The 144,179-nt window shown below is 37.5% G+C and overlaps 5 protein-coding genes, 4 long non-coding RNA genes and 1 pseudogene across 19 annotated transcripts in view; 6 read left to right on the top strand and 4 right to left on the bottom strand.

Moving 5' to 3' along the window:
* The window catches only part of atf7ip2 (activating transcription factor 7 interacting protein 2), an 11,969-nt gene extending 9,481 nt beyond the window's left edge, over window positions 1-2,488 (top strand). For all 3 annotated transcript variants that reach the window (XM_026208154.1, XM_026208155.1, XM_026208156.1), the window contains exons 6-12: window positions 756-808; window positions 901-959; window positions 1,154-1,193; window positions 1,282-1,328; window positions 1,425-1,488; window positions 1,597-1,652; window positions 1,740-2,488. In XM_026208154.1, the coding sequence (XP_026063939.1) occupies window positions 756-808; window positions 901-959; window positions 1,154-1,193; window positions 1,282-1,328; window positions 1,425-1,488; window positions 1,597-1,652; window positions 1,740-2,141 (721 nt within the window). In that variant the 3' untranslated portion in view covers window positions 2,142-2,488. The remainder of the gene's footprint in view (window positions 1-755; window positions 809-900; window positions 960-1,153; window positions 1,194-1,281; window positions 1,329-1,424; window positions 1,489-1,596; window positions 1,653-1,739) is intronic.
* Window positions 2,489-5,174: 2,686 nt separating this feature from the next.
* emp2 (epithelial membrane protein 2) lies at window positions 5,175-21,170 on the bottom strand. 2 transcript variants are annotated; one of them, XM_026208152.1, is made up of 5 exons: window positions 21,001-21,170; window positions 10,035-10,149; window positions 9,597-9,693; window positions 9,280-9,420; window positions 5,175-6,562 (listed from the first exon to the last, which is right to left on the bottom strand). In XM_026208152.1, exons 2-5 carry the CDS (start codon window positions 10,110-10,112, stop codon window positions 6,393-6,395), a joined length of 486 nt encoding a protein of 161 aa, XP_026063937.1. In that variant the 5' UTR covers window positions 10,113-10,149; window positions 21,001-21,170; the 3' UTR covers window positions 5,175-6,392. The 2 variants fall into 2 exon arrangements, with proteins under 2 accessions (XP_026063937.1, XP_026063938.1); XM_026208153.1 differs by lacking the exon at window positions 21,001-21,170 and adding an exon at window positions 11,917-11,987.
* Window positions 21,171-54,529: 33,359 nt separating this feature from the next.
* LOC113047365 (cytosolic Fe-S cluster assembly factor nubp1-like) lies at window positions 54,530-61,482 on the top strand (annotated as a pseudogene).
* A 74-nt stretch (window positions 61,483-61,556) lies between these two features.
* LOC113046974 (uncharacterized) lies at window positions 61,557-67,106 on the top strand. 2 transcript variants are annotated; one of them, XR_003276188.1, is made up of 4 exons: window positions 61,557-61,625; window positions 62,526-62,629; window positions 62,928-63,011; window positions 66,331-67,106. It is a non-coding gene; the product is annotated as an uncharacterized LOC113046974 (long non-coding RNA). The 2 variants fall into 2 exon arrangements; XR_003276187.1 differs by lacking the exon at window positions 61,557-61,625 and having other exon boundaries at window positions 61,999-62,629.
* Window positions 67,107-67,624: 518 nt separating this feature from the next.
* LOC113046967 (MHC class II transactivator-like) lies at window positions 67,625-81,053 on the top strand. Of its 2 annotated transcripts, none has more exons than XM_026208143.1 (20): window positions 67,625-68,216; window positions 72,062-72,112; window positions 72,217-72,270; window positions 72,356-72,382; window positions 73,054-73,131; window positions 73,224-73,274; window positions 73,406-73,540; window positions 73,627-73,719; window positions 73,798-73,848; window positions 73,924-74,037; window positions 75,613-75,678; window positions 75,758-77,441; window positions 78,040-78,219; window positions 78,374-78,439; window positions 78,522-78,602; window positions 78,705-78,788; window positions 78,924-79,007; window positions 79,117-79,200; window positions 79,363-79,446; window positions 79,796-81,053. In XM_026208143.1, exons 1-20 carry the CDS (start codon window positions 67,895-67,897, stop codon window positions 79,869-79,871), a joined length of 3,465 nt encoding a protein of 1,154 aa, XP_026063928.1. In that variant the 5' UTR covers window positions 67,625-67,894; the 3' UTR covers window positions 79,872-81,053. The 2 variants fall into 2 exon arrangements, with proteins under 2 accessions (XP_026063928.1, XP_026063929.1); XM_026208144.1 differs by lacking the exon at window positions 67,625-68,216 and adding an exon at window positions 71,451-71,713.
* On the bottom strand, window positions 77,245-86,341 carry LOC113046971 (uncharacterized). 2 transcript variants are annotated; one of them, XR_003276183.1, is made up of 6 exons: window positions 85,452-86,341; window positions 84,075-85,242; window positions 83,897-83,982; window positions 83,118-83,790; window positions 79,109-79,195; window positions 77,245-77,370 (listed from the first exon to the last, which is right to left on the bottom strand). It is a non-coding gene; the product is annotated as an uncharacterized LOC113046971 (long non-coding RNA). The 2 variants fall into 2 exon arrangements; XR_003276184.1 differs by having other exon boundaries at window positions 83,118-83,256.
* Window positions 85,738-87,885, top strand: LOC113046972 (uncharacterized). Its single transcript, XR_003276185.1, has 4 exons — window positions 85,738-85,818; window positions 86,359-86,421; window positions 86,676-86,786; window positions 86,879-87,885. It is a non-coding gene; the product is annotated as an uncharacterized LOC113046972 (long non-coding RNA).
* On the bottom strand, window positions 87,785-89,155 carry LOC113046970 (dexamethasone-induced protein homolog). Its single transcript, XM_026208151.1, has 2 exons — window positions 88,320-89,155; window positions 87,785-88,246 (listed from the first exon to the last, which is right to left on the bottom strand). The coding sequence occupies exon 1, from the start codon at window positions 88,743-88,745 to the stop codon at window positions 88,488-88,490; it is 258 nt and encodes an 85-aa protein (XP_026063936.1). The 5' UTR covers window positions 88,746-89,155; the 3' UTR covers window positions 87,785-88,246; window positions 88,320-88,487.
* Window positions 89,156-89,284: 129 nt separating this feature from the next.
* LOC113046969 (protein CLEC16A-like) lies at window positions 89,285-140,779 on the top strand. 5 transcript variants are annotated; one of them, XM_026208150.1, is made up of 25 exons: window positions 89,285-89,469; window positions 90,028-90,156; window positions 90,239-90,372; window positions 90,467-90,615; window positions 92,443-92,548; window positions 94,645-94,650; window positions 95,462-95,585; window positions 95,721-95,895; window positions 96,518-96,568; window positions 96,671-96,784; window positions 108,081-108,312; window positions 109,573-109,693; window positions 112,785-112,885; window positions 113,417-113,536; window positions 115,146-115,255; window positions 116,021-116,065; window positions 117,664-117,714; window positions 118,458-118,586; window positions 119,311-119,431; window positions 126,003-126,154; window positions 129,234-129,438; window positions 129,816-129,926; window positions 131,531-131,656; window positions 135,676-135,782; window positions 138,841-138,970. In XM_026208150.1, exons 1-24 carry the CDS (start codon window positions 89,300-89,302, stop codon window positions 135,759-135,761), a joined length of 2,868 nt encoding a protein of 955 aa, XP_026063935.1. In that variant the 5' UTR covers window positions 89,285-89,299; the 3' UTR covers window positions 135,762-135,782; window positions 138,841-138,970. The 5 variants fall into 5 exon arrangements, with proteins under 5 accessions (XP_026063935.1, XP_026063932.1, XP_026063930.1 ...); XM_026208147.1 differs by lacking the exon at window positions 135,676-135,782 and having other exon boundaries at window positions 89,287-89,469; window positions 108,081-108,264; window positions 138,841-140,779; XM_026208145.1 differs by lacking the exon at window positions 135,676-135,782 and having other exon boundaries at window positions 89,287-89,469; window positions 138,841-140,779.
* A 15-nt stretch (window positions 140,780-140,794) lies between these two features.
* Window positions 140,795-143,717, bottom strand: LOC113046973 (uncharacterized). The gene is made up of 2 exons (XR_003276186.1): window positions 142,633-143,717; window positions 140,795-142,429 (listed from the first exon to the last, which is right to left on the bottom strand). It is a non-coding gene; the product is annotated as an uncharacterized LOC113046973 (long non-coding RNA).
* Between the last annotated feature and the right edge of the window lie 462 nt (window positions 143,718-144,179).

The following is a 144,179-nucleotide window of genomic DNA, read 5'->3' as shown; positions in this document are numbered from 1 at the left end:
AGTCAGCCCCCTCGTCTTCATCCTAGTTTGTGTGTGTGTCCTCATCATATGCAAGACTCAAAATGCAAAAGCAATGGATAAAACGCCTAATACTGACAAGCTATGCAATATTGTGTTCATAATCAAATGTGATTCCTCTGTGATATTGTGTAGCTTGTCAGTGATATATGGATCTGTGTATTAAATGCTTCTGCATAATTTTCATCTGAAAGCATGTGATGGAGATTTACTGGTACTATTAATCACAGAATCAGCTTTACTAACGAGATGTGCATGACAATTGCATGCAATTTATCATGCAGCCCTTGTTTGTTGATCACAAAATACAAAGATGAGAAAAACTAGGATGTGTGGTGTATTCAAAGTGCCGCCATTACTCACCAGAGTGCATGGAATGGTGCACTGATTGGTTGAGCTGATCTATCACATTCTGCTTAAAAGGGTGACTGGTGTTTGTCGCTGTTTGGAAGAAAAGGGAGAAAACTGACCTAATAACGAAAAAAAAAAAAATCAGTACTGACCAGATACAATATTTTTATTTTTTTATGGCATTTTGGAACGCATGTATGCATCTATGTAGTGCTATTAAATTAGTGTTTTTAAAGATTAATTTGAAGTGAGCATTGGGTGATCAAATTGTAATTATATTTGTGAATGGACAATTAACATCCAAAAAAACATTGAATTCATTATTATATTATCATTATAATATTATTTGTTGGAATTTAGAATTTTTATTTATTTATTTTAACCAGAAGTTCAGTCAATGGAGGGTGTTTCAGTGACAACGCTTCGGTGTCATCAGCAGGTCTCGTTGCAATTTTCATTATTTATTCTAACTTCGGTGATTTCAGATGTATATACTGTGACATAATAAAATGATTGTTTTTGCATTAACAGACAATGATTGTGAGATGACCACATTGAGAAGACCAAAGAAAAGGTTCTGGCAGAGTTCGGTAAAGGTTTCTTTTCGATGTCTCATTCTCAGTCATTACTTGGCTTTGTTTATCTTTGGAGTATTTATATTGTTATAGTTTTGTAATATGTGGCTCATGTGATAACATGATCAGCCTTTACTAGGGACTATAGATTACCATTGTTCATATATCTACTTCAAAGGGGGGGAAAAAATGTCTTTTTTTTATTTTAGCAATCGAAGAATCAGGTTGTTGACCTTACGGAAGATGGAGGTATTTGATCTTGAATAAAATTGTTATAAAGAAGTGTGCTGTTGTATAGACTGTATGGTGGGCATGATGTGTTTTTGTTCTGCTTCAGCATCCAGACTGAATGAAGAGAGCCCGGTTACCCAACCATCAGATCAGGTTTGCCATCATCCTCTCACTCAGGTTTCTCTCCTTCAAGATTTGCATTTTCAGACTGTTTCATAGCAGTTTTGCTTTCACATTTGTGCTCTGCAGATATCTGAACCTTCAAGATGGGAACAATCAAATCCCTCAATTACACCACCAGTAGCCATTAAAGGTATGGAGACGTTGAGTTATTTTTTTATTTTTTTCTAAAATTATGGTTTATTATAGACTTAAACAATTATTTAATTCTTGTTTTAATGTCATTTTATTTAATGAACAGAAGAAATGCAAAGTGTAACGGAGGACCGTGTCAGTTCTTCAGTACAGTTGGAAGAGGTATACTAATGTTTTGTATTTGCTAATACATCAATACGTTTCTATCAAAAGGGCCATAACATTTCGGTTTCTACTTTACCTTCATAGGAGCAGTGGCAGTCCAAACTCCATCCGTTCCCAGACACTCCGTTTCCCAAAGAGCTTCCGGTTGTAGCTGCCTCTTACAACTTGCCCCAGAAGCCAGTGGTGAAACTAGCTCGGATTGGAAGTGCACAGGAACTAGGCATTGCATGGAACGTGGATCAAAAAGATCCCCATGTAGCAGAGATGGATTGCTACTACATTTACGTTTCCCACGAACACAAAAATGGCACTTTTTCAGGATGGAAGTGCCTTGGGGAGATCAAAGCCATGCCTCTTCCTATGGCCTGCAAGGTGTCAGACTGCAAAGGAGACAAACAACTTTGCTTTATCGTTGTGGGGAAGGATATTTTTGGCCGTTATGGGCCGTACAGTGACATACACACCGTTGCATCGGGACAAATATGATTTTGATGACATTTCTCCAGTGTTTTGAAACTTCTGTTTATATAAGATTTGAAGGAGTATGTGACTGACTCTATACTGGCATTTAGAGTATTTAACTGTAAGATTTGAATTTCTTAAAAGATGTTAAGTTGGGTACAAATAAAATTAAAGCTGCTGTTATTTCCTCCATTATTTTTGTATCCCTAGTTTTTTTTTCTCTCTCTGAAGAAAATGTTTTTTTGTTAGTTTTTTTTTTTTGTATCCGAGAGCCCAGATCGTCAGTCCACTTGTACGAATCTCACTAACACTAAGTATTAAAGAAACTGCCGCCTTGTATTGTTTTTATTGATTATAAAGTTACAAACTGATTTCAATTGTCTCTGGTCTTCATAATATGAGGTCTTCAGTGGTATGAATTAACAAAGAAATCACTAGCCATAATAGACCGTGATGGTTGAAGGGCACCTAATTTACAAAATTCACGCACATATTTGGACATAAATTTGTGCTGGCAATTTGTATATACAACCACCCTATAATGATAGAAAAAATCCACCCGCTCCTTTTTATTAAAGGGGGGGTGAAATGCTATTTCATGCATACATTTACACTGTTAAAGAGTTGGATTCCCATGCTAAACATGGACAAAGTTTCAAAAATTAAGTTGTATGATTGAAGGAGTATTTCTGTTCCCAAAATACTACTTCCGGTTTGTCACAAGTTTCGGAAAGTTTTTTTCGAGTATGGCTCTGTGTGACGTTAGATGGAGCGGAATTTCCTTATATGGGTCCTGAGGGCACGTCTGCCGGAAGAGCGCGCGCTCCCGTATAGCACAGCACTGAGAGCACAACAGACTTCACTGATCAAAGCAAGAGCGTCGCGAAATGTCACAAAAGGAGTGTGTTTTTGGTTGCCAGGGCAAGACAACCCTGCACAGATTACCTAAAGAGAAACAGCATTAACCTCTTCAGCTCTGCGGCATATTTGGCATTTTTACTGAAATTTGGCATATCTGGATTTAAAAGAGCACCACAGTCACATACATTGGAGTAAACTGATATAAATGGTCTCATTTCATAGTAAACATGAAATAAAATTTTATTGTATTTTTTCAAAGTTTTTTTTTGAAAGTCTGTCACTTAAAGGTGCAATATGTACATTTTATCTAGCGGTGAGTTTGTGAATTGCAACCAACGGTTCAGTCCCCCGCTCACCCCTCCCTTGCCGACACAGGTAAAGATGTCCTCGGTAAAGACACCAGATAGCAATGATATTTCTTTACAAAGGTAAATCAATGAATTATATTTACCTAATTATTCAATAAATCGATGGTATTACGAATTTTAATGTACTTGTTCATCATTGTGTCAGTGTTTTATTCACAAGAACAACAAAGTGACGAAACACTCTGTAAAGCAGTTTGTCAGTTTAGGGCAAGTGTAGAAACATGATGGCGACATCCATGTAAGGAGACCAATGGTGTATGTAGATATAAATTGCTCAATCTAAGGTAATAAAAACATAACGGTTCATTAAGTAACGTTTTTATACACCTCTGAAAACATAGTTACGTATATTAGCTTTCCAGCGCTGGAGAGAACTCAAGGAGCGGGAAGGCCTCCAATCAGACACCAGGGTTGTAAAATTGGTTTAGTTTGTTTCACAGAACTAATATATGCTGGCTTTTGCTTGAATATGCTCGTGTGTCATGTTTGCTTGTTCATCTGCAATCGCATTGTCGTTCCCTTCAGCTATGATAAAGATACATTAATGAACACACCCTATAAGCCTGGAGCATCTAAACTTCCTCCACTATCTGTTTCAAGCATCAGCTTCCAAAGCGTGTCCGAAAAGTAAGATAATATGTTTAAAACAGCAGATTCCGCCATAACTGATGCCTGGGTTGCATGCATATGTGTGGGGCTGAGCAGTCAAAATAGGGTCGAGACCCTTTTGGTGTAGGGCTGTGTTTGTTTTGGTCAATTGAAATATCAACAATGGCTACCAGAAGTCACAGGGTGTCCGTGGGTCCTTAAAAAAATCTTAAAATGTCTTAAATTCAGATTCGATGGGTCTTAAATACTTTTGTTCAGAACTTACTGCATCATTAGACAGAATTGCAGTAGCAGAATACGTCAAAATACATTTGTAAGTATTTTAATCTTTTCCTTTGATGTGATCTTTTTGTGATTAGTTATATACCCCCGTCTTGTACCTCTTTAGTGGGTTTTTTTCTTTCTCTTTTCTTGTATTTTTTTGTTTATTTGTTCGACATTACAACAGCTTTTTTCTTTGTCTATATAATGTTCTTAATAAATAAAAAAATAACCGTCAAAATACCTTCAAAAAGGTACATTTATAACTTAATATATTGAAATGTGGTGAAGGAGTGTTTAGAAGTAACAGACAGGAGCATATATGAGTGTATTCCTTCTCCTAGGGTCACAAGGTCAGCTAAAAGGGTCAGTGGGGGCCCTTCCTCTACGTGCGCTGCGAGGGATGAAAAGAAATGTAGAACAGTGACATTTAGAAGAATATACTAGATATTAAGAATCCTGTTCTATCCTGTATTTCTATTCTTCAAGATTAATGTCAGCCTATTATGTGTGTGTATCCAACCGTAGTGATAAGAGACTTGCCAGTGCTAGAGAACCTTGAATTGTAGATATGGGCTTTGTGTGTATGTGTGTGTGTTAGCACCTATGTTCACTACATAACTGTAAATTCCCCTAACTGTTAAACGTTAAGCTTGAAAGTACCGTTTCACCACAATTTCATTTTGAGAATGCTTTTTTCCAACACTGAATGACATTAAAATGTTCCACTAGATTATTATTATTATTATTAGTGACTTTTTTCACACTTTCTTACATTAATGCTCAATATTGAGTCAAACAATGTACATATGTAATATTTTGGCAAATTATTTTGCATGTTGTTTTAACATTTGACATTTTTCTTTGACTAAAATGCCTCAGATCATATTAACTGCCATATTGTGAGATTAATCCAACAGTTTTTGCTGTACATCCGAACAGAAAGAGTCACAAAGCATTTGTTAATGTAAAATACATTTATTTGATAAAAAAAAAAAGAAAAAGAACAATATTAAGCCCTTGGTGGCGATCAGTCTCCAGAAACAGACCTGACCTGAACAACTCAGCAGACATTTAAATACAAAGCTGCCATTGTGGTTTCATTCCAATTACAAAAGCCTTCACTAATATTCATTAAAAATCTTCTGAAAATTAAGCATTATACAAACATGTTCAGGCCTATTGATATAATACTTCATTACAAAAAATATTAACAGCAACAATGCAGTTAGTCTTAATAAATACAGCTTAACTTCACTTTTTCGTCTAAATAATATTAGCTAATTGCTTTTTATTCCATAGCAGATTTGTTGATGAAATGATTACAGAAGAAAGGAAAACTAAAACCATTGGTGTGCTTCACCAACACCATCATCTCAAGGTTATTTGCATGAATATGACATAAATCCCAAGTGCCCTAATCAAACAAAATGCCTAAAAGAACTACAAATCTGTACTCTTTTTGTTAATAGTGATTTCAGATTAAATGCTGCAAACAAATACAAAAACATGCAATATAATTAGTCAACACTAAAAGACTATTTTCCAAAAAAAAAAAAAAAAAAAAACTCTATACACGAGAACACATCGTGCCACTAATATTGATAATTTGTTCAGCTTCAAGTATGATATAGTGCTCAGCAAACTGGCAGCACAATATTTCATTCAGATTTAATTTTGAATTACTTTTTCCCCAGGCACATATAATGACCAGGAAAAATCACACTAGCATGTTATTTACTACACACCAAGTGTTACATATAAGGCCAGTTTCACATCATGCATTACATGTTGAGCCCATAGTGGTTCCACTGTATTTATATATATATGTGTATGTCCTATTATATCTCCCACTCTTTGTGTTTTTCCATGCCCTATTTTACCTTTCTAAATCACAGCACTTCTTTTACTGGGCAGGTAGAGCTAAATTATACATAACAAGGTAAAAAAATGTGACATACTATGAATAAAATCTAATTATGTTTCCAGTATGCCTGTAAGTCGCTTTGGATAAAAGCGTCTGCTAAATGAATAAATGTAATGTAAATGTAATATTATAAGATCATCTACTTCATTCTAACTTTGGCAAATATTTAATCTACATATAAAAAACAAGTGTCATTACAAATAAAGTCTCTTGGCTAAGGGTGCAGCTAGTGAGGTGGTGTGTTGTGCTTTATTTGCGTTTTCTTAGCACTAGATACATCAAGCCGCTCAGCAGCGTCATGGGGAACGCGACCCAAGCCACAACAAAGGAATATCCATAGTCTCCATCCTTAAAATTCTCGTTTTTGAAGCTTAAGTGCTCTGCTGTGTAGATAGATGCGCCGGTCATGACACAGAAAGCTGTGGAAGGAAAAAGAAAAAAAGAGCAATTTACAGTTGGCTAGTAGAATTTAAATGGATACTTCCCCCATAAATGACAAGTCTGTCATTAAAGCTGCAGTATGTAACTTTTGTAAATATATATTTTTTACATATTTGTTAAACCTGTCATTATGTCCTGACAGTAGAATATGAGACAGATAATCTGTGAAAAAATAAAGCTCCTCTGGCTCCTCCCAGTGGTCCTATTGCCATTTGCAGAAACTCCATCGCTCCCGTTAAAAAACAACCAATCAGAGCTGCGGTCCGTAACTTTGTGTTCAAAATGTAGAAAAATGTATATAATAAGCGAGTACACCATGAATCCATTTTCCAAACCGTGTTTTTGGCTTGTCCTGAATCACTAGGGTGCATCTATAATAAGTGTTTATATTCGGACTATTTTAGATTGCTTCGGGGTACCACGGCGGAGTAACCCAGTACCTTTGTGATTCTTCATAGACATAAACAGAGAGAAGTAGATCCGGCTACGATGTTCTTCCGCAAGACGCAAGCAGTTCTGTTTATTAACCGCTAGAGCGTCAAAAGTTACCTACTGCAGCTTTAATTTCTCTCCCTCATGTTGTTCCAAACCTGTAAGACCTTTGAAAAAATGAGAGAGATTTCTGACCCTCCATAGACAGCAACACAACTGACATGTTCAAGACCCAGAAAGGTAGTTAAGACATCATTAAAATAGTCAATGTGAAGTCAGTGGATCAACCATAATTTTTATGAAGCTACAAAAACTTTTGTGTGAAAAAAAATAAAAAAATGCCTTCATTCAACAACTTCTTCTCAGCGCTTTCAGGAAATTCCAAGGTAGAATGTCCATCTCTCTTTGTTCATCGTCTGTATATTCCAACGCAATCTCATGACCAATTGATACGTATTTTATGAGGTGGCTAATTCGTATACATTCGTATGACCTCACATGATTTTTTTATGATTTGTCTACACCCCAGTGATGGGTAGGTTTTGAAGCAGGGTTAGGTGTATGTCATTCATATAAATTCTTATGTAAAATGCATACAATTTAGCAAAAATCATATAAATTTTGTATGAGTGAGGTCATATGTATGAATTGCCATGAGATAGGGCTGTATATTCTTGTTCAAACAAGGCTAGGTAAAAAAATTGCAAGTCATCCTCTTTTGAAATCAAAGACGTTAATGAATGATGATGTTTGCGTGCATCTTCCTCCTGCGTTAGAAGCACCACATGCATGTGTCATGGTACTCTTGTGAAAGTGCAGCAGAGAATGACACAGAGGAGGACAAATTGTTGAGTAAAGTCGTTATTTGAGTTTTCTCTCAGAAATTATTCTCGTAGCTTCATAAAATTATGGTCAAACCACTAATATCACATGAACTATTTTAAGGATGTCCTTGCTTCCTTTCTGGGCCTTGAATGTAGTTGTACCCTTGCTGTCGATGAAGGGTAAGAAAACTCTCGGATTTCATCAAAAATATCTTAATTTGTGTTCCGAAGATGAAAGAAAGTCTTACTCATTTGAAACAACACAAGTGTGAGTTATTAATGACAGAATTTTCATTTTTAGGTGAACTATCCCTTTACGGTTCACAGGCTATTACTTGACCGATAAAGACTCAACATTCAACAAACAATACAATAAATAAAAAACATATTATAAAATGAAATTTTTTGTATAAATAAAAGATTTTCTAAGGGAATACGTCACCCAAAAATACAAATCTGATGTCATCAAAGATGAGTTTGAGTTTGTTTCCTTGTTGGAACAGATTTGGAGAAATGTAACATCACATCAGTTGCTCACCAATGGATCCTCTGTAGTTAATGGGTGCCGTCAGTATGAGAGTCCAAACAGCTGATAAAAACTTCACAGTAATCCACATAACCCCAGTTCATAAATTAACTGCTAATGAAGAGAAAAGCTGCTCGTTTGAAACAAAATCATCAAGGTGTTTTAACGTTAATCTGTTTCATGATCCTCGTGTGATAAAGTCTATCACCTGTTGTCCTCTAACATCACAGTCCATCTACATATTTCTTTAATGGGGTCATAGGACATGCTAAAACACGTTGTTTTGTGTATGTGGCGTAATGCAATGTGTCTGAGGATTAAGGTTAAAAAAACAACATTATTTTCCACATGCCGCAGATGATTGTTTCTCCTCTATGCCGCACCTTTCTGAAACATATTGTTTTTACAAAGCTCATCATTGTGCTGCGTAAACATAAAACAATGTTTGCATTTGTGATCAGACCTTCTCTCACAGGAACAGGAAACTGTCCTCCGTTAAATGTGTTGCACACACTGTAATATTTTTCTAAGGAGTTTGAACTCCCATTCTGACGGCACCCATTCACTGCAGAGGATCCATTTGTGAGCAACGGATGCAATGCTAAATTTCTCCAATCCTGATCTGAAGAAGAAAAAAAATCATCTATATCTTGGATGATCTGATCGTGAGTAAACTTTGTGTTGTATGAACTATTTCTTTAAATGTACTTGTAATAAATATGGTAAAAGCTGGGTCAATTTACATACTAGAAAGATGGCATCAAAATAATAGTACAAATACTTCAAGGTGCTTCAAGACCCCTCTTTACCTGTGGCTAATTGTTCATTTTCTTTGCACAGTACATAGACAATAAGAAACGGAAATTGTACTGCTAACAATGATTAGAAATATATTCTGTGGGAATGAACTCACCAGACAAGAGCTGGATGATGGCCGTGAAGACAAATCTCTCTCCCTGCTTCAGACGGAAGAGCTGAAGGATGAAGACAAAGAAACCCACACAGCACAAGATAGTGGCCAGTATCATGGTGGCCTGGACAGTCTGAAGATAGGCTGATAAAGATGAAGAGAACCAAGATGCGATAAGTGTCTCCTTCTGGACAGGTTTTATCAATCAACAACTTTAAACAATGCCAATAACACAAGCATTTATACTGTATGACATTTTGCTCTGACCAAAGTAAATGGTGGTTATATTTGACTTAGATTTTATGATATTCAAGGCTTGCCTGCATCATAGGTTGCACTATTCGGTATATCATAACAGTCTGTGGAGTTGCAGTGATACCAGAGATCTAAGGAGTAATCCTTCCAGACCCACCATACCTTGAAAAGATGGAGAATATATATTGACAGCATAAAAACTCAGAGAGAAAAATGATGTGTTTAAGAACATTTTGTAAAATTCTAATTAGCTTTGTAGATTATTATTACAAGGTATATAATATACATGTATAGAAAAGTGTATTTCTTAAAATGAATACAGTTGTTATAGCAGTACATTGTACAGTATGTGCTGTTACAGATCAACAGTTTATTTGAGATAACTTTAGCAGAAATGGTGCTAGATGAGAAAAAGCTGGGCTTTTTGCTGAAAACCCCAACAATAACACATTGGGTTTTTTTTAAGCAAAAAAAAAAAAAGAACCTGATGAAGATCATCTTACGTTTCTGATGGTTGATATGAAGAGTAGAATTGCTGAGGTGATGTGGAAGAGGATGATGAGGGCCAAAATGATCAACATGGCTGATGGTGGAACCGAAAATCAAAAGCAGGAGAATCTGGAGGGGAAAAGAAAGACACGAGAATGTTATACAAATCCTGAGTACAAAGCTGAGACTGAGAACGGGAACTGCTGTTTTCTGCTTCTCTTGGTGGGAAAATCACCATGTGCCTATCTGAACAACCTTCTCTTATTCTGCACTTTGACCTTGGAAGTACTTATCCACAAGGTTTTTTTTTTTATCTAAATTATTTGGTAACACTTTACAATAAGGTTCCTGTTAACGTAAATACATTACATTAGTTAACAATGACAAATACCCCCAAAGCATGTAACAGTCTTAGGTAAATTTGAAATTATTACCAATAATACCAGAATCTGTTAACATGAACTGAGTTACAACCTTACTTACAAGGAAAAGATGTTTTAAAATAATATCCGTTAATAGATTAACTAACATTAACTATTGGGATATTATTGTATTGTGTTAGCGATTAATTATATTATACCTATTTCTGTTTTGCATACGATAGACACTGCACCAATAATGTTTAACCCAGCAAATTAAAATTAAATAAATGTCACACAGATTTAAACATGCAGGGCAATACAAACCACTTTATATTATACCAGAAAATGTTTTTAGAGTTATTCGAGTTAAAGAAGCTACATTTATGATTTTGTAAGGTATAATTGAAAATTCAAGTAGATAGGAGGCAAGTCTAAAACCTCACATGCAGTCAGCTTCTGCTTACGTCACACACAAGTCTCAGAGTCAGCTGCTAAATTAGCTTCCCATGATTCACTGCACTACGGCCAATACAGACAGCATATACATCTCAGCCTGCACCACAGCCGCTCCGAGCCATTTATGAATGCCTTTTTTCTTCTTCACCTTGTATAGTGGGTGTAAGTTTATACTGGAAGTGAGAAACCCATTTTTTGCTCTGAAGTGTTTTAATGCTCAGTACTTGAGGATACAATAAATTAAAAAAAGACACCTCTAAGGATTATATCACATCAGCACTATGTCTGTAAAATACATGTCGCAAAAACCATATGTGGTGAACAGGGTTTTATCTTTTTGCTAGGATACAAAATCCTTTACATTTACATAATTTTATTTGAGACACTTATAGCAATTTTAACTAGATACACAAACAGAAATGTAAACTCTAAAATACGTGACTAGTTTACGCAAGGCTTACTGAAGCAGGAACAAATGTACGAAGGATTAAACATTTTTTTTTGGTAATAAAAAAATGATACAGAAGGAGGTAAATGAACATAGTGAAAGAAAACAATGATATAATCAGCTGTTAACGATGATGTTTTCATCCTTTAAAAAATTCCCCCATTTAATCTGTTTCCTTACTATACAGTTTATACACAACCAGATCTTCAATAATTCCCATCTTAATTAAGATGAAGCTGTTTTGCTCCAGGTGTATGAATCTGTCCTGAGGTGGCGCCATTGAGCTAACATGTGGAAACTCTCCACATTATCAAGAAGCATCAAGTGGGGAATATTTATATATTTATTTAGCTGACATCCCCACTCACAACTTGTAGAAGAAAAACCTTAACATCCTGCTTAACTTCTCCTTTTGGTGTCAAAGACAGGAAGTCATACAGGTTTAGAAAAACACGTGGAAGTGTAGCCGATGTAAAGGCAGAGTTTTCATCCGTGGGTAAACGGTCTCTTTAAGATGGGATGTGGGAGACAGGGTGTGGCATTTGAGCAGTTAAGAGTTTAGGTGGGAAAATGCTAAAAGAAAGGAGGGTTTCTGTTTGCACTTATCTTAAAGAAAGCAAAGAAACCTACCGCTCAAAACCGAGTCTGAAAGATTCAGCCAACATACTAAAAGAGACCCGAGTCGGAAGAGGAAGCCAGCCTTAGCACACAAGGGTGGGGCAGTGTGGGAGGTTACAGGATGACGCTCGTCTAGTAGAAGTCTTTACAAACACAGGCCTGAAAATCCTCTCTTTTTTAACTTTAACAGTTTCTTCTAAGGTCAGGGAAGGTATTGGGAATAAAATTAAGTGTAGGCATTAATAAAGACTGAGAATGTTGTTCATTTATTCAGAGGCAGTAGTGGAAATCCTCTGGAGACCTTCACCCCCTCAGGCTGTGCATTAGCTGTCTGTCTCTGTAGAGTGTAAAGTGGGAGGCTTGTCTCATTAAATCGTAGCCTATCATGTTCTTGATCCACACATGGTCTTCATTTTCTCTTCAGCTGCCTTCCTGTGTTGTACTGAGGGGCGTAGAGGGGCTGGAAGGGGAGGAGCCAGGAAAGGAGGAACATGAGACCAAAAACTCAAAACATGCTGTCCCAAAATCTGTGATCTGAAGTAGGAAATGTGTTGAGCAGATGATTCTGAGATTATAAAAAAAAAAACTGAATATTTGAAACAAGTTTTTACAATGAAAGGAGACTGATAATTTCAAGCTTCAAAAGAGATGCAAAAACAAATCAAGTAGTTATAAAGACGAAGAAGATGACTTTCTTAATTAAGGTCTTGAAGTTACTCCTTCATGCGTTCTTCATCTGAGACTGTAGCAGTCTGTCAGGATCACTGCATTTCCAAGAGCTGCTGGGCGGCATCTGTTAATTTGCTGAACTCTATAATGGCGCAAATGTGGCATTTAACACACAGAGAACCAGTGTTTTGTTGTTTATGTCACTAGCGGCTCTGTAAATGGTGGGAAATTGAGGAAGAAAATTCCTGTTTCCTGAAAATGAAACCCTTTGACTGGGCAGAGGCCCACCAAACACAGAATACACGCGGAAGAACATACTGAAAATTGTATGTTGGCTACACAGAGGGATAATCGTCTGTGCACAGTCCCCTCAGGCCTTTCAGGAACAAAAGATCTACTGTAGAGGTTCACCGAGGCCAACGGCAAGAGTCGAATCGGTTTCACGGGTAATTCACTTCAGCCTTCACAGGAACCGTGTACCTGTAACCGTCAAAAAGAGGCGAATCCATGACCACAAGGGTCTTTAAGAAAAACAGTTTCAGTACAATTCAAGCTCTATTGGCAGCATGTTGAGAAAGGACCAACAACAAGCTCTAACGGTTACTCTACTTGTGTGGCTTTTAAGTGTGGCTTGGGAATAAATATGTCATTCCTGTACATTAGATCAATCAGTCAGGCTCAGGTCAAATAACAAATCACAGAAGTCAGAGAAAAATCCAGAAATCCAGCATTTAGCGCAGCCTTGTAATGGGGGCTGGGGCCCCGTTAAAGTTTATATAGGCTGAGACATGAAAACCTATGAGCGTTTGTCTTGGAAACTTGCTGTGGAGTTTCACTTTGCTATGTACAATCCTGCGGGATCATAATGACAGCCATACCTCCCAAGCCTAGAGGTTTCCAGAGAATTTACAAACCATCATTAGTAAATTAATTGGAGTCAGCGCTTTAAAAGGTAGCAGATAAGCCATGTCGACTTATTTCTGCACTGGGAAATGTCTGCACATGAGTGTGTGAGTGCAAACGCTACGGAGCCCCTGCTCGTTTCCCCTAAGCTTGGTGGAAAACGCTGACTTGAGTTTCACTTTTAATGTCATTTTTTCATAAAAGCCGCAGTCTCCAGGAGACTTCCAAGTCGGCCACTGCTGAAAACAGAAACTACTGTCATGGAACAAATGATTGGGATCAGAAGGAAAGCTTCAGTGCCACCCAGCAAACTTTGAAGCTTTAATCCACGCAGGGCATGTGTACTGTACATCATTTATGCAGGGCTGGATATCAGAACTGATTTGCAGATATGTTTACATTCTGATTCTATTAAATCTTAATTCATTTGGGAATCCTTTCAGTAACAATGTCAATAGATCTTTCTCAATTATTTAAAAAAAACTCACTTTTAAAAATATGTCTTTGTTATACAGATTTGAAACTACATGAACAGATAAAAGCATATAGATTCAAACAAAAGTTTCCTTTATAACTTTTTTTTTTTGTTAATTTAGTTTGATACATTTTGTGGTGATTCAGTGTCCCAAACTTCCACTGACCACAGAAACAATCACAAAGTGCTTCACTATTGACTATCCTGAGCTGTGACGTCAAAGGCAGCAGATAACACACAGACAACCCGACAATTACTCCCGTTTCATTGTGCATCATTGTTCTTCCTGCAGCATTTAAGCAGAAGCAGCATGAACTCAAAAGAAAGAATGTTCCTCAATAACATGACGCAGTCAGACATCCATAACTCTACTCAGGAAACAAATCATTGTGCAAAATCCAAAGGATAAAGTGTTTTATGAATTATGTCTGGTGCAGATATTTTGCTCATGAAGTCCAGATTGTACAACATTTGTTAAATCAATAAATGATGACAAAAACATGCAAATGGGAACTGCAGAAAATGTTACCACCCGGTTTGACCTAACCTGACCCTGACTACCAGTGCTGAGCTAGAGGGAAAACCTCAAAGTAAACGAGGGATATGAGGGGGAATGTTTTAGTGTGTATGTTTGACATGGCCTGTGGTTTAAAATGTCAGCCCAAAGGTAACAAACCGTTTATGGGTTGTTTTGCAGTCTGAAGACCAACTCGCACTCTGAGACATGAGAGAATGCAGATAAAAGGGAAGAAAAGCGTGCAATGGTTCAGATACGGGAAGAAATGATGATGAACAGAGTTTATTGTGGATTCAATCCATGCACGCCTTTTATTGTAGATGTCCTTCACTGCCGAGATGAAAGGAAATGTGCTAAAAAGAACCGTCCTCGGAAACAGTTGTGAAGCCATGAAGGTTAACAGCCATGGATAAACAACATTTTCATTTTTCAGCAAGTGCTAGGCATTCTTAAAGCTATAAACAATAATCTAATTAAGATCAGTGCATTCTCACAGACTCATTTCCACTGAAGCACTCATGTTTATCCTATCAGGACAGGGGCGTTTGTTCTAGAATACAGTCAGAAATTAAATGCAGCCCAGTTCTTGCTCAATAAAGTTAAAATTAAGCACTGAAATGTGCCTGCTGGGTCCCATTCAACTGATTTCCTAACAGGCCTCTAGTTAGGTTTGATGGCTGCAGTTTACAAAAAGACATCAGGGTAATAATTTTTGCAATACAGCATATTTGTCAGGGGGCATCATGGGTAATATGTAGCTAAAATCTGTGGTCTGGGGTATGTGTTGCAAATTGCTACAAGGATCATTTTAAAGTCAAGTAAACGTGAAGACATATTTGGCACATCTGTGGTACTTCAGTCATGTGATTACCCATTGTTTTCTTTGCCCACAATTCCCAATACTTTTTTCAAGAATTATATTCTATGTGACACACTTTAATATGTAATATTTCACCAAAAAATTGGAAATTATGTTAGCATTTGCTCACCCTCCTGCTGTTCCAAACCTTTTTTTGTGGAACACAAAAACATATTCTAAAGAATGTTGGGCTCCATACTAAACAACATTGGACCTCATTAACTTTCAATGTATTAAAAAAATAATAATAAATACACATTTTTCAAAATATAATCATTTTTTAAAGATTTTTTTTTTTTTTTAATTTTCAAGGTTTGAAAAAAAAATGTAAATGATGGCAGAATTTGCAACCATTCTTTTTACATGCTTTCTTTAAGCAGATTTATTAATAACGAATTTAGGACCAGATTTACTAACAGCTTGTGCCAGTGCAAACTGTCTGTTGGTGTTAAAATAGTATCAGGATTTACTGAAGAATTTGAGATTTTTTTCACCTGAGCTTATTGACTATACATTTGTAGGAGTTTCCCTTTCAGATGGTAAATTTATGAAAGTTGAGTATTAAAATGAATCACGCAATTTACTAATGTTTGCGCTTGTTAAATTACTGGTATTTGCACCATTATTTAACTCCCGGGACCATTTTTAAAGGAATGGTTAATTTTCCCCCCAATCCTACTAATTTCAACCAAACAAAATTCAAGCCATAGTAATATATGTAAATATATTTTGCCAGTTAATACTATGTCTTAAAGTTCACATACAAGGGAGGCACAGACCGAAATTGATATAAAATTCAAGATGGATTATTTATAAAAATAAAAAAGCCAGGGACTTGGTTCCATCTTTCAGCTACTTATACAGTCAGATATAAATGATAGTTTACAGTTGATTTTAAGAAAAGGATTGGGTTTATACAGACTAAATGTTTGGAGAAGTCCAGCATACATCACCAGAGAGGTCTTTTCACTGAAAGATCCAGTTATGAAAATTTGATGAAAAAGAACGAACAAGAATATTATTTTATATCCCCGAATCAAACTCTCTACCAAACTACACTTACACCAACTAATCTTTTTGAGTCGGATAGAAATAGCGCCTCAAATTAACAGCTGCACTTAACATTTACAGTGTCGCAAGAAATTAAATTATACAACTCAGAACACACGCTGACAATCAGATCTGTTACTGATGTCTCCAATTATCTTTTCCCTACTGTGCAGCCCCTGTAGTCACACTGGTGCATGTGAACTAGAATGGAAACATAAAACATGTTTTTGGAGTAAAAACAATAGCCAGAATGGGGTTGCTGCTTTTGGCAGCTGCCTAAAATAAAGTTTAATGTACAGAACAAACAAAACTTGCTTTTGGGTATCTTCTATTAGTCTCACCCAGTAAAGTACTTCTTGGACACAAAAAAAAGGTAAGGAAAAAAAGAACAAACTCTCACCAATAATGACGTGTACAGTGTGTATACTTGTACAAAGCCTTAAGGTTCCTATTACAAAACCTTGAGGTACTCCACAGATATTTCAACACCATTCTGGGCAGTTTTGGCACAAGGCTCTCTTCATTTTGTAGTAGAAGTGTATTTTGGCAAGGCACATGTGTTCCTGCTGCAGCTGATCTCAGTAGGAGCCTCATTCACACACAGTAGGGTCCCGCTCGGCTCTCAGCGTGGCCTGCTGATAGGCTTTCATCTCACTGCTATGGCTCTACTGCAGAGCAACCATGCTCAGGTGCCTCAGGCTCTGTTTTCACATCGCATTCCACTGATGACACGCCGCCAGCATGAGTAACGGCTCCCACATGGATCTGTCAAAAGACACGCTGCTGAACCCCAGCGGCCACATCCAGACAACCCCTCTCGCTGTAAATCAGGACGGCTGTGTTTAATGCATTCACACACTGTCCAGATTCTCAGTAGCTCCTTTGATCTTTCAGCAGGAAAAAAGAGAGAACTCTTGTTACTCCCAGGGAGTTTCTTGTTGTGTCCTGTGCACTTAGCAGCAAGTTTTAAATCTTAAGTGCACTAAAGCCACAGACTAGAGAATAATTTTGAGGCTCTCAAACCATAAAATCAGACTAAGGTCATAAACACCATTCTCTGGGGTTTTTAAAAATATTTGTTTATCAGTGTTGAAAACAATCTGTGATGAATCAAAATTTCAAAAGAAATGCTTTTATTTAATATAAATGTAACATTATAAATGTCTTTAATTCATTTTTTAATCAATTAAATGCAATTTTGTGAAATAAGATTTTTTATTTCTTTAAAAAATCTCAGGGGAAAGCATTTAAGGGTTTAAACATTTTAAATAAAGAAATTTTACAGCATTAATGAATAAGAAATATGAAAGATTCTACACTATTTCTAGGTCACTGTTTTTAGTATTAGTCCCTCCTCTGTTTTAAGGATGTTTTTCCTTAATTTAAGTACTTAAATTCACAAAATGAAAGAATTGACATAACTATTGACTTTAATGTGTTTATTTAAATAAAATAGTATGTTTAGTAGTATTATTGGTAAACAGCATTAACATGAAAATTATAATTTTACTAAAGCACCCTCCCGCTGATTTGCCAAATGAATACAAAATGCAGTTTATGATTGAAAATTTACTGTTTAGACATGACCTTAAGGCATGACAATACAGACACACACCCACATGAGCACATCCCCCTCTTTCCTCTAAGTGCATGTCTGTCAAAGCCATATCGTTTTCTTTTCTCTTATATTAGCATGGAATGTGACTGTTTACTGCTAAGCATGGCGTTGTTCTTGTGTTTAAAGCTGGTGTGGATCTCTGGTAAGACTGGTATATCAAGAAAAGACCTCCTCGTAGACTTTTTCATAAGCTAAGAGAGGCTTTAAGCTTCAGCAGTGTCACCCCTGTGCACACTTTGCTACCAAAATCCACAGCAACACTTGTGTAACTCGTTGTTTCAATCCAAAAAACATGCAAACACATCACAGCTTCCCAGACTCAAAGACTCAGACTGGTTTTACGATTCACACATTTTCCAAGTCACTGTGTCTGTGACACAACAGTGACCCTGGATTCCACCGATCACTGGAGAAGAATGAGTTTCAGTGTTATTCTATCTGTAATTGGTGAAAACAAATGAAAAGTCAATGGAAACATCTTTAAAAAACTGCTTCATTTTCTCTCTTTTTTCACAGCATTATGTTGCTGAGAACACATTAGCAGTTCATGGCAAGATTAAAGTATCAGAAATTCTTTGTCACAGTTTTGCTGAAGCAATAGCAAGAGAGTTAGGAAACAGCTCCCTGTCCATTACAATCACCTTTCAACTAAAGTTCAGAATCCAGTGAGTTTCATTTGAACATGAACTGACGAGTTAAACTGGAGCAGCACCACATTTTGCATTTTGTACAACACATTTTACCCAAGCTACTAATCAGTCTGGATTCTCTATTGAATGTGATTAAATAAAAAGACTGACAGAAAAAGTCTATTTATCCACACATAAAACATTCAACTTGACAATTGTAGTCTAATTATGAATTACTTGAAGGTGGATCAAAAATAAACAAAGTGACCAATTTTGCATGATTCATAAACAAATGCCTCCCATGATACAGTTGTTTTTAGTAAATATGAAAAACAGTGTCCGATGAAACATAATTCCCAAAAAGAATGTCTCATGAGGCAGCGGAGCTTTCAAACAATCAGTTTACAAAGACAAGTTAACAATTTGACTCAATCTGAATCTTTTTACATATCATTTACAGTGGCTAGAATGTCTATCATATACAAGCAAAATGAAAATTATAACTAAAATACACCCAAATGATTTAGAATCAAATAAATGGGATCCAAACTGAATCAATTCCGGAAAATATGTATGGACATCCGGTCCAATAGTTTCACATGCTGTTCCGAGTCATTTAGTTTAGTTACTGATTCAGCCTTTTACTTAATTTACTGGCTTTTAATACTGCCATTTTTAATAAAAAAAAATATACAAAATTAAAGAGATGCATGATTTAACTTTTCAATCTTTAACATATATTGAGGGGCACACGCCCCCTCCTGTAGCTTGGTCAATCTGAGCTTGACGTGAGGGTTAAAAAAAGAGTGTCCAGAGATTTGGCTCAACCAAAGGGAGAGGCATTTCCTGATCCAAACGTTGACAGCATAGATTCTAATGAAACAACCCATCCACAAATAAAACCCGCCACCTATTCTTTGGAAATCCCTGCAAGCAGAACATTTCTGAGCGGCATCAGTTCTGCTAGATCAATCAGCGACCCAAAACAAGAGAGAGAGAGAGAGAAACTGAGGTTGGAAACAACTTGGTCCATAAGTAACTGGAAAAGCCTCTCACTTTTGCAGCATGGAAAATTAATACATGGAAAATAAGCCATCACTTTGTCCAAATCTTCCAACACAGACTCTTAACAGGGGAGTTGGTGCGAAATGGCCACCACAACAGAGTTGTAGCATGGGTGATGTATGGATAGGTTGGACTACTACACAAACTGTGAGTAGGATGATAAATATCTTTCAAATAATGCTGGATATGAGTTTTCGCGGTGGCTGAACTATACATCACACTGTGTTTTAAAGGCTCGCGCACATATCCTTTCCTGGAGCGGTTTGGCTTTTGATAGGTAGGTTTGAGTTATGGCACTCACTGCGGCTGTGTTTGTGTTGTAATAGCAGAGCAGACAGGCGTCCGGAAATCCAGTCCAGTGAAAACGGCTGCACCTCATGAACACACTTCACACTCCCCACCCCCAAAACTGTCCCACGAGCAACACGCTGGAATGTGCCACCGAGAAAACACTGTGACTATCTGTCTCACACACACTCAACTGAGAGAGATGAAATGCCACACATGCAAAATTAATCAAACATGCAAAACAATTTGTATTACCATGTTAGGAACAATGCTTGGCCTTGTAAAGTGCAAAACATCACACCCTCTACATCTAATATGTTTTTTTTTTTTTTTTTTTTTTTTTCAGAACACTAACACAATCTACAATATCTTTTGACTGGAACGTGATTGTTTAATGCATTTTATTTTAGGAAAGTTGGGAATACAAACTTTCCTCTTATATACAGTTCAATCTTATAAAAAATATTTGACAAAAAAATACATATTTCAAATGTTTAATCATAGAAGTTAAGATATGACTTATGAAAACATCTGAAAAACAGGATAGCGTGTACTGACAGATGAAATGCTTTCACCAGGGGGCGATATGGGAGACAGAGTTGATGGTACTTCACTCCAAATGATTTTAAAATGAACAGCCGCCAAACACCAGAACAAATCCCTAAGGGATTAAAGTACAGCTCTATTTTTTTCTTTTCTATTCTAAAAACTGAAGTCAAACTAGATTGCCCTGCTTGCTTTGAAGTAAGAAAAAAAGATTATAAGTAAACAAAAGGTCTAAGAATATGAAGTTAAGTCTAGTTATAAGTATGCGCTGCTGATTCATCAGTGAAGCATCACCGCCAACGCCCCTTTTCTCACAAACTCTTCAGTTTACATTTTCAGGCAATAAACTCTCAAAAACATAAATCAACTGCCTACTTACTCCTTAGACATCAAAGATCCTGTGATCCTCTCAAAGAGTTTTATGACTTCTAAATGTTTGCATGCCTGTAGAAAAAGTTACTTATGGTTCACACTCACCGCTGAAGAGAAGCCTAAAGGGTCAAATATCGTATCGTTTGGAGAGGGCAGGCAGACGTGGAGACGAAGTGATGCAAGCGTGACTGCAGGGTAAACGTAGTAGTAGTGAAATGAGGAAAAAGTGTGCGCTCCTCCTCTCCAAAATCCTGAACAGCCCAGAAGTCTGGTTGGGTGTGGTCTGGAACTCAATACGTGCTGTGCTCTGCTCTGCTGTGTCGAGGGAGGGAGGGGAAGCTTTCTGAAAGCATTAGGTTTTGACAGTATGTTCACAATTCTTTGTGAAATGCTTCCTTTTTAATCTGGACAAGGTTTAAGACTTCAGAAGCCGACACGCATGTCATTTGTCCCAAAACAGCCTGCTCTGAACATCTCACGCATCTATTTTTCCACTCATTCTCACGTGATTTTGACGGAGAGTGTGACAGATTTGGTTGGTGGTTTGTGTGTGTCTAAATGTGGTTCTGTGGTGTTGAAGAAGACCAAGAGTGCAGGGGAAAGTCTTAGGTCAGCTACCTCTCCCTTGTTCTTCTAAGCAGCTGCTTCTCTGAACATCCAAAGGGCTATCCAATTCAAAAAAACTATCTGCAATACTTCTAGTTAAGTACATTTATAGATAGATAAGCACTATGTAGCTAGGTATATTTGTAGTTCCACTGTGCGTATTTATTATGTAACAGAGGGATATTGATATACACCATTGTTTTATACCATCTGCAGCCATCTGCAAATATTTGTCTATTCATTTCCCGTGTGCTCCTCCCTTTTGCATTACATCCCAAGGATTCTGGCTCCCTGGGTTTCCTGAGCGTGTGTGTGTGTGTGTGTATGAGATCTAATCTAGTGGACTTCAGGTTTGACTGACTCTGATCTAGACTAAGACTGGATTGATTGGCTTTCTCTCTAATAGGACAAAAGTGCTTAAAAATCAACTGTAGCACTTTCCTTTCAGTAAACACCTGTTGCCGTTCCAGCTCACAAGGCTTCTTTACAAAAAAAGGGAAAAAAATATTTTTAGCTGATTTCAAAGTTAATTAAACAAACAAATGGCATTACAAACTACAGTAAAGACTGTAGACAAACTTTAACTAATTAACCCTAATTTATAGGAAAAGTACATCACCAGCACTCTTACTGTAAGTCCTGAAAATGTTAGAAATTTTGAAATTTTTGGAATTTTGAATATATATATATATATATATGAAGGTAGAAATATGTAAGATTCTGCACTTTTCATTCTGGGATTTTACACATATGCAACACTAATCTTGTTAACACTTTCTAGATCTCTATTTTTTTTTAATATAAGTATTTAAGATATTGGATGGCTGTCTAAAGTAATGTATAGGATATCTCATTGGGGGAAAAAAGTATCTCAATCAGACATTCTGCTCATTTACAACTTGAAGCATAATTTTTAGGCATGTTTTTTTTTTTATTACATTTTTTTTGCTTTAAATTCTTATAATGGAATCGGTAACTAACTGACTGTAACTAACTAACGATGCAAACCTCCATTCTAGAAAGAATCTTTTTATGCATTCCTCTTTTGTCGCTCAGCTGTCATTTTGTGTATTCTGCAGTGATTACAGAGCAGGCAAACTTTACTCATGCTATATTTACAACCACAATGGCTTATGAAGTACCATTGTTCAGTTGTAGACAGCAGAAATACAACTAATAACATTCTGAACGAGTTGCCAAGAGAAATTCTTATGAGCTGTTTTTACCCACAACCCACATTTATGCTGCAAAAAGCATACAAAAACAAACAACCCCTATTTGATCATATCACGCAGATGAAAGCTGGTTCTTTTTTGCCTGCCTTTCACATTTCAGCTGTGTGCTTTTGTTGATAAAATGTTTAGAGCGCAGAGAGATGTAATACACGAATTTAATGCAGTAAAATGTGTATTTATCATCAGACCTTTCAAAGAAACTGTTAAACAGCAAAAAAATTTAGGACATTGAAACAACTGCTAGGATATCGCTAGGCACCATAAATGTCATAAAGTACTTAAATAATAAGTAAAATAGTATCGCAGTGCATTAAAAGTGAAGGGTGTAATTTCTGCACAACTAGCATCAATATAAATCCACACCAAGCCGACGTTGCTGTTTTGGGCAGCTCAGATAAACTTTTTGGTAAATCATCCTATCGATGGCCCATCTTAAAGTTAAACCCATCACATCTATGCTTAACTTACATTAGAAATATGTTCTGGTTTGGATCAGACATGGCAGGTTTATGTGCTCAGACTTTGTGCTCAGCTGTGAAACAACAGGACGACTGCCAAACAGCGCAGAATAAGGTGGAGCCAAAGACTGGGGAGGCCCCACCGTGGCCTCTCTAAACCCTCCACACCAGTCTAGCATTGTGCTTCAGATCTCTGCCTAATGAGACAGGAGAAATGGAGGAAAAGTATTCCATGTCATGCATTGAGAATGTGGCGTGCATTTATACAGTCCAATGTGTGAAATCATTTTGTTTATAGTCTACCAGTAATCCATTGTACTTCCAGGTCACAGGCTCCTCCCAGCTTTTCACTGTTCTCAAATATAATTTTTGCTGATTCAATGTAACAACAAACTGTCTCCAAGTTAAAGCTGTAATTGTAATGTGTCAAACAGCAAAAACAAAGTTTCCATTTTTCCTTCAAACAGATTGTCCTGTCCCCAGTCTGATAGCATTGGTTAAATCAATGTTGCTATGTTGGGCTGGTTGGAATGTTCAAACAGAGCAATGTTTTAATAGTGCCACAATCTGTTAATCTTTTTGGGGAATTCAGCCCATAAAATGGATTGTCTAAAATGTATGTGATCCTTCACATTTTGAACAGCTCTAATTAAGACCATGAGTGTGCTCTTCACCGTGAGTGTGATTAAACTAAACAGCCTGAATAATCAGGATTCCCGTGCAGCCGGGGTGAAAAGGTGCAGAGGAGGAAGGTCAGAAACTGCAGGCTGTTTTGGAAAGAATGCTGTGGGTGATGGCCAGATCACAGGTGGAGAAGTACGGGAGGAAAACCCTGGGGGGCTGAAGTGGGCTGGATTACCATAGCTCAACTTTTTACAAGCAAGGAGTCCATTTGTTTCCATGAAAAAGAGTTTGTTTCCTTATGTGCAGATAAGCTCACATAATTTACCTTATAGGCAAAACTCCATATCACAACTAACCAGGAACAACATAATTAAAAAAGGTTCATAAAAGCATTCAAGCTGTGCATTTTAAAAGGCAAAAAAACTATATACATAGTTCCTATATAGATTTATAATAACATATTTGATAATAAAAATATATATTTACTGTTCATGTTGAAAGAGAAAATATATGTTTCCATTAGTTTTACTGTAAAAAAAAAAGAAAAAAAAAAATATATATATATATATATATATATATATATATATATATATATATATATATATATATATATATATATAATTAAATTATTTGTTAAATTATTATTGCTGGTCTTCAACTCCAAACATGGAGCCACCGCCCATTTGCTCGGGGGGATATGGGGCGGGGGCTTCTTTATGTAAGCAGTAAAACCAGTTCTAACACTCCCTCACACTTTCCAAAACCATCAATAGCTGTGAACAGCACAACATTTATTTTCCAGCACACGTTTTCCATACAATTTGCATTTCATCTTTGGTTCATTTGTTTAAAATGTGTGACCCACAGGAGAACGTTTGAGCTGAGGAGTCAAGAGCTCTCCAACCTCATGACAGAGGCTCCTCTTTCACACTGACAAAAGGAGAATGAATTGCTTTCTCCCTGCTCTGATTAAGCTCAAGTGCTCCCGTAGCTCTGCACAAGTGGAAGGAAATTAAGACAAAAGTGGCCTTTCTGATGAATATGAATGAAAGGTTTATAAAAGATCTCTAATGGTGCCCAAGCTTCTCGACAGAGTCTAGTTCCTGTCTGTTGTGGGAGCAGTTTTCTTTGTGACAGTTCAACTGATGATGTGGACTTCTGGCCATTGACGGAAGACTACACCTTCTGAATCAACAGACCTTAATAACCTCAATAAATAATGAAATATACCGTAGGTCAATAAGCCTACAGTGAGTAGGAGTAAGTTGGTCCTGGGTTGAGCAATATTCAAAATCTGAGAAGTTCAATTGGGATGACAGGAAGAGGAATTTAATGAAGTGGAATTCAAACAAATTAAACTGTCACACAATAGGGGGATTTCAATAGTCCAGCAAAACAACAAATTGGGAAAAAACGTCTTCTGTATTCTTCTGTAATCCTGCCTGATTGGCATAGCTGTGTTTCCCATAGCTATTTAACACACACAAAAAAAAAAAAAAAAAAAAAAATTCCAAAACAATATGCATTTCACAGTTCACTTTGATCCAGTTCAGTTACATAATAAAGGTAAATCTTCATTGTTACACTCTAATGTGTGAAGGTATATTACCTAATAACATGAAATATGTTTGGCAAAATTGTAATTTCTACATCCTGTTTGCTTGCTAAATTGAACTGAACTGGACTAAACTGCAAACAACTCCTGATTGACGTCTTATTACTTCTGATAGTGGTCTGAATGTTCCAGTACTGAATAACACTGCAAGTTTACCTCTAACACACCTTAATTTAATCAGCATTCATCTACCTTCAAGTGTAACAATAAAAATCCATCGGCAGAGGTCTATGGTTGCAGATGTGATTTGTAAGATGGGTGTGTGTGCGCAGCTGTTTGAGGTCATTGCAGGCTATCCTCCCCTGAGACGAACATCTACTGCTGCCTCCTTCAATGTGACTGATGATCTAGTAGCTCAGTATACACACCCTAACACCCTACAAGACTCCCTGCTAGTCCTGTAATGTTCTCAGAGAGAAAACACATGTAGCTGGTATTGTAAGGAAATGCATGTCTGGATCTTTCCTTAGGAATGGAATACATTTAAACTGGATCGGAGTACAACCAAAATAGAAAGCTCTTTTCCTTCCTGGAGTGTTTTCTCGGAGCAACTGTGTCATAAATGGTGGTTGCGATGTCACAAGGCCAATTGGCTTACCATACATAGCTTGTTTGACCTCAGACACCTGACCTGAAGGGTTTACTGGGTTAAATTTGGTCTAACCATACGATTTAAATATACGGGAAGGAGTAAAGTGTTAGGGATCAAATACATAGCATTTTCCATCCTGGCACCCACACATTCCTACACGCCAAATTTGGTTCAGCCTCATAATACATCCTGGTATTTCATGAATTTCACCAACTGAGGATAAACTGAGATAATGATATTTAGAACTGAGCTACTCTTTTTGTAACGTATTCCAAACCAAATCAAGCTCTAAACGGTGAAAGCTGATGTTCCAGAACTCAATCATATGGGTGCAGTTTTCTTTCTGAAAACAGAGATTGAATGTCACCTTGCTAATGATGAAGCTTCAGTACAGGATCTTGGAAAAGGTTCAATGGACGGCTCCCTGCTGGCACAACAGGCGCTTTGTGTCAGTACTACTGTGCAAACAAACTGGATGAAAACACATTTATCTTCACTGAACATGGCTTTACTTTCAAGTATATGCTGGCAAACAAAACAAGCCATAACAAAACAGTAGAACTGTGATCAATTTAGAAAAATAGTTTCTTAAATCATTATGAAGTCACCCTGCATGTTCCTGGTCTTATTGTGGACAATTCACTGGTGCATGTCATTCCAAAGAGAAAACATTTTTTAGTATTTGTAATCTTTATCAAAATGTACAAACTTTATTTTCCACTGATGTCACTTAAGGCCGTGTAGATCATGTTGACCAACAGGTCAAAAAAATAATATTTAGGCACAGTGTTAATCTCAAATTCACTCTGGTTTTATTCTGCTAAGTTACTCCCATTTTCCAAGATTTAATGAATTCCAGATGAATAAAATCTTTTTTTGTCTCTCACTGAATTTCAGTTTACTTTTGGAAATACGTCCACATTAAAGAATTAAAATTCCAGGAATAAAAATCCTATTCATTTTCTAATTCTGCACAAACTTTCTTAATTTATATCTTACTTACTTCCTTCGTACTTTATTGCCTAAAATTTGACATCTTTATTGAAGAATTTTTTACAAATTTCTATGGAGAAAATGAAAATGAAAATACTTCAGGGACCAACGCTGATGAAAACGTGGGCCGTAACAGTTGCAGTCTGTTCACGTCGACTTTAATCAAAGGACTAGACTCCAATCAATCATGACAACTTTGCATTGAAAGTAGTGTGAGTGCAAGACAAGCTGAGTGCTGTTGACTATAAATCCACCCAATAACAAATACTGCAGGGTGAAGACAGGAAACTTAATGAAAAGAAATGCCTTTGATGCTCCAAAGCTGGGCAGAATTTGCATGCACGAGATGTGAAATGGTTGTGAAAAGCTGGCACACTTTAGTGGTGGTTTGCATGTCACGCATGTGTTGCTTTGTATTGCCGTTGGAAACTGGTCATGCACCAGTGTTTAAAAAAATCTATCACCTTCATAAAGAGGAAACTGCTGGTTTCATTTGGCCAGACAAGAACGATGGAGTTTTGGTTCCTTCGACAAACTGTTTTCCTGTTTATTACTGTACAGCTGCTTTGACAGAATCTGTTTTGTAAAATGTGCTATATAAATAAATGTGACTTGACTTGAAACTGGTTAAGACACCCTAACAGTTGTGGGAAAAAATTGATCCAGGTGGACAGAGCGCTTAGACACGCTTTGCTAAAATATCCTCACTGTAAAACTAAATTTTTACTATAAGCAAACAACTGAAACAATCTACAAAATATCTTATTTTGTGTTCGGCATACAAAAACTATTCATACAAGTTTGGGGATGTGGATGAGTGAAGAATGACACTTTTTAATTTTTGGGTGAACTGTACGTTTGAGCCAACTTTGGACAAGATAGAAAAAGAAGTCTAAAACTACAACCCCACAATATTTATAGCTCTATCACAACGCTGATGATAAAATGTGCAAAAACCTGAATTCTATTAGGAATATTATTTCAAAACACTGTGTGGAAAATCAAACATCAAAACAGCCGCATAACCTAAAAAGACTGTAGAGAATAAGACAAAATATAATTTCGCACCAACATTAAAATAGAAGGCTTAACTACTCTTGACCGCCTTAGAAATGATTGGTTATTGTATTAAAACTCTTACTGTGGAAAATGTTGAAGTAACATACTGGTGAAATTTATAATAAATACTCTGCTACGAGTACAATCTCAGGATGTTGTAGCTAGAGTTTCTAAATGTATAAGCTGATCAGATTCATCTTGCTAGTTGACAAAAAAAGTCTTCATTGCAGCATGGTAATGAGCCATCAATCGTGTTACCTGAAATTAGCTCTATACTGTAACAATGCAATGCAATTGAACTACAGTACATTTTCATAAGGGCAAGCACAATACAAAATCAAGAGCTTTAAAGTCCGTAACTTTATGAATTATTGACAAACCAATCATCTAACCCGTGGAACTGATATTGGGACAACCTGGCTTGACAAGTAAAAGCCTGATGAAATAAAAACATCTGTTAAGGAGAAGGAAATAACAATTTTCAGTATTAGAAAAATGTTGAGTAAAGTTTGTTTCATGGCACTTCTCAAGCAGAAAATTCTGTCAAACTTAAAAATTTCCAGGTGCTTCAATAATTCAAACATCTCACATATTTTATGCAAACAAGTAATTGTTAACTATTACCTAATTGCAGGCGTGTTATTAATTAACCCTTTTTTTGTGGATGATAGGTAATCTACCACAAAAGTCCATTCTGAATTCATGAATAAAGCAATAAATCAAAGGGCCAGCATACCCTAGAACCCCACTTAAATGGTTTCCTCTTCAGTTCCCCCAATGTTCCGACTAGACCTGTACACCCTTGCATATACTGTAGGTCTGTTGTGCTTAGAAATTTGAATGAATCTTACACCTGGTGGGGTGCACAGGGAAAATGCTTGTGCAAGCCCGTGCAACGCTCCAGGCCTATAAACAATGAATTTGCCTCCTGCTCCAATGTGGCCTTGAAGTCAGCCAGCCAGCTGCCGCTTTGTGTCACGTGTATCACCGAGCCACTGCTCCAGCATGTTCATTGTCTCGTGGATATCCTAGTCCTCAGTGCCAAAAACACACACCATACTACAAAACTTAATTCCAAAAAAGTTGGGACACTGTACAAATTGTGAATAAAAACAGAATGCAATGATGTGGAAGTTTCAAATTTCAATATTTTACTCAGAATACAACATAGATGACATTTCTCAGTTTAAACTGAGAAAATGTACAATTTTAAGGGGAAAATAAGTTGATTGTAAATTTCATGGCATCAACACATCTCAAAAAAGTTGGGACAAGGCCATGTTTACCACTGTGTGGTGTCCCCTTTTCTTTTTATAACAGTCTGCAAACATCTTGGGACTGAGGAGACAAGTTGCTCAAGTTTAGGAATAGGAGTGTTGTCCCATTCTTGTCTAATTCATTCTTCTAGTTGCTCAACTGTCTTAGGTCTTCTTCCTCTTTATAATGGGCCAAATGATTTCTATGGGTGAAAGATCTGGACTGCAGGCTGGCCATTTCAGTACCCAGATCCTTTTTCTATGCAGCCATGATGCTGTAATTGATGCAGTATGTGGTCTGGCATTGTCATATTGGAAAATGCAAGGTCTTCCCTGAAAGAGACAACGTCTGTGATGGTAGCATATGTTGTTCTAAAACTTGGATTTACCTTTCAAAATTGATGGTGCCTTTCCAGATGTGTAAGCTTTCCATGCCACACGCACTTATGCTCCTATGTGATATTACTCTACTATTTTTCACCGCAGCATTGGCAGAATTGGTGATCCTCTGCCCATCTTGACTTCTGAGTGACACTACCACTCTGAGAGGCTCTTTTTATACCCAATCATGTTGCCAATTGACCTAATAAGTTACAAATTGGTCCTCCAGCAGTTCCTTATATGTACATTTAACTTTTCGGGCCTCTCATTGCTACCTGTCCTAACTTTTTTGGAATTGGGTTTGTATATCAGAGAGGACTAATATCACATCTAATTGTTGTGCCACTGGCTCTACTCATTTTATCTTAACAGACATATCAGTTTCTCAAGATACACAAGGACAAATCTCCAAAGTTGGCACAGATCTGTTGCAGGCTCATGTCTGACAAAATAAAACGTGAGCAGTGAGAACTGTAATACCATGAGAGTTTTGCAGGGCTCTGAAACAGCTGAAAGATTTCATAAAGATCTGACAGCATAAACAAAGGGTGAGTTGTGGACTGAACAATAATCGATTTAAAGGAATGTGAGTCTTTAAAGATAATGAAAGAGCTGAGTATGTAAATGAACATGGCCTGACTGAGGGATTTGTAAGGAGCAACGGGGTCAGTGCCAGTAGGCTTATTAGTTATTACCCATACAATAATCTAAAAATCGCACTTTAAATAGCCTACAAGATATAAAGAACAGGTAGCCTATGAAAAGACAAAAGCTGAAAAAAGAGGGAGTTGTTCTAAATGTTTGGAACATCGGTAAGGAACTGTTCAACTCATACTATAGTAATTATTATGTATCTACTCACCTGTATGGTGTTCTGTATCTAGATGCTGTTAGTTTTTCCCAGAAACGCAAAAGAATAATTTTCGAATGGTTAACAGTTTATAGTGACATGGCTGGCGAGTTCCAATAAGCACACAAAAGTTGGCCTATCATAGCATAGTAACGTTACACGTGCGCTGAATCCACGCAATATTTTTGTTGGAGAACCAGGCTGAATTCTCAATGTTATCCTTTATCGTCTTTTCAGTAAAAAGTTGCAAAATACAAAACATAGATAAAATGTTGAATAATGTCTAACGGAATCTCCAGCGCCGATGGCAAAACAAACATATTATCTATCAACGAAGAAATAACACGACGTATGGTCCGGTTCTTTATAATGAACCAGCAATATATCGCTCCGTTCAGTTTGATTCACAAGCATGACTCTTATGAACCGGTTCTTGTAATGAATCGTTCGAAAAAGACTGAAGAGCTCAGCGGTTTGAATCAGTCTGACCTGACGCACTCTTCAGTGAGCTCTTCAGTGAATCAGGGAGTGAATTAACATCTGATTCAAATAGTGAATAGGAGGTTATCATTACTTTCAATGATGTTTGTTTACTAAAATTAGTATAATAAATAATTAGTTGGCAAGTTACCTATTTAGTATAGATAGAGACCTTATGTAGACAGGCAGCTGTATCTTCCTAATTACGTCCAATCAAATTTCTCCAATCAATATTTAGAAATATCTCAAGGATTCTCCAGAGAATTTTTTGTGTACCTGAGCTAAATTTGAATTGTCATTGCAAAGGGTCTGAAAACCTTAATCTTAAAAATCTATGTAATAATAATAATTATTATTATATATAAATATAAATGGAAGGCTTAAATACTCCTCTAGTGTCCTAGTCTGTATTGCACCACTTTCAGTAAATCTCCTGCAGGGTCTGCGGACAGAGCACAAGAACAAATTGTGGCGGGTATGCTGTCATATTCTGACACTCCGGTTGTTTTAGTGTGACTCAAGCTCTCCAGTATGACTATGTGTGCTGATGTTTCTGTCTGACTCTCTTATTTTCTTTACAGAGTTCTGGAGACAAATGAGAAATGGCAAGATTAGCACATTTATAGTGAGTGAATCCAATCATTGTGATGGCTGGGGATGCCAGTGAGCCACTCCCCATGGGCAGCACACTGGCACTCTGAGTCACTACAACAATGCACATTTGCATTCTCGCTTCTCTCTTTGCTTCGCCAGCACTTTATAAAATTCACTCACACATCAGAGGGCTCGAGATTCGTTTAATCTTGTTGCTCTTGCTTTCCACGGAGCAAAATTCAGCTGGAATGCAATTTTATCTGGTCCATTTAGCATCTTCTTGAGTATTAACTAATAAAACATAGTTGTTTTTCAACCAGCCATGGCCGTTTTCACATGAATACTTTTTTTGGGAGGAATGTGTGGTCAGAATAACACTACAGTATGTATTTTATCCATACCAGCATGGTGATTACTGCAATTAACTTTCAAAGAAAAATGAGCATCCACACTTATTAACCTACAAAGCACTCAATTTATATCAGATGAATTATAGACACAGTAAAGCCTGGGTTCTCTCAGGCATTCCTCCAAATATATTGGATTAAATGAAGGCTTGGCAGAAATCCTGGATCATCCGTGACACATCTACTGTTCCACTTTGAATCACCAAGACACTTCATTGAACAGAAGTCATGTTGTTCTAGTATAACAAGTGAGCGCTGTGTATGATGAAAATCCACTGCAGTCTGTATTGCTCTCTGGAAGAGAAGGCTGAAAATACTGGAGATCAGCTCTCAATGATCCACAGGGCCGTCACAAGAGAACACTTGTTAACAAGTGCTGAACATGTCTCTTCAAGGTGAGTGTGTCCATGGATATTGGTTGCACATTCTCCGCTCTCCTGGAGTTGTGTTGTGTTGATTGAAGTGCTCTACTATCCTTTGTCCTGGCCTTTAAACATGGGCTATAGCCAAGCTTTGAAGAGCCAAATCTAAGCCCGTAGACATGACTAGCTTTGGAGGCTAATCTATGCAGAAGAGCGAGCGGGCCTGATGGAAGTCCAACAGATTTAAGTCTTTGTCCTTTGGGCCTGAAAGAAAGAGCCATCACAAAAATGGCTTAGTTCAGTTTCTCCACCAAGAATCATAAAGGCTTCTTCTCAAAAAGTCTGAGTTGAAGAAAAGCATATTTTGTGTCTTAAAAGAAAAGTGTGCTCTGTTTTTTTATGTAATAATAATGAAAAATATATTTGCCGAAATATCGGCAAAATTAATTATAAAAAGGTCCAAATGTGTATTTTTAACTTTTTTTTTACTTGGTAATGCAGCCATGAAGTCACTTTTCACTCATAAGCAATTGAATATGCTAAGTATACTAAGATGAATGAATGAATCTTACCTGAAAAGCGGTGTAATCATGTTCAATTGTGCATATCTTTGAACTTTGAAACTTGGCCAGTTGGCCATAAAGTCTGAAATAAAATAAAAAACTGAAATATAAGCTTCATTGACTTATAATATGATTGCTAATTGTCTATGCTAATCAAATATTGTATTTTGTACATAAGTGTGCTTCTCAACTGTATTAACCAGCCACTAAATGGGATCTATGTTGCCCTTTGAAAACTTGACAAAGTCTGAAACACCAAAACACAAGACCCATAACGGAATACACATGTTTGACATTTCAGATCTGTTAAGATGCAGTCGTTCTTTATTCATTATTATTCACCCATGAGATAGGCTTATGATTCATGAAAAATGTGTACTACAAGATGATTCATTCCTTTGATTCACATAACATGACACAAGACAAGGGTGATGCACAGGACAGAAAAACTTGATCTGTCACATTCAATGTGCATAAGACGTTATATATGTAGTGTCTTTAACACTCAAATCAAAAACTTGCGTTATTATTTAGCTGTTCTAAAACCCATTTCTGGTCTCCTACTCTAACAACGATAACCATTAGATAGATGAGGAAATATAAATACACACTCTTCTTATTGGTTTCTGAAGTACTTAAAAAACACACACACACACAAAAACAAAAACCTTGCACTCCATTTCCAATGGACAAGGACTGGCTTCAAGCTAGCCAGGTGGAATAGTTTCCTTGGCAATAAACGGACATGTATTTGTGCACTCGCCCTGGTGTATTTGAGGTTACAGAGACTCCTTTATGGGTAGTCAACGACTATCTGCCATTTATGACTCAGTGCTTTTATATGGATTTGCATGATTTGAGTGCAAGTCATGTGACTGGGGGGATCACCAATCACACTAATGTGCTTGTTATTCAAGACGTTGCTGCTTTATATAACTATTTTTATTATTATTATTATTAAATGACGTTTGAGTTTAAAAATGCTTCTCAGTTATTATAAGAAATACACAACAAATTAGTTAAAAATTAAAATAAAATAAATAAAACATTTAATTGATTAAATTAAAAGAAATTCAAACTTGCCAATTCCCTTTTTTTAGTGATTCCTTTGTCGCCCCCTACAGAACAGAATGAAGTGTTGCACCGGTGTTTGCATGAACTAAAATAACTTTTAACAGTACTGCACATTTTACTCTTTTCTGTCAAAGCTAAAATGCATTTTAAAAATTGACTTCACTAATATTTTGTATTGCCTTTCAAAAGAAAATATAGCTTCTGCACAGTTTTCTGATCAACTCAGCAAGAGAGAAAATTCCTCAGCACACCTGAGGGACTCATAAAAGAGGTTTAATATGAATGAGGGATGAGGGGGGACAAGAGCTCTCCTCCCATAATATCTGTCCATGGGCGTGACTCTTCATGGCTGACTGCATTTGTGAAGGGTGTAAAAAACAAAGGCGATCTCATATTACATTCCCTGACAAAGGAAAACTCATGGGCGCAAAATTTAAACTGATCACCCTGAGCTTTAACCGTCAAGTAACAAACCCCCCATTTTTAAATATTAAAAATAAATAAATTAAAATACAGAACTGGAAAAAAACTCGAACTCTTGTTGTTTGAAGTTGACATTTTCCCCACAACAGGAGCCTTAGATGTTCAAAGAGTCAATCTCAAAAGCTTTGTTAGAGTTGTGGATGACAAATGGTCAGAAGTCAGCCAATCACCTTTTGCCTTTTATGTCGCTCCCTGGCATTTAAAAAAGAAACATCCGTAACTGGGCAATTCAAGCACAAAGCCATCCTGTATACAGTGACATTGCCCTTGGGAGGGACTAGGAAAGTGACTCCAGTGTTGCCAGAAAGTCATTTCTGCTTCCTCAAAAGCCCTGCACAAACACTTGAGTTAACCATTTGGTGGCAGAGAGGTACAACTGCATTTTAATCATTGTTTAACTAAAACAGCTAAGTGAGTGTGAAGATCTGAGACCAGAACTTGTGGCTTGGGTAATATGTTTGGAATTTGTAGCCAGAGTTACATTCCTTTTGATTTCCACAACAATTAATACAGTTGACCTTTCAAACACTTTGCTCAAATAGGCAGAAGGTCACCATTATTTATTTATCAAAAAAAAACCATGAAACAAGGCCTTGATAAATAAAAAATCTTTGTCTACCGCCAAGAAGTGAGAATCCTGAAGTTATATCATTCAATAACTTTCTCCAAAATACGTCTGCACTTTGTTCTAAAACATAAGTTACACACAATCATTCCTCAAACATGAGTTTAAAGCTGCATTATAAAAAAAAATTATATTATTTTTATTAATTAATAAAATATACATAATAATTAAATGTTACAATGTTATATGATGTTAAATTTTGTAATTATATATAGGTTATATAAGCTTTATTTTTATTATTCAAATATATAAGTTGATAACTACTTGCCAAAGACTATAAATCTGGGAGAAATCAGACAACCACTGCAGGCTTTATGTAACAGTTTGTTAAAATGTTAGTGATTAAGAATTAGTGAACAGAATATGAAAGTCTTATTACTTATGTATTTTACTCTTAAATCGAAAAATTATATTCTGAAAACCTACAGAATATTAAACATATTTTGTGTGAAAATTATTTCTTCAGTGTCACTTGAGAACACACAGTCAAAGGTTTATTTTTAACTGGAGTTACATTTATAATTTATAATTATAAATGCACCTAAAATTGTATTAAAATTGATAATTGCTATGTTGCTCATAAAGTATTTACCTTTATATAGTAATTTATGTTATGTGTAAGGTAAGTGCCAGTATATGTGTGCTGTGTGTGTGTGTGTGTGTGTGTGTGTGTGTGTGTGTGTGTGTGTGTGTGTGTGTGTGTGTGTGTGTGTGTTACTATTAGTAATTATGAGCCCAACCAAATTTACCGCAATGCCCTAAAACGTGACTGCGCTGAATCTTCGACACCAAGCATTATCCGGGGAAGTTCTTTGTCTTTGCACCAGTGTCAGGAAGTGTGCATGTTTAGATAGATGTCGGACGTTCCTAATGATGCCCCAGAACGTAAGTTCTATGAACATTAATACATTTTCACATTAAGCATATAGAACCCACAGCTGTCTTGGCTGCCATCTGTGTACAGTTTAAATGACGCTTTCGCCAACTCCGACACGTTTCGCTGTGCCCCTCTGATGTTTATGTCTTGGAAAATGACATGTGTCATATCAGAGAGTCTGTCACAACAGCTGCTTGTGTCAGCTGCCTAGACCTTTGCATTACTGTTTACATTAAAATCCATAAATACAGTTACACTTACAATATGCTGTCAAGCTAAGTGTGGGAAGTTAGTTGTGGTCTTTCTTTGAATGGCATAGTGGACTTATGTCTAATCCGCCAGTCTTTCAGTGTATTAATAATCTCGGTTAAAGCCAAAAAAAGGAAGGGTAGAATTTAGAGAGACATCTGTTCAGATACACACTATATATTTGTGTTTATCAATGGCTTAAATCTGTTGTCATCCCCTCTAGAGTCTAGACTGTCCAGGCACAAGCAGTGACCAGGCTGGTAACTCATCAGCATGTCAAGGAAGTCCAAACCAAAACATGTTGTTTTGTGTCACAAACACAGCCTCTGTGGCTCCCTCCGGTCACCACCAGAGGGAACCATCACCCGAGTATTAACCTCCTTCAAAACTCCATTTCCCATACACCGCGTACCTGGGGCTGATTACCTGCACAGGTGTCGCTCATCTTCATCCCCTATTTAAGGAACTCTCCCTGTTCTCTCAAACGCGAAGTCTTGTTTTGCCCATGCAGACATTACCGAGCGTTTTCCCACTGTTGGATCTTCCGTGTATGACCTGGACTGTTTATTGGACTGTGATTCTCTGCCGCCTGCCTTATCGACCTCTGCCTTGTTCTCTCGCCTCTACCTGCCAGCCGCCAGCCCTGATTCTACGCTCTGTCAAGGTTTATGATTGTGATCTGTCTACGTGGTATCTAACGTCCCTGATTGACCTGTTTCTGTTTACTCTGTGGATTATTGAAATAAAGCTGCTTATGGATCATAACGTCTCTGACTCAGCGTTACAGAAGACTTCGCCAGATATTGATCCAGCGGCTTTCTTCCAGATCATGGCAGAAGTATCCGCTCAAGCTGCGGCACTTACAGCACATCAGCAGCAGCTGAATCGACTCACCTCTCTCACCGAAGAGATGATCCGAACCCTCCAATCACTCTGCCTGCAAACCCCGGAGGGAAACATTCCAGCAGCACCTCAACCTCAGCAAATGGCCGCCGCCGTGGCCACACCTCCCGCTTCAGTAAGCCCGCGCTTGGCGTTCCCAGAAAAGTTTGATGGATCACCAGCCAGATGCAAGGGGTTCCTATTACAATGTTCGATGTTCGTTAACCAGCAACCCTCGTTATATCCCACAGAGGACAGCCGAATTTCGTTTGTGTGCTCTTTGCTCACGGGGAGAGCACTGGAGTGGGCCACAGCCATCTGGAACGGAGATCGATCAGTCTTCACCACCTTTTCCGCATTTCTACTCCGATTCAGAGAGGTTTTCGAACATCCCGCAGGAGGAAAGGAGGTTGGTGAACAGCTTATCGCACTCCGTCAAGGAGGAGGATCGGCCGCAGATTATGCCCTCTCATTCCGCACTCTAGCTGCACAAACTGGCTGGCCAGACGACCCTTTACGCCTACACTTCAGGAGGGGACTGGATGCTGAGCTGCAGACCGAACTAGCCTGCCGAGACGAGGGCAAAACCCTCGAACAACTCATCGATCTGTCCATCAAGGTAGACAATCTGATTCGGGCACGTCGGCCCCGATACCGAACTTCTTCATTCACCCTAGTCAACAGCTCAAGCCCGGATCCAGAACCCATACAAATCGGAGTTACCCGATTAAGCGAGGAGGAAAAGTCACGCAGGCGACAGCACAACCTATGTTTATACTGTGGCTTGGCTGGACATCTACGGGCTTCATGCCCCACTCGACCGCCACGACATTCAGCTGTGGTGAGTTATCCCTCTAGAACTTCTTCAATGTTGGAGATACCTGTCATGTTATATGTTCGGGGAGTTAGCATCAAGGTGAGGGCATTGATTGATTCCGGAGCTGCGGGAAATTTTATTGATACCACGTTTATGGAGACTCATAACATCCCATGTATTCCATGTACCTCTCACTTGGCAGTGGCAGCCCTAGATGGACGACCGCTGGGCTCCGGTCGCATCCAAACCATCACTGAGGAGTTAGAACTCACCGTCGGGGCTCTCCATTCTGAAAAGATCCACCTCTACAGCTTCCAATCTCCTAATAACCCCATCATCTTGGGACTACCTTGGCTGGAAAAGCACAATCCAATCATCACCTGGTCAACGAAGCAGATATCACAATGGTCAGATTACTGCAAAGAACATTGTCTCCATTCCTGCACCCGACCCACGATCACTCATACTTCCCCATCGGCCTCTCAACTGCCTCAAGAGTATGACGATCTCCAGGAGGCTTTCAGTAAAACCAAGGCTGCACAACTACCTCCTCACCGACCAGGCGATTGCGCCATTGAGCTGATGCCAGGCGCTCAACCACCCAAGGGCCGTGTATTTCCGTTATCTCAACCCGAAGCCACAGCCATGAAGGAGTATATCGAGGAGGAATTAGCCAAGGGATTCATTCGACCTTCAACCTCACCAGCTTCTGCAGGATTCTTCTTCGTGAAGAAGAAGGACGGAGGACTCCGCCCTTGTATAGATTACCGCGGTCTCAACGACGTTACGGTGAAGTACCGATATCCCTTGCCACTCGTCCCAGCGGCTCTAGAGCAACTACGCCGAGCAAGATACTTCACAAAGTTGGACCTCCGAAGTGCTTACAACCTGATCCGAATTCGAGAAGGGGATGAGTGGAAGACGGCCTTTTCAACCACCACTGGGCACTACGAATTCCGGGTCATGCCGTTCGGCCTTTCCAACAGTCCTTCAGTGTTTCAAGCCTTTGTGAATGACATATTCAGGGATATGTTGAATCGTTGGGTCATAGTCTACATAGACGATATCCTCATCTACTCTGAAACGTATACAGAACATGTAAAACAGGTCAAAGCCGTCCTCCAACGCCTAATCCAGCACCAACTGTATGCTAAACTGGAGAAATGCGAGTTCCACAAACAGACTATCTCCTTCCTGGGTTATATAATCAGCGCTGGAGGAGTAGCCATGGAGGAGGGGAAGGTTCGCGCAGTAGTCAACTGGCCCCTACCCCAGACTCTCAAAGAACTTCAATGCTTCCTGGGTTTCGCCAACTTCTATAGAAGGTTCATCCGCGACTTCAGCTCCATCGCAGCACCCATGACTTCTATGGTGAAGAAGGGCTCTCAGCGTCTCCACTGGTCCTCCGCCGCCCTCAACGCCTTCCAGGCCCTCAAGGATAGATTCACCACCGCGCCCATCTTACATCATCCTGATCCAGAGCAGGAGTTCATTGTGGAAGTAGACGCTTCAAGTTCAGGTCTCGGGGCTGTACTCTCACAACGTCAGGGAGATCCACCTAAATTATACCCATGTGCCTTTTATTCTCGGAAACTAAATGCAGCCGAGAGGAATTATGATGTTGGAGATCGCGAGCTCCTAGCGATGAAAGCAGCATTCGAAGAATGGAGGCACTGGCTAGAGGGGGCTAAACACACCTTCACAGTCCTTACGGATCACCGCAACCTGGAATACCTCCGGTCAGCCAAACGCCTAAATCACAGACAAGCCAGGTGGTCGCTCTTCTTCACAAGATTTAATTTTAAAGTCACCTATCGTCCGGGTTCCCAGAATACCAAAGCAGATGCTCTCTCTCGTCTTTACGAAACCAACCACCAAACTCCAGACCACGAACCCATCATTCCTTCCACAATCATTCTTGGACCCATCCAATGGGACATTATGACTGAGATCAGTGAGGCCCAACGCATCGAACCTCCACCTCCTGAGACTCCCCAGAATCGCACATTCGTCCCTCAAACAATGAGACAACGAGTACTACATCAGGTCCACTCTACTCCAAGCTCAGGACACCCCGGTATAACCGCCACCGTCCAGCTCCTATCTAACCGCTTCTGGTGGCCCTCAATGCAAGCAGACACCATCAGTCATGTTAGAAACTGTATCACTTGCAACACCAACAAATCCTCCCATCAATTACCCGCTGGTCTTCTTCACCCGTTACCCGTTCCTCAACGTCCTTGGTCCCACATAGCCATCGACTTTGTAACTGATCTGCCTCTTTCGCAGGGCAAAACCACTATTCTATCTGTGATCGACCGCTTCTCCAAAGCCTGCCGCTTCATCCCATTACCCAAACTCCCGACTGCTTTCGAGACGGCAGAGGCACTTTGTGAGAGTGTGTTCAGGTTCTATGGCCTCCCGGAGGACATTGTCTCTGATAGGGGTCCCCAATTTACCTCCAGGGTATGGTCGGCATTCTGCCAACAGCTGGGCATCAATATTAGTCTAACATCAGGTTACCACCCACAATCCAACGGACAGGTCGAACGTTTGAACCAAGAACTCTCCCGTTTCCTCCGATCCTACTGCAACCGGAATCAAAATGATTGGAGCCGCTTCCTTCTCTGGGCTGAGTACGCACAAAACTCCCTTCAAAAACCTTCCACTGGCATGACTCCCTTCCAGTGCATCCTCGGATTTCAACCCCCTCTCTTCCCATGGTCTGGCGAACCATCCGAATTACCTGCAGTTGATGCGTGGCTAAGACGCAGTGAGGAAACCTGGGATAGCGCTCATGTTCACCTCCTCCGAGCAGTTCGTCGGACTAGAGATCAGGCCAATCGACACCGCAGAGCTCATCCGGATTACCAGCCCGGACAATGGGTCTGGCTGTCCACACGGGATCTTCGCCTCGGACTACCATCCAAGAAACTTAGTCCCAGGTACGTGGGCCCTTTCAAAATCCTCCGTCAGATCACACCAGTATCATTTAGACTATCTCTCCCATCTCATTACCGTATCTCACCCACGTTTCATGTTTCCTTGCTCAAGCCCGCTGGTGGACCGAGAGGAGCGGAGAACCTAGAGGAGGCTGGTGACCAGAGAGCGCCTCCCCTCATTATCGATGGCCAGGAGGCCTATCAGGTACACGAAATCCTGAATTCACGTCGCCGGGGCCGAATCTTACAGTATCTGGTCGATTGGGAGGGGTACGGTCCGGAGGAAAGGTCCTGGGTCAATGCTGAGGACATACTGGACCCCACTCTTATCACGGACTTCCATCAGGATCACCCAGACAGACCCGCTCCTAGACACCGAGGAAGACCCCGGCGACGATCACCTCATCGCGTCAGGAGCCGCTCGCAGGGGGAGGGCTCTGTCACAAACACAGCCTCTGTGGCTCCCTCCGGTCACCACCAGAGGGAACCATCACCCGAGTATTAACCTCCTTCAAAACTCCATTTCCCATACACCCCGTACCTGGGGCTGATTACCTGCACAGGTGTCGCTCATCTTCATCCCCTATTTAAGGAACTCTCCCTGTTCTCTCAAACGCGAAGTCTTGTTTTGCCCATGCAGACATTACCGAGCGTTTTCCCACTGTTGGATCTTCCGTGTATGACCTGGACTGTTTATTGGACTGTGATTCTCTGCCGCCTGCCTTATCGACCTCTGCCTTGTTCTCTCGCCTCTACCTGCCAGCCGCCAGCCCTGATTCTACGCTCTGTCAAGGTTTATGATTGTGATCTGTCTACGTGGTATCTAACGTCCCTGATTGACCTGTTTCTGTTTACTCTGTGGATTATTGAAATAAAGCTGCTTATGGATCATAACGTCTCTGACTCAGCGTTACATTTTGTGTCCAAACAAAACTGGTGCAGCTAAAACCCCTGATCCAGGTATTTATACATGCGTACATGCATCAATATAATAAAATGAGTCTCCTCTGTGTGAGCAGTTTCCTCAAAGATGCTTTGAATGTTCGTAATGAAAGAACAAATTAAATTAAATTGAAATTTAGGTTGATGGCATGACTTTTTAGCTTTATCCTTTAGATTTGTTAACAGATGATGATGTACAACAAGGTTTATTATTATTATTATTATTATTAAAATAGATTGTTGGCTCTATCTAAATCTTAAGTGTGTGACTTTGTTTTCTCTCATTGCATCCATAAGGGAATCAGACAGAATTTGATCTCTGTGAAGCCCAAGATTCTGGTTTTGTCTGGAAAAGGAGGTGTTGGGAAGAGCATATTCAGTGCACATTTGTCTCATGCATTGGCTAGTGATGACTCCAAAGAGGTAAGACAAAAGAATACCGCAACTCCGTACTGTGCTGCAGTTCTTCAAAACATTGAGTAATGCAGAACTGCAGTAGTTTCATACAGTTATTACTTGTTAACTGAAATATATATCTTTATTCGTACCATGGTCTGTTTTAATATGACAGGTCAGTTTAATCACCTTCTATATTAATGTGCTGCTTTAATTGATGCACACAAACACATACACATCATTAGCATACACACACACACACACACAAAGAGAGAGAGAGAGAGAGAGAGAGAGAGAGAGAGAGAGAGATCGAGATCTTGTCAATGCTGCCCCATGACTTTTATGAAGCTGCTTAGATATTGGATTGCTACATTATATTGCTCTGCAACCAGGTGGTAAAATCGATCTATTTTAAGTAACAAAACAAACGTCTTTGTTTGTAGAGAGAGACACACAGAGTTGCAGGTGATACACACAGCTGTCGTCTCTCTCTCTCAATGGATCAGGAATTAATAAAAAAAATTGGTGTAATTCATTCAAATAAATGTGTTCTTACTGCTAGTGGTCGACCGATATATCGGCAAGGCTGAATTTTATTTTTATTTTTTTTATATCTGCTTCTGTAAGATTTTCTGTTTGGTCGATGTTTTATGGCGGGATGATTATATGCCGTTGAGAATAGGACTGTACTGAGACACGCGATCTGCAAACTTTAAACTGGTGATTTCAAATTATGCTGCGCTTCATGCTTTTGCCAAGTGTCAGATTCCTCATATTTTCACTGTGTGCTGTATTTAAAATGAGTGTTATCTTGGCTTTATTTGGAAAAAAATATGATTCCCAATGCACACAAGTGTCCTGTTGGTTACAGTGTTTACTTCCTTTTTAATTATATTTTCATTATGTTTATTTGTGAGAAATACATTGTCATTTAAAGTGTAAGCATGTTTATTTTTCATATTTTTTTTTATCCATTTTCAAATTATTTAAAATTTCTAAATATTAAATAAAATTATATTGGCTTTACATCATCCATCGGTCACCCTGCTTTAAAAGATATCAGCATCTGCTGTCAAAAAAACTATATTGATGGACTACTACACACTGCATTATTTCATATCTGTGTCTGATTTGAAGCGGGGAGAATGCTAGCACTGATAAGCCATAAAAGACTCAAATAACCATCATTTTACCCTTCCAGTCAATTATTGCACTTCAAACAATATTAACAGCTTCTCAACTATACTCTCATTCTAGTGTAATACTCAAGGAGCTTCGCTGCCATACCATGGGTGCAGCAGGCGCAATGATATAATTCGGCCTTTGAAAAAAGGGCAAATTGGAAGTTTCCTAGTTGGGACCATTTTCAAGCGCTGCGTGATATCATTGCGTATGCTGCATCCATGGTACAGCAGTAAAATTTCTTGAGATTACGCCGGAATGAGAGTATAATTCCTAGCCATATCGGCCTAGAAAATTACAACTTTTCATTTTCCGTTGGTCTTAGTACATAATGTAACTACAGAAGAGTCAAGTTTTAAGTAGGAACAATACTGAAACTCTATGGTCATTTTTGAGTGAAATGCTAATGGTCTAATCAGATTCAATGATCTATGATCCATGCTAAGCTAAGCTAAAAGTGCACCGCCAGATCCAGAGATCAGATGAATGGATTAGAAAACGGAAAACTCAACTGTTTAACTCTAGGGATGCAACGATACCATTTTTTCAAAACTGATCCGATCCTATACCGGAAATTCTGAGTATCTACCGATACTGATCCAATCTGATCCCAGCACAGTTTTTAAATCAGTGTAGAATTTCTATACTTCTTTGTGTTGACCTGATTATCACTCTTTTGTGTGTTAAACACAATCTAATACATATACAAAACTTCATTTTAATGAAAAATAACAAATGAAAATATATATAATCATAATCTATGTAAAAAATACAGTTATTAACTAGATTAGTAAAAAATGTAGCAGATGAGTTTGTTGACCTCTTTAATCATGTGTTGTGTAAAGAAAAAAAGAAAGTAGAAAAGAAAGTGAAAGTGACGTGATACAAAGCCAAGTATGGTGACCCATACTCAGAATTTGTGCTCTGCATTTAACCCATCCAAAGTGCAAATGTAAACAAAAACTTTTACTTTGGATGCGATTAATCATTTATCAGCACTAATTTTGATATTGATGATGCTCTTTTGAGCATTTTTTTTTATTCACATGCACACTAAAAAATGTCAAATATTTGTGAACTAACTATTTTTTTTCTTCTTTAATTACTGTGCTTATTATAAAGAAAATCTATTGATTCATAAAAGTAATATATGTACAAAAATTGCCATTGAAATTTTTTCAGCCAACTAGGCCTACACATAGTGCTGTTGTGACATGTCAAATGGTACATTTATATTGCCTTTGACTAAACTGACTAAATTATAGTGTTAGTAGAAAGGATGCTAATTCTGGCATTGTTCGATGTCTTCCTTCCTCTGCCAGAAAAGTTAGCATTGTTTAGAAATCAGACACAGCTATTGTTTTGTCCAATATTTGTCTCACTATTGATGTGATACCAGTCAATGTTTTTCTATCAAGACTCAATCATGACCTGTCCTTTTTTATAAAAAATGCCCTTTTCTGCACTCATTGGAATATGAAATGCCACAGTTAATTTAGATGTGCTGCAAGCCCTGCTCATATTGTCCTAAAGAATTTTGATTAATTTTCATCATAGCTTGTTGTTCAAGTGGATTGTTTTTCCCTTACAGCACTATGAATGTTAAATCACATTTCCGAACTCGCCCATTTTTAGACATTTTAAGTGCGCTGCCTTTAGCAAAACTTTATCAAATTAATCAGAACAGGAAAACCAACCATGTAAAGAGGAAAACGTAACACTTATGCTTTCGAACTTGGATGAAGAGAGCAGTGAACAGGAAAAGCTTCTGTTTGTATATTAGCATCCGAGCCAGGCGCTTCACAAAAATGTGTCTCCATCTGAGACTGCTGGCTATTTTTAGTGCATTGTAGAGCTCTGCGGCAGAAAGAGCTGTGTTTACCGGGTTCATTGAGAAGAGCACGGCTCTGACTGGGACTCTTTATGAGCCAGTGCACTGGGGAGAGCTGTATTGATCTCGTCTCAACAAACTGCGGCCACAATAGTGCAGTCAGCGTGCAGACTGCGGCCGCTGTTTACCCTTTGCCAGCTCACTGACTGAAATAATCTTCAATCCCTCAAACAATTTAAATCACACAGCTTGGGGACTTCCACTATGTAAAACACTCTATTGTTGGCAGACATCTAAAACACTGAGAGGAATCAAATCCCACACTCTCCGCTTACAGTATTCAGAAGTGGCTTTAAAAGGTCTCGCTGTGGAATTATGGGTCATGTCTTTTTTCTCTTACATCTCACTCTCTTTCTATTGTAAGATGGCAGGTTGTGCAACTGTGTATTTTTCTCTTTATTGATTTTTTTTCTTTTTTCCCCAAGGGACTGCTGTTAATTTTCAAGGACATTGTATATGTAGTAAAATATATATATATTTTTTAAAGTGGTCTATTTTTTTTTGTGCTCATCTTCTTGGGTGAGAGTGAGAATATGGTCACCCTGGCTGATGCTGTTGACAGTTAAAACCCTCTGTGTGTGTGTATGTGTGTACGTCAATATGATCTCCAATAAGCACCTTCCACTCTGTTTGGCCTGTGTGCTGATAGCTCCCTCTTATCTGCTGTGTCAAAAGTCCCTCTTCTGAATCCGGGAGGGCTGTGAGCGTGAGTGAGAATATCCTGTTGTATACCTTGTGTTGTGTGCACACTTCCTGCGAACTGAAAGAGTGAGGAAAGCATTGAAAGGCTCCTCTAGTGTGACTTTCAACAGATAAGAGAGGCACCCAACACACACGCATGGTCAGTCATAAGGAGTTTATTTCACATGGAGGGAGCTAGATCTTGCATTTACTGCCTGACCCAAAACAGTTGGATTTAAATAAGTAAATACATAAGATTTTGGGGTTTAAACATTATTGCAGTGATTAATGTATTTCTGGCAAGTTGTATGTTTGGTATTATACTACGGGGCTGTTGAATGCTTGAATCTGATTGGCTGGCGAATGTTCTGGGAAACGCACAACGAATGTAGTTCCTGGCAGCTCTCTTGACCGCATTACATTTCCATATCACTTCACATAGTTAACTGCAATAATGGTCAAGCAGTTTGCACAAAAAGGTGTTGTCCACGCTGCCCTGATGATTTGATCAGTTAGCCTATATAGTGTAGCAACATAAAGGCTACAAATGACATTTCTCACTAGCGAGGAGACAGCGCTGTTTAGAGATGGAAAGAGCTAGTCTAATTCACACAAGCTCTATTTCTCTCACTGTGTGTCTCTGTCTCTCTCGCTCTCTTTCTAATAACTGCATTAGAATGCTATCAACGGCTCAAGCCTCCATTACCAGGTTTAAAATTATGTTTTAGAACCAGCAAAAGAGGCATTGGTTGAGATGCAGGAGAAATAATCCTACTCACAATAGCGATTTAAGTACAAAAACCGGGGAATTTAATTATTAGAAACATCCCCCCCCCCCCTGGCCGCATCACCACCACCTATTCATTCAACGGCCGGAGTCAATTATTCCTTTCACAGTTCTTTTTAACCCTGATGAATTTTATTTTTATTTCAACTTTCATTGTGGCATTGTTTCGACAACATAATGCAGCATCAAAACATTTATTTCCATCAAGAGTTGCATTCATTTTTGGCAGAGATTTTGTATTGGCTATAAGAGACCACACTGTTAAGTTGATACCAGCATCAAGTTTTTTTAACGTCTGCTTCTACATCACTGCCTGTTTATCCCCGCCCACCGATTCATGCATGTAATGTTAATAACAAGAGAGGTAAACATCGGTCTATGCAGAAACCAAACAATACCAACGTGTCAGTATGCTGTCAAACATAATCTATTACTATTAGTCAATCATAGCAGTCTATTCAAACAGTGTTCTGATGAGGGTTTCAAAAACAGGACAGAGAATAGCCTACCACTTGTAAATTATGAAAGAAATGCAGGTCATGACCCCTTTAAGGCCAATTCATTTTTATCTTACTGTTAGGGGTTGACCGATATATCGCCAAGACTGATATATCGGACGATATTTGACATTTTATTCAAATATCGGCATCAGCCATTAAGTCTTTCTGTTTGGCTGATGCGTTCATGGCGGGACTTTTATTTTGATGGCGCTGAGAACGGCAGCGCCTGAACACACAGTGCTCACATTCTCCCTCTTGTTCACTGTCATCAGTCATTCTCGAATGATTCATTCATTTTGAATGAATCTTATTGTGACCCGGGAAGAATGAGTCTGAGAATTGAGTGAAGAATTTATTGAAAAATAATAAACTACACACTGCATCATTTAGGATTAAAATAATTGGTGCCAGACATACAACATGCCAGCTTTAAGCAGAAAGCAGGCAAATTCCTCTGATAGGGCTCAGTGAAGCCTCAAAAAACTATTGTCTGTATTTGTTGTTTCCATGTACAAGTGTTCAATGAAGCTGGATTCTTTATATTTACGCTGACTATGTTTATCCCCACTGTTTTCTAGCATGTCCTCTGGAGTGAGTACTTCAATAAACCCAACCACCTCTAGTCATTTTGTTTTTTTCTACAGTAAACGCTAAAGGTCGTATTGTTAAACGTTGTAGACCACCATCGTGCATTACAAAAATACTTCCCAGTGTTGATTGTTATATATATTGTTTGCCCTTAGACACATTTCTTGCTAACAAGCATCTATGTAGTGATTTTACTCAATTTACATTTTAATGTGGGTTGAGTGTTGCAGGCTTTCACTGAAGGTGCATGCGAGTTGGAAAAGTAAAGTTATCTACAGGTGTGGCATTCACTCACAGTAACTGGAGCGGTTAGGGGATGATGTCATCACTACAACATAATGAAAAGCATCATGTAGCTGTTAATGAGAAAGTTTGTGTGTTAATGGTGATAACTGGATAAACCTGCTCTAGTGTAATCAGATGCGGTTCACACATTTTGCTGAAATACACAGTGTTTAGTTTTATATTTATACTTTATACTGAATTAAATTGTGATGAAACATCATTTTATTATGAAATTATTATATATTACACGTTTGTACCAAAAAACAAAGGCTGTAACAGTTTTTTTTTTTTAGAACAATTGTCAGGTTTTTCGTTTCCATGTGGAGTCTGTCTCATAGTTTTGATTACAGGGGAATACTCCGCCCAGCTGAAACTGGGAAGAAACTTGTGTTTGACCCAAGAATGTCTTGTTGTTCTGCCATTTTAAGTGCTTTAGGCTGTTGTAAACACCCTCTTTTGGTTCTCAGAATGGAAGACATTCATAATCTCTGGCTGTTTATATTTTTCCTCAGACATTTCTATTGAATCTCTTTCTGTTGGTCTGTAGAGATATGGTGACAAATTTTCATAACTCATCTCTAGACGTGTGAAGAAATAAGATATAAGAAAGTATTTCCCTTTGGATGAACTCTGTCTTCCTCCTCCTTCTCTTTAACAGAGGATAAATACCCTTTATAATAGAACTGTGCCTATATCTTAAACTTTTTTGCATTTTTCTTGTGTGTCCCAAGCTACCTTTTTAAGAAATGCTGGTGGTTTAGTAGCTGTCTGCAGAATCTTGATGAATATAGCAGCCACTTGTTTTGATGGTTGAAAATAATTGCCTGCAGCTGGGCAGTTAAAAAGCCAGGTCTTCAACAGTATTGTTGTTGTTGTTGTTGTTTTGAATGTTTTTGCCACTCATTAATAGCATATGAACTTAATTGGAAGACAAATTTGATCAGAGTTTAGGTGTTCATTTATGGTGCCAGTCACCAGAAGGTCTGTGTATGGTTTAGGAATAGGCCTTGAACAAACAATATTTGGTTTATGATTCCAAAAACCCCAGAAGTGAACAAACTATTCAGCACTCATTAGCTTGGTTTCCATCCATATTGTTATGCAATTGTTGTGATATTTGGGGTATCCTTTGTTGGTGATAAACACTGATCTTTTTCTTCTGATCTTTCTTCTTGAAATCCTGGAAAGCTTTACATGTAGTATAGCTTGAAAGGGATCAATAGTCATCGCCAAAAATAACATTATTTGTGTATTTGGTTTAATGCAATATGTTTATGCGGGTTAAAGGGTTAGTTCACCCAAATATTAAAATTATGTATTGTATTATAATTTTATGATATTAAATATATGTATTATGTATATAATAAAAACATCTTCAAAGTAGTCCATGTGACATCAGAGGGTCAGTTAGAATTTTTTGAAGCATCGAAAATACATTTTAGTCCAAAAATAACAAAAATTAAAATTTTATTCAGCATTGTCTTCTCTTCCGCGTCTGTTGTTAGTGCGACTGCTGTGACTGTTGACGTACGACACTGCTGACGTGTTGTCTGGTGCGCCCAATGACAAAGATAACACGTCAGCAGCGTCACTGCAGTGTTGTGATCGTGCTCACAACAGACCCGGAAGAGAGGACAATGCTGAATAAAGTCGTAATTTGTAAAATTTAATTGTTGATGTTTTTCTTACCTTTCTGGACATGGACAGTATACCTTACATACATTTTCAATGGAGGGAATGAGAGCTCCCGGACTAAATCTAAAATATCTTAAACTGGGTTCCAAAGATAAACGGAGGTCTTACAGGTTTGGAACAACATTAGGGTAAGTTATTAATGACATAATTTTGCTATTTGGGTGAACTATCCCTGTAAAAGAAAAAAAAAGTTAACTTCTGAGAAATCTTGGTTCAAAATGGAAATGGTTGTTAAACATCATGGGCCCTATCATACACCCGATGCAATGTGATGCAAGGTGCAGTGCGAGTGTGTTTGCTAGTTTAAGTCCGGTGCCGTTTTCCCGTACAGGGCCAAGTCATTTTATTAGCAAAAGCATTTGCACCCACTTGTGTGCCGATGGGTCTAAAAAATGGTCTAAAAAAAGAGGTGTGTTCAGGTGCATTGCTATTTTAAGGAGCTGAAAATAGACTGCGCCATAGACCAACTCAAACCTGGTCTAAAGTCTAAAGTCAATTGGCACAATATTTTTTGTTATTTAAAGAGTGCGTTGGTAGATAATGCGCCTCCTGGTGGGTCACATATGTATTTATATATATATATATATATATATATATATATATATATATATATATATATATATATATTAACAGACTCATCGCGTCTTTGGTGGATTCCTGCTTGTCCCATAGATGATCTGCTCGCAAGCTTTAACATCGCACACGATCCGTTTCTTCGCTTGAGAAGCGTTCAGCTTTGCCACCAACAAATTTCACCATGTAAATAGCGAAATATGGAAATATGCTTAAAAATATCATATTAAAAAGCTTTGCATTTAGATCATTAAAATAGGGCCCCATAAATTGTTTGCTGGTTCATGCCTTCCAATTGATATTTTCCACCTTAAATTAAAATTAAAAATTACATTTATGCATTTAGCAGAGGCTTTTATCCAAAGCGACTTACAGTGCATTCAGGCTATAAATTTTTACATATCATGTGTTACCTTAAGTGAGTGTATAAAGTTTTATGTAAATTTTCTTAATTCTAAATTTCTTTTTTTTCAGGAAATATCTTTATATATATATATATATATATATATATATATATATATATATATATATATATATATATATACAATTCATATACATGTCTACAGGTAAAGTTAAATTTTAAAGGGGTCATTTGACACAATTTCAGTCTTTCTTTTCTCTGTGGAGTGTTCTGAAAATTTTGGCTGATACCACTAACCGACAATTCCTTAAAGGGGGGTGAAATGCTCGTTTTCACTCAATATCCTGTTAATCTTGAGTACCTATAGAGTAGTACTGCATCCTTCATAACTCCAAAAAGTCTTTAGTTTTATTATATTCATAAGAGAAAGATAGTCTGTACCGATTTTTCCCGGAAAAACACGACCGGCTGGAGGCGTGATGTGTGGGCGGAGCTAAAGAATCACGAGCGCGAGTAGGCTTTTTCGTTGAGAGCGTTTGGAAGCTGTGACATTACCGTGAGGAAAAAAAACCATAATCCAAAACAAACCATGGCTAACAGTCAGATTCAGCATATATTTATGATCCAGAATCAGATCCAGAGGCTTCACAGCAGTTCAGTCAGTGAACTGTTTGAGTAAATGAATTACTCCGGGATATTGGTTTGTTTGAACTCAGAGGGAGTGTCAGCCACATTAAACAAGTTAACAGCTTAAGTCATTTGTGGATTAATGCGAATTGGAGATGTGAACAGTTTAAAATGATTCAGTTCAACTTGCTGAACTGGTTCAAAAAGATCCGATTACATCGAATGATTCGTTCGCGAACCGGATATAAAAAAAACTGCTTTGTTTTGAACTCTCTCACAACAGACACGGAAGAGAAGACAATGCTGAATAAAGTCGTAGTTTTTGATATTTTTGTACCAAAAATGTATTTTCGATGCTTCAAAATATTCTAACTGACCCTCTGATGTCACATGGACTACTTTGATGATGTTTTTCTTACCTTTCTGGACATGGACAGTGTACTGTACACACAGCTTCAATGGAGGGACTGAGAGATCTCGGACTAAATCTAAAATATCTTAAACTGTGTTCCGAAGATGAACGGAGGTTTGGAACAACATGAGGGTGAGTTATTAATGACATAATTTTTGCTGTTTGGGTGAACTATCCCTTTAACAGCATGGGATATAAGCCCTATACTCGCAAATTTGAATGAAAGCAAGTTTAATGTCTCACTGCTTTTCTAGGACTAGCATATAGGCAAAATCTGCTTCTGGTCTCAAACAGGCCCGTTTTCGGATGTTCCATATTCTCTCAAGAGGTCTGTGGGATTCTTTACATTTTTGTAAGGTTAAGATGTGCTTTTCCACTCCTCACTCATCCTATATTTGATGAGCCCTGAGGGTTTCAGACATTGATTTAAGAAGACCAAATAAAACACAGAAGCATGTACATTTGTGTTTCTAGCCCAAGAAAGAGGGAAGTACTGGAAAAGAAGAGCAGTTGCCAGAAGAAAATTATTCAGACTCTGGGAGGAAGTGGTGTGACTTCCCCTTTAGCTCAGTGGAAGAATCTCTGATTTATGCCACTATAGTCTTAGCCTCCCTACAACCCTGCTCACTGAGCGTCCATTTCCTGAGAGAGCATGAAAGGGAGAGCGAGGGAACCTGCTCGATTCCTGTGGGACTATTAAGTGGCGTACTGTGCTCCTCCTCATTTGCAGCTTTCACACCAAAGTATGCTTTCAGTACATTTCCTTCAGGAAGCAGAAGAACAGGGAGGGAGAAATAAACAGTGTGGCCCTACAGAGGGTGTGTTTTAAGTGTGTCCTTCTTAATTCATTATTAATTCAATTAACATTGTTTATTTCTGATCCATTTAGGTGCATGTCATGTCTTTGTTGCATCAAAAGAAAGCATCCAAGAAATCAAACCATCAGCACATCTGGAATTTTGATCATTTCCTATAATGTCCACAGATCAGTCACACTAATAAACTCTTCCTCTGGTATGATTATCTAAACACATGCTGCAGTATAATCCACTGAGCATGCAGCAGCTCTCCGGAGGTCTATTGTAAGAGAAGAAAAAGAGTTTAGATGGTCTTCTATACAAAAGCCAGCCCTCTACAAGATTCCCAGGTTTTTTTTGTTTTGTTTTTTCTTGCCTAATGACATTTGCATCTGTTTCTGTGAGGCCCTGTTATGGTGTTTGCAGAGATAGATAGAGAGATGCTTAATTTTTACATTTATAATGCTTCGTTTGATACAATGTGATCCAGTCTGTTGGCAAACTCTGATAGTCTGTTTGCTATATAATCACTTTTAATGAACATAATACATTTTAATTCCCCAGCCTGCTCTAGTAGTGTTCTGGATCTGTTGTCACGCACGCTGACTCAAACTGAGTGCCTGTTCTTATGTCATGGACATCTGGCCCAGAGTTCATATATAACTATTAGGTCTTGTATACACTCAACCCTCACCAAACCAAGGATGTACACTCAGAAATGAGACCACAGACGTGCTGTTTTCATTCATACCGCATAGGCAATGGAAAGGTTGTTTCCCGGTCACAGCAGGGTAGAAGTGACATTCAGAGATTAGTTTAAATAGCCCAAAGGTGTGGTGGAGGTGGTTGTGGTCTGTGTGTATAGAGCTGGAACTGAAGTGATGGTTATGTAATGACTGAGTCAGTGCTGGTCAGACTGAAGCTGTATGTGTGTCCGTGTGAGTTGCTGACTCACTAAGCTGTGCCATGCTGACATCTTGTGTTAACATCATTGTACTGCCGTGGTGCAATTTTCATTTATCTTTAAGAAACCGTTTTGTTTTTTTTGCTTCGTTTTGTTTTCCCGTGTTTAATACTGTAAATAATACAGTATGAGGAAGGTACTTGTATGAAGTGACCAAATTTTCACATTTGATTGGTGATTTTTGCCACAGGATTTTATATACAGTAATTGTTCGACTTGATTACTAAAGTCTGTGTAAAAGCAATTCAGAGAATTGTTTGTAAACATATTATAAATGTTAGAAATGTATTGGTGAAAACTCATTACAGTGAATGTGAACTATGTAGCACTGTATTATGTGGTTAGACCGTTAAACCACTGTGCGGGATTTTTTTGGGCGAGCCTATGTCTGGATGATGCACTGAAGCCACTGAGCATGGGCCTTCCCCTAACACTATAATAACTAGAGAGCACATTAGCATCAGCGGTTCATCTGCTCAGGCGTGAGTTACTCTCAGCCTTCCGTTTGTTAACTAGCTATGCCTTAGTCACGTAAATGTATATTTCACGTATGACTGTGCAAATCCAGTTAAACTGCTAAAGGGTGCATCCTTTCAAGTATTTGACAGTTGAGAGAGCTAGCAGCTTTCCTGCGAGTGGGAGTGGTTTTGGAGATTTTGATAACTCATTTTATTTACTTGCCTTTTTTTCTTTATTCAAATTTGGCTGGGTGGTTAATGACACTTTCTTTGTTGTGTTATAAACTCAGAACACATTTAATATTGCTTTTCACAGACTTTCAATGTCTGGGTAAAAGGCAAATCCTTATTAATCCATATCCTTAGTAAACATCCTTGTACCAGTTTCTGTGCTTGATTTTTTTTTTTATGTTCCTCTTCCTGGTTGCACTGCTAGATGTGGACATCTGTGGGCCATCTATACCAAAAATAATGGGGTTAGAGGGGGAGCAGGTATGTCGTATCTCTCTGGTTTGATTGTGCTTCTTGCTTGCATCAGGAAGTTGATTGGGAATCTCACGCTTTGCTTCTTTTCTCTGTAGGTTCATCAGGCTGGTCCCCAGTGGTGAGATCTTTTTAAATCTCTCTTCTTTTGATTTGTATTTCTCAAGTATTTGGCATTTTTACATTATACATTATATTTTCTCTCTGTCTAGTATGTTGAGGACAACTTGGCCGTCATGTCCATCATGTCCATCGGCTCAGTAGTCCAGATGATGCTGTTATCTGGAGAGGCCCCAAAAATAATGGTTGGTACTTTATTTTAGCCCTGTCTTCTATTGTACATATCAGGAATATTCAAATGTAAAAAAAAATTAAATAGTTTAAATGGCCTTTCTCAAAGTCAAATGCACCCCTGATAGTAAAGGTCAAAACAAGCTGGGCAGCCCTGCACAATCCCCAAATACCATATGACCTATTTAATTCTACCCAGAATGCTCTACTTCAGAGTTCTAGGGGAATTCAGGTACCTGATGAACTGCCGAAACGTCACGAAACTTAGTTTGTCTGTCCAAACTGAGAACAAAGTAGAATTTGTTAATTATTAATGAGTTAAATGAGTGAGAGATTGACAGTGTTACTGATCAGTACATTTTAAGTGGTGAAAAAAAAAAATATATATATATAATATATAATATATATATATATATATCTTGTAATGCAAATAAATGACCATCGTTCCAAACTGTTGATTTGTATTTTTTTTTTTTCATGTAGTGTCATAATGAAACTTACTGCCCTGATATGATTATAACCATTTGTAATAATAAAAAATATCAAATGACACATCAAATAAAAAAGTCCCTACTAAATATATGCCCTCCTAAATAATAAATAAATGATTAATCATAAAGAAACCGTAGTCCTCATCAGATTCTCAGTGTAAAAGACAACAGCCAGTGGGTGTATGAGGTGTAGGCAGCCATCATGTGATTGTTGGTTCTATGGTTAAGTATATCGTGGTGATGCATGTCTGGTTTCATGCAGCTGTTTTTAACTGACATGTTTCCACTTGGTTAGTCCGGTCAATCTTGCTTAAGCGTTATTTCAGTAAGCCGGTTTGTAAATCTCTGCCAGCTGGTGTACAATAACTGATGCTTCTTAACAATCTCTTTGTGATTAACTTTAGTGCAATTAAATAAATAAAGAAAAAAGACCTGTGTTCCAGTGGTAGCTAAAACCAGGTCAGCATTAGCTTCCTGCCACAATAAAACTCTACGAAGCAGAAGTACTGCTTTCAAAATTAAAAAAAAGGGTTCCGCTCTAATAGGACAACACAATGCACATATGACTTTTAGCGGAACTTGGATTAAATGTTGAACAACAACAAAAAAAAAAAAATGCATTTTATGACATTCATCTTTCTTTGTGGACCAGACCTGAAAGTATTACTTTTTTAAAGTGTTTTATACTTTAGACGGGTGTCATGTTCCACGGTGAGATGCTCCGATGCAATGAGAGCACATGGCTCTGTTTATCTCAAGCACTAAGTTAAGTTTCGACCGGATGGGTTTCACTTCCGTGAACCCTGCATTTTAACCACTGTCTGATATCGAAGTGTCTCATCTGTGAGGAGGACTGGTTTCCTTTACTGTGTGTTTCACAGGTGGCTTGAATATAGCTTCCTTTAGAGTTGAGAGAGAGTGTAGAGCTTTATTGATACACATACGGGAGCTGAATGACTTTTGCTGTAGAACTTCAGCTACACGGAAATAATCTATATGACAAACAATAGCCGTTTTCAAGCACATTCATCTGATAAACTTAATAATAAATCAGGTGGGAAGAGCTATTGTTGTTTTTCTGTGCTTTTTTTATTTCAGGAAGTAACACTGTGTGATTCAAGGCAAGTTGACGTGTTGTCTAGTGTTTTGTGAACATCAAATCAAATGCACAGCTCGCTTTTTTTTGTTTTGGGGATGCACCTGAATACAAACGGAAAGAAGGTTAAAGGACAGAAGGTCATAAGGCTTCAAATTCAGGACATTCTTGTTTAAAAATAAAATAAAATAAACTATTTTTTAATGTTTATAAAATGTAAACAAGTAAATGCAAGGTTACAGTGACATTTGCATGTACCTTTTTTACCCATTTAGTCCCGAGTGCTCTTTTTTTGGAAGGCGGTAACTGTGTGTTGTCATTTGGGTGGAGGGTTTGGCAGGACAGTGATTGTTATGCAACACAAATGCCTTTGTGTGATACGTTTGGTTTGGTGTCATAACAAATGTATAATATTGCAGTGTTAGCTGTGTATTTACTCTGTTGGGTACTCTGTTCCCTACTGTATGTGGATTCTATTTACTTTAGAGTTGTGGGAAAGGCTTATTGTAAGTTACTCTGGCCTCGTCTGCCTGGAACAGGCATCAGAAAAACAGGATTATACTCTCTAGCTCAAGACCATAACTAAAATGTATGAAACAAATGGCACTGCATACAACAACAAACATGATGCAACCCATGATGTCTGATTCATAAACAGCTGACTCTTGTGAACAGGTACTTTTTAAAAAATTCACACAACTGCCTCACTAGTGAGTTAATGGAAATAATCTGGCTCATTCAGTCCATACTTAATTACAAATTTAAATGGTATTAAAAAGCATTCAGATGTTTGTCACTGGACATCTGCCTTGCACCTTCTATTGTAACTTTTAAAACAATGTTGAGAACATATCCCAGGCATTCTAACTGACTAGCTATGTTTTATTGTTTTATAGGTTTTCCTGCTTGTCTTATGTTTTAACTTTGATTCTGTTCAGCACTTTGGCCTGCTTTGCTGAGATAAATGTGCTGTATAAAAAAAAAACTTTACTTACTTAATTGCCAAGGTAAAAATGGTTATTATTTAACATAAGAGGGTGTATTGTTGAATTAAGGGAAAGTTAAGGGAAGTTTAGTTTTAACCATACAAATTCATTCATTGTGGTGCACATCAAGTGTCAAAACACTAGTGTACAAAAAAAAAGGATTTTAAGTCGTCTTGAGTTGCAAAATGGTTCGCTTTTCTGATTTTCATGGAGATTGCATCAGACATAAGACTGGAGTGCTAGACAGTGCAGTTTTTTTGCAACATGATATTTTCATTTCCTACGAAGTTGCTTTGAAACAATACGTGTTGTGGAAAGGCCTTTACAGACAAATGGGAACTAAACTGAACTGAATTCGGGGACATGTTTGTTATGGTGCATTGTTACATTTTCAGTCTTTTGTTAATGTTTAGGCATGATAAAAGAGTTTCTGAGGGATGTGGACTGGGGAGAAGTGGATTATCTGATCATAGCCATGCCTCCAGGAACATCTGATGAGCATTTGTCCATGGTGCGGTATCTCAGCGGCACTGGCATCGATGGAGCCGTTATCATCACCACCACCCCACAGGTGAACAGCTACTCAAAGACATGTGAAACGCTGTGCATGTTCCAGGAAGTTGCTTTTACATCTTGTGATCTGCTTTGCATTATAAAAATAAAATATCAAAAAAAGATTCAAACGAAAAGATTTGCATAGAAAAAAACAGATGAATTGACGTGTGAGGAACAAGATGCTTTCACACTTTACTGAAAGTTAAAAAAAAAATTTGATTTCCTGCACACTAACAGTGAAGTGGAACTCAGTGGTGTGAACAATTTATAAAAAAGAAAAACAAGTTATTTATGTCTCCACACGAGTTGCACTTCTTAGCTGTGCACATGCTGAAAGAAGCCATCAACACATTTTTCAGAGCTAAGCATTTGAGCTTTGCCGTTAATTTTTAATCAAAGAGGATAAATGTTTAGAGGCTTTCACTGAAACTCTGTGATAGGTCACATAAATGCACTAAAACTTTCTTAAAGGTATAGTTCACCCAAAAATGACAATTTGATGTGCTTACTCCCAAGGCATCCAGGATGTAGGTGACTTTGTTTCTTCAGTAGAACACAAACAAGAGATTTTTAACTCAAACTGTTGCAGTCTATCAGTCCTATAATATTAGTGGATGGGAATCACAGCTTCGAGAGTCCTATACACAAACAAAACCAAATGACGTGCTCAGGACAGCGGGAAAAATCAGAGGTAAAAAAAAACCAAAACAATATAAATACTGTTCACTCTCTTGCACAGACCGATCATTTGTGTCTTTAACCCTTGTGGAGTTTTTGGTCATTTCTGACCGTAATATTTTAAGTTTCGAAATGTCAAAATTCACAGCTCCATTGGAATGTTATGAAATGCAGTGACTTTTATGGCACTTGGGATGTGAAGACACAAAAAATGTAGGGGATGATTCGAACAGTCTAAGTGGGCGGAAAAAAATAGTAACACTCAAGGTCTTTGGTCAAAAATTACCGGCCACAGGAAATGAACGGAAAATAGACAAAAACACAACAATTCAGAGAATGTTTGTGTACACAATCTACAAATCGATCACAAAACTGAAAAAAAGTGCACAGTAGTGAAGGGATGACACTATAAAAAAAAACATCAAGAGTGTGATATTGACATATCCAATCACACACACACACATAATTACACATAGACACCTATGAACTACTGTGTCTGTAATACGGAGCAAAGTTTTGAGAATGAGAAATCCATTCAATAATTCAGTCATAATGCAGAAAAATCTCACAGCAGTGAAGGTATGACGCTCTAAATCATCACACATGCACACGCATGCATACACACACACACACACACACCCATGACCTGCTGTCAGTAAAACAACGATGAGAAGCATTTTTTTTATTTTTTATTTTTTGCAGAAGCTCTGTGGCAAGAGCATAAGTAGTAAAAAAAAAAAAAAAATGGCACAGAATAGTATGTTCCTGAAGGCCATGCATCGTGTTATTCACTATTTGCTTGTCCAGGTTTTTCTAATGACCAAAGACTGTACATAAATGGAAGTCTCTCTACCCATTTTCCCCAAATCTCTCGGACAGGTGCCTGTTTGTCATTTTGCTTTCCTTCAGCTCTTGTTCTCTTGTCATCAAATCTCACAACCCTTGACAGTTGATGGAATGTCTTCTCTCTCTCTCTCTCTCTCTCTCTCTCTCTCCCCCACACACACACACACACACACACAAAACAACTGTAACATTTTGAGAATGTAAAATAAAATGAATAGATTCAAGAGTGCATATCCAGAGTGCAAAAGATAGACATTGTATACATGTCATTGTATACACACTTGCACACACACACACACACCGTGAGATCAAAGGCTGAGGTTCTGTATATAGTTATAGTAGTTAGTATACACAGCAGTTTAGTATACACAGTAGTATACACAGCCCGCATAGGATAAAGTTAGAATAGTATTTATAACTCTTATTTTATTATTTCTCTTTTTTTATTTACTGTTTCATTTTTTTATGCTTCCTGTTTATTCGAGATTGTTTGTTATTGTTTCCTTTTGATTACTATTCCTTCCTTTTGTTAGTGTTCATTGCTAAATGTTTACATAAACTGTTATGTTTGAATGAATTGCATTTTTAAAATTCATTTCTAAATAAAAAAAAGGTTAACAAAATGCTTACTTGTGTTCTCTTTCTATTGTAATCAAAAGGCAAATCTTTAAAGCAAATAATGCATGAAATCATTATTTATAACAAAAATAATATCTAAAACTATACAAAAAATAGTCTTTAGAATGTATTATATATTCTTGATATAATACTTAATATGAGTAAGCAATTATGTCTAAAAACAATAAGGGAATTCACAAGCCTCTCTACAGATTCCTATACTGGCAATAAGTGGTTGCACCATGCACTTACATATTTTACTTTCTTTTCTCTGACCAGGTGTCGCTAAAAAATCTTCAGAAAAATGTATTTGAAAGTCCTAGTCTCTGTTTTAATCTGAAATACAACACTAATTTAAAAATAACTTTGAAAAATTTGAGAGAGAAAAAATCTGTACTATTATGAGAAACATTGTTCATAATTATTGCATAAATATTCATTAATACCTTAAAATTTTCACAAAATACAAATATAAAAGAAAAAAAATATTATTGAAAAAAATATATATTCCACAGATTTTTACTGGGGGCCAAAAAAGTTAAATTTCACTTTTGACCATGAAGACCCTGAGTGTGACTTCCAAATGAGGGCCGCCCAAGGGTTAAACATCAATGTATCATCACGAACCGCAGGGTGTAATTTGGTTTTGTTTATGTATGTATTTTAGTTTTTTTGTCTCAAAGCCGTGATTCCCATCCACTGACATCATAGGGCTGATAGACTTCAACTGTTTCAGTTAAAAATCTCTGTTTGTCCTCTACTGAAGAAACAAAGTCACCCTCATCTTGGGTTCTCTGGGGGTAAGCAGATAAACATCAAATTCTCATTTTATTTGGTGAATTATCCTTTTAAGTTCAATGTTTGTAGGTGTTAGGGTCACCCTTGTTGTGACACTTTGCTGCCATCACTGTAAATGAGAAGAAAATCAATTTTGCTGTATTTGTAATGCACTAATAGGAATACCATGTAATAATCCTTATTAATATGTAACTATGTTTTTTGACTGCGCCATAATTTTTTATTTTTTTATTGTATTGTTCCCTTCTGAAATAGGAAGAAGTATCTTTGCAGGATGTGAGAAAAGAGATACGATTCTGTAAAAAGGTCAAAATACCCATCATAGCTGTGATTGAAAACATGAGTGGCTTTGTTTGTCCTAAATGCAAGCTACAGTAAAAGTGTTTAGATGCAGTATATCACAGAAAAACACATCATACATCACTGTTGATGTTTTCTGTTTGTTAACAGTGCAGCAAGTGACTTTTGTGTAAAGAAGTTTGAGATTGTCATCTTTTTGTTTTGTTTCTAACATTATTTTCTCACAAATTGAGACATTTTAAAGATTTTAAAGGCCCAATTATCTTACCTTTTTCTTTTTTTTTTCAGGCAGATACATTTAATAGCATCTAGAGCTATTAAGCTTCAAAGAGGATGCGAAAGCACCATTAAGTATCAGGAGAGAAGTCAGTTGGAGTCAATTGATCATATGATGATTTGTGACTAAATCGTATACTTAGTTTGCAGTAAGTTAGGTATTTTATTGAAAACAATACTTTCAATCGTCAAGGATGCATTAAATTAGTTCAAAGACATTTATAATGTTACAAATGATTACTTTTTCAAAAAAATGCTGTTCTTTTGAACTTTTCATTTTTTAAAGAATACAAAAAAAAAATACAGTTTCTACAGCAATATTATGCGGCACAACTGTTTTGAACATTGCTAATGATAATAAATGTTTTCTGAAGGACCATGCGACAATGAAGACTGAAATAATGATGCTGAAACTTCAGCTTTGCCATCACAGGAATAATTTACATTTTTTAAAGTATATAACAATAGAAAAGTTATTTTAGTTTGTCATATTTCAAAATATAGTTTTTTTTTTTTTTTTACTGTTTTTTTTTATCAAATAAATGCGTAAGAGACTATTTTCAAGAACATTTTGAAAAATCTTACAGACCCCAGACCTTTATATGTGATTATAAGTTGTTATTTACAGATATTATAGTAATTATTATTTTTGTAGCATCCTTGAAATGAATCTGTTTTTGCAGTTCATAAAAACACATGAATAATTAATTCATAAGTCTGAATAATCTGCTTATAGAGTTCTGACCGCCAATGGAAAGGAAAGGTCATGGAACAACATATTATATTCTGTCCTCTTTGCCACATGAAGCTGTTGTACAACATAAGTTGACTCGGGTTGTGTGGGCTGCTTTGAATGATCCCTTTGCATTATTTTTTAAGCTTGTATATTCCATTGTTCTTGCATGGAAAAGAGCAATACATTTTCTGTTGAAACCAGAAGTCATTAGAGCAAGGAACAACACAAGTGTGAGGAAATAAAATATTGCATTGTGTAATGACCTGCCACATCATATACTGTTTTTTGAAATGCCTTCACTTTCTGTTGACAGAATACATCACAGATATTTCCTCTGAACACAGGAGGAGCACAAAGAATGTGTGAAGAGCTAAATCTCCCTCTTTTGGGCAGAGTACCCCTCGATCCACAGATAGGGTACAAAGAGCTTTAATCTTTTACCATTCACAAGGAAGTGATTGTTTTAAAACCAGATTAAATACAACAGCAAAATATCATTCTACACTTGTTCCGCATTGAGTGGTCAGGACATTAGGAAGTTTAACAATTCACATTATGTGAGAGTGTTTCCTTGTTTTCATAGTATTTACAGCATGTAGTCAGTGAATCAAGTGTCAAAAACTCCCTATAGTGGTTCTTATGAAGCTTCTGAAGGAAAGTCAGCAGCCAGCAGTTTCTAGTTCTCTAAATGCACTTCTGTATTTTGCTTTTCAAGGGAGAAGCTGTGAGGAGGGAAGGTCTCTCCGAACTGAAGCTCCAGACTCTCCTGCTGCAGTGTCCTATCAGAATATTGTCCAGAGTAAGTCATCCAAACCCTGGCAGGCATCTCTAAAACAGACCTGCTCAAACAAAAGCTGATAAACTGCCATTACTAACCATTCTGGGAATGCTGCTTTAGTATGTCACCTAACAGTCTCAAGTACCGGTTTGACAAACCAAGAATTAACAAGTTTTGCCCGAGGCGAAAAGACAGTGTGCACTAAATAAAGGTTAGGAGACACGTGACACTAAAGGAAAACAACTGCGAAGACATTAAATATATCAACACTTTGATTGAGCTCTTTGATTTCCCCATTCCTTTTATGAAGAACCAGTTTTTTATGGTTTTCAGTGAATCAAGAAACTCATTGGGCATAAGATATTTAATCTTGATTTGAGTCTCAAGAATACCCAAAATAGCTTTCTGAGAACTTCTGTATACAGATCTTTTCTTCCCCTTTTTTGTTCCTTATAGGGTAAGTTCACCCTAAAACGAAAAAATTTGGTTGTTTTACTTACCCCTGAGGCTTCCTAGGTGTATATGACTTTCTTCTTTCAGACTAATCCAGTCTCAGAGGTCAGCTCTGCGCATGCGCTGCTCAGAAGTGACCAATGCAGAATCACATCGGTGAGATCAAAACAAAACAACAGTCGATAATCAGAAGTACGAAACGAGGATTTGCAAAGAAAAATGTCAGAGGATTTTTTCGAGAATACCAAGAGGAGACTTTGCTTCCTTTGAGCTTGTAAACAAATGTTGGTTTTCACGAGACTCACCGGCGCATGTGCAACGCTGACCCATGAGTTACGTTTATGTTTTGAATATGGGTATTTTTCTTAGAAAAATGCATTGAGGAGGCAGGAGGCCTTTGTTCACCCGCCGGAGCTGTGTGAGACAATTCATTTTTTATTGATGGGTGCTTTTTATTTCACTTCTTTTGGACTGATGAACTGCAACACCTAACTAAATTGAGTGATAGAGCTTTTAATATAACTCTTACTGGAAGTCACAGACACCTAGGATGTAAAACACAGCCTAATTTTCATTTTTGGCTGAACTAACCCTTTAAAGACATGGCACTTAGTATATTTCTCTTTATTCGTATACACGGATCTGCCACTAGGTGTATTTGTTGTTTAATGACATCTTCAGATCATGTGGTATAAACTCATACGTATAGCTGCTTTAAGGGGCCAGGAACTGGAAATCAAAATTTCCTATTTATAAATAAACATCCTGCAAAGTTTCAGAACTCAAAGCTTTCTCATTAGTCTAAAAACAGCTTATGTTGAAGGCAGTCTGCCACATGACAGATTGTGGAATGGACCACTTTAGTAGTATGACATACACACCGCCCCCACAGAAGAAGATCAATGTCTGCTTCTAAATCGCTGCCTGTTTAGCCCACCCACCGGTTTGTGCATGTAGTACTGTAGGCAAATGATGAGAGAGAAAAACAAGGGTCTACACAGAACCTAACGATAGACTTGATTTAATGAACCGCATCAGTAAGAACTTGGTCTTTTGTTCACTTAATTTCATCCCAGATTCTCAACTGTGTATCATAGCAGTGGGCTTTTACTTCTGAGTCTACAATCCACCACACATATTTAAACAGAGTGTTCTGATGAGGGGGCCAAAACAGGACAGAAAATAGCCTATTACTTCTAAATTTAATTTTGATGTAAACATTTTTGTTTTTTAATTCTTCATTTGAAAATTGTTAGTGGGCCTCAGATAGCTTTCAATCAATAATGAGAATGGGGGAAAAATGTGATCTGAGTGATTTTACTCACTGTACAGATGCACAACTGTAAGAACTGTAGCTCAGAACTTAAGGAGAATGCTTATATATATAAGCATTCTCCATATATATATATATATATAAATATATAAATATAAATGAATGAAAATTAATTAAAAATGTATTATGATGTAACTATTAAAATGTACATATTACAACAATTTATGTATTTGTGCTTTTTAGAAAACCCTCATCTTACCTGTTTTTTCTTTAAGAATATTTGTTGAATATTTGTTTAATGATGAACTCAAATGCAGCAACATAAAATTTGTGTAAAAAAGGGATCCGTTTATTTTTGTAATGATGTAAAAGTATTAAATATCACTTTTCATGCTGGGTTAATTGTTAATAATTTTCACTGTAGCCAGGTTTTGTACATTTTGCCCTTTTGCTGGATGACCAGGTACTGTCAGTAACTATGGTGATAAGAGGAAAATCCTGCTAGATATGTGCTGAAGTACTTGATGATTTCTTCACAGACATATTTAACACATCCTTCAACCAAGCCACAGTGTATATCTCATAAGAGAATAATTGTTGAAATATAGACAAAATACTACACTACCGGCCAAATCATGCAAAGCTGATTTTTCAGCATCATTCCTCCAGTCTTCAGAGTCACATGATCTTCAGAAATCATTCTAATGTGCCGATTTATTTTCTGTGCTGGAAACTGTTGTGCTGCTTAAAAAAAAATTGTAACCTGTGATACTTTTTTTCCGGATACTTTGATGAATAAAAAGTTAAAAAGCTGAAAATTTAAATATATATATATATATGTATGTATATTTTTTTTTCTAACAATGTAGACTACCGTTCAAAGGTTTGAGGTCAGTAATTTTTTTTTTATTTTTTTTTTTTTTTTTTTTTTTTATTGAAATAAATAAATGTGTTAAATTGTTAAGAGGTAATAGCAAATATTTATATTGTTAGAATTTTTTTTTTTTTTTTTGAATAAATGCTGTTCTTTTTAAATTTATTCATCAATAAATCCTTAAAAATTTGTGCAGTTTACAAAAACATATTGGGCAGCACAACAGTTTCAACATTGATAATTCGAATAATAAATCAGCATATAAAAACGATCTCTTAAGGATCATGTGACACTTTATACTGGAGTAATGTCCATTAGAAATTCAGCTTTGCATCACAGAATTAAATTAGTTTTTAAAGTATATTGAAATAGAAACTATAATTTTATATTCTAATAACATTTTGCAAGATTACGTTTTTCTTCTGTATTTTTGATCAAATAAATGCAGTGTTGATGAGCAGAAGAGACTTCTTTAAAGGTCTTACTGATCCCAAACTTTTGAGTGGCAGTGTATATTCACAGAAATCTGAACTCAAGAAAATAATGTGTAGCTTGTGAGAATCCCCCAATCGCTCACCCCACCCCCCCTATTTAGAAGCGGATTACAGAAGTGAGTATTCGGTAGAATCCGGATATCTTGTTATTTTGACTCAATGTTGTCACACAAAATGGACTGTGGTCTTCACTTGTGCTGACAATAACAAAAATATAATTATATATATATTTTTTATTTTTCACAGAAATCAGAGATTACTGTTCTTCCCATTCTACACCAGACGATCCTTGTTGACGCAGAAATGTGCATCAGATCTTTGTCCAGCCAACTGGGATGTCCTTTAAATTTTCATGTGGTGAATCAGTCCAAAAAGAAAGGACATTGTGAATCGTGCTTTCTGCTCAACACTCTTGCTCACCTTCATAAACTCATTTACAGAGCAAATGGAAAATATTATCTAAATTCCTGGCTTCCCTTCAAAACACAGATTTTAGATTAGAAAAATAATTTGTTATAATACATAAAAAAATGAATTCATGTTGTACATTAGAAGTGCAGATCACAAGTCATCACCCAATCCAAGAATCCAAATTTGTAAATTGTAAAGGATGAAACTGAAACCAAAATATAATTATTACCATAAAGACAATGAGCATGTTTCAGCAGGCCAGGAGAAATTATGTCTGTTATCAGAAAAGGTAATAATGTGTGCCATATAGTGGCTTTTTCCGTCACTTAAGATAACAATTTCTAAATCCAGTCTGCACTAAATCTCTGTTTATATGTTTTCTGATCAATAAAAAGCAAAAATACCTGTTTTATGTGTTACACACACATAATGTATACACTTTTGTGTTGTTTCTTCTTACATTGTATGTCAAACCAACGAATCATTTCTGATATACCGGTACTTCAGAGTATTTATATTATTCTTCATAAAATATTCATAATGCTACCGTAAGTGCTAAATTTCCGGGGATTTCCACTTTCAGTTTACGAAGGCGTGTGCCTGCCAGAGCAGAGTCATCGTGAGGGTCTTTATACAGGATCAAATATGTTTTTTGAAATGCATCCAAAAGCATGGCTGCTTTCAGATGAACAGTGTGGTAGTGTTTCGTTTTCATTTGGCTGCAAACTTACTTTCACTATGAGACGAGCCACTGGCACAGTTCACCTCAAAGCATCGGCCACACTTTAACTCACAGCTGCCATTTTGGCCAAAATAAGTGACATTTATGAATTAAATTCTCTTTTCGGCTTCTCCATCGCATGCCATTTATACTTGTTACAGTAACTTCAGATCTGCACACTCAGTAGAGCGTTGTTATGCAAATATTGTATTCCACTGTGTTTTAGTGTCTCCCTACCTCCATATACCGCTTGCAAAATCAATGTTTTTATTTTATTTTTCAGATGTAGGTCATAATCTATATTTCATTTTTCACACATTGTGCTCAGTATATGGAAGCATTTCACTTAAGGTAGTATACTAGAGGTAGGGGTAGGGATCTGTTAGTGGCATGTATATATATGTAATCTCTTCCATATTATTTCCTAGTAACAAAGGAGAAGTGAGATGGAGATGTGGGCTCTTGATTTGTCAGGGCACAGCACATTAGCGACATTAGTTTTCTTCTGGAAAATTACATGCGAAACTGTCCTCACCTGACCTGGCTAAAACTGGTTGTCCTTAAACACAGCGTAGAATTAAGCAGACAAATGGAGTCCGCTGAGGGGATTTTTTTTATCCAGGAACAAAAGCACAGATAATTGGCTTTGGTGTGACAAGGAGGAAATGAAGCATTGAAATGAGCTGGTCTCGCGGCTGCTGTCCAGTCATGGTTCCCTTTGAGGAGGTACTGTTTCAGGTGAGAAAAGCTTTACAGGTCAGCCCAAGCCTACTGCACGAGCTTCTCCGAGAGCTACACGAGGCCCGCGTCTTCTCTACCCAGTATTACCAGTCTCTCTACAAGGATGGGGACATTGGAGAGCAGCGTTTGTGTGAAGTCTTTCTCAACAATGGAGAAGATCTGGCCAGAAGACTCTCTTTGCCAATCTGGCAGAACTGGGACATCAGCCAAAGCATCTTGGATTTGGCACTCTCCAAAGAGGAAGATTTGGTTCCTTCTGGTGAGTTAAATATTTTTTTTTTACACATTATTTGTCTACTCATGATAATGTATAATGTTTTACAATAACTTGTTATAAGTGAAGTGTTTTGTTGTTGTTGTTGTTGCATTTATTGTTCTGTCAATCTGTGGACGCTTTTCATTCCACAACATTTTCTTTATAGTGGAAAAATGTTCTTTAGACTGTTAAAATGTTCTTAACACTAAGAAATAGACATTTGAAGAACTGTTCACTGAAAGGTTCTTTGCAGAAGAGGAAATAGTTCTTCCATGGTATCGCCACAAAAAGCCACTTTTGGAAACGTAACTTTTGAGAAATATATGAAAATTTAGCTTTTCAAACAACAATATGAATATGAATTAGTTGTTTGTATTAAATAAAACACAGTTTGCCTCACAGCTGTCATTTTGGGCTAAAGCTTAGTTGAATAATTAATGGCCAATATAAAAAAATGACATGGCTTTATCAATGAAGGGTTTTCCATAATTTACTCAAAAAAAAAAAAAAAGGTAAAAATAGAGCACAATGGTCAGCACCGATAGCCTTGTGTTTAGCGTGCTGGGATACAGCGTAACTTCGCTCGTTGCGGCCCGAGTTCAAATCCCGTCTCGTGGTCCAAATCTCCTTTGCTGATCCCGCTCCCCTCTCTCTCCACTAAGTTATTTCCTGACTGCTCTCTACTGTCCTGTCCCAATTAAGGCATAAATAAACACCCAAAATAAAGAGCAAAATGTACTGTATTAATATGAAGGAATTTCCTGATTTTATTATATTTTTTACAGGTGTTTTTGCTGGATTTTGAATTTTGCACTGCATTATGTTGTGTTTTAGCATCACAGAAATGTTGATGTGTATCATGTGTATTATATTATGAAGTGTAAATGTACTCATCGTCTGTCATTTAAAATTCACTTAAAAGTTTTTAGTATTAAAATGCAGATCAATTTCTGATGTGCATTTCTCAGTCACAGGCAGCTGTACTTTATTCACAGTGTTCACTCTCACAGACAGTTAGGCTGTTTATGATGATGGACCCTGTTTGTCAGAACAGAACACTGCCCACAGAAACAGTGCACAATAGTGTCACTGACCGAGGGGTGGCACATCTTACCCCAGTGTAAGCACAGTTTCCCAACTTCAGTGCCAGTTCTTCCACCATAAAGACTAGATAAAATGCATCAATATGTCTTACAGTATGAGAACTTGAGGATAAAATGCTTGATTGTTTTCTATGAATAATAATTCAGTTATACGGAATAGTTTAGGAATAGAAAATTTGTTCAAATGTACTCATTCTTAGGCCATCTGAAATATAGACGGCTTTGCTTCTTCACAGATTTAGTGTTATTTAGCAATTCATCAATTGCTCATAAAATGGATCCTCTGCAGTGAATGGGTGCCGTCAGATCAATGGATCAAATAACTGATAAAAACATCACAATGATCGACAAGTAATCCATGTGTCTTAAGTCAATCAATGAATGTCCTGTGAAGTGAAAACCTGTGTGTTTGTAAGAAACAGATTCATCATAGCATTTAACTTTAAACTCCCGCTATTGGCCAAAATATCAATCCAGAATCCATAATAACACTTGCTCCAGTGAAAGTTTTATCCTTTAGTCCTCTCATATCAAAATCCACCTTCATATTTGTTCAGGACTTTTTTGAACTTTTATCACATGTAAACTTGATGCTTAATCTGTGCATATTTCTCTCCTGATTCAGATGAGATTGCGTTTTCACTGGAGAGGCAGTGTTATTGATAGAGGACTCATTTTTTAGCCAGTGGCAATGTTTGTTAGTAAACAATTTTTTTACATTGGTAAAAACATCTTAATGATGGATTTGCATATGGAGGACATTCAACTTTTGGCTTCATTTATGTAACCTCCTTTGACCCTTTGCACAAAGAACGACATCTCTAAAACGGCAGTGCAACAAGAGGGTGTGAAATAATCTTTTAAAACAACACTGAAACATACTAGGCCAACAGTGAAACTCAAATGTACATGTAAATACTGTCCACATTTACTTTACCTGTTTAATATTGCTTTGTTGCAGCTCACAAACCGCAAGTGCTTATCACTGCCTGACAGAATGCACATGTAATCGGATCTCTCACAGACACTAGAGTTGCTTTCTAAGCACGCTGTGTGTTAGTCACTGAAGTATTTATTTTATTTTTTTTTATTTTTTTTGCGGAGATTGCTGATCAGAATGCAAGAGGACACTGAACAATGTCAGAGTGAAACCCAAAAGGTGCCACTAAAACTTCTAATGGTAGACACTCCTCCTCTGTATAACACATGACTTGACTGTGAGATATCGTAAGGTAAATAAGGGTAAATGTGATGTCACCAGCAAGCTATGCCACTTGGCAAGACAGATTAGGGTATGGGCACAGTTAATACAAAACTCAGTCAACAAAGAACTTGTTGTTCCAGTCTGTGATACTTGCACAATATTTTTGTTTCACTTTAGGAAGAGGCAGGGTGGCATCAGATGTTTTTTTTTTTTTTTTTTTTTTTTTTTTAACTTGGAACTTGTGTAAATTACTTATTTTAATATTTGCAGGGTTTTTTCCGACTGGTTGGTTGGTTTTGCAAAGTCAAATAATAATTGACATTATAAAAGCATAAATGTGTGTCGTATATAAAACCAGTCCATTTAAAATAAAGGGCACAGTAGAAAATGTAAAATACCTGCCACTCCTAGGTAAGTGCATTTCCGCATAGGAGTGCCAAGCTCTTACATAAACTATGGATCAACATGATTTTCTTTTTTTTTTTTTTTCGTCAGCTTCTTAAACAATAAAATAAAAAACAATAATATTCTATATATTTTAGAGTTCCTTACTATTTACAGATTATATACTATATCAACCTGTTGTAGCATTGAAGATCTATTTGTTACTTTAAAATGTAGGCTACTGACATTAACTCTTGGTAAAATTAAAGGACGTGATGATCACATGACAATTCAGTAAAATCCACTTTTTTTATTTCTTAAAACGTTTCTTTTTACAACAATTTACTGTAAAAATACATGTATTGTCTTTTAAAATAATTTATATTAGCCGCCAGCATTTGAATAAGACTAGGGCTGGAACAGAAAAAAAAGATAATAATAAAAATAAATAATTATAATTATATATGCAATGTATCAGTTCATCTCCATCATCTCAGAAATATGCAAAGATTATCCACACGACGCAGAATGCATATCCTCTGTGAGAAAACAGATTTTCTAAACGGCCGAGTCTGGCAGAGTTTGGTTTATGCAGAGCCAAACCAACTCCCTTCACATACTGAAAGTAAAAGCAAGCAGTGAGGTGTAGCCAGTTTGGTGTTTGCCAGACAGAATGCCTGAACCTGCGTAATTCGAGGACACGTCGAGCGTTTATGACAGTAGAAAACTTTTTTTTTTACTTCACAACTTTAATGTAGCCTAATGGATTAATAATTCTTCAGTAAACATGGAACATCTCTGTGAAACAGGTAATGTACAAAGATATTTCAATTAATTAGACTGTTTTATATTTGTAATGCGTTTTGCGTCATAATCCAACTTATTTTACTTCGATAGTGCATAAAACCAGGCATTTATATAAAAGGTCCAAAATAACATTAGAATTTTAAAAGTCAGATAATTGTTTCTATGAAACGGGCTTTCCCCTCTCGCGCTATTTTAAGATTTTTTTATCTCACAGCAATGGAGCGCGCGCTTCACAGCATCTTGCGCGTCCACGCTAGAAGCGGTTACTAACAACAATATTAGTTTTCACATTTATGTCTCGAATTAAAAAATATGTATATGTAATGTAATGTGTCTCTATATTACAACAGATGCTGAATGGCAAGATATTGTCCCGGACTTAATGTCTGAACTCTTACCTGGTGAGAAATAGATGCAGCCTACTACTTTGTAAACAAATGTAGCTCTATAGTTGCCATTTGAGTTTTCAAATGAAAGATTTCACTTTTGTTACTTTTTTTCACAGATAATGTCATCTTAAAGTATCTCGAGTCTCCTGAGTCTATTGAAGATGATTTTGGTCAGTTTCACTCTTTGCCCTATTTATTGCAAAACAGTGTGTTAATTTCGTGAAGGCTATAAATAATTTCCTTGTGTCTTGGCAGATCCCACCGTTCTTGATAACTTTCCAGGTAAGACTGTAAAATAATATATACTAATATTATTAATAAGAAATATTCAATAGAATCATACTTACATTGAAGATAAAGGGGAACCAGTGACATTTGCATATTTTTTCATGCGTATTTCACCTCTTAAATTAGTAAATACACTACTTGTGCAGTTCTATAATGGCACAATTTACTCAGACAGATGACTTTAAAATTAATTTCAGAATAGGTAATTGTACATAAATAGGTTAAGCAAAACAAATGTGATTATTTCCAATAACTTTTTAAGGCAGACACTATGGTACAGTACAAATATTTTGAGCTTCCCCTATTCTGTCCCTTGTTTTTTTTTTATATAAAGAATCACAAGTGTCCCTTATTTTCCATTCCTGAAGTCAATTGGCAGCCCTAATGATGACGTAATTATACTTCCCTGACAGAGGCACCTTGCCAAAAAAAAAAACATGAGTTGTTCAAAATATGTGAGCAAAAATTCAATGAATTACAAGGATGTAGGAAACAGTTCACTATTGCAGACGTGGGCCTATAACTGAGGTTTTAATTACAATATTTGAATAAGTCTATAGTAAGTCATGAACTAAAGTGTCGGCCGGTCTAAAGCATGAAACTCAAGGGCTGAAAATGATCCCACTCCAACCCTGAGTCTTTTATGTCTGCTTTGCAAACAACAGGTGACATAGGCACGACCTGCACGCCAATACCAGAGGATGCTACTTTCCTAGATGGAGTGCCACCCAAAAAGCCAAAAGGTAATGCTATTTTCTCTTAGATGTTCTCTAATAAAAGATCTGCATTGAATTCAGTAAGTAACAGGTGTGTTTTCTGTCGAATCTGTCAACAGTTGTACACAAACGCCGCAGAAAACGTGGCCATTCAACTGCTAATAGAAAAGGTAATAGAACTGTCTACTTATTTATTTAAAAAAAAAGGGAAGGAAGCATGTATTTGTGATAACTGAATATCTCAGTCTAATAAACCAAAAGTAAAATGAAACATTGCTAACAGAAACCTAATGTATTGCAGCTACAGTGTGCCCAGAAAGTCCCTCAAACGGAAGCACACCCACCATTGTCCCTGAGAGTAGTTTCCATCTAAGCTCAACCCCGTTCCAGCATGTGCTTCGTATTCCCTTCAGCCCTCCTCTTCTGCCCCCTAATGGTGAGTAGCTGTTTCCATACTGTATTTGCATTTCAAGGAACTATGCCTTGTCTTGACCTTTGACTATGAGTCTTTAAATACCTCAGGAGGTTCACCACTACAAATAATCCAGACAATTGGCCCTTATACACCCCCTCTGTTCGGCACTGTGGTTCCAACAGGGTCTACATACGTGATTGGTGAGTCAATTGTAAAAGTATCATTAATCTGCTCTTTTAAATGCACTGTATTTCTAATTTCACATTTAATATCTGCAGTATCGCCTCAGTGTGTGAGTCCGGGCGCTCAGATACTTCCTCTTTCACCTGGTAAGTTAAAAAAGGGTCATACTTTTAGGGTTAGCAGTATTGTGGTGTGTGTTAACTGAAATGTTCATCTTCCAGCCACTGGCACAGTTGCACCGCCAGAACTCACTGGTTCTGTACTTCCTGTTGGCTCATCCTCAGACAGCGCATGCCAGGGCTCGCCAACAGTAGACCCACACTCCCCTACAAAAGGTGAGCTCAGGGTTTGATGACAGCAAATATGTGTCTTTGGGAGGTCTTAACCAAGTGTATATATCTTGAAAAGATACAAGGCCAGTCATTCTTACAAAGGATTACACACATCCAAACAGGATTGTGCAAGAGTAGAAAGGGTTTAGAGTAGAGGTTGATAAAAAATGGGTTTTTAAATTGCCAATGTGGGCATCTAGAAAAAAAATCAGGTCAATATAATGATTATATTGTCGAGTGAGCGCGTGAGGCACCGGGACGATCACTGGATTGTTTTCCCAACTGTTTTGTGGTCATGCAGATAGAAGCAAGTCATCATTCAAAACTCAAGTCATCATCTCAAAACTTTTGAAAAGTAAAGAAAACTGTAAAGCTTTTATTTGTAAACCTGGATCAAAGTCCTTATCTGATTTGCTAGCTTGGGTAAATGACATCAAAAGTTAGGTGTGTGTGATCATTTTCTTCGGTTAAATGAAAATAAGACTGAATAAGGTTGGATTTTGTATGTCTGTTCTCTTGACCTTGGTCTGGATTTATGTTGTTTTATGGTGCTGCTGGATTCAGTTATATGATCTTAATATAACATCTTTTCTTTATTAGAAAACAAGGGACAGAATAGGGGAAGCTCAAACTATTTGTACTGTACCAAAATGTCTGCCTAAAAAGTCCTCAGAAATAATCACATTTGTTTTGCTTAACCTATTTACCTATTCTAAAAAAAAGTACCATAGTAATTTAGGAAGTGAAAATACTGTGAAATTACATGCATACGACAACAATGGCACATACATTTTTGACCAAACATTTTATTGCAATTATATATTTATCCTGTAAATGAAAGAAAATGCATATTTTTCAATTAAAGAAAACTTAGAGTGGGCTACTTCTGGTCCTTGTATTTGTACTTGGGTCCAGTTTTAAGAATACACGAAGTACATTTTTAGTCAGTTTTTTCTCTATTCAACAGTAATTACTTAACAATAAAATACATCTTCCCTCAGGATGATTGAATGTTTTCCTGCCTTGCTGGATGTTAGGCTAATGATCAATAAGTTGTTTCCATTCTCCCAAAATTATTGTATATTGGGAATTGCAGTAAGTCCCGCTCGCTGTGAAGGGACACTTCTTTGAAGCATTTAATACGGGACGATTCTGTATTATACGGGACGACAGGCAACCCTGTGAGTGAGGCTGTGAGAAAATAATAAATGAAAAGAGTGGGGCTGCTTTGAGTGGATGCCTAGGACAGCATATCTCAACCTCAAAAAACAAAAAACAGACCAGCCCACCGAAAATTCTCCCGGTCCTCCCGATTAGCCAATCCAGACCTGCTTTTATAGAGTAGTAGAGAGATTGATTAGCCTTTCATTCAGTCTAGTATAGCTGTACCACAAGCTGAATTGTTTGAGGAAAATTAATATTCCTTGCAAACAGTGAAACTGTGGCTTTTTTACGATTCACAATTCAGTTCAAGGGTTACATTATTATATTTGTATGGAAGTGCTGTGCATATACTAACAAATTTGAATGTGAATTAATAGTAACAGAATGACTGCTTGTCTGTTTTGCAAATTACAGACCTACAAAAACACAATGATTCCACCTCTCCAAAAAGCGAAAAGAAACTCCGCCCAGCAGCACCAGGTGAGAAACCAATTTAAACATCATGTAAGCTTACATTACTTTATTATATTGTGAAACATGACACATGTTTGTTTTACAGAATGTGTGAAGGACTACAAACATCACACACAATCCTACATGAGAGATGTCTGCTGCTCAATGCGTGGGAACCTGGGAATGGAGTCGCACTACGTGGACGCACATCTGGTCCAGAGAAAACTGCTTATCAAATCTGGTAAAAATGCAAACAAGTGTCTGGAGAAGGAACTGGTCGTCCTTAGTGACTCAGAGCGAAAGAGGGCAAAGCTGGACAGAAGCCAGTTGTTTCATAACAGTGATTCCAAACCGAAACAGTCATTTGCTCTCCTGGGAAAAGCCGGAGCGGGGAAAACCACGTTCATTCAGCGTTTATGCTTGGACTGGGCGAGCGGCAGCCTGCCTCAATTTCAGTTTGTTTTTTTGTTGAACTGTAAAATTTTAGACCTCACAAAATCAACCTACAGCTTGAAAGGTTTACTGTTGGATTTGTCTGTGTCTCCTCGCTGCGAGGACTCAGACTCTGTGTTCAAACACATTCTGTCCTGCCCTGATGAAGTTCTCATTATCTTCGACAGCTTTGATCACATTAAAGACTTTGAAGGGCTTCTCCAGTCCCCTGCCAAATCACACACAAACACTAAATACACAATCAAACAGCTATTTTCCGGTTTGTTCCAAAAGGAAATCCTCTCGGGCTGCACGCTACTCATCGCCACGAGGCCTAAAGACGTTTTAAACCAGGTGCTGCGAAAAATGGACAGCCTTTTGGAGCTTTGTGGCTTCTCTCCTGAGGACATTGAGTTGTACACATCAAAATATTTTGGGGATAATACTTCCCTCCAAGAAAGTGCACTAAAACAGATTAAGAATGACAGATACATATTCAGTTTATGCTCCAACCCGCTGCTTTGTTGGACTACCTGTTTCCTGCTCGAGCACCAAGAAAGCTGCAGTGATTTGCCTTCAACCCTCACGGATTTGTACCAAAGAGTGACCTCCAAGCATCTGCAACTAGCTAGCCTTGAGAATAGCTCGTTGTGTAAAAACAGAAAACATCTGGACATCCCACAGTTGTGCAAAATGGCATGGGAGGGCTTCAAGAATCATGATACACGGCTAAACCCTGCCAGTTCTGCGGAGCAGCTGGACTGCGCTCTAAAAAGTGGCATACTCACGTCCTACAAAACGCCTGAGGGTCAGGAAAACCACTTTGCAGACCTTTTCACTCAGAACCTCCTGAGCGCTGTGCATCTGGTACAGTCCAAACAGGTGAATGAGAAAATGGTGGTAGCAAACAGCGTAGTCCATCAGAAGAAGCGAAAGGTTCAGGGAGAGTCGCAGGACGTGCTGCAGAGGTTTGTCACCGGCTTGGTCTTCCAGAAGCCCCCTGATGGAGTCAGCATCCTGGACAGCAGTGTCAACATTAAAGCCAAAAGAAAGGCTGTCGAAACCCATCTGGAGAGCATGAAGCCGAATGATTTGGTTCCTGCCAGGTTACTAGAACTGTTTCATTGCGTTTACGAGACCGGCAGCGCCAAGTTTGCCAAACTGCTGTTGAAGAACCTGCCTGACAATCTGTCATTCTATGGGACGCAGCTTTGCCCATCGGATGTGTATGTTATATGCCATCTCCTTCAATATGCCAGTGCGCTGAAGCGGACCTTCTCCATTAACCTGCAAGACACATGCATTCCCATCAGTGGCCTGAAAGAGCTTGTGGGACTCAAATGTATCAAAGCATTCTGGTGAGAAGCTGTCAAAATGCATTGCTCAAAGAATAGCTCACTTAAAAACGGTCATCATTTAATCATCCTAACATTGAGTTCATAACCTGAATGACTTATATAATTGACTTGTTTTCAGCAAAATACAAAATTGTAATATTTTAAGACATTTTAACAGTGAAGGGAAGCTTTTGAGCGTCAAAAAAGACGTAAAGGCATCATAAAAGTACCATGAAATTTAAATGGTTATTAACTGAACAAATGATTCATGTAAAAGATTCGACTCATTAACGAACCAGATTAAGTGGCTTAAAAATAATGGTTAGTTCATGAATCAAACATTGATGAGTGAATCATTCTTTTGAGCTGTTTATCAACTAATTAAGAGGAAGACTAATTGGATTCATTAGTTCACTACTTTTCTTTTATTTTCCTTTAGCATGGAAATGAAAGCTAAGGTGGATGTCAAGACTGTCAGTGAATAATGGCAAACAAATAACAGTGATTCTGGGAAACTGTATTTACAACTTTTAGGATAATTTGTGTCCTTTTTTAAAAATTTATTGAAATTGCATGGAAATAAGCATGATATGCATATTATTGTTTGTTTTCCCATTAGGTCACATACAGCAGACACCATTGGCTTATGGGAGGACTTGCATCAAAGCAATGATGAACTGAACCTGAAAAGTGCCATTGAGAAATTCACCTTGCACCCATTCAAGGCAACAGAAGGGTATCACATAGAGAGCCTGCCCGTCCTTGTCCAAATTCACAGAGAGAAGAAGCTACCAATGAGGTACAGCGTCAAATTTGTGTTGGATAGGAAGTCTGATGACTATAAAAATAAAGCTAATATTTATAGCTGACCGATGCCATTCCCATTCATGTTCTTCACTTCAAACTGTAGCATGAAATGATTCTGTTGATAAGGAGCATGATTGTACTTTCAGTGAATCTGTGTCTGCACTGGATGAAGGTGTGCCAGCCCTCCGGCATCTTCAGAGACTGGAATTTGAGTAAGGTTTCGCTTTCTGTTTCTGTGTCCTTGTAAACATTCAGTGTTGGTTTTATAATAATTGCTGGTGTTCTGCATTGCAGGCTTGGAGTCCAGAACGGTCCTGAACTTTTCCCTAAACTCGTAGAGGTCCTGCCTTCTCTGCAGTCTCTCCAACATCTGGAGTGAGTATTTACTGGTGGATATCATATGGTTTCACGACAATGATTGGATTGAAAAAAAAAAAAATCCTTCAAGTGTTTATAAGATTTTTGTTTGTCTTTTAGCCTTGAGAAAAACCAAATAGGAGACTCTGGAGCTGAGAAGCTAGCTGGCGTTTTACATTTCTTGGAATGTCTGAAATTGCTGAAGTAAGTTTTGAAACATCTACGGCCTTATTTATGTGTACTTAGTAGTCTCTGGAAAATTTTGTTTTCCCAAGTAAATTCAACTTGTAAAGGAACAACTGTGTCATGACTGAGCTGTCCAATGTTTTCACCATACAGTCTGTCTCAAAACCTCATCGGAGATGCAGGAGTAGAGAAACTAGCTAAAGCTTTGGCAAAAGTCCCTTCTCTACAGAGCCTTAGGTACACCCTCAAAATATATTTACCATCACTGAGTAAAATGTGTATTTTGGAAGTGTTTATAAGACCTCACTGTTTTGTCAAAATGATGCCATATTCCTCACCTTTTTAGCCTTTATGGAAATGCAATTGCTGACATTGGAGCTGAACATCTGGCCTTGGCTTTACCGGACATGAATTTCCTGCTGGACCTGAAGTAAGTATTTATTAAAATCACATTAAATCAACAATGTGCAAAAATTAATAATAAATAATAAATATAATAATATTTTAATAATAAATAAAAAAATAAGTGTATATTATATTATATTATATTATATTATATTATATCAATACATTTCTTGTTATTTACTTTCAGCGTTGCTTTCAACAAGTTCACAGACCTTGGAGCTACAAAGCTTGGTGCTGCTCTGAAAAACTGCACAGGAATGAAGTCCCTGGAGTGAGTCTCCATTTTACCATCTACCATCCTTTTGGATATGAAATGTAGTGGTTTGATATGCCACCACATTAGCTTTTATTTGGATAACTTTTCCTTGTAATAAGGTATCAGATACTAGCATCTCAAGACTATGTTCAAAATTTGAGCTAGTTTAAACATTGAAAATAAGAGATATTGCTACAATTAGCCAACACAGTCAAGTGAACAGGAAGAAGTTTATCTCTACAATCTGACCACAGTCACAAAGTATATGCATTGTCCATTATTGTACGTGCATTTAGTTTCATCGCATAACTCAACCATTTTTCCTGATATGTAAATTTTCTTGTTTTCCTTCTCCCTACTTTAGGCTGTGGAATGACTGCATCCCATATGGAGTTTTTGAACACCTGCGTCTTCAAGATCCACGGATAAGATCACTTTGACGCACATTATAAAATGGCCATATACTGGATACTGTTACAAGTTTTTTATGTTGTTGTCGTTGTTTTTACAAAAGCACAATTAACCAAAAAGTTCATCAACATTTGTCAACAAAGACACTAAACTGCTTTAGAATGTTGTTTCACTTTCTCACTGAAATGACTGTACATGTGACTGCTATAATGACTGACTCGCACTTACTGACACTTTTGTGGATATACTCTTCCTCAGCACTAAAAGTACTTTTTATACGGTTTTTTTTATATATACATATAAATAAATACAAGTTCTGTGAGTCTGCTTTTCTGATTGTGACAGTTACATATGTCAGATACATCAGATCTTTAGTTGCTTCTGTAATTCATTATATTTTGACTTAAACATTAGTTAATACTGCTGATCTGATTATCTGTTCAGTCGCAGTTTTCAGGGTTTTAGAAAAATATACAATAAAATTAAATGTATACATACAGTGACTTGAACACACCTCTCACCTTTTTCTATGATGAGCAGCTTGATTTATATCAAAATTAGAGACCAACCTATAATTTCCCAATTTTCAAGGCCACTGCTAAATCCTATTTGAAGTTAGCCTAACAGGAGTAGGAGGGCAGTTTTTAAACATAATTCATAAATAAAGTGTAATCTGAAGCACAATATAAAAAACTTTTGAAAAATAACTGATCAAAATGAGAAAGCACTTCGAGATTATCTCCAAGTTATCGGTGTCAATCTGGCACTGGTGCTTATTTTTTTAATTATCTGAAAACCCTACATGTCTGGCAGCATTCCTCCAATTTTCACTGAGATTGTAAGATCACAGGCTGCTCTAAGGTGACTGAAAAACCCTGTAGCGCTCCTTTGATTATTCCCAACTTTGAGAAGCTCCGCTCACCAGAGGCATTGGACACCATCATGCACAGATAGATGCGCAACCCAATTTCGACATTTGGAAATGTCTGAGAAAGATTCAACGATGACAAAAACTCATACAAGCTCTGCGGATTCGTTCACAGTCACCGGTTTCTGAGTGCGCATAAATGCAGCAAACTGTAACAGCTAATTTTGACCGATTAATAAACGGTTGTTTATTTATTTTCAATAAATTAACAAAATATTAAAAAATCCTGTGCATCCATTCTGTGATGGTTGAGCTAAAAAATAAAGATGGGATCTGAAAGTTGCGTTTGGTAGTCAGTTTGTTTGTAATGTATATTTCTGACTAACTTCTTGCACTTTTGATGTTATTTCTAGTGAGAAATCAGTACTATAGTAATTAAATATTAGTTTAGCTATCACAAAAACTTGTTCTGTTTTGTTGTAGATCATTAAACCGTTACGCTCCCTCAGAAGCCTATTCAATATCAGTTTCATGAGGCAAAGTCATTTGCCTCATACGGCAGCAAGTCAGCTACCTAAGTTTCCAGATGCAGCCTAAATATGAGCACTGCAAGTTTAAAGTCAGGTGCTGCTGCTTTGTTTATTGTGGTTATGGGGGAATATTCATGGCAAAAAGTGCCACCTGCTGGCAGAAAATAAATTAGCATTTTTCAATAAGCCCTTCTGCTATTTTGTTTACACCAGGGGTCCTGGAGGGCCGGTGACATGCAAATATTACATTTATAAGTAATGGTTAAAGGGACATGGAGGGCCGAAGTTTACTTTGGCCTTTACAATCTATAAAGAGTCTATGAGACCGTAGGGTGTCCCATTCCTCATTTTAGCGTTCAAAAGGTTGCTCGCGAGTCCGCATCAGATTTCTACCCGACAGTCAAAGCAGTATTACGTCATGAAAGTGCAGCCTCGGAGGAAGACCGCAAGGGTTTAGGGTGCCATTTGGGACAGGGCCAGTATCATAGTCTACATTAAAGTGTCTGCGCAAACGAAGGATACGTAAATGTAGCTACATTTTGTAGAACCACAATTTAATGTAAATTACATATACAAATTCTCATGAGATCACGATGGAAATGTGCTAGGCTAAATAAACAACCTAAACCATGCCTAAACCATATGGTGTTTATTAGGCTAATATTAACATTACTACATGTATAATTGCACTGTAACCATGAGTTTAATGGTATATGGACATTTGTTTTAGGTTATCTGTTAAATATTTGTTTTGAATCTGTGTAAATATTCCTTTTCAGGATGATACGACACATGTAATCTGATCTCTGCCTAGGACTTTTGGACAAAAATGACAAAGTGATTAACTGCGATGGTTTCGTAAACACTAGATTGTAACGAGATGTTCAATGTACACAAACGTTTCCAACATGTTTTGATGTAGGCTAAAGCTGTGTATGTTTAATTATGATTTGATATTAGCCCAATGACACATACTGTACCAGGTTTTTGTGTTGGGTGTTGCAAAGTGGACAAACCAGTTCTGGGTTGGCTAGGGTAGTTAAATGTGTGATTGCAAGATGTATGAGATTCAGACGAGACTGCAGACTGATGCTGTGTCCATTCCGGTAACCTAAAAAACGATTTCTTTGTTCCTATGTTTTCCATATGTATGGTGTGAGGTACTGGAGCATTTCTTAACGCAGCAGTAACTTCCAAGCATGGTAAAAGGGTGCAGAATTGCGAGAACCTCCTCTACTACCAAGTTAACAACACACGTAAACAATCATGTTTTGCCGCCGGTGTCCTGGCAACATGGCGGAGAGGGTGATACGGGGGGAGGGCCCTGTACTATGACGACAACTCCTCACTCTCGTAGAGTGGGGGGAAACCAGGGGGGCAGGGTTTCATATTTTTTTGAAGCACCCCTGGGCACCACCATTGGCTAGCAGACCCCCACCTGCTGTTAGCATTCCATTGACTCCCATTAATTTTGGCGTCACTTTGACAGCGAATAACTTTACATCTGAAGCATTTAAATACTCAATTTATCCATTCATTATTTCTAAAGAAACACGAAAATGTATAAAAGGCCCCATTACCTTGTATCTTACGTTGTGGTCCCGTAGAAACAGTTTTTGTAAAAAAATAGGCTAAAGAATGCATCATAACCTGCGACTCTCTGTCGCACAGTAGAGAAATTACCATATGGACAGGAGGAGAAGCTTGTAGGCAATCTTTTACTGTCTATGAGGCTATCACGGGGACATGGAGGCATGAGGTCAAGGGAGAAGCCCATAGAGAGTCCATAAAAGCAACGGGACAAAATTATTCAACAACGTCTGCAAGATTCGGTGGGCGATTCAGATTTCTCTTGGCACAGCGGTTAGAAGACTTACAGGTTGCTCACGTGACATCTATGTCATCAAGTTCAGTTCGAGTCTGCGCAGTACGTCCGACCCCCAGGTGCGTGCTTCTAATTGACTTCATTTGTCTCCATTGAATCCAATGGAGTTGCTGTGTCCATTTATTTACTGTCTATGGGGAAAATAAATACGTAAACATTAATTCATTAGCCATTTACAGCCATTTTAACATTTATATTTATACATATAACTAAGCCGTGCAAACAAATATGTTGTAATAAATAAATAAATACATAAATAAAAATTAATTCATTAGCCACTGTTCATCCATGCACATTTCATAGATGAATTCCCCTCGAATCTCATTGGAACAATCTACATGTGCCCTTTTTTGGCACCCCTAACACCTTATAAAAGTCCCCCCCACTAATTGAAATAACTTCCCACAGTAGAGGCATTCTGTTTCATCTTTCTTCTTATTCTTCACTTCAGCTGCGCTTTTGCGTTTAACTTTTTTTTGTGTGCCTTTGTTTTGTGCAGCTATCTTATCCTCCAACATTTTTTATATGGCGAGGAGGTCAGCACAGCTGAAGATTCACATGCCCTCTTTCGTGGCCTCTTGTTTTTTATCCTTGTCCTAGGGGACAGCTCTTCTAGAATCGAGGAGGGGGAACTGACTCAATAAGATGATGACGATGACAGTAGCCTAACAGAAATAGAGTAATACAAATTAAATGACTAGCTAGAGTGTGTTTTCAAGTGACTGGAATGCAAATTATAGTAAGCTCTTTAAAATACATAGTTTTTCTTACCATGTTCAGCTGACATCTGGAGACAGTCCCAGGCTGTGGTTGGGAGTGGGCGCTAGTGCTTGGGACCACGGATGATCCACTGGGGCCTGTCAAGAGAACACATACACATACACAACTTAGTGATGATGAAGATGACAATGACACTAGCCTTATAGTAATAGTAGTTGTAATTGTTTACCAGCACTTATCTCCTTCTCAATCTCCCTGCTGTCCTCGAGGGTTGGATCTGGCTCCTCAGTTACTTCAGCTCTTTCAAAGTCTTCATCTTTGTAGATGGTCTTGTCAAGAGGCCAGATCCCACAGGTCTTGAAACCCTTTTGGACCTTCCCCACACACGCTGAAGCTGAGTGGGCTTTATCGAAAAGCCCACACACAGCATAAATATCTATTCGTTGTCTGCAGTGTTGTATTTTGCCTTAAAAGACTTGAAAAAGGTGCGATCTAATGGCTGCATCTTGTGGCTGCAGTGGGGTGGGATGGTAATCATTATCACCCCACGCTCTCTCGCAAGCAACACAGCCTCAGGGGTCTTATGCAAGTGGTGGCCATCCAATATCAGAATGTGAGGCCTCTGAAAAGTGCATCCAATGGTGTCACAAAAATGTCTCAGCCACTGGAGTGTACTGTCCATCCACCCTGTGTCACCAATCGATCCTGCTGGGGCACCACACAGCAGGCGCTCATTCATTCTTTTTCTTGGAAAAATGAACAGTGGTGGTACAAACTGCCCAGCGGCGTTCATGGAACAGGCAGCAGTGACAGTAAACCACCTGTCTCTTCCCCTTTGAAGCAACAAATTTGTTGGACGCCCACCTCATCCATATTCCACAGACGGGTGTGGTCAACGTTTTCACCAAGCCTTTGGAGCTCATCCTCATAAATACGGAAGAACAGGTCCACCTTCGGTCTGTTGAACCCCACCCTCCTAGAAATGCTAGTCGCCTGACAGACAGGGTTCCTTGTCTTCTTAGAAAATTATAGAATCAGTCTTTCCCTGCCATCTTGCCATCATCTGAATTAAAACAATGGTTCAAGCCTAAACTCTCTGCCAGGTCATAGGCCAGCCTCCTTACATCAATCGTTGAAAGCCCAAACAATGGCCTCTCCATTGATTGAATGTGCTCAGTTAACTGGAGCTCGAATAATGACATAAAAAATGCTTTGCAGCCTAAACACTTTGATTAAGGCTCCAAAACTTTTTATCCCTATGCCACCTCAAGGTCTTTGGGGGGACTCCAGACTGATGAAAATTGCAGCCTTCAAAGCAGTTCCCTCTTCAATCGCTCTGATGGCATTTTGTAGAGCTTGCTCTGTATAAGCACCACGGTTACTTTTTTTGTCCCCATCTATATGGAGAGAAAAAATATATATGAGGTTGAGATTTTTACACAAGGCCTTTATGGGGTTGATAATTGATGTATTTGTTCACCACTATCACCAAGACAAACAGAAAACCTTAAATAAATATTAAACTTATACATTTGTATATTTATGTAGAGAAATATATGCAATAAATGCATTAATAAAAGCCACAATGTTTTATTATTGGGCCTACTCAAATAAAGTCGAGGCGGTCCGACTGAGATGCCCAATCCTTTTCCGACGCCGAGAGTGGTGGCTGAAGCTATCGTCGGCGAAGCTGACAGCGATGAACTCGTCTTCGGGCGGGGGAGGACCCACCTGCGGCTCGCTGGCAGCAGTGGGCCTCAACCCCGCTGTTGTCCGAGCTACTTCTCTCCTGGCTCTGATGGCGCGCACTGGCAGCTCTGCACAGTAAGCGCACGTGTAGTCCGTGAGTGCGAGAGCCCTCGATGTGGGCGAGGCCCAGTTAGGTGACACAGAACTGGCTACGGTCGGGCGGGTCAATGGGTCCCGCGCAAATCTGGCGTGTAGCAGCCATCGGATGTGGAGCGGAAAAAGGGGTGAGTAGTCCTCTAATGCAACTTCCACGATGACTTCGATAAGACTTCTAGCGTGAAGAAAGAGATTCTGACGTAATTTTCGCGCCCATGCATTTTATACTGCCCACTGGCCTGTCAGTATTTGCATGATTCGCGTCAATTGGCCATCTGTCCCCAGCTGACATAGCCCATAAGATTTCATCAAAAGTGGAGAAGGAGGGAGTTCCCATATACGTCTTAGCTGACTGTTGAGTTATCGCCTTGAAAGGGAACTGCTTTAACTCATTCTGTGAATATATATGTGTGTGTGTGTGTGTGTATACCATAGACAGTAAAAGACATTAACATTTAAATGGGAGCATCTGTGTGCAATATATACTTAATAAAGTATCAAACATTACGAGTATTAGATTTATCTTTGTCTTAATTTCAAAAAATATTTGCATGCATTAATATATAGCCATATATTGTCAATGCATATATTGCTGTATATTGAAAAATATAAGCATTAGTTTCCAATATATGGAAATTTCATGTAATGTATTGCATGACATTTTGCAGGATATTCCCATATATTTTTTGTTCCGTAAGGGCATGTCCACTAACAAACCCTCCACAAACCAGGTAAGATTGTTTATCTACTGTATATATTGTAAAACGAATATATTCAATGTCTCAATCATATTTATTCTGTACTTCTCTCAAATAATCAAATAATGTTTCTTTTTTTTCAATTATATCCAAAACTCAAGACTGCGGCAACATGTCTTCAGAGATTATAACAGAAGTAACAGAAGGATTTGCAATGTTTTCCTGTCCACTGTTGTATTGTTTTACCTATTTAATTAAATAGTTACTAAAAAATGTATGTCTTGTAGGTATCCAGCAAAATTTATAATGAGGCTAAGAAGAAGATGATCCAGGGAAGGCCCAACTAAAACAGTCAATCAATCAAAAAACAAAACAAACAAAAAAACTAATGACAAACAGTGAGTTTGGAAATTGACATGATCTAACTCTTCTAAAATAGGCTATTAGTTTAGGGAGTATGTACATTGGTTACATGACTGTTGTTTTGCAGTTGCTGGAGATGAGGTCAGCAGAGACTAACACAGGAAGAGCATTGTGAACAGAAATATTGGAGCTCAGTATAAGAGGAAGTTGCTGTTGATGTGGGTTCACGCAGGAGCTACAGAGGACTGCAGTTGGATGGAACTGATCATTTCATCAGTTGTTTACTGCCTTTGTTTGAAATCTTTAATTCAAAGTAGATGATGTATTTTTAAAAGTTGCTTTCTAGAATAAGATTTGCCTTCCAGGAAACTTCAGTTTATCTTTCCATAAGATAATCTCCATATAAGTATCATCCAACTCAGTCACTTGCATTTATCAATCTTTTGCATTTTATCCATTACTTGTATCAATTTAGTAGTTGTTAGTTACTCTTTTCTATCCCTTTGTTAACAAGCCCCCTTTTATTACACTTGTGTCTTCCTTGTGTTGATAATACAGTAATTTGGCTCTAAAGATATTTCACAAATCCTTCATATTAGTCAAGAGTGCAACTTCCTATAATTAATTTTTAGGCTTATTTATTTGGCAATCTTCCAAGATTGTTCTTTACGGTCAAGGTGAAATTCTTGGCTGGTGCCTCGTAAAATAGTATGGCCAAAAATAAACATTAATGTTAAAGCCCAATGTCATTACAATACTTAAATCTAAAATCACTACATTTAGCAGTATCCAACAATGTTTTCACTACATGTGCATTACTTTTTATTTGATGAGCACATGCCACAGGATTCACTAAACTGAAAATTTGCTAAATGTTGTTCAAAACTCTAAGAAATCAACACGTGTTTTAAACTAGATCTTGGTCACTGACTTTATCTTTTCAGCAAACAACTTTGTTGTGATGGAAGTCAGATGTTACAGACAAAGGCACCGGATATTTGAAAGGCAAAAATTACACCATGGCAACACAAAGTGAAAGTTATCATTTATTAAATATATATTGAGTGAATAAACGAACCTCGGTCAAATATATCATTCTCTGGCTGTCACAAATATGCGGTTCTTAAAGTAGACTTTAAAATAAAAAAAACTTGGAACACTTATTGAGACACTCTGCTTGTCTCATCATGACTTATTGCTCATTTAAATAGTATTAAAGGGAGCGAAAACATGCTGAGGCGGACAACGTATAAGGCTTCTGCATAATAACAAGCCCTTGCAGGGCTGACACAGAATCCTGCATGAGTGCTACACAGCAAACTAAAAATAAAGAGGCTAATGTAATATTTATATCCACAGTAGTGGTTAGTGCCTGAATGTGATCTCTGAAGAGACACTGGCTGGCTGTGCCATGGAAAACCCCACGGCCCATTTGGCTTATCTGTTCCAGGGCACGATGGCTTGCTTGCAGGTCAGTCCTCGGAGCCTGGACAGCCTGTGGAGACACGACACTTAATCCACATGTATATTTTTGATTATGAATCATCATTGAAAAACGGACTACTTACTTTTTCATGGGAGTCCCTTTTATATAAGGTGACCTTTGCAGCATATTTTTATGTCTGCAGAGATCATGTAGTTCCCTTTGACCATGGTTCTCCAGTAACCAAATGAATCGGCCAAAAGACAACTTCCCCGCGAAAGCTTCGACTGGAAGTGTCATATTCATGGTTTGTTTATTCCAGGTATCCTTCAAAAACATCCAGCTCTGTGTCTGTGTCGTATGGAAGTGAGGCTGGGTCAGAAAGTACCCCCAAATCCACCAGTGCCTGGTCCATATCCTCTGGCAAGAACACTATCCCTACATTAAGGACTATGTATTCCATTAAAAAGGCATAGTAGAGAATTAAGACATTGACAAAAAACAGGCCGAGATAAAACATATATGGGAGGTCGCTGATGAGCGATTCCGCTGGATCTAATGAGTGTGTCATAGACTCCGAAACATATGTTTCAGCCTCACTGAGCAGACTAGGCGAATTAAAAACATTTAACCACACTTTATATGAGACAGGTCAGTCTGGAAGCGTCAATCCATCCATTTCACTCAAACACGCGGTGAAGCAACTCCCTTTTCAGCAGTATTTTCCAGTGTCAAGTATGTTTCCATTGACTTATACAGCAAATAAGTAACTTAAGTGAAGAAAAGCACGTTTGATTGTTCCAAGGCAACGTGCTGCTATTTGACATTTAGGACTATCCCGTTTACCTCTTAAAAGCGCTGCGACGAAGAAAGGGGATACATAAAAATCATCTGAAGGCTCGGCGGAGCTTTATAACGCGTGAAAAACAGAAACAAACGGCGCTTTCTCATGACTTCAGCAAAACCGTTGCATTCGCACGGAACTCTGGGACATCGAGTCCATAATATAGGGTGACTTGGTTCGAACGCACTGCAATGACTGCCATAATAAACTACAAGTCCCACAATGACTTACAGCCGGGGTGTCTGCTGTCATGAGCGGTAGGACGACAGGTATGTTTTCATATGAGGATTCTGGGCCTTCACTTCAGCGGATATGGGTCAATTCGCTTAGCAAATCGTGTTAAAAACATACATACTGCGAAACAGAACCAGCGAAAAATGTTCGGCCGTTCAAGGAGCTGGGTCGGAGGGCAGGGGAAGTCTAAAAACATTCATTCTTTGGACCATTTGAAGTAAGCTTTTATAGACCTTTTGCAGCTAATTCGCTAGCCAGCTCGGCTCGTGCAGTTTAAGCTTTTTAAACTCAGTAGGGGCTTGACTTTGATGTGTAAAGTCACTAGTTGTCGGTTTAGAATTGTTAACATTTATATTACTCACTGCGGGATTTATTTGTGATGTAAAACTGAGAACATAGGAGCAAAACTGTGTGTGAACCATTAGGCTGGGTGTCAAAACCTAATGAGCTGCCTATCAAGACAACATTTTAGTAGACATATACTGTACATACATTCGGACATGTGATGCCCAAAAAATGGTGCCTACGTAGTCAGTTCACTATGTTTTTAGCAACATTAACATACAGTTGTATGAAATGCTGTGTTTGTATCTTAAAAGCAGCTACAGTGTCTTATTAAATGTCACTTACACTAATTTCTAATATGCAAAAACCATTTATGGTCCATTTATCAAATAAATTCTAATTAATTATATGTTGTGCTCTTAATATGAAATGCACTGTGTCATTTAAGTAGTATTTATTTTTTATCTTTACTATTTGTTTGGTTTTTTAGGTACATGTACCATGTCCTAACAAAGAACACAACAGTGACTGATCACAACCGAAATCTGCTGGTGGAAACTATCCGCTCCATCACTGAGATTCTCATCTGGGGCGATCAGAATGACAGCTCTGTCTTCGAGTGAGTTTCACCTTCAGATTTGAAAGTGTTTCCACACATACATAAAATATGCAAAAACCAAAATCCCGCTCTCTTTTTGCAGCTTCTTTTTGGAAAAGAACATGCTTGCATTTTTCCTCAACATACTACGGCAGAGGTCCGGACGGTATGTGTGTGTCCAGCTTCTGCAAACGCTCAACATCCTGTTTGAAAACATCAGTCATGAGACCTCTCTTTGTGAGTACACCCCTGGACAAAGTTCAGTTTTGATGATTTTTTTCATTATATGTTTGTGTCCTGAACGTATTATATGTTGTCTTTCCTTTTCTAGACTATTTGCTGTCCAATAATCATGTTAATTCCATCATTGTGCATAAATTTGACTTCTCTGATGAGGAGATTATGGCCTACTATATCTCCTTTTTGAAAACTTTATCTCTGAAGCTCAACAACCACACGGTGCACTTCTTCTACAACGAGGTAAGGTGCATTTACTGGGACAACTGCCGTTTTTCAAATGACAGTTTATAGACCGAAAGCAGAAGGGGGCTTTTATCTGTGGGCTCGGATGCATTCTGTGTGTAACAGACTCTAGTGCACTTCCAGGAAGAGTCAACAGCTCACAGTGACTTTGTAAAACCATGTTTCCTGTCTTCTTGCAACCTGAGCAGTTATTTTCTTTCATTTTGGACAAATGTAGTCCAGCCGTAAGTTTACAACTGTTTTATGTGGATTGGAAGGTGCTGGAAATGTTTGGGGGCTTCTTTGTATAGGGGGAAGTTATTGGTGTACTGTCAATGGCTGTATTTAACCGTCATGTGTTCTTTATTCTGTGGCACCTCTGATGCTGTTAATCGTTGGTGTCAGGAATAGAGAGGGCCTGCGTGGAAGGATTTGCTCTATGAGAGATCTGATGCTGCACTGATTGACTTTCTCTTAATGTAAAATGTGAACCAGTGCATATTAAGACGAGCCTTTTACAGAAATAAACTAAAACTACTGTTTAATCTGTTAAAGACTTATGAGGCATCTGAAATCAGCTTTTGACTTTACAATATAAACCAAGGTCAGAGTAATATAACTGAGATGACACATTGACAAAGTGACGTTTTGGGAGTGACAGCTGCATTGCTTGAGGAGACACACGAGTCTCATAAGAACTCATTATAATTGTTATAATAACCATAATAACATTCTGTAACCTTGTGGGAAACAAAAAAAGATTGAACTAGAATTGCTGACCAAACTATTATTAGCAAATAGACATATGTAGACATATGCTTAGTAAATGAATTACCTAATCTTATATCACAACATAAATATTTTATATCACTTAATGAAGGAGTGATAATGAATAGTTCCATCTGTAAATTGTTATTGGATGAGCCACATTGAAAATTGCTCTGCAAATATCGACAAAATTATTATACAATTGAATAGCTAGTTTGTAATTCGTCTATATTTTCACAATACCTTCATATTTGTTCTTTATTCTAATGGTTAACATAAGGAGCCCTTCCACTGATAGCTATGAATATGTTTTTTCCACAGCATAATGTGGTAATAACAAAATGTATATAATATATTGGGATAAGTTTTGGAAGAAGTTATTTTGTTTATTGCGGGCGCATTAAATTGATCAAAAGTGACGGTAAAGGCTTTTACATTACTACTTTCTATTCATCATAGTATGCTGAAAAAAAATGTATCATGATTTCCACAAAAATATGAAATGATAATAGTAAGAAATGTTTCTTGAGCAGCAAATCAGCATATGATTTCTGAAGGACTGTGTGTCAGTGATGGAGTAATGACTGCTGACAATTCAGCTTCACTTCCATCACAGGAATTAATTGCAATTTTAAAAATATATTCAAGTAAATGACAGTTATTTTGTAATGATGTTTCACAATATTAATGTTTCTTTTGATCAACTACAGCAGCCTAGTTAGGCATAAGACACTTCTTTTGAAAACGTATCTACCTTGAACTTTTGACCGGTACTGTACATACAAAAAATAAATACACCCTCAGTTTTCACTACAGCAGAAAAGAGGAGAAGAGTGACAAGTTTATCGAGGTGTGGTGTGTGAATGAACTATATATAACAAGAATTTTAATTAGATTCACGACACTTTTTCAGTGTCAGTGATGTTCTGAGCCTATTTCTTCTGCTCTGTAGACATACTGGATTCACATTCGAGAATAAAAGTGCAGGGCTTTTTTCACGTCACCAGTTGCAGCTCTCCTCTCTCTGAGCTAATCCTCCTCGCTGATGGCCTCACTCTCTGTCTCCCATGCTTCTAGCACACTAATGATTTTGCCCTGTACACGGAGGCCATTAAGTTTTTCAACCACCCAGAGAGCATGGTCAGGATCGCGGTCAGGACTATCACACTCAATGTGTACAAAGGTGAGTAGAGCCCTGACTCGGCTGCTGCTTCTGCCTGATCCTCCTCTCTTCTGTCAATCGCTCTGTCATGCCTCTGATGCATGGGCATGCTGACGCTGCTCTCTTCCATCCATGAGTAACACACACATTACATTTAGTGATCGCTGCTGACTCCACACACATGCACGGGCAGACTGGGGTTTCACTTGGGTATGGTCACGCGCTGAAGACTGAAGGGCTTTCACTGATCTGTTTCTCTGGCTTGAGCTTGTATTATAAATCCTTCTTCCCTTCTTGAATAACTGACTTAACCTTTCTGCCTATAACTAATCTTATAACTAATCCACCGTTAAAGTCATTGAAGTCAAACTGCCATTAGTGCATGTTACTGACGTTAATGTGCATTCATTGGCCCTAAATAATATTTGGAGATTCATACAAAACACTTAAAAGTTTTTATGTCATTGCATTGATAAACAACCTCTTTCAAAAGTCTTTCAAAAAAACAAAACAAAAAAAAACAGTTGGTTTAATATTTTATAGGGATGCTCCTACATGGATGTAATATATATATATATATATATATATATATATATATATATATATATATATATATTAGTCTACATTTTGCCAGATTCATTACAAATAATTGCTCATTAAAAGTTCAGCAGTGGGACATTGCATCATTGAACTAATGTAGGCTTGTTATGGATCATTAGTAAACAGGTTGTACATACCTACAATACAACAATACAGTACAGATGTTGTTTCTGTAGCACATTTAAAGTGCTTTCCAGCATAGAGACACTAGTTTGGCTACTTACATTCACCTTAACACACAAAAAATTGTGTTTTACTTACTGCCAGCTTACTTTTATCAATGTTAAAAAGAAAATATAACTTAATTAAAGTATAATATTTGAATATAACTTAAAATATAAAATAAAGATAAAAAACCGTAAAGAAAAAGTGTTAAAAATCTTGAAGTAACATCCAACCATCTATTTTATTTGATATTACTTTTAATGACATGTAGGTGAAATATAAATAATGTCATCCTTGATCACTTTATTGTCTTAAATATCAGTCTGATTTTTGTTTATTGGATATTATAAATATATATATATATATTTTTTTTATTTTATTTAACATGGACATCACAGTTACATTGGACAAACCATATGCACTTGCTTAAGTGTTATAGCATGCATGCTAATTTTCAACACCAGTCCACAGGAGATTTTTCGGAGAAGAGAAAAAAACAAACAATGCTAATAATAATAAATAACAATATTACAATAAAAGTAATAATAATGATTCTAATTAAGAGAAGAAAAAATTAATACAGAAGCTACAAAGCAAAGACAACATAATCAGAAAATATCGCAATAGTAATATGATGTAAAGAACTATTCATGTAAGGCATGGGTAAGGCATTCCGAAGTTTTGTCCCCTTTCCAGAGAAAGCAGATTGGCCAAAAGAGGTCTTATACTTTGGAACAAGACATTCACCACTAATAGTGGCTTGTGTGTTTGCCTTATGAGAGTTCTGACGCCTACTGGCCAATTCAGAAAACAGTGGTGAAACATGATTCATTAGACATTTAAAAACCAATTTGAGTAAATATCAAAACTAAGAAGGTTATTCTTTTTTTTATGAACAATAACCTTAACATAAAAAACTCACGTCCACTGAAACCTTCATGAACGCAGTGCACCATGTGTCTTCAAGATTTTATATAATGCAATAACATTCATACATTTTTAAGTGTTGCTTTATCTGTGGCTTTCTTGATATGGCAGATCACATGGCTAATTACAATATAAATGAACTGAATTAACTGCTAAAGTGCAGTTAAAATACCTGATTGTCAGAAAAAGTAGTTGGGTGGTATGCTTTGCTTTTAGTATGTCCCTGCAGCTTCATGGATCTGGACGATATGTCTGTTGTTTTCGGCTGTCCTTGCTTCCAGATGCTCTTTTGTACAGGTTTAGTAGCAGCCACTAGGTGGTGTGATGGTTTCATCTTTAAGCCTGTAGGGCCCAGAGCTCCAGTTTAACCCTTTGTCTGTTCTTCCCCTCTCCCTCTATGGTGACTCCTGTGTGCCTTATTCCAGTGTCATGTAAGTTAGTTAAATTCAGAACTTTGTACTTGTATTGCATGTTCTCTGGAACAGTGTTTTTTTCTCTCTCTCTCTCTCACAGTTGCTTCTTTTGTCCGTGTGTAGACAGGTTTACAATTCACAAACAGATAGTAGTTAACAAATACACTTACTTATATGCACTGTCGCACATTGGTGCCTTTATTTAAACCCGCTTTTTTTACTTTTTTTTTTTTTTTTGGCAGTATCAGTTGTATGTGTGTGTTTAAGTAAAAAAATGTTTTAAAGATGCTGGAGGTTCATTGAGCATTGATTATTATAAAATCTACAGTGCTAGATACAGATCAACCTACATTATAATCCACCCATCAACTCCTAAATGGTTCTTTAGCTGACAAGACAAACATAAACAGCCCCATTTGTTTTTCATATTCAGTGTATTAGTGGCACATTGCAAAGGACCTTTGACCAGTTAGACCCCTATTTATTTGTTACTATTTATTACATAGTCAGCCTTTATAAGTTTAGGTACATTTCAGAGCATCTAATTCTTTCAGCATGCTTTGTAAAGGACTTGTTTATTGCATAGGATCAAATACAGTGCAGCCTAGCTTCATTTAGCAACTCTGGCATTTAACCTAACCCTCCAACATCTGACCGATCACATTGCACATTGCTTTGTAATTAACCCCTATTGCTTTTTTTAAAACCATTTGCCGTCAGTAAGTCTGGCGCTGTTGTGTTATTAGTTACAATAAACCTAACAGTTCTTTTACCATGTCACTGTGGCTGTCTGTGCGTAACCGTGTTTCATTTTGGTCCTGCTCCGCAGTGGACAACCAGCACATGCTACACTACATCCGGGACAAAACAGCTGTGCCGTACTTCTCCAATTTGGTCTGGTTCATAGGCAGCCATGTGATCGAGCTGGACAAGTGTGTGCAGACTGATGAAGAGTAAGGTTTTCGTGACCTTTTTATGTGCAGTTCACCACTAGGTGTCACTAAAGACCACATTTGAGCGCTGAAGCTCATAATTTTTTCATGATTAAAAAATTGCACTTTCTTTCTGTCTACATCCATTCTCATCAGACATAAAAACAGAGGAAAACTCAGCGATCTGGTAGCCGAGCACCTGGACCATCTTCACTATCTGAACGACATCCTCATCATCAACTGTGAGTTTCTCAATGACGTGCTGACCGACCACCTGCTCAACCGCCTCTTCCTTCCCCTCTACGTGTACTCTCTGGTCAGTCAGGAGCAGGTGAGGACACAAACGCACATGTCTGAAAATCATCTAGTAGGCAAGTGTTTCCAGGCTAACTTTGCATAAACATTGGAGCCGAGGGAATAAATTCTATACACGACTTTATCTCAAAACCCTTTCAATTAAAAACCCCACTATTTCGACTTGAGTTATTATTTTTCTTTCCCCTGTTGTGCTTTTATGACACTTTTCTTTTAATCAAAGGATGTTGAATAGAAAAATAAACTAAATGCAGTCTTCAGTGTCACATGATCCTTCAGAAATCATTCTGATTTCCTGCTCAAGAAACATTTCTTAATTTTAATTATCAATGTTTAAAACAGTTTTTGTGGAAGCAATAACAAATGGGAAAAGTAACAGCATTTATTTAAAATAGAAATATTGGTAAAAAATGTAATTCTTTACCGTGACTTCTGATCAGTTTGACTCACCTTTGCCTAATAACGTGTATGTATATATATGTGTGTGTGTGTGTGTGTGTGTATGTGTATATATATAATATAATATATATATAAAACTGACCTCAAACTTTTGAATGGTAGTGTATGCTTGATGTCATTTTACACCCTAAGTAACCGTCCTGTTTTCATCCCACATGACAACATTTTTTTTTTCCCAGTCTGAAGAGCGCAAGATCAACCCTCAGGTGTCTCTGTACCTGCTGTCACAGGTACAGTGCTTCAGTTTTGTTGAAACTTGAAGTAGAATAGCCACCGTACACACAGTGTGAGCTGAGGTCAGGTGGCAACATCTGCTGTCCTGCTCTCTCTAGGTGTTTCTGATCATCCACTACCAGCCGCTCGTCCACTCTCTGGCTGATGTCATTCTGAACGGAGACCTGTCAGTGTTCACCCTGCAGACGGAGCAGAGCGCTCACAAGAGTTCAGTGAGTACATTCGCCAGTTGGCCTCTTCATTTGGATGTGCATGCAATAGGGAACCAGAAGGATGCTGGACTGATCCCCACAAGGAGTCATGAACCATTTATTAGGGTTTCATGGGAACAAGTGGCTCCTAGTCAATAAAAATTTTGCTCTAAATGGCCTTCCACGTGACCTTAACACTGTGTTGTGACATCATGCTTAAAGTTACATCAAACTAAAGTAATATCATTGCGTTGCTATTTTTACCAATAATTTAGCACACTTACTGCTTCCTTGTGTACTAGTTTGCCATCACGTCAGAAGTGCAGTGTGAAGTCCTTATGTGAAAGGTCTTTTAGTTTAAAGGGCATTTATTTCTGTTCCACAGTTACAGGTACTTGGTAGATCTTCCTGTCTTGAGGTTTATTGGCCTCTAGTTGATATTTACTTGATGTCAAATGAGTTGACATGGCTACATCAAGCTGGCCAAACTTTCCCCTACCTCAGGGAAGATTCAATCAGTGTGTCAGTTTTACAGTGACGCATGTGTCCAGTCCACTTGGCTTGCCAAATGTTATCAGGTCTGTTGATCAACTAAAAGATGTCAGTCGAGCGCTACTGTCTCACCGTGCCCTTTTTTAATATAAGATGCGTATCAGCCGCAAATAAATTTCTCAGAAAAGAGGTAGTTACGAAACGCCACTGCTCCAGTCTGTGGATGAGATGCTTGAAGAGGAGTATTCTTCTTTGCGGTTTGCCTCTGCCCTTGTTATTTTCATGAGGGTATTTACACTGAGGTAAGGCAGGCAGATAAGAGCGCTTCGATATCAATGGTGTTAATGGGCTACTTTGATGTTTTTTCTCCACAGCAGACAGCACTGCAGCGTGTAGGTGGATGTGAGACTGATTGTGTAGAGCAGCCTGTAACACTTAACTTGTTTTGGCTTTTTTTTTTTTTTTTTTTATTGTCTGGATGTCAGAATCCGGGCCAGGCCGTGCATATGCACTTATGCAAATATTTTGCAATGAAAGCGTCCCGAATGTTTAGCTGGTTGAGTCGTTAGCTTGCACCTGGCAAAAACAAAATCACGTAAATGTCAGATTTGTTTCTGAGAGAGGAGAATGTCATGCATGCTTGAAATGCAGGTTTCCACTCTTTTGAGACTCTTACCATTTGAGAAGTGTATCAGTTAGTAGTGTTTATATGTTTTTTGCGATGACATAAAAGTTGCATCACGAATTAGGCAATGCCAGCAGATAGTTGGCAGATTAATTTGGTAACACTTTAGAATAGGGAGCACTTACTCACTATTAACTACAACTTTTCCCTCAATAAGTTCCTTACTTGCTGCTTATTAATCGTTAGTAAGGATAGTTGTTAAGTTTAGGTATTGGGTAGGATTAGGGATTTAGAATAGGGACATGTAGAATAAGACATTAATATGTACTTAATTAGTAATAATAAATGGCCAATATTCCAGTAATATGCATGCTAATACAACTAGATAAGAGAGCCTAAAATAAAGTGTTACCATTCATTTTTGCCATTGCTCATACTTTGATGTGCAATTCTCTAGCAACCTATCTACATGTGCACATGGAATATCTTAGTAACAAGCTGATGTCATTTCCTTTGTAAAGTATAATATATATATTTTAATGACTTATCATCACTAGTGGTCCTTGATTATTTTAAGCTATATAGTTTTAGCTGATTCAAAACAACAACTTTGGAAATGAAATCAACAACAGTCGGCGTGAAAATCCATTTCACTATAATTGACATCACAACATATATTTATGATGAATGCTGTGATGAACACCATAGATCCACAAATCTGAATGGCTATTTAAATATGTTTAGAAAGTGTCACAGCTGCTTTATTTATGGGGTTTCCAGGGTAATGGCTGCGATTTCTTCAGTTTAGTGTAGAGATCGACCAATATGGGTTTTACTATAGCCAATGCCGATGTTTAGAGGATAGGGTCAGCCGATGGCCGGCATGTGCAGCCGATTTTTAGGGCCGATATCTTGAGGTTTTCCCCTTCGTGTGCATGCTAAAATGTTACACTAATAATAAGTGGATGCACAACATTTCTAAACTTATCACCATTTATTAAGCACTGACTTGAACCATCTCTCGAATCTTAATTTTGTGCACTGCACGGTATTAAAATAAAAAATGTATCCAAAGTTAACCAAACAAATCAATAAACTGACCAAGTATTAAATATATAAAACAGGTAAAAGTCAATCATTTACATAAAAGTTTTAGAGCATTTATCAAGCAGAAATTGTCAAGTTTGTTGGAACATTAATGTAAACTTAAATATACATTAAAGTAAATAAAATGTAATAAATAAAAATCAATTAAACTGAAAAATATAAAAAAATAAAATATATAAAAAATAAATAATAGTAGTGCTGCAAACACACCAGAAACCAGCAATATTAAAATAAAGTACAGTCAACCAAACATATAAATGGTTACACTGGTCAGTTTAAATAGACCGTAGTATATCAGTCCACTCTGCTGTTATGCCAAGGATGTTTTTAATCATGTGAAGAGGATGATCTTTTCCATCTAGTTTACAATAAAAAAAAAATATATATTATAGTTTAACATTCAGATACATTGCGAGTATGGAAACATTTGGATATGTGCAGAACGAGACATGAACAATAACCTCCAAATACATGTAGTTAAACACGTGCTCGATCGTCCTCGTATGCAAGCACTCATGCACTGTCACGATTTAATACAGTGTAAATGCTGGATTTTTAAAACAAATAGGCCTAGCAGAACGCAAAACAGAACAGGACAGGACTGGATCAGAACAGGATCAAATAAAGTACTTGCATAAAATGATTGATGTGAAAATAGCGGTTCACTGACTGCGCAACACAGCCACAAGCGCCACAGTTCCGTTTGGGATAATTTTATTTTTAATACTATAGTGTCATTTGAAAACATTGCAACTGTGTTTTAAAATACAACAACGAGCACCACGAAACCATTTAAAGAGGCGCATTCAGCGTCTCCTTGATGGGAAACAGTCAACAAAGTCAAATGATCTCAAACGTATGGAGCGCTCTCTTCATTTTATCAAATGATCATAATCACATCTATTCATTTTACAGTCCTGCTAGTAGCATTTTATTCAGACTAAAACCCCTTTAATTCGTCTGAGAAAGCTTTTTTTCCAAGTGGCTTTTGCACATAATAATAATAATACCGCTGCAGATGCATTTTGCAGCATTAAGGTTATTAATTGATCGTTAATTTAATTAATTACGCTGCAGTGTTTGTAAGAGCTGCCAACTTCTCCACCCCATTTACAGAGTGAAATTCTCTGACTACCTTTATCTCCCAGGACTGTTGTTGAATCTTCCAAAAGTTTTGGCTTGTGGTGCTTCACATGCGGCAGCAGTACTTTCCACCGCACCAATAACACGGGGCTGCCCGTCGATGTCCCTGACTTTAAATCGGTGCTACTAAACACGGATATCAGCCGATGACGATATATAAAAAAATGACAAACATCCACCCAATATATCGGCCGACCGATAGTTTAGTGCCATCTGCTGTACGAGAGTGAATGTGCTTTCATTTAGAGTAAAATTCAGAATAATTTGTAATATGTAATTATTTACGGTATAAATACACAAACGATAACAATATTGTGCATGGTTATTTCCGTGATGTATCGCATTACCGAATACCAGCACATATATATATATACATATGTGTGTGTCTGTGTATAAGGGATGGCACGTTTTTAACTTTTTATACTGTTCGGTTTGTTTCACGGTTTTAGAGTCACAGTTTCACTACAGTTCGGTATGTTGTATGTTTATGGAAAAACTGCAACAGCACAAATAAATACAATAGAGTAAAGATACAAAAAATATATAGTGATTTTCAGTTTCAGGTCTAGCTTTAGTTTTTAGTTACAGAAATTGAATAATGTAATCAAATGTAAAACAGCATTGCATATTGGACTGTATAAATTAAAGATTATTCTTTATTAAAGTTACAAAAACTTTTCAAAATTCAAGTGGACTTTCTTCAAATCACTTTCAAAGTGATTTCTTTGTTGTTGCTGTTTAGTTGATATGAATACTGTCACTTTAAGAAATGCACTAATCCGGCTATGTCTACTGTAGGATACTTATCAAGACCATTTTGACATAATTTTTGTGTAAATTTGTCCATTTACACACATTACTTCAGAGAGAGCTTAATATTTGCACGGGTTTGCGCATATCGGATGAGCGCAAGCACGCACAAATCTTCTCACTGCGCACGCAAGCTTGCATCCTTTGGCTCTTAAATGTTTAAACTGCCAAAGCTTAAATTAGTTTAGTTTAAACACGTATTAATGTGTGCTGTTCACGTCTTACCTGTGTGTGCACGCGCTATCACCACCCGGCTGATGACCGAATAAACATTATTATTGTTTAAAAAAAAATATTTTTGTTTGCTTTAAAAACTAGACAGATAATTAAAATAATTCTAATTTTGGAAGTTGATGATGTTATCACATATATATATTCCTAGAATAGTTATTAATAAGTGCTGTGGTAATAGTAAGCCAGCTTCAGCACACCATCATGTATTGTTCTGATAAACATATGTTTATCATCAGCAAAAAAAAAAAAAAAAAGAAAGAAAGAAAGGGGCAGTCTGTCAGTGTTTTCAAGGAAATGGTCTGTGTTCTCATATGTTGTCGGTATTATCAAAAGCCATTTCCTCTTTCCCGTTCTCTGGCTTTTTCTGTGGTCTGTTTCTCTGTCTCACCTCTCAGGCTTAACCACAGCCTGCTCTTCTAGACCCTTTTTTACAAGCTGACAGTAATCTGTCAAACCTAGCTTCCCTAAACCTGTGCGACTGCAATTTCAGATCATTTTAAGAAAAGGGTACATTTAAACAAAAATGCTTTGTTCAGAAAAGCACAACAAATTGCAAATATTTATGTTCTAAATGAAACAACAGAATATGTAAACATGCACTATAGATTATATAAACTGCACTGTGTTGAAGATAAATAGACCATGACAGCGACATTAAGTTTGAGTTCAGTGCTGTGATACGAACTTATTTTGCTGACTGCTACATTTGCTTTGGTTTGCACGAAACAGTTGACGGCATGCATATCCGTGCAGCCATGTACTGTAAACAAAACTCTGCCTTCCTCTGCAAAACTCAGCACATCCTTTTGCTGTAAGGTCCTGAATTGTATTGTATTTCTCAGGAGAAAATGATGTTAATAGTATATAATGAATGTAGAATGTGAGAAATATGTATATGCACATATTGATATGCATAAGTGTGTGGATTTAGTTAGCTTCAAATGGTTAAATGTAGGGTTATGCGGTATACAACAACATGATCATTTTTCAGATTTCAATACAATTACCTCCAAAAAATACCTAAGCGACAACAAAAACACTATTCAGAATTAGTTAGCTAATTTTAAAAGGGGTCATGAACTGCCTTTTTTATTATTATTTTTTGCTGTTTTTGGAGGTCCCCTAATAATGTTACATTTTAACATCAAAAAACATAAACATTTAGAAATTTCTGTCATGTTTTCACCCCCTCATTAGAACAAATTGTCATTAGCGGATTGTAGACTCTAAAGTTGGGATGTCCCAAATAGGGTTGGTCATCGATTGGGTTTTTTACGATACAGATGCCATATTGATACTTTTAAAATGGTACCAGTGCCTAAATAGTGCCTAAACCGATATAAAAAATAAAAAAAAGCCACAAAAAACTATGGATAATATTAAAGAACATTACAAACATTTAAAATAAATGTATAGCTTTCACTCGCTCCTTGGATGCTCTTATTTCCCAAGCTTCCCTTACTCTAAGGCTAATAAATGTATATCATGATCTGGGTCATTACACAAAACATCACATAATGTGTCTACTGTATCTCTTGTCAATCACTCTGATTGTTAAAATGAGTGCTGTCTGTCACTGTCTTTAATCAGTTCTTTGAATGACTGTATGGTCATTCTTTATGAAGAAACAATGTTGATTGTAAATTACAGTATTTCTCAAAAGTCTTAGGCACATAGGTATTTTCACCCCAAAAAGGGTTTTGAGCCAGTTATTTATATCTTTTGCTCTTGTGTGTCAGTAGGAAATATGTTTACATTTCCAAACATTCATTTTAATAATAATCTATTGAGATTTTTTAATGCACGAGCAGTCTGACAACAGCCGGTGCTCCATATGGAGATCTGATCTCACCATCATTGAATTATTATTATTATTATTTTTATTTTTTAACCTTTATTTATCCAGGTAAACAGTTTGAGAACCACTTCTAATTTACAAACATGACCTGGCCAAGAGACTACAGGAATAAATAGGAACATACTGTACATAGTCAAACACAAGACACATTGAACAAGCAATTAAATAAAAAAAAGATAGACAAAGAAAAACAGTAAAGTGCTTAAGCATGTGTGTATAAATATGATTCATGATTGTCAGCAGGAACAAGAGTCAACTATGTCATTTTGGAGGTTTTGTTTAAAGGTGGAGATTGGTATCAGAGATGTAAGTTTCATGGTAGTTTGTAGTATGTTCCAGTCATATACTGCTGCAGAGGAAGGCATTATGTCCAAAGGTGGGGGGGTACTAAATTTAATCAAATGACATGATCTTGTGTAATAGGAGTTATGAATGGCATGAAAAAGAGATGACGGATAGAGAGATGTCTTGCCCAGAATTGTCTTGTACATGAAGAGAAACCAATGATGAAGTCGCTAGGTATGAAGGGAGGGCCAGCCCAGTTTATTCAGGTCACAGTGATGAGTGTGAAAGGGTGCATTAGTGGCAAAACAGATGGCTGAATGATAAATTGTTTCAAGTTTTTTTTTATGCCTGTATTTGGTGCCATTCTGTAGATAACATCGCCATTATCCAAAATTGTCAGTACTGTCATCTTAACGAGGTCACATTCGGTAGCATAAGTAAAGGGAACTTTATTGTGGAAAAGAAAGGCTAGTCTAGCTTTGACTTTTGTTTGAAGGTAATTGATGTGTGTAATGAATGACAGGGAGGAATCCAACCAAATGCCTAGATATTAATATTTTTTGACATACTCCAGAGCCGTACCGTTCATGCAGGTAATTGTAAGTGGAGTCTGGGTAACCGGTTTTCTGATAAATAGTATACATTTTGTCTTATTATGGTGGTGAAGATTGTCAAAAAACTTTTGACCACAGAGCATGGCGTCAAAGGTGCATACCTAGTTTCTTAACGATACGTCAATGTGTTTGTAAATGATAGCATTTTATGACAAATTTCTTAATGGCCGACACCCAAAATGGCTGAACTGGGAAAATACAGTTTGACTCCGCATGACCCACCAAATCTAAAGAGACCAGTTTTGTGATTTTTGGTCAAACCATTCAGAAGTTATAAGCAAAAAATTTTCATATCTCCTCACCACTTGGTGGCACTTTGCCGAACCATTTCAGGTAGTCTCAGGTCATACTTGTTATAACACACACCAAGTTTGGTCTCAATACACTGTGCAGTGACCTAGGACGAATAAGAAAAATAGTTCATAAACATGAGTGAAACTTTGGACAGGTAGTGGCACTAGAGAGTTTAAGTTAGAGACTTCAAATTTGCTACGGTTAGTGTTGACCTTGTCCGGAAGAAGAATAAGAATGACACCAATGGATGCAATAATACCAACATACCTTAGGTGCTTGGCCCCTAATAAGAAATGTGCGTGCGTGACACAAGAACCAGTGAGGTCTGTTCTAGCACCTCACACACAAGTTTGAGATTCCGCGTTCGGTGTATTTGATGCCCACTCTTAATGATTGCTCATTCATTTATCGGTTATATTTATCTGCGTATCTGCTTTCAGATCATCTTGAGACATCACTGCCATAACGTATTGCTATGGGCTGCGTGCTTGCTTTGGATTTGACTGACAAACTGGCATACCGAAATTGCGAGCATCATGTTTTCTAATCATGTCTACAATTTTTTATCTTTGCTGCAATTATTTTCCTCATTTTATATAAAAAATACAAGATGTTTACATAGTCAGCAAAGCATCGTCTTTTAGTTTCAATCTTTCTGAAAATCCCGTGGTAAATCCTCATTCATGGTAAAATTCAGTGAACAAAAGACCAATTTCTTAGTGATGCATTCTGGAACTAAAAATAAAGTTCATCCACTCTTTCGTAACATTGGGATCAGAAGGAAGGCAATGCAATGACAATGTTTTTCCACAACTTGTTACTGCACAGCATTTTGTTTTCCTCAGAGCCATCTTTATCATTTGGTTTCTGTGTAGACCTTTGTTTTCCTCTCTCTTTGTTTGCACTACATGCTTGATTTGGTGGGCGGGGCTAAACAGGCAGTGATGTAGAAGTAGACATCGATCTTCTCCTGTGGAGGCGGAGTTTAGTCCCACTGTTACATCATGGAGTAGAACATACCACAACCTGTCAGATTGGCTTCAAGCTGTTTTTAGACTGAGAAAGTTTTGAGTTCTGAAACTTGCAGGATATTTTTATAGTACAATGATCACTTCTATGCCAAAATATCAAAGGAATTTTGGTTTCTCAGTTGACCCTTTAAATATGTTGTTTAAATGTATTACATTTGCTAGTGTTTCTGATTTATTCTGTAATTTATCAATAAATCAAATCCAGATGGGTAATATTTTGCAAAAGTAAAGTCATTTACTCTTTGATTGGCAGAATTCTATTATTAAAGCTCAGTAAGTACAAAAAATAAAACCATGAATACAATGAATAATGAATATCATCAGATGACCGTGTCAATAATGTCTGAAAAAATCTCTCCCACTGCAAAGACTGCACTGTTTAGGAAACACTGATATGCAATATCAAGATTTCAGATTGAAGCTCTTTATTGACTTTGAACTGGTATGACAAGTTTTTTTGCAAATATATTTCACTATGCCAGTCAACACCTTTTATTCCCCCCGATGATCTGAATGCATCAGCAACAAAATAGTTATGAGATCAATCACAAATTATAAATATTCAATTATTGAAACCGCACAAGTTTCAAGTTTATGTTTCCAGTTCTTGCTAAAATTCTGAATTTTTGCCAAAACTGAGGCTAGCCAAAGTTTGGTTCCTGAACATGCATCAGTGTTTCAATTTATAGTAAGCACGCAGTCTGTTGTAGGACTGTGTTGTGTTGTGAAGAGCTCGTTTTAGGAAGCCAGTGGGAATCCTTATGTAAATGCAAAGTTCTGGTCTAGCTTTTGTTGTGGCTCTCGTTGCTCTGATGTACAGCGATTTGCTTTACACCATCACCGCACTGCCTCTAACCTACTTTCCCTTTCCCGTAAAGCCTGTGAAATAGATGCTAGTACCTGTGTGTTACCAGCAAGCCTCTGCTACCAAAACACACATATACACGCACGCACATCACATGACCTTCCTTTACCACAAGCCACAGCTAGAGGATGAGCACAGAAGGGACCAGGCAGAGATAGCGGGTGCGTAGATCAGGATTTCAAACAGGTCCTTGCGCAGATGACAGGAAGTGTGAAGTTTATGTAGTGCAGAGATGAAGGGCTAAACCGCCACCGTATTAGAAGCTTCCCGTTTTCTCATTATACGATTCACATTCTGCACGATGAGCAGGGTGCATGTGTTAGCAGACGCACACCTGCTGCTACGCAGTTTGCTGGAAACGCACCTGTAGCCTGGTGGCACGCTTTAGCGACCCCATTTCGGGAGATTAAACGAGCACAATGCAGCATTTCGGCAAATGCAACTTGGTCATTTGGGTGGGCTGAGGTGACTGGGACTCTCACAGCAGTGCAACATACATCAGCCTGATTTCACAAATCTGTTGTTTTGATTCATAAAATTCACAAATATATGAGGAGGTTCAATGCATGTCAGATGACAACATTTTGACCTTTAGTAAACCTCTAATTGTGTGTTTTATATGTTGTCTGTTTATACACACACATATATATATATATATATATATATATATATATATATATATATATATATATATATATATATATATATATATATATAGGCTTATCTTGACAGCAGAGGCAATGAGTGAGATCATCACAAATGCAGATCAGCTGCCTGTTATCTCTTTGGTCCTTTCTCGTAAGTAGCTCAGTCTTGACGATATACTTTGCACTTTGAATAGAATTTACTCATTAAGCTTGTGACCACAAGCAAGACCACAGATGACTCTTTTTTTTGCAAATGTGGCGTCCTACTGACTGCTCCACTTCTCAACTGCGAGCGCATGTTCTTCGCACCGTGTCACTGTGACCTGTTGTGGTCCTGTTTTTTTGTCGAGAGCCGTTTTTTACTCTTGTGCTACCTTAGGTTCCTTAAAGCTGCTTTCTGAACTTAAAGAGAAACTTTAGATGGAGAACATCATTTCACGTATCGAAACAGTAGAGGTGGGTTCTTTGAATCCTCACAGGCGTTCTTTGAAAAGCAGACCGAGTGGTTCAGAGTGCAATAGTGCAACTGTGAGACCACGAGCAGGTGATTGTTCACAATGTTTTCCTGCTGTTCTAAGAATGAACGTCTTATCTCTGGTGTGGTTGTTGAAAATGAGGTCGGGGGTCCTTTCGTGTCATGCCCAGAAGCACTGCCTAGAGCTTGTCATGTTGTGTGAGTTATTGGAGCTCCTTGCAAACATCACCTCTGTCCGTGCTGCAGTTACCATGTGTGTCCTTGACTGTTTGGCAGCTGTTTCCTGTCTTAGCGGGTTCTTGTTTCTGAGAAGCCAGAGACTGTTTTCCTTTCACTGCTTCTTTTAGTTCTGCAGACGCTGTAAAAGCAGCTATTGCTGTTATCCGAGATGGTTCATGTGTGAAAATGTTGTGCCAATACCAAGCAGCAACAGGTTTATTATTTGTATTCATGTTTTATAGGGAAGCATTTGAAAACATTTTATAGAATTTTTTTTTACATAGCAAAGTTCTAGATGATTTTATTCATATTTAAATATCTATTAAAGCTTCATGTTTAAAAGACATTAAGCTCTTGTTTTCCTTCAGATTGTGCCATTTGCATTTTAGGTACTTTCTCTAGTTGGCCTAGAAAAAGTAAAAAATAAATAAATTTAAAAGAAAATTCTGTATAACATTACAAGTAAAATAAAAGATTCTAAGAAACAAATAAACATAAGTAATAATGTAATTGTAATACTATTATTGGTGTTGTTGTTGTTGTTGTTATTAAGAAGATACCTTTTTATGACCCTCAAAAAGTGTACATGCGCCTCATCCATTGGCAATTTCATTTCAGAGCAATGCTGGTGTGCGTCGCTTCACCAAGCCCACCGAAAGTCTGGAGCGTTCCCTGGAGATGAGTCGACACCGTGGGAGGAAGAGGGCCCAGAAAAGACCCAACTACAAGAATGTGGGCGAGGAAGAGGAGGATGAGCGGGGATCAGAGGAAGGGCCGGATGAAGAGAAGGAAAAGGCTAAAGGTACAGAGGCTAGTTCAAAGGCCAGCAGGACAAGTGGGGACAAGGAAGGTGAGTAGCACTAGATGAATGTCCCAGCATGACTGACTGACCCTCCATTCTTTGGATCACACCACACTTCGGCTGTGGCTCTGCTCTCAAAACTGCCCGAACAGCTGCACCCATTTGAGTTTGCAGAAAAGTCCCGCATTAGCACTCTGTACCAATCTAGGTGAGGTTTACTGGGACGTTTCACCTGAAAATGAGAACCGTGTCATCATGTACTGGCCCTCATGTTGTTCCAAACCCATATGACTGACTTCTTTCTCTAGAATACAAATGGATACATTTCATTGGTATTTACCCAAGTAGGACATATGGACTGGAGCAATTATCCCATCAAACAATCAGATTTCAGGTTTAGATTGGGTTTAACGATTTGAACAATGTTCTGATAATTTGAGGAATTTAGGTTTGGTCCTTGGATTGTTTCTTAGCATTGTTGTTCCAGGACCAGTAATGACCGAGCAACACGTCCTACTTGGCTAAATCATGTTTTGCCAGTTGCGAGAGCACTCCACCTTCTCACATCATTTGTGTGTTATGACGAGGTCACTTTGGTCCACATTCATTCTGTGCTCCCCACCTCTCCGATTGGGCAAAATCTCACCCCCACCCTCTCCCTCTTCTACCGTGGAAGATATGTTTGTGTCTCCTTAGTTTCTCTGGGAGTTGCCAGACTTGAGAGGGAAAGTGAGCTAAGCCCTGTCTCCTGTGGTGTTCACTCCTCTGTGTGATTCATTCTTTCAGTCGTCCTCCCCACGTCTGACACACAGACACTTATATGATGTTCATTTAAGTAACTTTTTGCACTTTTGCAAGTTCAGACATTAGAATAGATTCATTTTTTGTGGTCTCTCAACTAATCAGTTGTTTAAACAGTTGTATGAATATTTATTTACATAATCTATAATCTATTTATAAACTGTTCTGTGGAACCCTGCAGAATTTTCTCTTACGATCACTGCCAAATATGTTTTAAATATTTATTAAATCCAGCGGTCACTTGCTATAATAAAATTCTAGAAAACATTCCCTTGTGGCTTGGGTTGTTAGGTTCAGTTTTGAAAGTTATTAACTGCACCCAAGCGGTTTCCCTTTTTGAGATAAATGTCCGCTGGCATATAATAATTTCATGGGAAATCCATTAGTGTAACTTTAGACAGCTTAGATCAGTTTAATGCAGGGATCTTCCACCGCTGACATCTAACATAGACAATGCCAAAATCCAGCTTTGCTGTTATACTTTCGGTAATGTGTTGGTGTTTGCAGAAATTGAGATGGTGGTAATGGAAAAATGTAGGATCTCTGAAGTGTCCACTTTGACGGAACAGAACATTACCGATGAGGAAAAGAGCGCGGCTGCGGCACGGTCTGAAGGACAGAAGAGCAGGTACACAAGCAACCACAACCTAGTAGAAAACATGTAGCTCTTTTTAGGCTAAGAAAATATATTCACAAACAATTTAACAATTTTAAGAATTTCCACAAATAATTTTTGTCAGATTAAGCTAGGAAATTTTATTTCATTAATTTTATTTCACAGTAAAGATATATATCCCAATTATAGTTATTTTTGCTGTAAACAAGGTCTTTACGATATCAAAAAAATCTAAAAAAAAAAAACTGCAGTAAAACAAATAAAAAAGAAATGTCATATATATATATATATATATATATATATATATATATATATATATATATATATATATATACACACACACACAGTGCCCTCCACTATTATTGGCACCCTTGTTAAATATTAGTAAAATCGACTGAAATCTGCATTGTTTATCTTTTTGATCTTTATTCATAAAATTATAACCTTTTATTGACATAAAACAACAATTTAAATAAATGTTTTTCCCCAAAGCATGTTGGCCAGAAATATTGGCACCCCTAGAAATTTTATAAAATATAGTAAAATATCTCTGAAGTATATTCCCATTCATATTTAAAATAATTTAGCACACCAGGGTGACTTTGAGCATGAAATTGTCCAGCCATGACTTCCTGTTCCACTGGATTATAAATATGAGGAACACAAAGGCCAAATTTCATCCATCACAAGGAGTGAAACCAAAAAATATAGTTCTAATGTGTAGATCAAGATTGTTAAGCTTGGTAAAATAGAAAGTGGCTGCATGGTGAAGAGGAGAGTTTGAGTGGCCAAAGACTCTCCAGGGATCACAGCTGGAGAATTGCAGAGATTAGTTGAGACTTGGGGTCAGAAAGCCTAAAATAAAATCAAACGACCCCTACATCACCACATGTTGTTTGGGAGGGTTTCAAGAAATATTCTTCTAACTCGTCCAAAAAACAAACTCCAGCATATTCAGTTTTCAGACATGGCTGGAACTTCAAATGGCACTGGCTTCCATGGTCAGATGAAACTAAAAAAGATCAGATGGGTTTAGTAAAAACAGTGAAGTAACCCATGTCCAGGGTTAAATATACTGCTGGATCTTTAGTGTTGTGAGCCTGTTTTTCTGTCGGAGGTCCTGGACATCTTGTTCAAATGCATGGCATCATCAAAAAAGAAAACAATGCAAATTTATTTTTACAGCAGCCTTTGCTCATATTTTCCAAGAGTGCCAATATTAGTGGAGGGCACTGTATATATATATATATATATATATATATATATATATATATATGTATGTGTGTGTGTATATATATATACACATGTGTATATATATATATATATATATTTATATATATATATATATATATATATATATATATATATATATATATATATATATATATATATATATATATATATATATATATATATGTATATATATATATATATAAATGTGTGTGTGTTAGTGCTGGGCAACAATTAATTTTTTAACATCATGATTAATCGCATTGTTATGCACAATGCAATCAAAAGTAGTGTATTGTGCACTTTTTTCATTTAAAAGTACTGCTATATGAACAAAAGTACAATAACATCTGGTTTGCAAACATGTGCTGGACGAGTGTGAGATGGGTAGAGACTCATGTGTGCGGGATGCAGGTGAATAAGGGTGTACTCCCACTAGGCAGTCTTAACCATGCCCAAGCACGTTTGACCCCCAAAGTCTGGTTCGTTTGACTAGTGTAATACCGTGCTCGGTGGGAAGAGGTGTGCCAGAGCGTGGTTCAGTAATATATAAATCAGTGAGTGTGAGCCCTAACCGCTCCGGAGTGTAGATCTTCTGATGCTTGCTGCATGATTGCATGAACTTTTCTGAGTGGCAAGAGTGATAGATCTGTAAAGCAATATATTGTGAAGTGGGCCGTGTGTTACCACGTCTCAAACGACTCAAAATAATAAACCACAAAGTTAACAAAACGATGCACCACTGTGCTAAGCAAGAGTGCTTCTCTGCTTTCTTCACGTGCTATTGGAAAATCCTGAAACGTTGCATGAATTGCTGTTTATGAGGATACATACCCAAGTAGGACATATGGCCATATACATTGCTCCAGTCCATATGTCTTACTTGGATACATTGTGTATTTTACCATTCAAGGCCTATAATTCAGGAAAAATAACTTGGTTTAATACTCCCAAGCTCTGTGAGCACCGTCTTCAGACTTCAGACTTGCGTTTCAGTGGCTTAAATTAACGTATTTTAAACTACAGTGCTTAAAAATGCATGCAAACAATACGTTTTCATGACCACATAGCACAGCAATGTCACATTAGGGTGTGACCGTGATGGAGACGCTACTCCAGAGGTTAAATCTAAAGGTTAATTGTGTCGACCGGTAAATCACCCACCCCTACTTCTGTGACATTTTCATTAATAAGGGTCAGAATCATCTACAGTATACTGCTCCACCTTTTTAGTTTAGAATCAACAGTTCAGTACTTCCATTAAAACTCCATTGTAGTCCAAAATTGTGCTTTATGAACCATTAATAATTGTCAGCATTATTAAAGGGCATTATCATTGAACCGATGACCATGCAATTGGCTTTTTATGCTCTGTTCATTAAAGTGCAGCGAAGCTCCCCTATTTAGGTTGGCATGCTCCAGAGAAAGAGGGCTCAGGACATGTTCATACTATTCCCCAAGCTTTTCCAAAGCAATATTTATTTGTTTTTGCTATCCCAAGAAGAACATTGCTTGCCTGTAAAAAAAAACAAAAAAAAACAGTGTTCTTAAGTATCAAATCAAGTCCATGCAGAGTATTCCTAAGAAGAAGAAGAGTTCACACATGTGGAGAATATTTTTAGTTTGAGAGGGAGGGAGGTAACTACAGTTTAGTCTGGATATAAGTGTTTTCAAAGCCAGTCTAAGTTCAGCATGATTTATAGACAATAGCTCACATAGTAAATGCCATTCGCAACACTCAAACAATGCAGTATGTGCTACACAGAAACTACACAATGCAGATTGCACACATAGTCCTGTTGTTCATACTTTTGCATGTTTTCCAGAGAGTAGAATGAAAGAATAGCTGTTATCATCTTGTTTGTTGTTCTAGGCCCTTCCTGGACATGTTGTATAACGCACTGGACTGTGACACAGAGGATTACCAGGCTCTGTTTGTGCTTTGTCTCCTGTATGCCGTGTCTCACAGTAAAGGTATTTGATCCAGTCTCAAACAAAGCATTTTAAATAAAGGGATAATTGTGGTAAAAGTTGTGAAAAGGTTTCTATATAAAATATATAAATAAATAAATATTACAAAAGAAACTTAATGTAGACACTAATAATATGACACTGAAAACAATCTGAAGTGTTTCTTGAGCACCAAATCAGCATATTAGAATAATTTATCATGTGACTGACTGAAGTAATAATGCTAAAGATTCAGCATTTCATGAATCTTTCATGAATTTCATCAAATTAATTTAAAAAGAGAGCAGGGGTTGTACATTTTAGAATAATTCACAATATAATTTTTCCTATATTTTAAAAAGCAGCCATTCAAAATGCTTACATATAACATGTTTGCTTACTTGATTACGCAATACAGTGTTTAATACTGTAATACAATAGTTATATGATTACATGGTTTAAAACATCTTTAGACAGCTTTATAGTGTCAACATCATGCTCCAGCATTCTGTTTCTTTATCTCTTGTTGGTTTATGTGTGTGTGTTCATGTGAAGGTATAAACCCGGAGCTCTTAGAGAGGATCCAGCTACCAGTGCCAAATCAAGAGAGGAGCTCTTACAGTCAGGTGCTGGTGGAAAGAGTGATCCGAATCATTAGCCAGGCTGCTCAGCCAGGTACACACACACACACACAGCACGTTCTCACCCTACTGTACTTTACAGACAGATTCCAAATATAATCCTTCTCCTGCTTAGACACGCTCATTAAATATTACACGCGGCAGATTCCATTAATGTGCCTGAACTTGACCGTGTAGACCAAAGCACTCACTGTTCATTCAGGGTACAGTGATATGCGCACATACAATTTCTTTATTGAGGTACTTCATAAATATATCTCATTCATCAGTACAAATTATTCTAGACAGTTTCTTTCATAATCAAATAATAACTTTCTTGGACTCTGAACCAGTGTAATTTTAGTATTATTTAGTACTTTTTTTTAAATTAGGTTTTGTTTCGTTTTTTTTTTTACTTTTTATTTTAACTTTATATTTGCTTTTGTGCTTTTGGGAACACTTTAGAATAGGAAGTTTTCCCCGAAAGAAAAAAAACTCCTAACCTGCGGTGTATTAATAGGAGTACCGAGATAAAAATCCTCCCTGTGTTCAATATCCTGTTTCAGTTGGAAATATGTCACTATAGTGAAATACAGTCGGCAGCAACTTCGGGTTCACATGGACTTTAAGTTTTGGTATAGTGTAGGATGAAGGCATCTAAAATATGATCAATAAAGAATAAGGCATTAATACGTGCTTTATAAATACCGTACTAACAAACAGACAATATATTTTAGTAATATTCATGCTAATAAGCAGCTATTTAATAGTGACTATTGGAGTTAACGTGCTTTTTTGTTTCAATTTTATTTTAGTTTTTTGCCAGTTTGTTTAAAAAAATTTTTTTTTTATAGTTTATATTTAATTTAATTTCCGCTTTTGATTCAAATTATTTTTAATTGTTTTAATTTTAAATCTTAATTAATCATTTCAAGAAAAGGAAAAAAACTGCACATAAAAGAATAATATTAATTAACACATAACAGAATTTTCTACAAATCTTTCAGTTTGCAGAGATCTCCAGTTTATGGCTGTGGGATGTTTTGTAAAGCTTTAGCAACAGTTATTGTGAGTAACCGTAACCCAGGGGGCTAAAGTGCAGTGAAGTGTCACTTGTTATTGATGCATGTTTCTTTAGCTCTGTACCATTTACCACAGCCTTGAGTAACACAAATTGCAACCGATTTCCTCTGACCGTTGATCTCTTTCACCTTTGTTTAGAGGAATTGTAGCTGATTTCTCCTTTCGGGGCTCCTGTAATTGTGACATTTGAATGCTGACTTGCTCCACATGCTCTCTATACTTAGGATTAAAACGTAAAGTCCACAGTATACACGATGAGCTGTTATCCTCATGTTTTATGATTCATTCTTCATCGTGACACTGGCATGACAAGAAGCCAAACTTCTCTTTCCCCAAGATCCACAGATTTCCTCTTCATTTGTGACAGTTTTGTCTGCTAACATGGTGGTTTCCGTGATTCCACGCCACATCTGAGTTATTCTAATGTCACACACTTCCCTTTTTAAGTCATGTTTGCATTTTTCTTGTCTTGAGAGTCACTTGTTAGGTCCAGTTTGATTCAGTTTTAAAATTAGCACAATTGCACCTTTTGTGTGTGATGTCCATCATCACAACTTGGCGCGCATGTTTGTGTGTTTCAGATGGAAAGGTGCGTCTTGCCACCTTGGAGTTGAGCTGTCTGCTTCTGAAACAGTCAGTGCTGTCCGGCTCTCAGTGCATTATAAAGGACATTCATTTAGCCTGTTTGGAGGTAAGAGTCTTAACGCAGAACCAAAAGCACTTCACTTTACTGTTACACGTTCTGCATTTCATGTATGCCAGCTACTGTCATATCTTTGCCAGAATTATTTTTTTTAAGGCTCATGGGGCATAAGATTTAAGTGTACCAAATGGGACTGGTGAAATCCATGAATATTTTTAAATATATATACAATATTTTGAGGGAAAATAATGACACGAACAGGAATAAGGTGATACAATTAATGAGAGACATTTATTGACATCAAGGAATAGTAATAGTTTATTTGTATAAATAAACTTCCATAAATATGAATATTAAATTATGATAGACAGTGTTAGCAAACTTATAAGACAAGTTATAGAGCCATCAAATTGAAGTCATTCTGAATGGCGTTGGTCTTATTGCAAAATCCATGATGGCATTATGTTGTGGTCACTGTTTCAGCAATGAATACACATATTGCTTATTTGTTATCTTTCACAATAATTGAAAAAAAAGAATTATGACACCAAGTAAAAAAAAAGATGAAGTGATTTATGCTAATGAGCTTATCAGCCATTGCATATGAGATTTATTTAAAACTGGTTGCTACATATTTCTAATTAATGCAATATGCACACTTAGGTTTTTCCCAGTCATTTGTCTCACATTGGCTAACGGTAGCTTTCGTTCTTATTTTGACACTAGACAGCTTTACAGGAAGTAGGACATTTTACTTGTTTATATTGCGCAACCCGATCATACCATTGCTGTGATGATATTTTCTTTTTTTAGGGTGCCCGAGAAGAGAGTCTTCATCTTCTGAGGCGGTTTTATAAGGCAAGATGCTCTTTTATTTTATTTGATTTCGGATCACATGAAAGTCTCCAGTTGGTTGAGGTACTTACTGGAACCCAGAGAGTTCAAGGCAGCCGACGTTCATACTAATAATTCTCATAATTACCACCTAGTCACTGGTGTTTGATTTCCTTTAAAGTCTTGAGGAAGAATTAAGCCCAGCTCATCCTGAAGACTTTGTTGTTGTGATATTTGGGAAAATCCCAGCAGCTTCCTGCTGAAACTTGTACGCGCTCTTGGCGGCTTATTCACATTGAGACATTTCTGTGAAAGCAAATAACAATTAAACAGAATAGAGTAGACTGATTCCAGCAAGATAACAAAGTACACTAGTGCCTTCAACTTTTGCTCTGGCCACTCTGTCATTTGCCGTGACGTTGAAGGACATGTTTTCCAGATTTTACTGCATCCTGCAGCACTTTTTTGTTTGTTTGTTTGTTCGTATTCCCTGAAGTCATGTTCGCTCATGAAATTGGAGTGCTCCGGTGTTTAATGTACGTGAGAACAGCAGCCGGTTTTGCTTTCACAATTCAAAGAAAGATCTCTTCTGGAACGCATTGTGCAGACTGCACATTATCCCAACCCTTTGTCTCTGTGTGTGTAGACTGTATGTAAATGTTCACTGTACTGAATGTTCTGTTCTGGGATTATGGAGGGCCCTGGGAGGACCCGTGTTTTGGTATCTCATCTGCATTTCCTGTGTGCATAATTGATCAGCGTGTCCCAGCTCTTCCAAGAAACTGGGCGGACGCGTACAGCAGCAAATCACGGGTTGAGACACACCTACTGTTCCTTTATCGTTTCTGTCGTCTGCACTATAACATAATAGTGAAGTCAAAACTACGAAATAACAGAAGTGAAAGCATGGGAATTATGCAGTGACCAAAAATGACTTGGACTGTAAAGGTGAAAGAGTCAGACTGTTCCGAATAATTGAACTCGTGCTTTAGCTCATTTTCTCTTTAATTCTGTATATTAGCACCTTTTCTCATAATGTCCCTCCCTTCATCCTTCCCGTGGGGATTTTCATGGAATGTAAACGCTGATTCATATTAACAGCTGCTTTTTTGTAACTTAATAATAATTCATTTTTAAGAGTGAAATAGCTGTGTTTTTTTAGCTTTCCTGGGGTATGCTGGGATTTGGTTTTGACTCAACTTGCACCACCCTTCCAATTTGTAGTTTTTCAAATGTTCAATAAATAAGTATTTCGAGCTTACCAAGGCTGCATTTATTTAAACAAAAATACAGTAAAGACAGTAATATTGTGAAATATTTTAATGTGCTTTTAAAAATACATATATATTTTTTTATTACAGTATAATTTTAAAAATATATATTTTGAAGAATAGTCAGTTCTAAATTTAAATAAACCGCATTTATTTGAAATGTTGTACCTTTGTAACATTGTAAATGTCTTTGTGGTCACTTTTGATCAATTTAATATGTCCTTACTGCATAAAAGTAAAACCGTTATCTAATGGAAATCTTACTGACCCCAGTGTTTTGAAGAGTATGGTGTCATGTGTTTTGTTTTCGGTTATGGTAATTTTTTCCATGTAATGTTCCTCTTCCTGCAGGGGGAGGAGATTTTCCTGGACATGTTTGAGGATGAGTACAGGAGCATGATGGTAAGCTGCCTTACTAAACATACAAAAGTTGTCTTTTTTGCAACCTCACAGTTATTGTCTGTTATAACCTGATGATACGGGCAACACATCCTGCTTCTGGGTGAGAGGAAATCTCTCTTATCTATCACACATTTACTGGATGAGGAGTGGCTAATGCACCCTATGTTGATCTACTTCCACTTACAAAAAAAATTGTTTCCTGGGAGTATTGTTTTTCTTAAAGGATTATCTGAGCTTGAATGCAAATATTGCCATTTACTCGTCATCAAACACAAAGGCATAAAAAAAAAGTTAAACAAAAATGTAGTTGCACACTCATTTTCCTGCAATTATAAATAATGTGGGCTTGAGCTTTCAACACAAGAGCCAACATGACTCTTCTATATTAGTTTCTAGAAGAAAACAGACCATATGGACCATAAAATAGTATGGAATTGAAGTCATATTGTCTAGTTTTATATATTTTTTGATGTGTAGCTTGTCTTGTAGCTTATATTGAAAAGAGCAGCCAGGATATTCTTTAAAAATGAACCTTTAGTGATGTTGGTTTTTTAACAGAGAAAAAAAAAAAGTCATTTGTTTTTGGAAAACTTAACTGTCATGTTCACACTGAACCACCGACAAATGCCAAGAGGCTGTTTGTCCAGCAAAATGAATGTTTGTGTTTGTTGGACCAGGATCAAGAAGCTCAGAGCGATTAATGTTCTTGCATTTTGTCTTTGTTTATGTGTACTGTGCGATAGAATAAGCCCCTAAACGTGGAGTATCTTATGATGGATGCATCCATTTTACTTCCTCCCACTGGCACCCCACTTACCGGCATTGATTTTGTGAAGCGATTGCCCTGTGGAGATGTGGAGAGGACACGCAGGGTAGGTGATGAACATATGCACTAATGCTGAAAGATCTCAGATTGTATTGTATGGGTAGATCATGTGGCCTTTTGTCTAACATTTTGGCTTTTCTTGTCAAACATCCTCCAAACCTTTTCTCATGATCTGTGAAAATGTGTTTCTTGGCCGGTGTGTACACTGTTTGTCTTCTGGGAACCCATTCAAAGATTTTGGAAATTGTTTTCATGTGCTTCAGATACATAACAATGCCAGGCTTTCTGCTGTATTGCTTATCGACTTAATTTGGTCTAAATGACAAGCAGCTGATTTTGAATATACACATGCTTATTTGGGGATGCAGCTGTGCACATGAACAAATGCATTTATTACACACATTTAGGCTGTATTTACAGAGCAAATTCTGAGTAAAACATTAATTAGTGCTATTATATCTGTCAATCATTCAGTGAAGACTTGTAGCAGGACTTTAAGTAATATTATTTTATATTTGATATGTACATAGAAAACTTTAAACACTGTTTACTTAAGTGAGCAGTTTTTTCTAGTTTTGAAAGTGGTGCCAAGAGTTGTGAGATTTCACAGTTGTCAGTACTGAAACGTTGATATCATGACTCTGGGGTGATTGAAAATGTAAAAAAAAAAAAAAAAAAAGTTCTATTTATTTTAGAACTTTTAGCACTCATGTAGGACATAAATTCCAGGAAGATTCATTGATGTTGCGTGTGTGTGTGTGTGTCTGCAGGCTATCCGTGTGTTCTTCATGCTGCGCTCGCTGTCCCTACAGCTGCAGGGAGAACCAGAAACTCAACTTCCTCTCACCCGACCAGAAGATCTCATCAAAACTGATGATGTGCTTGACCTCAGTAAGGCCTTTACAGTCACATAAACCCGATGCTGAAGAAGTTGCTTTTGCAATCTAAACATTTTCAGTTTTCAAATATCAGCTGTAATGATTTTTTTCTGCTCATTCAGGTTTTTGTTTGCTTTGCCAACATTTTTTTTTTTATCACCATCAACAAGTAGTTTCAAACCTGCATACATTTCTTCTAATGAACACAAAAGAAGATATTTTGAAGAATGTTGTGGACCAAACAGTTTCTGGTCATCATTGACTTCCATAGTATTTTTTCTTTCTGTTCTATGGAACCAACAACTGTTGGTTACCGACATTTTGCAAAATATTTTGTTCAACATAAGAATAAAGGTCATAAGGGTTTGGAACAACTTGAGGGTGTGGAAATGACAACAGATTTTTCATTTTTGGCTGAACTCACAACAACAAAAAAATATTTTTAAGAACAGATAAATGTTATTAGTATATTCAGAAAGTAGTATATTTAGTATGTTTTATGTGTGCCATAATACCTGGGTTTTACAATTTTAATTTATTACCTGGGTAATTACTGAAATGTTCAGTTAATCACAGAAAACCAATGTTTAGGCCTACAAGGATTAAAAGGGTCCTATTATATCCTTTTACAAAGTCTTCATTTAGTTTTTAGGGTGTACTAGAATTCATTTTCATCCTTGATTGTTCCTAAAAGCACCTCACTTCCCAGTCTGTCTCAAATGCGCTGGTTAGTTCCTGTTTCACTGAAACCCCTCCTTCCAAAATATGGAAAGTGCTCTGATTGGTTAGCTGGCTCAGTGCTTTGTGATTAAAGAATTGCTGAGAGCCTGTTCTGGAAAACTCAAGCCCCTTACCATAACTGAATTTACATCTGCTCAGCTGTAAATAGTAACAATAGCATTGTTTTTATTAGATTTTTTAGTCTGTGGTCTCTAGCCAACCTCAACCAGTCCTCGTCTGTTTTTTTGCATGTTCCGTGGGCAGAAGTTATTTAAATTACTTCATTTGTGACTTCACAATATCTGGAAGAAGCACACTATAGTCCAAACTTGTTGTAGTTGTAAGAGAATACCTCCCTTTGTAGCTGACTTTGACCTTGCAGATCTTTTTTTTATATTTAAACGGCAACATTACACTTTAACTGAAGTGGAAAAAGTGCAAAAGCATAAAAGGACCCCTTTATAATAGATGTACGTGTCCAATGAATGTAGGACTCAGTGACCTCCCATCCCCCAATGTGACCCGATGACGTTGTTGTTGAGTCTTGGTTTTCTTAGCATTTATGCTTTCCCAGATCTGCTTTGCAAAAATAGATTTTGGTTGCTTTTATGATTTTAGAGCTGAAATCTTACAAATCCTACCTCGCTTATAACATCCTGCCTTATCATCGGGGACTACTACTCAGTTTCATGTGAATCTTTGCGATAACTTGATATCAAACACCTACAGCTGATTCACATACACTGAGTTGTGTGCTAGCTCTTGTTTCTGTGGTATCAGATAAAGTGCAGTTAGATAAAGATGAAACTGCAGCCCTTCGGTTGAGTTTTAATAGAAAAAGTAAAAAAAAAAAAGAATGTAGAATCGATTTATTTCTCATGAACTGCAACCATCTCCTTGGTTTTGAGTTCCGTGTTAAGACCTTCCTCGTTGTATCTCGCACTCAGTCGTGAAGTGTTTACCACACATGATGAAATCGCTCTCTAGTCGCCTATGCAGCTCTTTTATGCAATCTGTGGGTTTGCACTGTTAACCGATTCTCACTTCACCCCTGACGTGTTGCATAGAGGCCCTTGGTCTCAGCCCCTTCAGCTCAGTTCTTGTGTCCAGGTGTCCTGGTTAACTCAGGTCGTCTCACTTTGACAGGTAAGAGGGGGTGTGTGCAAAGACAACTGACTCAGACCTTCCACTGTCGCTGAGGCCTTTGCTAGAGATGGTGCAGCTGTTGTGGGCAGCAGCCTTGAGCTCTTCCAGTATATCTAACGTCTAACAGTAAGGCTGCTTAAGAAGCACCTACAGCCTGGGTCAGAGAGTGGGCAGAACGAGCCCTGGAAGTGTGAGCAGGTGGGAGGAAGCTCAGATTTTGCTGCCAAAATCAACCCACTGCAGCTTCCTGTCTCACAGCCAGTTGTGCATGAAAGGGTTAATGCACAAGGCATGACATCGGCTGACTGTTTGCTCTCTGGGTTTGAACCGGTTTCATTTGTGAAGAGACATATTTAAGGTCAAGTCGATAAAGATTTAAGTCTGACATTAAACGTAGTTTTACAGGGTTGCATTACAAGGACAGTAGGGTTCAAATGTTTAAAGGGGTCATGCTACATGCACTTTTACAAGTTGTTTGAACTGAAATGTGTTGGTAGTGTGTGCACACAACCACCCTATTATGATTAATAAAAAAGTATCAACTAAAATATTTACCCCTTTCTAAAATCGAGCCGATCTCAGATGCCTGACTTTGTGAGGTCACACAGACAGGCCCCTCCCACAACAGTTTGATTGACAGGAGCGTTTCAGCACAGACTGGGCTGGGTCTTACCTGCTCTGAGTGAACTGTCATCAGTCAACCATTGTTTCAACGCCAGAGCAGATGTAGATAAGAATGACTCCTAAGTGATCGAGGTTTTCTGTTGTTGGATGTAGTTATGAACATAGCAGTCATCATTTAATCCCAACATCTGAGCCACTGAAGACGCAGTTGATTACATGTGTTTCTGAAAGGAATGTGCCCCCGATCTACATAAATGCGTCTATTTTTGCACAAATCATTCGTGGTCCAGTTTCACCTACATAAGTATACGTTTTTTTTTTTTTTTTTAATCTTTGCAAATCGCCTTTCCTAATAATGTGCTAATTAGCAAGTTTCACGATGAATACGACTAAAGTAAACAATCTCTCTGAGAGCAGCTAGGAAGACAGGGGCGGAGTCAGCAGAGCTCATTAACATTTAAAGGAAAAGGCTACAAAACGACTAGTTTTTTACACTACCATTGAGGAATTTTAACCAAACTATGTACTTTTTTTATGTACTCATGGAAATGTGCATCTGATGACCCCTTTAAAAAATCTAATTTATATGTAAAATGAAAAAGTTTTTTGTTTTGATTTTTATTCCCAAAAATTCTGAACAAATCCAGTGAATCATTCAGATGAATTTTTGGACCATTTCTTTGCATTGAAATTTTCCAAATCCTAATAATGTTATGACATAAGATTCATTCTTGCTGGATTACATGATCATCAAATTTTATACAAATTTGTCGAGTTCATGGAGCTCAGATCCTATTGTAAATAAAGCAAAATAGGTAAAAAACAAATATTAAAATCTTAACTTTTCACACTAATTATTGTTCTGGTAATATAATTTATAATGAAAAATAGTATTAATAAAATACAATTTTCTCTAGTAATTTTAGACTTTTGGACCCCACTATATCTGTATCTATATCTCTCTATATGCAAAGCATCTTAACATAAAATCATCTTGCACCATCACATTTTGTGACAACATTGGCCTTTTATGTTTTTTTTTGTTTTTTTTTTGTGCATCCTGGAATGGGTCATCAGTAAATGGATGGAACAAGCTTCTCACTTTCAAATGACGAGAGAGACAGATAGACAGACAGATCGACCTGAGAACCTGACGTGCCACTGATCTGTGTTATTTTTAGATGTGCAGGAAATGATGCATGCACACAACACAGTAGACGCATCACAGTGCATTGTGTGAACTTTGTGTGAACATGAATTCTTGCTGAATATTTTCCACTCGTTGCTGTTGTTGGTTTTTTTTTTTCAGAAGATATTAACTGAAACATTGAGCTGAGTTGCAACTACATGTTCAAATGTATTTTGTGCACTTGTTTCCCTTTTTGCATGCATACACAAATGATGCACATGGCATGTGAACAGTTTCTGAGGAAGTTCTCAGAAAAAGTTTCTCACCTTAAACACTTAGTCACATGGTACTTTTGCATGTAACACCCCACCCCCACTTTGGTTGAGAGCTGAAATCTCTTCTGTTAATTGGGGTTTGTTAAAATAGACATGCACTTTACATTTTCTCATGAATTTACACAGGATGTAACTGTATATCGATTTAGCTGCTGGTGTCTTATTCAGTTACTCATCCAGGGTTAAAGTTAGCGATTTGTCCTAAGTTATTGTTTAGCTGACTCTTGCTTGAGGATTCCTCATTGGAATATAAGGGAATTTTTGTTTTTTTGTTTAATGTTTTTCTGGCGACAGCTTCTTAAAGGGATAGTTCACACAAAAATGAATATTATGTCATCGTTTACTCATCTGTAAGTTTCTCGAAACCTGTATGAGGTTTGTTATTCTATTTTTAAAAGATATATTTTTAACCAAACAGTTCACTTGTAGCCATTGACCTCCATAATAGTTTTTACCATGCAGTTGAAGTCAGTCTATTTTAACGACCATCAGCTGTTTGGTTACCAAACATTCTTCTAAACAATCTCCTCGTGCGTTAAACAGAGGGAAAAAAAAGAAATTTGTACTGGTTTGGTGAGTTTTATTATTTTTATTATTGTTATTATTTTCAATTAGTCAGTTCAAAAAACTAATTGATTATTCAGAGCAGTATACATATCAGCACTGGTCTTTCACACCTTAGATTTGGAAAAGACTCCAGAAAAGGGCATGTAAATCTGTGGAAAAGTGAAGTGTAGAGTGTGGGAAGAGCGGAGAAATCAACCAATAATACACAGGCTTACAACACTCATTATACAGATAAATGTATTTAAAATAGGAAGAATAAAGGCACAGTTCATTTTTGTTTACTTTTATTTTGGTCTCTAAAATTGTTTGCTGTTTATCATGATAATCTGTCTTGTCATGGCATTCATGATCGGACGTACCGCTGTATCAGTGCCGTTATTTGCGTGTATTTTATCTGAAGAAGACATGATAAGAATTGAAAGACGTTTGCTCCGGTCCATATGTGTACTATGATCCCCACAGAAAGTGTTGTTGCAGAAACTGCTCTCTCGTGCATGTTTCACGTGTTGTCACATATTAAATATCGTTACGGTTATGTTTACAGAGGTTTGATGTTTAATGAGATTTGAATTCTCTGCTGTAAGTTAACCTCATGCATAATACAGCGCAGGGATTGGGTCAGAAGAGTTCATTCTCAGGAATAATACTGAGAAAAGCTCGAAAAACTGAAGATTTAGCAGTTTCTCCAGCCAGAGCTGCCAATCACCACTCCAAATCAATACATATACATCATTTTTTTGTTACGTTGGTTCAACTTTGCTTTTTAGACCAGAAGAAATGAAAAATGAAATGCATAATCACTTTAAAAATAGACATAATGAGTGCTATTGTTGTTTTTGCTGATGTGCACGCTGTATATGTTAACATCGCCGGTTTCATGACCCTTTAACTATTACTTTGTGATGCTGATTGCAAAACAGGTTCTTCAGAGAAGATTCCTTCTCCTAAATTGATGGTTCACAAGTATGAATGATTCATTACATTCATTGGAATGAAGTCACCCAGCTTCTACATAAACCCACTGCCATTTATAGACACCAAAGTGGAGACTCTTTGTTCTGTTTCCTTTTTTTTTAAAATACAACTTCTTCATGAATCAACCAGCACAACCACATGTAACCACCCAGAAGTGTCTCCCGATTGCCCTTAGGATACGAGATTCCACAGAGCTGAGGTGTGTTATGGTATTTGTGGCTTTAAAAATGACGAGCTACTGTGCCTCAGCTGTCTGCTTAACTAGTCAGACGGTGTGTATTCTTTGGTGTAAGAGCAGGTCATTTTCCCCAGAGGCAACACAATTCTCTGTCATCACCGTCGCCTGCGAGTTAAACGGAAGATCAGCGCTTGCTCTTTCAGTTCTGAAGTAATTCCTCAACCCATCAGTTTGACTTCTTAGGAAGTTCAGAGAGAAACTGGTACAAAGTCATAGTACCTCAGTTGTGACGATGCTGTTTCTGTTATTAGTGTAGTTTGTGTACCTGAAACCAACTTCAAACGTTCATGACCTACCTCTGTTGTTTACCCCTCCCCTTCTTCCCCCACCCCCCTCTCCGCCCACCTGCGAGTAGCTGCGATGTACTGTGCGGGTCATGACTCACTGGAGTGTTTTGAAAACTCCCGCACGTCTGAGTACAATCTGATTTCATGCCAGTTTAACACTCACTCAGTTACTGAGTCTTTAATGTGATTGAATTCACCCTGCACTGACATTTTCTCAACACTTTATAATAGGAAGTGCATGAGTATATTTAGTTGTGCAAGGCCTACGCTTTCTTTGGAAATGGATTAGGTGGTTGAATTGAAATTTGAAGTCTAAATTTCCTGACGCGTCTGATCAGAGGCTACTAATGCAATGAAGTAATGTCGAAATCCCTAATGCAATGGTCAGATCTGGACTTGCACATTTGTACAAACTTTTCACTTTGGTTTTAGTTGTTACACAGTGTTCCCACCGACAGTCAAAAACTAAGACCTTTATGGCTTGTTTTTTTCCTGATTTATATGTTTGTTGAAGGACCCTTGGAATTAACTATCAATTATTCAATGTTATTCTTCCCTTGTAGATAACAGTGATCTTATTGCTTGCATGGTGGTGAGTAAAGACGGGGTTCAAGCTCAGCGCTTCCTGGCCGTGGATGTTTACCAGATGAGTCTTGTGGAGCCAGATTCTAAGCGTCTCGGCTGGGGTGTTGTAAAGTTTGCTGGCCTTCTACAGGTCTGCTTCATTCCCACTCCTACACTGCAAACATAACACTCAAAAAAAAAAAAGTGCACTTTGGCCACATTCTTGACTCTGATCTTCAGCTCAGAAGTGAAGTCCTCTGTCAGATTTTAAAGTTAATGAATGTAACAAAAGAGAGTATTTAAAGAAAAACCTTCTTTATATCAGGCCTGTACAGTGCATACAAAAAAAAAAAAAAAAAGTGTAATTTTTTTTATTATATGCTATTAAAGAGGGGGTGAAATGCTCGTTTTCACTCAATCTCCTGTTAATCTTGAGTACCTATAGAGTAGTACTGCATCCTTCATAACTCCAAAAAGTCTTTATTTTTATTATATTTATAAGAGAAAGTTAGTCTGTACCGATTTTTCCCGGAAAAACACGAGCGCCTAGAGGCGTGACGTGTGGGCGGAGCTAAAGAATCACGAGCGCCAGTAGGCTTTTGCGTTGAGAGCCTTTGGAAGCTGTGACACAGATCCAGAGGCTGAAATTTAACAAGAGCAGCATCAGCAAAGGCGTCTCTATGTGGTTTGTACTGAAACTGTATATATTTGCTTAGCGACTTTGGAAAATGACTAAAGCCTTATTTGGACGGGATTAGTTTTACAGGGGGTTGTTAGAGAAATCTGTGTTTCACAGACATACTTGGTGATTTTAATCCCGTCCGAATCTGCCACGTCTGTGTTTTTCTCACACAACCTCTGTGATAATTCCAGAGCAAATTACCTACCGTTTTTCAGCAAACTCAGTGATCCTCTGAGAAAACTAATCCCGTCCAAATGTGAATTTCTGTGATTGCCGGTGATATTTTATTTCACAACGCGTTTCCCTGTGTGTTTTGGCCAACGTGAATTACCGTAGATGCTCTTACTGCGCGGATGTTTGATAGATTTGCTTAGCGGCAAATAAATAATAATAAAAAAATAATACAAATAATAAAATCAAGAGCAAGATCGCGTAAACTGTTAATACCGGCTATTGTAATATCAGCATCAGGTAAGATTACTCACGTTCATTTATGTACTCAGTTACATAATGTTTTAATTACATTTAATTTAAAAAAAAGAAGGAAAACAAGTTAAACTAAAGGAACCACACATTAATATGGTTTTGTTATACTAGCCATTTAGTATTTATTGTGTAATAATACTAAGGCAGTCATTCTGAATGAATGCAATGCACGCATAAAGAGCACGTGATCTCTGTGACGCCCAGATGCACAAATCAGACCCTCCCACCTCTGTAATAAACACGGAGATACTAGTCCCGTCCGAATTGGTACATGAAAATCACAGACGTCAGGTGATAAGAATTGAAACTCAAACGTAGTTTAGAAAACTAGTCCCGTCCGAATAGTGCTTAAGTTCCACTTTGTCGTCTTTTTTTTTTTTCATCGCATGTTGTTTACTTGATGTGCTTACGCACTGATAGCTAAGTTAACAACACAGAGATATTTTAAACAGTTTTACTCACCGCATGTGGTTCCAACACACGATTGTGACCCTTTTTCGTTGGGATTGCATTATCCTTAAGAAATAAACGATGTGCAAATCCGGCGTCAAACTGGTTTGTAAAACAAGCATCTTCGAAATGCAGGGAACAAACACTTGCACAACTCCGCTCTGTAAAAATAAACTCCATCCACTGGTCCCTTAATGCTGTTTCTCTTTTGGAAATCTGTGCAGGGTTGTCTTGCCCTGGCAACCAAAAATACACTTCTTTTGTGACATTTCGCGACGCTCTCGCTCTGATCAGTGAAGTCTGTTGTGTTCTCAGTGCTCTGCTATACGGGAGCGTGCGCTCTTCTGGAAGAAGTTTCCTCAGGACCCATATAAGGAAATTCCGCTCCATCTAACGTCACACAGAGCCATACTCGAAAAAAACTTTCCGAAACTTGTGACAAACCGGAAGAGGTTTTTTTGGAACAAAAATACTCCTTCAAACGTACAACTTAATTTTTGAAACTTTGTCCATGTTTAGCATGGGAATCAAACTCTTTAACGGTGTAAAAAACTCAGTATGCATGAAATAGCATTTCACCCCCCCTTTAATATTTTATTTGACCCCTGATGTAACAAAATGATACATATTTTAGTTTACCTGAGACAATATTTATACAGTGAAAGAAAACAGTTAACTTCTTTATAACAATATAATCAAATTAAATGTATATCGATAATATGAAAAAAATTAAGCAGTTGTTGCGCATTAATTCCCTAATGTCAGTTATTTATTAGGCGTATTTATATATATATATATACATATATATATATATATATATATATATATATATATATATATATACACACACACTACCTTTACCAGTTCTAATTCTAGAGCAGAACCAATTTTAAAGCGGTTTGCCCGAGCACTGCGATTATTTCACGTTTACTAGAATTTCAATCAAGTGGCCTTCCAAACTAATTTTTGTGTGTGTCCTGTGCATGACATATTATTTCTTCTGTGTGGCTGCGTATGAGGGAACATTGTTTACTAATGGGTTGCTTCAAAACCCTCTTTGAGCATCCTGCTAACTTAAGATTCATGAGCAAACCTAATAAGATCAAATAAAGAAGTGAAGTCTGCACACTGAGAACTACTGCTCCAGAGGAATTTAATTAAGCTCAAGCAACGTTTCGACCTTCAGGTCTTCATCAGGCACAGTCAAAGCTAATAAGAAACTTAAATTATCACATGGAAATGCATTTGCCAACATATTTGCACAAGATTAATCCTAGTTAATTTTACTAATCTTTCTCTTTAGCCAAACTTGGACTTTAGTGATTCCTTTCAGCTACTTGTCAGAGCAACAGTTAAATCGATAGGTGCAGCTATTAGATGACAGAAGTAATTATTATTATGGGGACTGATTTCTCAGAAGACATTTCCATAAAGACACTGGACGTGTTATAGGAAAGAATAAAAAAGAAAACAAAATTAATTCTTAAAAAAATAAACAAATTCTGAAAACCAATCCCCCCCAAAAAAATGAATAAACAAATGGTTTTCAAAAAATTGTTGCACTTTAAATCTGAGAAACCGGCAGAGTTTAATGGAAAGCTTATGTTCACAGGACATGCAGGTTTCAGGTGTAGAAGACGACAGCAGGGCCCTGAACATCATCATACACAAGCCCACGTCTAACCCTCACGCCAAGCCGGTGCCCATCCTGCAGGCTAATTTCATTTTTGCAGACCATATTCGCTGCATCATCGCCAAACAGCGACTAGCCAAGGGCCGCATCCAGGCCAGACGCATGAAAATGCAGCGGATATCAGGTCAGGTCTTGACGGATTACCAGTTTATAAATCGCCTGAACCCAATGTTTTTACAGCTTCTTGTATCCTCTGTTTATAAATGATACTTTCTCAGACCTCCCAGCTGTTGTGCAACATTGAGGGTTCAGTTGAGTTGAACTTTAGTTATACTTTAATCTACCAGAACATTTTGAATGGATCCAATGGGCCATAAATATAATTGTACTGATTCCCAGACACATGGAATTTCACTTAAGCTTGGATTGGTATCCTGCTACGACTTAGTGTTAATGTGTAGCTGGAAAAATGTATTCATATTTCTATCAGACTTTATTTTTGCTCATATTATCTTTGTTTTTTTTGTTTTTTTCCTTCTTCCATAAATATTCATCCTGCAGCTCTATTGGACCTCCCTGTTCAGCCTTGCACAGAGGTGCTGGGCTTCAGCCAACCGTCTGTTGCTTCATCTCTGCCTTTTCGCTTCTATGACCAGTCCAGACGTGTTCCAGGTAAATGTGTGAACGATTAAGGGATTAAAGGGATTCTACACCCCAAAATAAAAGTTTTGTCATTAATCAGTTATCCCCATGTCATTCCAGTCCCATAAAAGCTTTGTTCATCATCGGAACACAATTTTAGATTATTTGGATGAAAACCAGGAGGCTTGAGACTGTCCCATAAAGTACCAAGTAAATATCACTCTCAAGGTCCAAAAAAAGTATGATAGACATCGTCAATATAGTCCGTCTGCAAAGTAACAAAGTTTGGAACGACATGGTGACACTGAAGACTAGAGTAATGGCTGATAAAAATCAGCTTTGCATCACATGAATAAATTACATTTTTCAAATATATTAACCCCTAACTTTTTAAAAGTATTTTATTTTAGAATTGTGCACTTTTATTGAAAGTGACGTTTTTTTTTGAGCGAGCTGCTGCATACTTTCTTATGGATGATTTGGTGGTAGATGAGTTCTGTGTCTTCTTGTAAGATTTCTGTTTTGAAGGAAAGTGCTCACAACATTAGAGGTTCCTGTTTCTGTTGCAGCAGAAGATATGTTTAATAAATGTTGTGAAACATTTACCTCTTTTGCATATTTTTTTTTCTTTCTGAAAGGGACTTGCTCACTCACTTCTCTCTCTCTGTGGAGATTTGCACAGAAATTTGACTTATTTTTAACTATTGCACATCCTAATTTGGTTTCCCCCAGCATTTCTCTAGTGCTCTTCTAAGTTACAGTTCTGTTTTGCCTGGAACAGGTTTCTAGGTAATGCTTCCTCTGAACCAGCTGCGATTCTGAGCAGTCATGGTGTTCAGCCCTTATTTAGACTTTTGATTCCAGACAAGTGGGTCATTTAAAAAGTAATGTGGTTTAATGTGCATGTGAGTGTGATGACTTTATATGTATATATATATATACATGTGCGTGTGTGTGTGTCTACATATAGTACATACTGTGTGCATATATATGTATATATCGAGCCACCTAAACCACTGCTTAGACAAATACAGCAAAATCTATGAAGAAAAAATAATAAGGAAAAAAATCTCTCAATATTTACAAAATGTAGTCAAAACATTCAGATTTCGGTAGGATTGTGGTGGTTCTTAATTTCACAAAAGTGAGTTCTCTGTATAGGGAAATGGATGACTAATAGCAGTCTCTCAGTCCCTTTTGATGACGTGTTGATGGTTCAGGTAAAAGAGATTGTGGTTCCCAGAACTCTTGGTTTGATGCCAGGTGCTTTGAAAACCCTGATCTGTTTATTGCTTGCCATTGGATCACATTAAAGTTGTTTGGTAATTAAGATTATTTGTACCAAAATGTAGGAATGCTATCAATTAGTGTTTCAATAATCTACAAGTAAACATGTGTATTTGTGAGGGTATATGGGACCTCTTTATTTTTATTATTTTCTAATTACATGGAGACCGGTCAGTATTTATTGGAGAGGACTAATGGCCAGACTGGAATCTTCACTTTAAGCCGCAGTTCCAGCTTGTTGTTGTTAGCAATTAAGTTTGACCCAGAAAGTATATAACAGGACATTCAGTGATACCAGGTTTGTCAGTGTCTAAGTGATTTGCATGTGCCGTGTGTTTGCTTTCCAGGTTTTGCAGTTGCTCACGTTGCTCAGCACAACCCCCCCTCAGGCCCTTCCAGTGGCCCCAGCGGCCCCGCTGACTCTGTCACAGCCAGCAGCGCATCCACACACACCGTCACACAGAATCAAACAGGTAACAAACACACACACATATACAACTCTCTCCTCTACATATGCTTAACCAACCCTACATTTCTACCTACTGAAACACCAAAAGCCTTCATACGTGCTGGCAGAAAAACATCCTCTTTGCAGAGATGCAGATTGCGCAATCCTTTTAATTTTTTTTCTCACAGTAGATCAAACTATCCAGGGATATCTAGGGTCCAAGATTAATTAGTTTCCCACACTCGTCAATGACAAATAGATGTTTTACTCATTTTCTTCGATGAGAATTTTCTTTGCTGCCCATTTTCTGTAATTTCCATTTGTATATTTGCAGGTCATTGTCTCTTTTCAGTTTTTCTATCTGTTTTTTTACGCATTTCCACAGATCTGTAATCAGATCAGACGTTTATTAATTATTGCATTGTGATTTACATTTATACGTTTGGCAGATGCTATTATCTGGAGCGACCTACATTGCATTCAAGTAGAGTTGTTCCGATTCCGATACTAGTATCGGAAATATCTCCGATACCACAACAAATTCTGGCATCGGCATCGGCGAGTACATGAACCCATATACCGATCCGATACCATTTTCTTAAAAAAGACCTAGTTATGACCGCAAGCTTTGCCTAACCGCTGCACGGTTCTTCTTCGCTGCTCAAAATGCATTGAAAACACAGGAAGTTGTGCTGTGTTGCCACAAGCAACCCCTGTTTAGAGCAGCGAAGAAGAAATGAAAACGCGTTAGCAGCCCTTATCTATATATGACTGGATCACTCATCACATTCTAAACTGCCAAAAGACAGTGAAGCCGCTACTATATTATAGATCAGTGGTTAGCAGTATGTCTCTGTAGTACCGGTAGTTACAGACTCTCGAGTATATTCAGTACCGGCAACTGCGTTCAGTCGCTTCCGTGTAAGTCAAAACGCAGGGCTCCAGACAGTAGCCGAATATATACTAGTGTCTGTGAATATTAAACTGCAAAATACTATTTAAATATTACTCCCGCAAAATCTACATCTCTGTGGGTGACTGGCACAGATGCGCGAGAGCTCGCTGTTTTGTAGTCTCTGCTGTGTGTCATGAGGACACGAACGCATAAACCGTCACTTCATGAGAATTTACCGTTTCATTTGAGAATACTGTCATATCATAAACACAGACACTCAAAGATCTTCATGGCAGCCCATTAAAATAAATGTTTGGTTTACATGAGTAAATTGACAACATATAAAGCTACTGTTGTAGCCTACAGTAATAATAATACATCTCTATAATAATAATAATTATGCCTAGATGGTTGCTTGTTTTTTACTTGTTTTTTAATTGTTAGAGATTATCTGATTAATAGATCTTTTTTTATATTCCTAGACTTATTTGTTGCAGTTTTTTTATACAGTTATATTGTAAAACTTAAATACCTTTTTTAGTTTGCGGTGTTAGATTTTTGGCTGCATTTGAAGTTCTTTTTTGCATAAGAAAATAAATAATACTGTCAAATTCATGTTAGATAATAAAAATACTGTAATAAATACAGTAGTTCACCATGTATTTGTTCATGTTTTATTGAGGGATCTGTCTGAAGCACACCATAAAAAAATTCTAGCAATTTACACAGGGCTAGTAGTATATACAGCTGTATATACAGATATACACCCAGGTATCGGATCAGTACTCGGTATCGGCCGATACCCTGAGCCCAGGTATCGGAATCGGTATCGGGAAGAGAAAAAGGGTATCGGAACATCTCTACATTCAAGGTACACATTTTAGCAGTTCATGCATTCCCTGGGAATCGAACCCCTGACTTTAGTATCGCTAGCGCATGCTACACTGTTCGTTTTTTATTAAATCTTCTAAGCCAATTTGTACTTTCATTTAGCGCTTGGCAAGGGTTAATTTTGGATCCTCCCAATATCACAGTCCCACTTTTACAGTGTCAATTTTATTGTTGCGGCCATATAAATGTAGATTACGAACTGGTGCTGCAGTATTACAGCTGTAGTACGTGATTATACATAGATTAAGACCAGTACAAACTAGGGATGATAACTATGAATATAACATTTTAACAATCCTTCTAATTCTAGAGAAAGGGGAAGTCGACTCCACAGCTATAACAGTAATGATACAGAGAAACAATATAGTTGGAATGCTTTTCAGAATGCTTTTTTTTACAGCTCAGCAATAAACTTTTTTTAAAAAAGGCAGCTAATCAGAGTTGACTTACATTTAAAGCAGCAGATAACGTGACTGCAGTGTTTGCTTAACATAATGTTAATGTTGTTGTAGACACCACTTGAGTTAAGACCATGTTTCTTTTACTATGAGCTCAAAGCCTCACATCCCATACACTCTAGTTCTTTTACATCTTCAAGTGCATGTAAACATGGTTGAATGTGTGAGTTCATGTAATTTCATGTTGGCATTGTCCTTTTGAGCACTTGTCAGCCAGCCAGTTTCACCGAATTTAGAAAGACACAAATTCCTTTGTAAGCTGTGGTCAAGTAGTTGTTTAAATGGAAGACTATTTTATGACTACCAGCTAAATATTCCTCCAAAAGGCCTCTTAAGAATTGTTTGCTGGGTAGAACAAGAGCCCCTGAGGGACTTTGTTCATGTCTAAAGGTCTCTAAAGCCTATGGCTGCTCTATGTACCTCTGCCTACTACACTACGTCTGTTAGCAGTGATCAGTGGTGGTCAGGTGTGGTTTTGGAAAAACCTGAAAGCTCAAGAAGTCTTCACACCACAAGAGCCCAGGAACCAATCTGGTGAATGATTCTCTGAATAGAGCAGTGGAGTGTTGTGGCCTCTGTGAAGTCTCCTACAGATTTCTGTTTTGTGGCGGGGGCGTTTAACTAATACGGTCATGGGCTTTTTTTTGTCTCTTTCATTATGTATCTCAGTTCCTTCTATTCTCTGAATCACTATGATGATCTGTTTTGAAATACATTGACCTTTTGGGGTTGTCTGAGGTGACACAGTCCATATAATTTAATAATCTCTTAAAGGTTTGTCAAAGAGTCTTCTGAAGTGACTCAAGTTGTTTGAATGAGGGCACTGTCACAAACACCCGAGTGCAGCAGTGTGAGCTGACCACATTGATTCGTTAGTTAATGCCTCGTGGGGTGGCACATCTTTGTAGAGAAGTTTTTAGAAACAGCAGCGGTAGTAGCAGATTGTTTTGAAGGTGTGGATTTGTGGTGAGACGGCCATTTCTCCCTCTCTGTCATAATAGTGGTCGCATGTACTCAACCAGCGTAGTATTAAAGTCAACAGGAAATCCATCTGACCCTGTTTTAAAGTCTTTAAAGACAGAACTAGTTGTTAATCAATCGTACATCTGTTTGCATTAGTTCAACTCATGTTTAAAATAACTGTTTAACAGTTTAATTTGGGGTCAAAAACTACATTAGCCATTATTATGCAAAGAAAATTCTATCAGTCAGAGTGTTTTGCTTCTTTCTGCATAGTTTTTAATTAGATAGCCATTCAGTGCTTCATGGGTTTGTAGTTCTTTGCTGCAAATTAAAGTTTTTAATGTTGTGACTGTGGTTTGGTTCATTAGCTTATAATGCTTTTAACAAAAACTCTTATAAAATCCCTATGAGAAAAATTCATCTTGAATCAGTGCATATATATATATTTGTAGTTCAAAATAATAACATGCTCCGCCTCTCAAATGTCTTGTCCCACCTTGCTTTATGTCCCATTACTGAAGTAAAACAGGTTGAGGGAATAGGAGGAATAAGATCAAGACATTTTGCAGTCTAGACTCGAACCCAGATCACTGGCATAAGCATCAGTGCTCAACATGCCGGGTAGATAGCCAGTGCACTTCAGTCAACTGTTGTGATTAAATCAAGCTGTCGCCATAATCCTGCTTTGTTATTTTTCTGTGTAGATATAAAAATAGTGTGCTTTGCATGTTAAGCTAATTGATAATATCCCATGGCTGTAGGTTTTGCTTCATGTATGCTTCAGATTAGATGATTAATTAAGTAGGATGCGTTCTGATCTGTCCCTCTGTTCTCTAGTCTCTCTAGTCAGGTCGGGCAGGGAAGGCCGAAGGTGCGCGTTTTCTCTGTCAGAGGATGACAGGCACGGTGGAGAGTGGGTTTAGAGATCCATGCACATGAAACAGGCATGTCTGTGTGGCGTTTTTACATAGATTGACTATGAAGAGTGGTAGTTTCTAGTGACTTGCATTGTGCTACTAAAACTAAAGCTGTGTGTGTGTGTGTGCACTTGGTAAACCTAATTTAATCCAACTGCTCAGGAAATGTTTGAGTTTAGTTGATAATCTAAAATAGCTGATTTCGTTACGTCTGTATGAGTCAAAGTGTTGCAGCTGAAGAGTAATACAATTTGAAAAACGTAAGCTTTGAAATGCATTTATCTGAAGTGACGAGTGAAATAAATAAATACATCATTGTAGAAACTGTGAAACCTCACTCTAAAAGTGCATGGTATTAGCGAGAGTGGCTTAGCTGATGAAATCCAAAGGCTGTGTGAAATAATGCCACCCCAAAGTGAGAAAGCGCTGTATTCTGCTTCACCCTTTTTTATCTTCATGCTATCACTTCCATGGCTCTCTGCCATTCCGGTTCCTCCATGTACATTCATACTCGTATTCTTGGCAGAGAGCTTCTTAATAGAGAGACCTTTGACACATCTGACTCACTGTCTCACATGTCTGATGCCCCTCCCACTTCCCTCCTAGGCTTACTTCAGCATTATAGTAAGAAATCAGTTATCTACACACCTCACATTATTATCTACACACCTCACATTATTATCCACACACCTCACATTGTCAGTTACTACCGTATCTATAATCTTTCCTTTGTTAAATTTAATGTTTGACTGCAACATTTTCTATATGAATGTCTGTCTAGCCATCTGCCTGTCTTATCTGTCTAACTATCTATGTGTATCTAGTAGTGCTGGGCAATATACCTGTTCAAAGAGTAAACCAATTTGAATTACACACATGGTATGAAAAAAAAAGAAAAAAGTGGCTATGCAACATAGATAGATAGCATCATGAATTGAGAGGAGATGCCTGTTAACACTTTTGACTAGGGGTGTAATGGTACACAAACACGACCTTGGTTTTGACATCACGGTTTGATATGGTTTCTGTACAGCTGGAGGAAAAAAATACTACATATATAATTTATTTTAATTTTTTTAATGTTTACTGAACAAATTTCTCTTTCTTTAAATTCAAATAGAATACTTCTTCATTTTTTAAATCTACCTCATAAAATAAAAAATACAAAAATCTATAAAAATGTACCTCTGCTGTAAACTACAGGGAGTCTTTTTACATTAGGCCTACTATAAGGTTACAATTAAGTCCAAACTTAAGTTTAATTACTGTTTATTTTTACCTATAATAATCAAGACTCAAATGTAAAAAAAAAAAAAAAGTATGCAAACATGTTAATTGCACACAATGTGGTTTTTAAAATAACTTATAAATTCTAAAATTTATATTTGTTGTTGAAATAGCCTATAATCATTTACACAGTGACTGTCATAACTTGTTTCATGAATTATTTATTTAAATATAGCTTACATTAAATACTTAAGACATCGCTAACCGGTAAAGTAAAATATAATGAATAGATAATGAGTATATAAAGTGTATATTTCGCAAAATGCTCTTCTTTAAACTTAATTTCTCTGGTGAACTGATGAACTTCGGACAATGATGATTTGCCTGAGGTAATGAAATGCTACATAACATTTTTGTTTACAAGCAGTTTTAATCTCTTCTTTTTGCGAGTGAAACACTGTGCGATTTCATGAGGCATGAGATGTTAATTCATGTTTATTTTATATTAAAGCCAGTATTAAAGAGGAATCAGAGGGAAACTGATTTCAGAAACGTTTAGATGAGGTTTTCTTTTTTATCTTACCTCCATTTAATGCATATTAATGAGCAGTGCTGCTTTGTTTACAGCAGTAACCAAGGAAACGTTCTATTGCTGCTGTTCCATAAGCGCCACCTGCTGTCAGAGAATGAATGAGTTTAATGCAGCCCGCCTGCTGTTTCTGTTTGTAAAGATGTTTTAGTTCGCATAATTTCACAAAGCTAAGGTCAGACCATTCTCGTTTTGCGTTAAAGTGCTCCTATCATGGGTAATGAAAGTTTACTATATTTGTTTTGGGGGTACCCAACAACTGGTTGTCATGCATGCAAAGTCAAAAAACACTTTCATTGTCTTATAGTATGCATTTATTTTTACCTTGTTCAATGACTCCCAAACGACACACTCAACGACTCATTTTCCCAAACCCCGAAATCGGAGCTAAATCGGGCTAAAACTCCTGTAGTGTGAGCCAGGCTTACACACTACATAAAAGGTAATTATCAAAAATCCATAATAGGGGCACTTTAAATTTTTACAATCTATACAATCTAATTTACATTAAAAACTGCTCATACTATCTAGCTTTTTCTTCCGGTAAGAGGGGATTTGGCCATTTGTTAATTCCATGGGTCTAGCTTCCTGTCTCATCTGCATCCATTTTTAGCTTTTCAAAAACAGCCCATTATGCTGCTTGATATTGAAAATTGGTGTGTATTACCATACTATTTTAATGCATTATCTTAATTATAAACACACTATTTGTAGTGCAAACAGTTTTACCATTTACTGCACATTGTTATTATTCTTGTTACATCCCTATAGCGGCTAATGAACCGGAAGTTTCACCCATAGGCTTAGTTCTGCATTGATGAAAAAGGTTGATAGTACAGAACGTTTGTTTGGATTGTGATTAAAATGCAGTGTTTCTGTAACCATTTCATGCAATCTGATTCATATAAAGGCTTAGTCAGGGATAAAAAAAAACCATGCTAAACCAAAAAAAAAAAAAAACGTGATACAGATTTTTGGTCAAACTGCCCAGCACTAGTATCTAGCCATCTATCAATCCTCCCTATCCGTCTGCCAAACATCTCTGCAAAACTACTAAACTCTCAGATTTATTGCATACATTTGTCTATGTATCACAAGCACACACATATGTAACAAAGCTGACATTCTCTTCCTCGGCACTGCTTGCAGTTCTCCCATTGTCTGGTTTGTATGTTCAGTATGAATTGTCATTTTTGCATGTGTGAAATTCCCACCCCCTTCTCTATAAGTCATGTGCAGAACTCACTGGCCCTGCTCTCCCTGTTTCAGGACTCGCCCTGGCGCCTAGCCTCACCCCTGCACCTCAACCCACCATCTCCCTCCTGTCTAACGATGATGCCGAAACGCTGAGTGTGGACTCCCTGACCCTGCTGCCCCCGGCCGACCCGCCCCGCCTGCGCTCCTTCAGCACCCAGTCCTCCATCCAGGATGACGCCTCTGCAGACGGAGAAGAGACGCCGGTTGCTGGCCGAAAGGAAGACGACGACACGGGAGCGAGGGATGCACAGGCTCAAGACGACAGGAAGGACATTTCAATTATTCCAGAGGAAGATGAGCCATCTCCTGAGTCTGGGCCATTGCTTAGTGCAGAAACTGAGGATTTGATGCAGATACAGAGGGAGGAACCTGTGACTCAGCCCGAGACAGACTCTATAGGCGTCACGGCCGACCAAGAGGACAATCCAGACCTGGAGGAGGAAACCGCGATAGACTGATACATCTAAACTAAAATCTACCAAGAAAATTAGGGCCAGGTTACTAAAGCAAGAACGCATGTTAATGTTGATTACTCAATGTGAGCATGATCGATTCTGGTTTTGCGCAAGCTCCTTAAGCTAGTCAGCACATGCTTTCAGCTTTAGTGATTCAGGCCCTCAGTTGCATCCATGTCTATTTGCAAACTGTGTCAACACAGAAGTTACCGGTACTTCTCCTTATATCAAGATCATGATGCATTTCATAGGAAAACGGCACACTTAGAACAATAACATAATTGTTTGTCAGGAGTGAGTGCTGCTTAAAGCACAGTCTTTTTTTTCTGTCGTGTGTGAGTTGATCCAGTTGTTTCTCTGCATGTGCGACTGATTTGTGATTTGTGTGTGACTGACTGTTGGACTGTGCGCGAGAATGGTTTTATGATACCGAGCAGATGGAGAAGAGGAGAGGGCGTTTGTATAAATCTGTATCTGAGTTGGTTAGTGGGGAAAGCCCGCTTGATTTTACCAGTCTTAACACTGAGGAATGTACAAAGACTTCTGGGCCTATCCAGTGGTGCTCTTTTCTGAAGGTATATTTAGTTTGGGCTGAACATTCGTTTTCACTTCAGCGTTTTGAAAAAAGCCCTTTTGTGTCATCCTTTGGCGATTGTAAGGAACCGATATGAGCTTGAACTAACCCGTTTTAATTTGTCGCTGCATTTAAGATCATACAACCCATGAACTCTTGCACCATCCAGCCTTTTTGTACAAAAACCGCTGACTCACTTGTATCAGTCACGTTATTTCATCAGGTGAACAAACCTGATGTCACAGAGTTTCATTCCTAAGCGATTATGTCACTGCCGTACCTGCACGCATTTGTTTTCTTTTTTAAAACTATTTGAAATCTGGAAAAATGTATCCATGTAGTTACTTCTTTAGGTACCACTAAAGTGGTCTCTTCCCTTTTTAAAGCTGAGGCAACGTATCTGTATTTTTAGGTGCGTTTTAATGTTCTTTAACACTTGATATTCTAGAGGTCATCAAGAGCTTGTGCTGGACACACGTAATCAAAGCTGGGTGTGATGTATTTGTGGTTTAATTTTTACTTTGGTGTGCAATAACAGTAATTGAAAACAAGTAGTTGGACTACCGTCACTAATGGACTGAAGTGGAAAATTAATTTTCGGTTTATAGACTGCAGCACATAGAAGGGATCCACACACTCTTGCGGTGTGGCACAGATGCAAATGTGTGGCAACCGAGACTGGGCGCTTTTCTTTCCAAAGAAAGCACTGCTATTTAAGCTTTATCGGCGCAGAGATTGTAAAGTATTACCTTTAAAGCAATACGATTAAATCTTCGTATATATCAGTATTTTGAGGTTCAATTCATTGCGGAGAAGGGGGGCATCATAGTTTGTACACCGTGTCAAGATTTGTTTTGATCTAATGTTATAATTAATTTACCAACTGGAGCTATCAAAGTCATGCAATAAATTATTCTGATGTACTCTTTGGTCGTCGTTTTTTTTTTTTTTTTTTTTTACCATTTATAGTGAAGTGTCATCTCATAAAGCGTTGTTCTGCTTTAAAATCTTTCCTCACACATGGTTTATTTGTAGATCAAAATACATCTGCAAGTTTCCTGTTCTTGTGAAATATCAACAAGTCTATTTAATTCCCGATAGTCATCGTTTCCTAGAATAGGTGGGTTTCTCAGTGTTTGGGTCTCTTGATGATTAAGGGGAACTCTGGCTGAGTCCAGTTCTGCTTCTTGTGATTGGTTAAAACCTTTTTTTTCTATTAAAAACGAACTATATATTAGCAGTTTTGTAACTAACACGTGCATATATTATTACTGTGATGAAAAAGCCGCATTCCTGTGGGAGGGGAGATTGGAAATATAAAAATTATATTTTTGAGGTCATTTTCCTACTTACTGTGGGCTGCTTATTCAGATGTTATTTCTCTTAGTCAATTTTTCATACATGCTAAACACACCCGTAATATGGAAAGTGCTTATCCAAACATCAGTGATAGATCTGTGTGATACTGAGAAAAGAATTTGATTTCTATACTAATACAACTATAATTTTACCAATGGCTAAATGGGAAAACCGGCTTCTGGAAAGAAGTCTGTGGTAATATATTTTCTGTGACTAGCAATACAAACCTACAACTAATACAGTACAAGATACTTCACAGGACTCACATCACTCAAAGGATTTATTTTTTAAATGGGTCTAAGCGACAGATATTTGCTCACTTTGCACACTGGGTAGCACCGATGACTATTTGCATGCCACATGGACTTGCCAACCTGTTCATTCCTTTTGGATATCAGCGACCGTTCAACTTTCTATCATTATGGGCTGTAGTATTCCTCCGTCTCCATCACTCTGTTTACTGGGTAAAACCACAGAAGTTGATAATCATCTGATTAAATATAAAAATACCCTCTTCATCTTTCTTTACTATCTGGAACTGGTCTAAACTGGAAATACAAAAAAAAAAAGGATACACATCAACCACTGGACTAACCTTTTTATAGAATACATATTCATTAGAAAAAAAAATAACATACACAAATAAGAAAAATATATTTAAGGACATCTGGAATCAATTTCTGACTTATTTCGATATACACCAGAATCCTGGCACCCGACCTACGCACTCTCCCAACAAAAACTTGACAAACATATAGTTAGAAAAGATGATTAACATATAAACCTAGGAGCAGATATAGAAATAATTTGTATCTATGTGTACGTGTTTATGCATTTCTATATGTACTCATGTATGCGTATATGTTTAGGCATGTCTACTTGTACTGATGTATTCTATTGACATAATGTATAGTTTTATTATTATAGATTTTATTTTTACTATTATAATACTACCCCTGAATATATTAATATCTATATATGCATTTCATATGTTGGTTCTTTTCCAGTGCCTCCCCTTTCATTTGTTCACTTTCTTATTTATTCATTCATTCCCAATTATTTCTTTTCTTTCTTTATTATTAATATTATTTTCTTCTTCTATTTGATTGTTATTATTATTTGTGCAAATGTGGGGGGATACAAGGTTCGACCACATCACTAGTGCCGTTTTTGTAAGAGTGAACATGTCGAAGTGGATTGAATGCGCATGCAACTGGATTCACTCCTAAATAAACTGATTCCCCCCTCAGGGCTTGGGAAAGGTTTTGAAGGAGACTGGGTGGTAAACCTTTAGTCAGACTCTTTTTCTTTCAGTTCACTATCAGTGAATCACTTTCTGTGAAAAATTTAGGCTGTGACGTCAGTCTCAAGTATGTCGGTTTTGATAAAAGCATCTGTTAAATGAAGAAATGTGACCTTTATCTTCAGTGTGGTGTTCTGGACGGTAGAAACAGGTTGATGCCAAGCTTATTAAAAGCGACCATAAATGGATGCATGCAGAGAGTCTCATGAGAGACTCATTGGCATTTTCTCTAGAGGTCTCGTTCCTGGAGCCTGTGCTGATAGTGTCTCATGCTTTCTGCTGAAAGATGCATCACAAGGGTGTTATTTCTGAAGAACACACACACTAGCTTGTGGTTTGCATTATACGGCATTTACCTGAGAACAGCCATATGACTTGCCACAATACAGCGCCCTGTATTTCACTGTAAATAGATGGTGAGATTGCTGCAGGCGCTGTGTCTTTAAAATGATCTTCGTTGATGAGCTGTACACTGGAATATTTACAATTTCAATACTGCATTTGAATGTTGCATGAAATAATGAAGCATGTACATTTGGTTCAAATTGCATTAATTTGATTTTTGTTTAATTCGCTTTCTTTTTCTGCCAAAATCAGGTGAAATAGGTGTTATTGGACCCCCGTTAGTACCTCTACAGAGCCCATAGGGGGCCACAAACACCATAGGGACCTTATGTGTGAACTACGACTAAATATATTTTTTTGACTAATAGTCAAACCATCTAAAACCCACCTGTTTATTTATGGAAAAGGGGTCGAGGAGATGACCGAATGGTGGTCTTTGTGTTCTGTTCGCAAGAAGCGGGTTTATCTTTGTGAATCAGTGAATTGGAAGTCCTGCCCACATGTTCTCAGTGGAGGCCATGGGGACCTTCTACCTTGATGTGGGATGGCAAGAGATGAGTGTTGTCATAGTAACCATTATGTGGGTAGCCCTATCACTTGCTTCCTGGAATATAGCTTTGTGGTCTGAAACATTTTTCAATTTACCAAAACCACTCCCAGGGGGCTTCAGCATCAGCACTATGAATAGATTTTAAAATGTACGGTTTGGTCACGGCTAATAATTTTCCAGACCAACATCTAGTTAGTCAACAAGTTAGCTACTTGCCTTTTCATTTAGAAATCAGTCCAGTCAAAGAAAATGTTGATTTTCTCAAAAATGTATTATTTGCCACAAATGGTTAGTTTGTTTTGTTTTTTCCCCATTTTCTTAAAAAGCTGTATTATTTGTAACTTATTTTCAAAAAAAACTTTTTATTTTATTTACAAATACTGCATTTTTTGCCACAAATATGATATATATATATATATATTTGCCACAACTATGCCACATATACAGTATACCTTTTTTATTATTACCAAAAGACTCTAAAAACTCTTCTTTTTTATTATTATTATCCACAAATGTAAACTCTTTTTACAATGTATTAGCTATTAGGATTGAATTATAATTATTATTTGCATTTATTTTATTGTAGTCTTTGAAAGTCAGCTCAGCTCAGTGCTACTTCTCTGTGTGGATGGGATGAGTCTGAGCACTGAAAGCACAAACCAGGGCCGTTTCTATGAACAGATTACCCACACGGGCTTGTGTTTATATCTGTCGTTTTGGAGAGGAGCGTTGTGGTTCCAAAAGGAAATACACGGCTCAGGAGTG

The sequence above is a fragment of the Carassius auratus genome, chromosome 28, assembly GCF_003368295.1.
Source record: "Carassius auratus strain Wakin chromosome 28, ASM336829v1, whole genome shotgun sequence".
NCBI classification, from domain to species: domain Eukaryota; kingdom Metazoa; phylum Chordata; class Actinopteri; order Cypriniformes; family Cyprinidae; genus Carassius; species Carassius auratus.
Note: the sequence above shows the minus strand (reverse complement) of the source record. Positions and strands in the feature narration are given on the sequence as shown.

Bases quoted from the DNA above. Each gene is read 5' to 3' on its own strand.
- emp2 (XM_026208152.1), bottom strand. From the start codon at position 10,112: ATGTTGATCATTTTGGCCCTCATCATCCTCTTCCACATCACCTCAGCA. The intron at 9,694-10,034 runs GTAAGATGATCT...CATCTTTTCAAG, and splicing joins TCATATCAACCATCAGAAAC to GTATGGTGGGTCTGGAAGGA. The intron at 9,421-9,596 runs GCAAGCCTTGAA...CATCTTTATCAG, and splicing joins TAGTGCAACCTATGATGCAG to CCTATCTTCAGACTGTCCAG.
- LOC113046967 (XM_026208143.1), top strand. From the start codon at position 67,895: ATGAGCTGGTCTCGCGGCTGCTGTCCAGTCATGGTTCCCTTTGAGGAG. The intron at 72,383-73,053 runs GTAAGACTGTAA...TGCAAACAACAG, and splicing joins CGTTCTTGATAACTTTCCAG to GTGACATAGGCACGACCTGC. The intron at 75,679-75,757 runs GTGAGAAACCAA...TTTGTTTTACAG, and splicing joins ACTCCGCCCAGCAGCACCAG to AATGTGTGAAGGACTACAAA.
- LOC113046970 (XM_026208151.1), bottom strand. From the start codon at position 88,745: ATGACACACTCATTAGATCCAGCGGAATCGCTCATCAGCGACCTCCCA.
- LOC113046969 (XM_026208145.1), top strand. From the start codon at position 89,300: ATGAGGATTCTGGGCCTTCACTTCAGCGGATATGGGTCAATTCGCTTA. The intron at 108,313-109,572 runs GTGAGTAGCACT...TGGTGTTTGCAG, and splicing joins GACAAGTGGGGACAAGGAAG to AAATTGAGATGGTGGTAATG. The intron at 109,694-112,784 runs GTACACAAGCAA...TTGTTGTTCTAG, and splicing joins TCTGAAGGACAGAAGAGCAG to GCCCTTCCTGGACATGTTGT.